The sequence below is a fragment of the Carassius gibelio genome, chromosome A20 (genome assembly GCF_023724105.1).
Source record: "Carassius gibelio isolate Cgi1373 ecotype wild population from Czech Republic chromosome A20, carGib1.2-hapl.c, whole genome shotgun sequence".
Lineage (NCBI taxonomy): Eukaryota > Metazoa > Chordata > Actinopteri > Cypriniformes > Cyprinidae > Carassius > Carassius gibelio.
The window spans coordinates 23206546-23350724 of record NC_068390.1 but is presented as its reverse complement, the minus strand read 5'-3'; the positions used below and the strand labels follow the sequence as shown (position 1 = coordinate 23350724).

At 36.3% G+C, this 144179-nt stretch overlaps 1 protein-coding gene and 1 long non-coding RNA gene across 2 annotated transcripts; both read right to left on the bottom strand.

The window, feature by feature from the left end:
* Positions 1-26788: 26788 nt before the first annotated feature.
* On the bottom strand, positions 26789-121869 carry LOC127938301 (mannosyl-oligosaccharide 1,2-alpha-mannosidase IA-like). The gene is made up of 12 exons (XM_052534816.1): positions 121081-121869; positions 97091-97187; positions 83541-83656; positions 76942-77022; positions 55391-55485; positions 44846-44969; positions 44369-44462; positions 39327-39442; positions 35916-36135; positions 35042-35214; positions 34249-34364; positions 26789-29450 (listed from the first exon to the last, which is right to left on the bottom strand). The coding sequence occupies exons 1-12, from the start codon at positions 121576-121578 to the stop codon at positions 29324-29326; spliced, it is 1857 nt and encodes a 618-aa protein (XP_052390776.1). The 5' UTR covers positions 121579-121869; the 3' UTR covers positions 26789-29323.
* On the bottom strand, positions 40160-41059 carry LOC127938302 (uncharacterized). The gene is made up of 3 exons (XR_008148660.1): positions 40539-41059; positions 40417-40477; positions 40160-40292 (listed from the first exon to the last, which is right to left on the bottom strand). It is a non-coding gene; the product is annotated as an uncharacterized LOC127938302 (long non-coding RNA).
* Positions 121870-144179: the final 22310 nt, after the last annotated feature.

The following is a 144179-nucleotide window of genomic DNA, read 5'->3' as shown; positions in this document are numbered from 1 at the left end:
AGCCCAACAAATCTGTCCGGCCTGGAGCCACCCTGCTAACGACGTGAGTTATTTCTCTCTGTATATGCATACTCTCCATTTTGTGGACTGGAGCCAATTGTTGAAAACGCGAAGAGCTCTCTCTCTTGTCGCATTGGTCTGTCTGGAAGAGGAGCCGTACTGGCGTACACTCCATTATCTGACCTGGAGTTAACTGTTGAACACGTGAAGTCATCCCCCTCCCACCTTCGCTGTTCTGGTCTGCCTGGAAGAGGAGCCATACCCGCATACTCACCTGTCCGGCCTGGACCTGTCGTGTTATTGGTGGGAGTTATTTCTCCCTTCTTTTCCTGACCTGTTCAGAAGAGAAGCTGTTCTTACATACCCACCATTATCGGGCCTGGAGCCAATTGTTGGAAGTGTGAAGTCATCCCTCCTTTGCTGTTCTGGGCTGCTGAAAGAGAGACTCCCCCTGCCTGCCTGACCTTGTCCGATTGACAAAGTGAGTTAATATCCCCTTGTTTTCTTGGCTTTACTTGGAGAAGAGCCACTATCTATAAGTATATCATTGACCGGCCTTAGTGCCGATTTAGTAACGAAGGGAGCTGTTTTTCTTTGTTCTGAACTGTCTTAAGGAGGACTCGTATCCGCCTGCTTATCATCCCATTGTTCAACAAGGGGGAATTCCGGTTACATACTCACCCCGTGGTGCATACCCTGACTGGAGAAGTGGAACGCCAGTATCCTGAGGGGAAGAGAAGGTTGAGTGTTTTATCTAGGAAAATACTTTTAATTAAATAAAGACATACTTATACCTTCTACTTGTTTGTCCTGTCTCTGGTGTCCTCTGCTAGCTCCTCGAGGTGGTGTAGGGCAGTGGTTCCCAACCTTTTTCAACTCGCGGCCCACACAACCAAACAAATATGTTTGCGCGGCCCACTTCAAAAAAATTAACTGACCCCGCTATTGTTGGGTTAATAACTTAGTACTCAGAAGCTAGATTTTAAACTATATTTATTGAATAAACTAGGGCTGTGCGATATGGACAAAAAAAAAAAAAAAAAAAAAAAACTATCGCGATTTTTTTGATCAATTTTGCAATTGTGCTTTTACAGTCATAAATGCATTCAGGATTAATTTGAAACATATTTCCAAAAGAAAACCAATCAGAGCTTTATCAAAAAGTTGTAACATCTCTAGAACAGACATAAGTCAAAATTATCACTATAGTGAAGATGTAAAAAAATTTATAGACTTGTGGCAAAATAAATAAATAAATAAAAATTCCTGTATACAGGGACTTTTTTTTCTTTTTTGCCATGCATTGTTCATAGAGCTCATTAATTGTAGCGGTGCCTCAGGTGTTTGCAGTGTGTATACAGTATGTGTATGCGGTCAGCAGTGAGAGCGCATAAATATAACACGAAAGCACATTAAAATAATGCACGAGTGCGAATCTCTCTGTTCGCAGCAGATTTCCTTTGCTCTGTCACAAAACCGGTCGTGCTTGCTCAGATACATGCTGCTTTGCGAGGAGAGTGTGCACATTTAAAACGTGTCTCCTCTCACTTAAACTGCATCCTGTTCACTAACAAATTCACTCTATGCTCATGTGTTAGACATGAATTATTTTCGCACGTTTTTATTTCTAGCCTTTTACCGCAGTGAGAACGCTCTGATCCTTCAACATTGGCTCAGAAAAAAGGCGCATCACAGACAGTGTGTGAACCTGGAGTTAGGCATATGCGCACGCTCAAAATTGTGATTTTAGGACGTTTTCTTTTAATCGCACAGCCCTAGAATGGACTGGAAATGAACAGAAAATAATTGGCGGCCCACCTGCAATACCACCGCCACCCTACACCACAGGTTGAAAACCACTGGTGTAGGGTATAGGGGCAGGGTGTAAGGTTCCGGCCCGCCCTGGCCTGTGACATTTCCATTGATGTATGGTTTATTAGGATCGGACAATATATGTAAATACAAAATTTAATATTCAATATTTGATATTCAATCTATGCTATAGTGCTTTATAAGGTCCTATACACAAAAAAAATGAATGCATCATAGAAATCATAGAAACGGAACAGCGGCAAAACAGTATACAGTAATCCGGTAAGCTGCGCTCTAACGTTACCTAGCTGCTAGTTTAGTAACCGTTAGTGCTAACAACTATTCACACATGGACTTTTAACAATGTGTTTCAAAAGTGTAGTTAGTAGCTGTCAACCCTCCCGTTTTTTCCGGGGTTCTTACGTATTTGAGCTCTTTCCCCGCTGTCTTCCTTTTTTAGTATTTTCCTGTAAAATATCCCGTTAGCCCCTCCATCAGACCTGTCAATTCTCTGTGCTGTTGCCCTGTTCCTTCTCCTTGTCCTTCCAGCGAAACAGATGTTTTCAAAGCATCGTTTTGCTTACTTGAAAGCAACCTTAGCTTGATGTTGGGCTTTTTAAGATAGCGTGGTTGTTGTGAGAGCACGATTTCACTCCAATCTGTAACTAAAGTCACGTTAGACCTAGCTTCACAAATCGCTTAACGTTAGTTAATGCAGCAGTTTTATAGTACGAATTTTTGCTGTCAGCAGAGGGATAGCAACAAAAAGATGAGTGTTGTAATTTCCCATATTTTGGATGAGTAACTCGAGAAATTTCCCTTATTTTCAATGTTGACTTAAGCTATATAAATTAATACTCAGATGTTATGGTCTCCGTAGTCACGCCTCCAAGCAGGAAAGCGGTGTAAAGTTAATCCATTCTCATTTTATTTTCCCCATGGCAATTATGTGTTGCGCTATTACACCCCACAATACAGCAACGGTTGAAAATGGTTAAAATAGATTTTTAATTCATCAAATGAAGACACACGGATGAGAGGGAGTATCTCTAAACACTGCGCAGTAATCCGAGTGGCAGTAAAGGAGGCTGTCAACGTGGCGGCCATGCCAAGTAATGACGTCACAACGCCCAAGCCCTATTACGGCTCTGTGTAGTAAACGCCAACCAGTGTTGCCAAGTCTGTGGTTGTTTTTCATGTCCGCTGGTCGAAGCGACAATACCAATAACGTGATATTTAGACCCCAAAATGCGAATTTTACCAAGGAAACCCTGCCAAAAAACTTATATTTTAACCCTGGGAAGCAATTTTTTATCGGGGAACCTCCTGGAAACACGAATGAGCTAGTTTTGGACTAGTTTTGAGAAGCAAGTGGTCAGGATTCGTTGTGAAAACCTGGCAACCCTGATCTGAACCCACATGCTGGAGATATACTTCTAATTACAGGAGCGTCTTTACTGATGAGATATGCATGAAAATCGCATTCGATTTTTTGCACAGCCCTAATATAAACAAATAAAAAATAATGGTCACACTTTATTCTAAGGTCCAATTTTTGCTATTAACAAACCATTAACTATGACATTTGCCTCAAACTCCTAATTTTCTGCTTATTAATAGTTAATAAGGTAGTTGTTAAGTTTAGAAATGGAGTGTGGAATATGGCCACAAAGAATATGTGCATTTAAAAGTACTAATAAACTAATAATATGTTAATAATAGGCATGCTAATATGTAGTTAATAGTGAGAACTGGTCCTTATACTTAAGTGTTACCAAAATAACATATCAAAAATACTGTAAAAAAATAAAGAAATAACAAAGTTTTTCCAATTATTCCCTAAGATACATTTAAACTTGAAACTTGTCTGACATGTTTCTAAACCATTTGGGTTTTTATTTTTAGCAGTATTGAACATATAGATTTTTTACATTTCATTATGGAGGACCACAAAAGTCGACCACATCGATTTCAACTACAATTCCTGAATTCAAACTCATTGTTTATAGTCTCTTTAAAGCTATTTTTAAATTTACAATATTTAATATACATAAAGCATATTTGCAATAACAAAAGACAGACAGATAGACATAAATACACAGATAGATAGATAGATAGATAGATAGATAGATAGATAGATAGATAGATAGATAGATAGATAGATAGATAGATAGATAGATAGATAGATAGATAGATAGATAGATAGATAGACAATACTGGTGAGGAAACATCACCTAAAAATACAATTCTTTTGACATCCTTCTGACATGAGACCCCAGATAATGAATCTCCCACTGCTGCCTGTTGAATAGTAATCCAGCTTGTTGGAGCTTCATGAGCAGCTGTCACAGATGCTGGCAGATTGGTATGGTGTCCCTCAGCTGGATGGGATGCTGTAGTGTTTGGCACTGTTTGAGTGGTTTACCCCAGTGCTGAATTATCTGGGCTGATAACAGAAGGATTGTATAGTGTGTAGTTTGGACACACTTGACTCGTACACCAAAAAAGTCTCAAAAATAAAAGTTTAATAACTTCATATCTAAATGTCTAGAAAAGGTAAATGTTTTATACAAAGTCAATTTTTTAAAGAAAAAACAAGTTCTCCGATGTGCTCTCTGAGGATTCACCATGTGAAGAATTGCTTGTTTAGATTTAATAATTTCAGAGACAAATCAATAAAAAGTTATTAAAATTCAGCTGAGTTGAAAATTATGAACCAAGACACATTTGTGCACCGTAAAAGCTGTTTGTGCCAATTATTCAAGGGCGGACTAACAAATAATACAATTAACTTTGCAAAATGACACTGTATAATCTAAAAAAAATGCAGAAACTGCAATGATAGGACAGAGATGATGACCTCCGTTACATATTTATGCATTAATTCACGGGATTTCTTCACAAATCTCTGCTAACAACATGCTGAGCCAACTACATACACCAGTAGACTGCCAAGAGGGTCATTGTCCTCACAACAATAAGACATGTGGGTCTTTTTCAGCAGGTTACACTGTAAAGGCTGCCATACTGGCAGACTGTGGTCATCCCCAGGGCCCACAGAAGCAATGTATTGTTTTTCATCCAGCATTCACACCACAACACAGTCTCAATGCCAGTTACTGTGTCTTCATCCCTCTGTATTCACATTAACACTTCTTCATTGGACATTTTCTGAGGTATTAAGAGTGTTAGACGATTAAAGTAACTAATTAAGCAACAGATTGAAATGTACACTGTATTTACTAATAATCTTCCTCCAGTGAGCTCATGACAGCACATTTGGAAAGTTTGGGCCCTATGATTTCTGCGATGTGGAAAATGTTGACGGAACCCAGCCATAAAAATGAAATTTAAGGTATAATGCATAGAATGTCACAGACTTTTGTATGATTTTTTGCAAATGTTTTATGATAAATCAAAAGCAGGGCTGTAAACTTTAGGTTTGGTTTAACTTGAAGAAGTTGTGACCGAAATATATTTCTATTGGATAATAAAAATGTACTTCTCAAAGTAATAATAATACTAATTAAAACATTTTATTTATCTTTTTTATTTTTAAGGAATATCACACCTTTAAATTTAAATAGTAAACTGTGTTGTGCAGCATTTGTTTGATGATAAAATAATAATATTTTCCTTTGATTACATTTTAAAAGATTAATTAAATCGTTAATGTTTTATACCTTCATTTGATTACCATTTTTGATAGATCCAGAGAAATTAAATCAAACAACACATAATTTCTAAAAAGAGAAAACATTTCATATTGCCCTATTGTAAAATAAATAAATAATAATAATAATAAAATGAAAAACCATTAATTATTCAAGTCTTACAAATTCAATGGCTTAGACATGGCTTTTTGATTAAAATGTAATTAAAATATAAAAAAATGAAATCCAAAAATATTAAAATGGAGGGGAAAAAAACTAAAATAAATTTGAATTTAGGGGAAAATGTTACTGATTTCATTGGACCGTAAAAATTATATTTGTTATAGTACAATTAACTGTTGTTAAATTGTATAAGTTTCAGTATTTCAATTAATTAGAAATGCTTTTTGATTACTACAATTTCAAAATTTAACTATAAAAAAAGAACCCAGGAAGAATTTAACTAACCAATTAACTAAATTAAATCAGTCAGAATACATAAATATTAAAAAGGAAAAATAGAATTTGGGGAAAAAAATAAGACATTTGGAATAAAAAAAAAAAACTGGATTTCAGGCCCTAAATTTGAAATCAAATCTAAGTTTCTAAAGATTTGAAGTGCAAGTTTTTTTTTTCTTCTGCTGAGTGATGAGAGAATGAATCTCGAGCAGATCTTGTCTAATGTTATTTACACAGGCCAGATTTCAGTCATTGACATAAGCAGCCTGGGATGGAGCAGTGTTACACAAACCAGCACTTTTAACTCTTAGATGGATCACATATCGATTTCTGTACCATAATCCATTTACATAACTGCTGGCAAGGCACATGTGTGGATAGTGAGCAGGCTGGCTTCCACATATATTTTTACATCCTTTCAAGGACTGAGACCAGAACAAACATTGCTTTATGGTCTCACTCGATTATAGTGACATGTGTTCAGAGCTGAGATTTTTATTAGCCTTCCAAGCAAGTTTGAATCAATGCATTTTTTTCTGTTGGCTTGAAAACTAGATAAACATCCAGCGGCTTTGCTTTTGATGCAGTCGATCTTTCACACTTCCATCACAGATATTTAATCCAGACCGGTAGGAGTTTGCTACCACAAAAGACTAGAGCAAAAGCCACTGCTGCCAAGTACAGTCTAATTGGATCAATGAGGTCTAGCATATACTACCTGCAAATCAGCATTAGAATGGCTTCTGCACCAATCATCTGAGACAAAAAAGCCACATGACTACGAGCCGTAGGAAAATGACACACAACTTTGTGTTGTACTTCAACAGCCCATATAATTAAAATAAATCACTATTCACCAAGTCCATAAAACACATACTCAAATACAAATTGAACATGTGAGAACCTCTCAAAGACATATTATTCTTGAACAGTTGTGGAACTGGGGCAAATTATATAACCATAATATTAGCATCTTTGGGACATTAAGATATATTTTGCACAATTATGAACCTATTTCACTAGTGAGGGACATCCGCCAGTGATTTAACTATACGATATCTGAATTTGGCCTTCACATACACTGTATAGCAAACGTGGTTTTTGAAAGAGTTAGAAGCACAACAACAATCAACATAATGCAACAAACTAATAGAAATGTATAGATATTTCTTTATCTGCGGGCGCTTTCATCTTCCAGTAGTTGATTTTTCTTTCTGTTATCTAAAGGTCGCAGTAAAAGTGTCTTATTCATGCTACCTTTCAAATGCCTTTAGATGTCGAAATGTATTGTCCCACATCCAGATTTTCAATATATTTATTGAATGAAGATTTCTAATAACCTTCAGTTGATACTAGCATAGGCTAGTTTCTCTCTATTTTTGTTAATAGCTCACGTATGTATGGATTTTTGCATGAAATTTTAAATCTTAACGAAATGTGTTTTTTTTTTTCATTGCTTCTGTTAATGGAAAAAGCACACACACACACACACACACACACACACACACACACTTAAAAATGTTTAACAGGTATGTTCAATTAAGTTTAGAGACACAAAATGCATTTAAACAAACTATGCAAAGTTCTGACAGTAAAATAAAGAAATAATTTTTTTTATTATAAATATATATATATATAGGAAATTAATCTGTCAATAAATAAATGTCTTGTGACAATATAGTAATATTTTACATTCAATCACGTATTTCACTACACACCTATGTTCACAATAATTAATCAATTTCCATACCTTACTTCTGTTAATTGCATGACAGATTTTTCGGTGAACGGTTTTAACAGAATAACATCCATAAATAAATAAACAATCGATAATGACAAAATGAATAGGAATTTATATGCACACTCTGCTGTTCATTGGCTGACTTCTGATGACCAAATACACAGATCCTCCATTAGCAGCTCATTAGCAAACACTGGGCAAAGAGCTTGTTAACTTGTGTTTATTACTGTTTCCGTTCATGGGGGAAAAATATTGCTCATTTTCAGCTAGTTGGAAAGGAAATTAATCATCTTCACCCTGGGCCCACAGTCTGTTTCTGTCAGGAGATTCTCTACTGTAAACATAAGAGCCCCACTGTGCCTCCAATTAGGCTGCACAATAGCTAGCATGTTGACATGTGCGGCAGGCGGCAGGACTAATCCTTTTGAAGCAAATTATTATTATTATTTTTACTATTTATGCAACTGTGGTCACATTTCCCCTGTAAGATTAGTTTAGGCTACCCACATCTACAAGGATAGGAGTGGCATATATTTTGTGGAACTGAACTGAGGCATGAAGTTTGTTTCCCATTGCTATACTATATATATTAAACCTTTTATTTCTTAGTATAACTTCTAAAAACTGTGATTATTATGCTTTTAAAAATGGGTCACAAGTATGCTGTAATAGGTGCAAGGGCAACTATGCTAAATGCAAATAAATAAATAAATATACATGGATATAATACATGGAAGTAGAATATAAGGAAATAAATACAAATGTTATACTAAACTACAGTAATTCATCATGTGGTACGTCACTTAGTAGAATCTAATCTTAGCAGATGCCAACGTGGACCGGTTACATTTCTTACAATTTCTTCAACTTACATGATTAAGATGGTTTTCCATTCACCTAATTATAAATGTGAATTAAAACTACACTTATCCTTCATCAAAACAGGTCTTGTATGTGTACACACTGCGCTTACAGAACAAGACAAATAATCATCTATGCAAAAAAATGGCTTTCTATTTGACCTGTTATGATCCATCAAACATCTGACTTGCTGAAATTAAAACTGTTGTTCCTGGAAACAACCCTGACATCAAATGCAGTGTTTTATCATCTCAGTCTTCTTTGACTTGTCTAGCGTTTGAATGGAAACAAATAGAAAGTGACAGCAGGAAGAGTGTAGAGCTGTTGGAGGCGGTTTCATTAGCTCACATCAGTCAGCGATCATAATAAACTACTTATCGAAGGATATGCAAAAAATATCATGCTTTGTGATGGTCTTACAAAGGGTCTGTAAATAAGTAGGCTATGTTGAAAATAAATCATGTCTTGCTGTGACAAACGAGTCCCGTTTTGTGATGAGACGGTAAAGTGTGCTGTCAGAGCTTTGTTTATCATTCTAAACGATAATAATTGCTTAAGAGATTTTTGGATATTTTGCCATGTCCCCGAAATCCATTGTCCAGTGCACTCATTGACCTTGAGGCCCTATAATAAGGGCACAATTAGCACTGGCACATATATGCCCACATCTGGGCCAAATCGCCAGTGGAATGGAAAACATTGCAGTGCTGCCAAGCCCTAAAGGCCAACAAATGTCCCAATTTACATTTATTTAAGCTTTTGTATATAAAAAAAGGAGTGTGCTCCTCAGCTTTCAGTCCTCTGTTCCACAGCAGGTAAATTGGGTCTGTTTGACAGTTCTTCCTGTGCTTGACATGGCGTGTTGTTATCGTGTTTCAGCTCTCTACAGGAGGTGGTGTTGGGATTTAAGGTCAGGCCTGGCTGCTGAGATGCACTGCTGGAAGAATCAGACTCATTTCAGCCTCATAATCGAGCTGGACCAGGCTTCAGGTAGTGGCTCACTAGAGGAACATCACATTTTGAAGAATTTCCTGTAAGAATAAACCATCTGTTGCTACTGGCACTCCACCAAGAACAGGTGTTTGGCTGAAATATGAAACATGGAAATGATGCTCTCTACCATTCAAACAGCATGGTTTGTAAGCTATTCTCAGATTTTGAGTAGTATTTAAAATAATACATGGATAAAAAAATAAAAAAAAAACATTACACAGAATCTACAGCATTCAAAAGTTTTGGTTGGCAAATTGTATGAATGTTTTTGATTATTTTGAGATATCTATTAAAGGGCTGGGTTCTGACACAAATTTTACAATAATTCACTAACCCAGTGACTGAAAGGTGAACAGAAGTAACTACACCCCAGATGTAGCATGACAAACTTTAGCAACCACCCACAAAAACCTAGCAAGTTCTGCACAGAAAAGCACTACATTTTCTTTACAGAAAGAAAACCGTCTAAATGTATTTTCCATGGCAAAATAAAGTTTGGTAAGTATTCCTTACTCTCAAATGGACAGAGCAAACTTCCAGATGAGTTTGTTGAGTTTAGCTTCTAGCACTGTGCGCGGCAATGCAGCCAAAAAAAGATATCTGTCCACTTGTGAAGGAAGTCAATTTGATCTCAGTTACGCTACATTTTGTATTTAAGAGCCACCCTTTCAAACCCCCCAAAACTATAATAGCAATATAAGGCAGTGCAATAAAAGCTAGAAGAAACATGAAATAACCTCGACTGGGCTCTCTGGACACAGCAAGCTTTGGAAATTTCAGCAAACATCTGCAAACTTTTCATTACAGACCTTTTTTTTTTTTATTCACAGATGAAGCACATCAGTTTATTTGCTTCCACCTCTCTTATGATCGGATATACTCATCTATGCGGCAAGGTTGAACCGTAATAGAATTTGTCATTTGCCATGTTTCTCAACTCCTGTAGCGTCTGAACCTGGTGTTCTTGTTATACTCTGAGGTAAAAGCGCAAAGATGAAACTCTCTGCCTACAGCAGTTGCAGTTTGCTGACTTCAGATAAACCATTACAAATGAGCAGGGTAATTGCTGTGAAGTGCTCTTTTCAAAAGTGTCTCCTGATTCAGTTTTTCATCTGTTTTTAAATACAGAGCAACAGCTGCACGCTTAAGTAGCCATAAATGATGCTAACCAATAGCCTAGAAATAGGTTTGCAGGTACGGTAGTTTAATGACAACACTTATTGTAATAGTCCAAGACAATTAAGCTTAATAGACCTCTTTTATCGTTCATTAAAGAAGGCCATGTTCATCATTACAGGTCTGGCTGTGTTCACCCTGGTGACCCATTCAATGGACTTTCCATAAGGATTCAACAAGGATTCAACAAGGATTCTTGTAGATGTGTCCTCACTTCAGCGTGTATAATGAATATTATACTGTATGCTACAGACCAACACAGATTTGCTCTGAGCTGGAGATCTGATACCCTATGGCTAATGTCTGTGTTAAACGATACAATTAATCTCAGACTATGATTTAAAAGTTTGGGGTTGGTAAGATTTCTTGAAGTTTTAAAATCTCTTTAGGCTGCATTCATGGGATTAAAGATACAAAAATAGTAATGTTGTGAAATTTTCAGTTTTCAGGATTGTTTGATGAACAAAGTTCAAAAGAACAGATTTATTTTAAAACCAAAATGTTTTGTAACATCACTGTCTTTACAGGCATGTTTGATGAATTTAATGCATCACTGCTGAATAAAAGTGTTAATTTATTTATTTAAAAAAAATAATTGTATATAATTGTACAATATATATATATATATATATATATATATATATATATATATATATATATATATATATATATATATATATGTGTGTGTGTTTTTAGCAGATGCCACTTGGTTTGATATTTCTCTCTTTTTTCATATTTTGTGGAAACGACAAAAGAACAGCATTTATCTAAAAAACTAATATTTTGTAATTTATTTGTCAATTTCAATCAATTGTATACATGCATGCTGAAAAAAATAAAAGCATTAATAAAAAAAAATAAAAAAACTTACTGACACCAAATTTTTTAACAATAGTGTATATTTTCCTCCTCAAAGCTGCATAATTTCTGTACCACTATAGCATTATCAAACAGAATTGCAAAAAAAAAAAAAAAAAAAAAAAAATAAAGCCTTAATGTTTACTTAGAATCTCTTCTTTTTATACAGCAACATATGCAATATAATACAAAAATATACACAAATTATCACTAAAATTACACAGCATAGCACTTTCAGCAACTTAGAAAACTTTTGCATTTTAACCAAAATCATGCATTCAGTGTCATGCCACAATCCCAAATACTTGCACAAATCATAAATTAATTGAAAGAAAAAAGAAAGAAAGAAAGGCTTTATTGTAAAATGGCTGAATTAAAGAGGGAAGAAAAATAAAATCATAGTCTAGTCAAAGACTGTTTTTACAAAACTTGAATTTGAAAATTCTACTGTATATTGACTGCATGTCTGTAGGAGAGCTCAAACAGCAGATGAAGCCTGTACAAATGTCTATAAACAGCATCATTACTAGTTTTGTTTTATTCTTTACATTTATACTACTACAGTCCTGTTCTGATTATATCTGTCCATCACCACTCAGTCTGTTTTTCTGCTGTTCATCATCATTCATATTCATACCTCAATCTCAAGCGTGTGTATGAGTTCGTGTTTAACGTTGATGCATGAGCCTGAAATATGGATTTATTAGATTTCTACTGAACACAGTTTATTTGATGACTTCATCGAGAGAAGTTTATTTACTCAGGGCGCAGGGGTTTTATTAGGTTTTATTACACACATTTATCAAAATGATGGCACGCTTTGAGTGATCTGCTCACCCATAATCCCAAATTGTGAACGTGTTGTCGATGTAATAATCTGTAATGGCGGCATACAAGCTCTGGGGTGTCCAGACTACATCCCTCATCACCTCTGCAAGATGCCATAAATGACTTGTTTAATGAAAGTATTGGGCTAGAGGCGGCAGTGTCCCTGAATGGAACTGAGAAAAACAGAACAGACGGGCACAGAGCTCTGAAGTGAGGACTAAGTGGCAGGCGAGGGAACACGAGCGAATTTACTGGGACAGGTTAACAGCTAACCTTGTATTGAAACACCAAGGACAAGCACACAGACGCTGTGTATCGAGTCTCAGTATTAGTGGGATAGACACCACCGAGTGCTACTTGAAGAGATTTTCAGCACTCAAAACATCATCCCTGAGGAGTCGGCATACAAAATTAATGTATATACAATCAAGTGAACTAGACCTCATGGGACTGCACATACAAGCATAAAACTGAAAAAATAAAAATAAAAAACTTTATGGAGATCGAGAAATGCAATAAATCCCATGCTGGTGAAAACATATCTGAACTAGCCCATTTCATCAAAAATATCTGACTTGACTAAAAGTGCCCTTATTATGCCATTTAGAATATTACCTTTCATGCAGTCTGTAATGTAACTGTATATGATTGTAAACTCTCTGCAGAGTTATAAAACAAAAAGTGCATGATAAAATTATTGTCTCCTAAATGATAGAATTGACTCTGAACAGACTACACGAGTCGTCATTAAATTACAATGACGTCATTCAAATCCTACTTTCATGACAGACACTGTAGCTTGTTCGTGTAGTTAACATCATGTCGAGAAGACCCTGTGGAAGTAAATTTAATTTATTTTCATTTCCGAATGATGAAGCTGCAAAGAACCAGTGATTAAAATGAATTTTTCTCCACTGTATTACAGCAGTACAACCACAGTCTTTTTGTGTTCCTGTCATTTTATTGAAGATTACTGCTCTAATTTCACAAAACTCTTGAAAGATGGTTCAGGACCCAGTTTATTTGGACCAGCTGGCCCCACTGAATCACAACCAGGAAGTATTCAAAATACGTAACTATGGCAATGAAAGAATCGTTTCTGACATGCACTCTATGCTGTAGACCAATCACAATAGACTGGGCCATCTGACCAATCAGATCAGAGTAGTTTCACAGAAAGGAGGGGTTTAGAGAGACGGAATCTCATAAATGCTTTGAACTAATGCATAAATATACAATAGATATCACAGAGCTCTATGAAAAACTAGATTCTGAAAGAAAAGAAAGAAGCAAAAAATAAATAAACAATTTAAAAATAACCAAGGGGCATCTGCAAACAAATGGAAATTACACTTTTTTGTTATAAATGCAGAACATTCATACAATAAATCAATTGCAATGCATGTTTGCAAATACTTTTGCGGAGGCTGCTGTTGAATCTTCTGCTGTTGGTATGCAACAGCTGTGACATTCTGTATCAAGTTAATAATGCTGTGGAGGGAATGTTGTTCCTTTTGGCAGGCTTCTGTAATGTTTATCAGTTTATTATGACCTTGCTGCTATTTCGCTCTCTGATACATACATTTCAGATTAACCATCTTTTGCCACCACCTTTATTTTGACAAGCATTTTTCCCCTTCACAGCCTTGAGTTCCTCAGACACTTTTATTCCTCACCAGCCGTCCTCAAGGGACTTTAACTTCCGGAGCTGCATTTCTGACACATTGGATGGATTATAGAAAAGTCTCTGGTAAATCCGGCTCTTCGAGTCTCCGATTTGCATGCAGCTTTTGTAGAGTCTTTGCTGACAAACCCGATTGGCACCGCTTTAAAGTGATTGACTCTGTGAATGTTGACAAGGCCGGCCTGTCCGAGCCTGGTGAGTTCATAGGACGCCACATTGCTGCACTTCAGAGACTGATAGACAGTTCTATCAGGCCAAAAGGAACTTTTGCTCTGGAGTGATGATGAATGATTAAAATATCAGCTTAACAATGGCAATCTTTTTTCTATTGCTCCGCTCTTGTCAATATCAGTTTGTTTGACAGGGAATTAGAAACTGAGCCTCATAAAGGAACGTCACATTCGACTTCGGGTCATGGCACCAACTGATCTTTAACAGTAACTTTGAGCATTTACAAAATCAAACTCAGTCTTTTAATAATGATGAAATACATGTCTCGTCCTGGGATTGTGTTATTGTGTACATTAAGGCAAAAGATTTAAAAAAAAGCTAAAGCGTTAAATTTATGCAACTAGATGGTTATATTGACCAGATAAGATGACGTTTGAGGGCAGGAGCAGAGCCTGGTGTAATGGATGATAAAAGTAAAAAAATGAAGAATAATTTTAGCTATAAACTGAATTCAGAGTGATTTAAAGTGCATACGACAGTTCCTGAGTGATGGGAAAGTGGCACAGGTGAGGCATTTCCTGACTCAGTAGATAAATGTGATAGAATATTTGCTGAATGACTGATGAGGTTTGTTTCTTTCGATATTTCCACAGGAATTGAAATTCAACTATGAAAAAGACATTTGGTGTAACTGTTCCCACACCTGCTGGCCTATAACTGAGTTAAGATTTATGAGCACACAATTATAGACAGGATTGAAAGTATTGCATTTCAAAGTTTATAGAATAATATTCTTCGAGAACACATACTGTAGGTAACTTGTTTCAGTGAGATTCAAGTCATTAACATTAGTCAATGCATTAGGTAACATGATCTAAGAAGAAAACAAATAACTTGACAACATCTGTTGACCAAAATTAATTTATACATATACTTACCAGTTTCTATAATGTCAAGCTAAATTAATTACATAAAAGAGTTGACTTTTTTAGGTCATAACACCTAATGCATTAACTAAAGTTAAGTAATAGCGTCTTTCGGTACAGTGTATACTTATTATTTAATATCTAATATTAAATGTAAATTAAATATTAAACTTTTTTTTCTTGTGAATATAATTAAGGTGATTGGACAATGTAGAAACTTAACATAGAAATCTAAAAACATCTGATTAATATTCATGAGCTCAGTCATCACACTGACAGTGACATCACAGCTATTTTAGAATAACTAATAGTTTTTGTTCTAATTGTGAATTATATTTTATTTATTTTTTAAGTTGTCAATTTAATTTTGGTTAGTTTTACTATTTATTTTGTGTGTGTGTGTGTGTGTGTGTGTGTGCGCCCACATGTATAGTATTCACTGTATATAGCTGTTGATAGTTTTAGTTTATGCAATTGTAATTATTTTAGTACTTGAAATAAAGTAGTATGATAAATTTTAGATTAATAACGATACTTAAATAATACTTTTAAAGGGATCTTACCTGGATTTGGCTGCTTCATTGAAGACATGCACAATCCTTCCAGTCTAACTGGACCAAGGTGATCATTGTCAATGCACTCGTTTCGACTGCCTCAGCACTGTTAATCTATCAACAGATATTAGTTAAATCCAAGGTTGTCATGGAGACAGCCGTGCTGGAGAGTAACGAATTAACAAATTAATTTTATTGGGTGGTGGCCTCTATCAACACATGGTTATTGAAAACAACTCAAGTTGCAGTATTCCTTCACAGCTGCTGCCCACATGAGCGAAACCCATTGAGAATTCATTAGAAACCATTAGAAACCATTAAAGTCTTAAGTAGAGTGACATTGCTTATTGCTAAAAGAAGTGTTGGAAACTTGATAAGTTTGTTGCATTGCGCAGAGGCGCAGAGGTGGAAAGTAACGAATTACATTTACTCGCGTTACTGTAATTGAGTAGCTTTTCTTGTGTACTTCTACTTTTTAAAGTAATTTTTAAAATCTGTAATTTTACTTTTACTTAAGTATATTTTGTTTGAAGTATTGTACTTCGCTACATTTTAAAACACATTAAATACGGAGTAAAAAGAAAATCGCTCCCTCGAAACTACTGCAGTAAATAATGGGCAGGAGTGCAAACTTGCACTAAAATCACAAGAAAGATGCAAACGGACAAAACAGGCGTTAGTCCTATATATTTACAACAGTGAAAGTGAAAGTGAAAGTGAAGTGACATTCAGCCAAGTGTGGTGACCCATACTCAGAATTTGTGCTCTGCATTTAACCCATCCGAAATGCACACACACAGAGCAGTGAACACAGTTTTGCTCTATTTCCACAAAAGAATATATATATATATATATATATATATATATATATATATATATATATATATATATATATACACACACACACACACACACACACACACAGCCACCAAAGCACAGTTTTGGGTCTCTGAGTGTCAGGAACCTGTCAGGCTAATCACCCACACCTGTTCACTATCATGACCTGATCAAAAGGACTATAAAGCACTCACCTCAGGCCAGAGTCTAGGTGAAGCCTCCAACAGGAACAGACCTCATGTTTCCGTTCCCTGCTCGCCCCGTGGATTCCAATACGTAACATATACGTAGCTACTTTTGAAACACTAACCTTTGTGTAATTAATCTTTTTTTTTGAGCCAGCCCTGTCACCTGATTTCCCAACGATCTCCTGTGTTCCCGTCGAGCTCGCTGGAATGTTTTCCTCTCCTGTAAAAGAAAAGGGACAAGCATTAGTGAACTGTGATTGTGTGGCACTGACCTCTCTTCTATGGACGTACTCCCCTGCATTCAGCCCCTCACTGAGTGATCTGCACCGTATCCGCACCTGAAATCACTTATTACTCACCGTGCACTTGATCTTGTGAAAAATAAACGTTGTGTTGAATTCCCTTACCTCTGCCTCCCGTGACTATCCTGACACCGAGCAACAACACGACAGTGTTTCTTTCCTGAATGAATCAACCGTTTAAATGATTCGGTTCAATCGCAGTAACTCACTTATTAACAGTGATTTGCTGACACATACTGGCCATTTTAATTTCACATTTAAATTATCTTTCTATTTTTTTATTTTATAACTTATTTCTTAATTCAAATGATTATTCCGGTTAAATGCATTCTTGTCCTGCACTAAACAGTGTGTACAATACATCTAAATGCCACTTCCGATGAAGCTTCTGCATTTCATCTGCATTGAACAGATGAGTTTGTTGATACTGATTTGCCTGGTAACAGCCCAAATGTCTTATTCTAAATAACTGATTCCTTTAAAAACAACTAGTTTGAGATTAATAGGCCTATCCCAGGGGTATCAAACCCAGTCACTGGAGGGCCGTAACCCCGCAGAGTTTATATTTTTGTACTCTTTTCATCTCTGGTACTGCGTTGGTTTGCTGCAAATATCTACAAGTGGACTATCATAATGAGGTCCCAAGACCTGTACTTTGGACCTTTGGGTCCTCTTTTACATACGGTTTGAAGTAACACCTTCAAGTGACCTACAAAGGGCATCTGGTACATTTAAAAACCCAAATGCCTAACCTTAAAAACCCGGAGAGCATCATCAATATCAGCACTCCATGACCCACTTTAAGAGTTAGATTTCTTGGTTTCATCAGATCTCTCTATGATATTAGCACAAACCCACTTTTCTGTGTACCGGGAGGTCTCGGGAGGAGACGAGTGGCAGAATGTCAGAGAAATGTCATCATCGTCAGAACTGAAATCTGAAACTCGCAGTGAGTGTCCATCGAATGCATTAGATGTGGAAGTGGTCGGGTTTCATGGTTACGTGTATATGGAACAGTTTGCTTGCTTCATACCTCATTATACACCGTCTCCAAGCGGATCCCTTGAGTGTGAGGCTCACATAAGAGACAGAGACATAACAGCTAGGAGCAGAATTTAAAACAGATCACAGTGACCTTGTCCTAGATTTAGTTGAAATTCTTTATACTATTTCTTTCCTTTTATTTTTCACTTAACTGAGCAAAATTCTTAATGCTATAATAAGATGATGATATATGCATATATTTGTTGTTGTTTCTTTTCAGGGTATAATTAAAAAATCTTGTTGGTACACCTGTTACCTAATTAATGTGAATGCTGCATCACATTAATTGACACTCAAATTAAGTGAAATTAAGTTTGGTTTGCAATTAGTGGAAGCCAAGCCTCTATTAAACTGTACACATTTTTCAAGAAAAATATAATTCCTTAAAAAAGAAAGAAAAGGGAAAACAAAGTGTGTTCAACAAGATGACCTTTTGTAATTTCAAACGTTTTGTTCATTTATTGGTAGGATATTTCTGAAGTCAGTAAAAAAGTTATGTCCAGAGACGCCAAAATTAAATAGGTAATTTCCTGAAAATTTGTAGAAATAAAATTTAAATTAAAATATAATGAAATTCAAAGATATTCATACAACTGATAGTATTTTTAATAGTGTATCATTATGAATTAACTATGTACATGTTAAAAATACCTCATAATATGTAAAAATAATATCTTAAGATGGTATTATGATGATATTTTAATAAATGTTTGAAATTCTACCTTTAGAAATATAATATAATGTAATATAACATAGGCTTTGTAGAAAACTCTAATATATTAAATGTACCAATTTAAAAATAATTAAATAAATAAATAAAAATTAAAAATTAAATAGCAATTAATAAAAAACAACACTTTTGTATTGTATAATTGCAATTTCAATTGAACATCCTAGTTGTAACAGACCAAAATTGTTGCTTAATCCTGCTGAAGATCATAAATCACCAGCTGAAACCATGTAAAACCAGTAACCGGAACATTCTAGATTCAAACCTCTGATAAAAATAAAGACTAATGGGAAAATAAACCAAGCACCTTGTCGAATTTAAGCTACATTTCATCAACCCTGCAGTCAGTTCCTTATTTTCTAGAACTGATTAAAGTTTTAAACACCTCACAGAAAGTAATCAAAAGTTTGTGCTGAGAGTGTGAACTTCATCCACTCGTGACAGTGGGTTATGGAGAGCGCAGTGCGGCAAAAGCAATGCTTCTTTCTCGAAAAGCCTTTGGATTAAGTAATTTGTTCCTGAGCTTGCATTCCACGCCGGATATCGTGAGAGAACAACATTTGTTTAATTCTTTCTCAAAGGTCAGCAGTAATCTAATATCCTATTAGAACAATTCAACCCTGCTATGTCACAAGTTAATTTACATTCACCATTTTCCACTAGGCTAGCTTATCTTTTTCACCATTCAATTTACTGTACTGTGCAGCCAGAAGAAAACGCAACAGAGAAGAAACCGAGAGATATCAAATGACATTATTCACGCTAATCTTCCCACATCAAGTTCAGCTTGATCCATGTCATCAAGAATCCTTGCTTAAGTCATCTCTGATTTTAACCAAACACAAGTCTCAAAAGGAACATGCTTCACTAAGTGAGCTTAAAACACGCTACACATTCTCATTTCGATTTGCAAAAAGGTTGCGAGCTGATATGCTCTTTGAGCCCATGCTTCGGCTATCTGATGCTTTTCTAAAGATCCTGGTAATTAATGAGCTTTGATGAATTTGCTTATGACTCAAGTGGGACTAATTACATGAGCCAATTAGTTTTCAGACATGGTCAAATAGATGGCCATCAACTTCATTATGATTTAGGTATGCTAGACGCAACGTGATTGGTCCTGTGTGAATAATGTTTCTATATCCCATGATGGAGATTATTTGAGGTGACAGCTCTTGAATATCGAAGATGCAGGTTTCCAATTCAAAAACTTTAACAAATTGGCTTAAAAATCTTCTAGGCAAGTGTAATTATTATCCTAAACATAATCATGTTTAACTGCTAACTGATCTTTGGTAGGATGAACTACCCATGATCCTCTGCCACTCACTGTGGTCCAAAAGTGGACCACAGCTGTGACAAAACCACTTTTCAGCCAAGAAACCACTGCTAGCTGTTGTGAAAACAGTTCAGCTACAATCACAAAGATAAGCGTGCATCTTTCCCAAGAAGGACAGAGCAAAACTTTTCACATTTCACATTAACACCTGTGGCTTTATTAACAATAATGCACAATGATATCTAGTATAATATGAGTTAACGTATTTTTGGTTTGGTTTTTATCCTCACTGCTAATGCTGTGGGGATATAAAACTAGATAAAAGCAGAACTAGACTGAACCCATATTATACTACAAGAAAGTCCAAATTATGCTTTGGCAGTTTTTACACCAGAGAGGGTCCATGATCTAGTTTAGGGCCCTACAAACCTAAATGCATTGTATGTGTGTGGTAGAACTAGACATGACCTCACAGTAAAAAAAACATAAATGATTATTATTGTATGTTTTACAAGAATATACAGTTCAATTTCAAAATTGCACATTTATTTCTGTGTTACTTGCCATTTCTTTCTGAAGTTTATTAGCAATTTCCGAAGGAAAAGTGTTTCCACACAATTTTTGTTGTTGTTGTTGTTCAATGTGTAACATCAGTTAAAGAGACCAGAAACAACTGTAAATATTTATGCTGTACATACTTTATGCGGCACTTAGCCTGCTTTCCCCCTTATTTCCCTTAATTCACTCACATTACATGATTTAATCAGCTTTAAAATGGAAAACAAATTGCTTTGGCACAGCATGTGAGTTTGTGTAAATACAGAGGCATATTCACGCTCAGCTGTCCTTTTTAATTTGATCTATCTGTCTTTCCATTCTTTATGTATCATGAACTATGCAGTTCAACTTGAATGACAAGCTTGCACACTGAAGCAACAACAACCAGACGCAGATCATGGTGGCTACATTGTTAGCAACACGTTTGCTATGTATTTTCACCAGTATATTTTCGTATAACACAAATGAATGGCTTTAAGATTGTTTAGTCATTTTTACTAAGCACTTTCCAAGCCTTTATATAGTTACATTAGATTTAAAGCTAGAAAAAGGTTGCTCTACGTGTACAACTGATTCCGACTAAAGCTTTAAAAAGCAAAGTGATATTAGCTGGTCACTGGAGGTCTGTGATTATGTACCATTACTGCACACACAAGCAGTAATTTGTCTTCATAATTGGCACTGGCACAAAGACCCAATCAGAGCAGCTTGCTAGGTGATGTTGGCATGGTAATTACAATCGGACAGGAAGCTTGGCATCCTGGTGGCTTCCATTTTAAGGTCAGAGTTCAACTTTAGTCAGCTTTCACAATGTAAGCTTTCACTCAGACATAAAGACAGAAACATGGTTAGCTCCTACACCTACAGCAATCTAAACCCACACAGTACAACACATTATCTATTATGTATAAGGAGTGACTAATCATATACTGTAAGAAGGATTCTATCCAATAAAAGTCAAAGGTGAAGTCTGTAATTTCTGCACTTGGAAAGGTACTGATTTTTTAAACTGCAATGTTCAAACTCACTTAACCTCCATGACATTTCACGGCTCAAAATAAAAATAAAATTATCTAGCTATATTACATCAATTCAGACATGTTTACAATAATGATAACATTCAAAGCAAAACATTACAACACTGCAAAACAGAACTGAACAGAAAAGCTTGCATACTGGTCACGGTCCTGCACTGCTCCTACAACAAGTGCAGTTCAAGTTGTTCTGGATAAAAAGTGTCAGCTAAAAGACAAACTAATAGTAATAGGTCTATAGAGAAGCGTTCTGGAGAAAGCTATCGTTTTCGGAATCATTCTAGATAGTTGAAGGTTATCGTGCTTCATTGATAAAAGATATTAAGCTCATCAACTTGATTAGGTAAAAAAGGGGGATTTCAGTAAGATACTTCCTGACTCTTCAGAAAAGTCACTGGGTGGCCCTGGTGTGACATTGCATGCATGCATGATTTTGAAACTCCACACTTCATGTTCATTATTCCTAAAGCGGAGCCTTCTCAGAGAAGACGATGACATAAACCGCCATTGTAAAGAACAGCGATGAGGATAGCTCGCTCGCTAAAGGTTAATTCAAACTAAAGAAGTCAACCAATCAGAGGGCTGAAGTTTGTGTCCAACAGGCAATTCGGAGGAACAAATTAATTCATATTCGCAATGAACCCTGCAGTTCATCACATGCTTTTACCTCTTATAATTTTTTCTGACAATGCCTGAGTTCTCAGTCAGCCCGGGCCTCGAGACCAGCAATTTTAACCTATAATGAGAGCAGAGAAATAAATCACATCTTTTTGGAGGCGCTTCCTGTTTTTTATTTCAGGCTAGATGGACATTTTTCAGGAAATGACAGAGCTGACTTGGATTTGAGATGGCAGCTGGGCCGTAGGCAGGGGGTTCTGATTATATGGTTTCACATTAAAATTAGCAGCGTGTCCTAAAGCCTAAAACAGGAAGTCCTTGTGTGAGGTCATAGTGATGTACTGAGGGTCTGTATATGACAGTCAGTGGTGTCATGGCTCTGAGGTAGACAAGAATTAAATGTACACAGCTTGTGTGGCTTCCTGTGTGTTTCCATCTCTTCAAGCCATTCCTTATCGACTATCAAGGTGTGGGTTTATTTCATTCACAGCAAGAAGAGGGAAAAAAAACTCACTAAAAGGAGTATGCTGGACCAGAAAAAAAGGGTTAAAATGTTGCTTTTGATTTTAGGGACTATAAAAGTAAAGTAATGGTATTGCTATAAAAAAAAAAAAAAAATCAATAAAATATACAAATAAACTCTGATTTCACGTTTACATAAAAGCTGCAACTTAAATTATGCAAATAATATTGTAAAAATAATAAATAAAAACAAAGTGGCCATTTCACACCATGTGCTCAAGAGAACAAAAATGATTTCAAGGATATTTGCTGCAAAATAAAAGTGGATGTTGAAGCCACTGCAGGAAATATACATTTTATTAAATTAATATTACCTAATAGTGAAGCTACAGTAACAATTCAGTGGGAATATTAGCCAACTGTCTGAGAATTATTCAGTCACATGACTTCTGAATTGTATCTAAAATTTATGCGGCATGTTTTTTTCTTATTCTAGTTTAATGGCATGTCATCTTAAAAAATAAGTAAACAAATAAACTAAATAATAATGATTATTATTATTATTATTATTGACATATCTGTTATATAATTTTTTATCACATATTTTGGAAATGTTATTTGCATCTTGCTGTTACAATCTAGAATTTTTTTATGCATCATCTCAACATTTGCAAAAAAATACATGGACAGATAGCCCTTGATCAATAAATATACGTAGCCCCAAATCATACATTCAATAAGCTAGAACAAAATCCACATCAAAAAGAGTGTGAGGCAGTCTCCTAACCTTATATTTATGAGGCTTGTTTCCATCACAAGACAAATAAATAAATAAATAAATGACTTTGGTATAAACTCTATAAAATAAAGTATAAAATAAAGTTGTGAGATAAACTCTGAAAAAAATCAGATTTCGCAAGAAAGTTGCAATTACCGGTTTAGTCTTTTTATTCCATGGAAGAAATGGGTTTCCATACACATTAGACCAATTCCTAATAAATTAAACAAAAGTGTTATAAAACAAATCATACACATACTGTACTAATGAATGTATTCTGAACCATGCAGATGATTCATTTCTATGACCTGGAAAACTGAGCAATGTTTTAATGGGGTTTCGGAGTTGAAATAGAAATTCAGAACTAGCGTCTGTCTCTGGGAGGTTAATATCAGAAAGGGACTGATCTTTTTCTTGCAGCGGGGAACATGCATGAACAAAGTCCAGCGTGTCACGCAGCAGGCCAGACAGCGGGAGCAGCGGTTCCCCCAGACAACCGCTTACCAGCACAGCCACTCCGACAAGCCTCTCATCTTCCTGTTTCATCTTCTCCTCCTGCATCATTTAGTCCCTGGAGAGTGTGCATACTTAATGTGCGATGATATGGAGGTTACCCACCGCCAGCAAAACACTGCATTCAGAGATATTTACATGTCAACAAGCCCATTTGCCCAAACAAATCATTTTTATGTTGATTTCTGGAATGATTTGGTATGATTACAACCAGGCCATTGGGGAAGCAAAAAGGTAACAGAAACAACACCCCCTGGAGAATCTTGACAGAGAAGAGGTGGGGATCAACAAAGGAAAAAATGATATTACCATACCACAGAGATGAAAAGAGTATAATGTTCTGGCAATCCTAAATTCAGACCCTACAGGAGCTTTTAAACATCCACACCAGTGCAGATGTGAATGACGAGCACTCGGGTGTTTTCATTAGTGGAGGAGTGGGCGGAGACTAGTACAATCAACCAATCAGAACGTTTTTCTCTAGTCAAAACAGGCCAGCATGAAACAGTTGCTATAGTAGCTGTTTTATCTAGAATGAGGTGTTAGATATGGCAACTGAATAACATTAAAACACAGATTTTCGCTCAGTCATGGTGCTGCTAGCCCGAGACTTGATCCCACAACCCTAAGGTTAGGAGTCATACTCTCTAACCTCTGGGCCACGACTTCCCTTAAAAGTTAAGTTGCTTCTAAAATATCAAATATTTTAAAAGAATGTAAGCAAACATTTGCTGGTGCTCATTGACTTCCATAGTATTTTTTTTCTTCCCCACTATGGAAGTCAGTGGGGACTAGCAACTGTTTCATTACCAACATTCTTCAAAATATCTTCTTTTGTGTTCAACAGATGAAAGAAACTCATATGCTTTTGGAACAACTTGAGGGTGAGTAAATGACGACAGAATTTTCATGTTTGGGTGAACTATGTTTTTCAACATGGTTTATGTTTAGAGATTTTGACTGCTGTTAGGTTGATTAATATCTGTGACGTCCATACTACTTTAAGGAGAATTAGTAGCGAGCCCTATGTGAACTTCACATCCTAATTGAAGACCTTATGAATGGCCGATGTGTATATAAGACAAACAGGTTGAAGGGTGCGACTACCTGTAGTGCCGTATTATTTGTCACAGAAGAGAACAATGCCTTCCATTCAGATCTCTCTCCATGCGAGGGAGACGTAATGAAAGATAAACTAGAATGTAATTTCCTGTGTTTGCTGTAAACACTCGACCCGTGATCTCCTGTACACCTCAGGCCTGACGCCGCTCACATCAACGCTCATTTAAACTGGACTTGGCCGTGAGATGAGTGGTTTGTTTCTGCAAAAAAACTAAAAAGTTAACAAAATACAATTATACTTAACATTATAGTGTTCATGTTACCATGTAAGTACAATTATGTGAATAATGAGAAATACTAATGAACATCATGTTCTTATTATGCAATTAGCTTGTGGAGAAGCTTGCAATTACACATTGCTGTTGTAATTAATTTGATTCATTGTCCAATATGTGTAAGATGAACACTGTGACTGTGTTAACCAAGAAAACAATTAACAAATGCTCAAAAGCTCTGCCTCATGAAAATAAGGTCTGTGGTTAATTTTATTTGAAGGGACTTGTTTTGTAAAAATAATATGCAACATGCTGTGTTGTGACATCAGGTGACATCATTTCCTCTAATGTTCTTAGTGAACTGCATCTGAGTGAATCTGTTTCTATTTATTTTCTATCTTTATTTCCTTTTCCTTCTCATTTTTGGGTTTCAATTTTACTTTACCCCATGGGTATTGCATTTTCTTTCCTTCTATTCTGCTTCAGCAGTCTCACTTTGTTGAATTAAAATTGCTAAAACTATTTTCCCGTGGTTGTCCAGTTGTTTAAATCATAGGCTTTATTTATATCGGTTTCTTATCATAGTTTATTTATGAATCCACTATGGCTTTATATATGGGGGTTCAGTGCCTTGCTCAAGGGTCTCACCTCAGTCGTGGTATTGATGGTGGGAGAGATCGCTGGTTATTCACTCCCTCCATCGACAACTCCTGCCAGACCTGAGACTCGAACCTGCCACCTTCGGGTTACACCTCGACTCGAACCATTATGCCACGACTGTCCCAGTAGGTAGAACACAACAACAGAATGAAAGACAGAATGATAGATGTAACAGTAAACAGACAGAACAACAAAGAATGATAGAACGAAATAATGACAGAATGATAGATGTAATGATAGACAGAACGATAGCTATATCAAACATTAGGTAGAAAGATAAGATAGACAGAACGATAGACAGAATGATAGAGCTACAGAATGTTAAAAAGCCGGAATGATAGAAAGAATGATACAATAATATAATGTCACATAGACAACGATATGACAGAATGATAAAACTATGGCAGATAGACAGAACGACATACAGTACAAACAAATAGAATATACTGTATATAGATATAATGATAAATAGAACAATAGATGGATAGAATGATAGATGGATGTAACCATTAGTTACATATAATTTATTGATAGAATTTTAATTCAACAGACCTGTTGGATGCATCTTTATTGCTTTCACACATTAATAATAAAACCTTTTTTTTTTTAAATGACTCTTGCAGTGTCAGCCTTGTATGAGTCAGATCTGCCCCCAAACATGAATGTATAAATACATTTTGTGAAAATGTTTTTAATCAAGAAATCCCCATTAAAAACAACAACAACTCTGCATTATATTAAAAGATTGTTTTATTCACAATTGAAGTGTAACAAATATAGTTTATCAAAACCTTTTCCTGCTCTTTAATATAATTTATTACATAAGATCATAGGATTTATATAAATGATGGCTGGCAGTTTGCCAGAATGAGATATGTACAATACAAAAAAAAACAAAAACAAACAAACATGAACCACTTTACCACAAAATTACTTGCATATATATTAAAGAAAAGAAGAGAAAAAAGTAAACCGAAAACCGAAACAAAACAAAGACTGTGCAATGGAATGATTATCAGCAATATTGTACGGTTACATTTCTGAGGTTGTCTCATGAAGAAATAAACGACAAGAATCACAAACAAAAAGGCATTTTCTATGCAAGATCAACACAATATTTAAACAAGCGCAGCTCGTATTCTGAGTATCGCAACCAGATGCGAGGAAACATCTGTATCCGAATGTCACCTAAGAGTCGCTACAAATCATCAGTCACAGCTTGAGGAATAACTTTCACTAAAGAGACAGCACAAATCGCTAGTTCGCGCTATGCCGCAGCAGTGCTAAACATCGTTTAGATTTGCAGTATCATGAATCCAGTGAGCGAGATGTCTTATCTACAGTGTCCTCGAGATGATGTTACTTTCATATGTTGCGGCTCCTAACTCTGACAGTATGCCATTCACTAGCACACATACAGCGGAGAAATACCATGTCAAGTGTTGCAGTCACTGGCCTCAAGAGAGAGGAATCTCTGCGAGGTATTTTTTTCACCTGGATCCACTAGTATACTACATTGGTTAAAGCACCACACCTTTCTAGTTGAGCAGGGTGGTTTGGTTTTGGGAACACTGTCTAAATGTAGATGCTAGCATCAGCACCACTCCACAACAGACCTTGCAATCCTGCCACTCAGACCTCAAATTTGAGTTGTCAAATTCCCAAAAGTTACTAATAAGATGGGCATTGGTGTGTTCTTCTATAAATTGGAATGTGGCTACAGATGTAGTGTATGTAATTATTTTGTATGTATGTGTGTTGTATCCAGTGTATTCATTGGTTTGCATCTTTTTCCATCATCATTCCGCACTTGTGCCGTCACATTGTCCTACAGTAATATTATTCCTATTCTTTTCTTCATGGAAAACCCAAATATACTGATTCACAACTTTGTGCTTTCAGGTTAAATCAAATGAACGATCAAACAAACAAAGATAAAATGATAAATCACAACAATTAGGCCAAAGCATATTGAATTCACATTTGGTGGTACATTCATACAAATATTCACTCCCCTTTTTGACTGATGCTGCCCGTGTTGTCCTAATAAAACACTTTTCCAATGGATTCGAGCAGCTTCATTGCAGTTTACTACAATGCTCCTAAAAGGACCTGGTGATTAGATTGGAGGAAAAATTAGATTTCAATGCCGATGCGTCTTCTTGGGTTCGCACACAGGAAACTATGCATTCGCTCGCAAAAACCTTTTGTGTTCCACAGAGAAACTTTCGCTCATAAAAAGCTGTTTGCCCGCTCACAAAACCTTTGCATGAGCTTGCAAAATGTTTGTGATGGAAATAAAGTGGGAAGAAAAATTTATATTCACCGTGTTTGCTAGCAAACGCAAAACTTCTCAGGAAAACAATAGTTTTTGCAAGCAACTGCAGTGCATTGAATTGTAAATTTATCCTCTCATCTCATATTTTTTCCTATCATCGTTTCCTCTTAAGAGTCTCTGTAGTTTCCTGCCCTCCACACTGAAAAAAAGACAAAGAAAATCCCTACATCTTGAGTAATAAATTAACACAAAGTACTCTATTTTACATGTCTAGGATAAAAAAAGTATCTTCCTCCACTGATTAAGTAAACAATCAAAACACATTTTGCACACATTATTTGAAAAAGTAAGCTCACAAATGTAGAGGAATAAATGACTTATTCTTACATCCATTAAGAGAGTAGGAGGGCTGTAGGCCAGTAGGAAGAAACCTTCGGCCACAGCGAAAATAAATAGAGCGTTGCTATTAAAACTAAAATGATCAGTAAGACTAAAAGGCACTAGTTGACTTGGTTTCACTACCTTGCTGTCGAATAAAGCCTCAAAACGCTGAACCAAACCTCATCCCGAAAGAAACAGACAGCAGGAGATGGTGAAGTCCAGTGGATATCTCTTAGCTTCGCTCCTGTAAATGCACATGATGCAAAAAACACAGACGGACTTTTATGCAATTACCTATGGCTTTATTACATGTGTGAGAGGGCAAGTATGATGGAAAACGATCTGGTCCGGTCTCCTCACAGAGGAAATAAGGTCCTTCTGGGTCTCTGAGGTTCAGAGACGTGTCCGCAGATTCAGGGACAGAGAGAGGGGCGACAGGGCAGCATGCGGAATCCCGAGAAGAGACGGCAGAGGAGAAACACTTGAAAAAAAAGTCCTGGAGGATAAGAACTCTCCAGCCACAGGGGTTTTGAGTCCATAGCTCTTCTCCACCGTTAAAGCAGGTTCAGGAAGATACGTCTCAGTGGGGTTTTGGGGTTGGATGAAGATTACTTGAGTTGGTTTGCTATTTCTGGGGTCGGTTTCTTAATGACAGGAAGAGGATGGGCCTCCGTGTTGAACACCCAGTGTTCGAAGGACAAATGGTCGTCGTCGGAGAACAAAAGATACAGATACCTGAAAAACAAAGAAAGAAAATCTCTCAAGATGTTTCCAGGGCATTTTATAAAACAGTTAAATCACAGTGAGATTGCTTGTAAGAGAACACACTTTGAGCTTCAAAAACACTCTTCAGGAGTCTACAGGTGACGTCACAAACAGTACATCCATGCTTTTATACAGTCTATGATTAATACCCATTTACTATCACTATTTATCCAATGTTGATTCAAAATATTTATTTCTAAAGCTATATTTTGTAGTGTAAATTAAATGCTTTTCTCATAGAATAGGTTTACAAATATACACACACACTAGGGCTGTCAAAAAAAAAAAAAAAAACAAAAAAAAAAAAAAATTTAACAGTGGGAGCCAGCAGCCTTTCATGGAGAAAAAAAAATCTCGGAATGCTCCACGTGAAACTTTGACGTTCCGCCCTTTTTCTATCGTGTCTAATGATTTTGGTTAATATGCACGAGGGGGGGGGGGGGGGAGAGAGAGCGAGCAAGACCGCGGTCGTGTAGTTTGAAGACTGAGTGCGCGAGCGCGAGTGAAACTTCGGTGTTTCGCCCTTTTTCTATCGTGTTTAATGATTTTGGTTAATATGCACGAGGGGGGGAGAGAGAGAGAGAGAGAGAGAGAGAGAGAGAGAGAGAGAGAGAGAGAGAGAGAGAGAGAGAGAGAGAGACCGCGCTCGTGTAGTTTGAAGACTGTGAGTGCGCGAGCGCGAGTGAAACTTCGGTGTTTCGCCCTTTTTCTATTGTGTTTAATGATTTTGATTAATATGCACAGGGGGGAGAGAGAGCAAGAAGCGCTCGTGTTGTTTAAAGACTGATAGTGTGCGTGCAGCCAGGGCTCTCTCTCATACAGGCGCAGGAGTCATTCTATTCTACATCACACACCGATCAAATAAGGCTTTGACAGCCGCCAAAAAAAAAAAAAAAAAGGTCAATGCAGAAAAAACCCTGGATTGGTTATATAACGTTGGACAGAATGTTGATCAAGCCATCGCGTATATTCAGCGCACATAAGGTAAATGTTTTGCAAACGTTTTTTAGAGAAATAAAAACAGGTCGACGAATCGATGCGCATATTTTGCGTCAACGTATTTTTTTGCGTTGTCCAAGCCCTAACACACACACAAACAAAGTCTAGTCTTTCCACCAGTTTTAACAATGAAGTTTGACGGAACTCAACAAGCTGCATCATTTGAGGTATGGTTTACGTCTAGCACAAAAGGCTGCGTCTCAACACGCCAACGTTTAATATTTAATATGCACAACAGTACAAACACAAACACCACTAATTATCTCAATGAATTCCAAACTGCATAAATCCACCTCTTAAAATCGGAATGTTTTCATCGTTAACAAAACATGAACATCTCCCAAGTGCTTAAGTGAAACTCTGCCAAGCAAAACACTGCCAAGACAACAACAGCAACATAAATAAGGGATGAAGATTACAAATTACAAAAGGTCTCAACATTTTGCTTCCTTTAGCTGAGAGTAGCAACTTGTGGCCGACAGCCATAGCTAAAGGACAATGTTTTATGAGCGAAGGCTATAATTCAAAACCTGCAACCAAGGAGAAAAAAAAGCCACAGGTTAGAAGGCACAACTTTATTTGGAAGGCTGGATGACAGATTTTAAATTACAGTCTATAAACTTTAGCTAGAGACGGCAATGCTGACACTTGTTTCCTGATGAAGTTGTGACCTTGATAATATGGATTCTAACCCTCCCTTCCTCTCGGTTTCCTCTCTGAACAGACATGCATTGGCTGGAGATTTGCTGATGAAAGGCTCTCTTCTCTGCTGGCACTGTGAAAATATAAGCTGCTGACCTTAGGCCTCTAGAGTTAAAGCTAAATCATGCGGGTCCACTGGATGAACCACCTCTGGCGACTTAAACCGTGCTTGGCCTCCTTCTACAGAGAGTGTGATCTTCAGACCTGGGAAGAAACTGGAAGCTGGGAAGAAACTGGAAGGTGAAATTATAAATAAGAAAAGGCAGCTTTATTTAACGAAAGAGGTCACAAGAGGTCAGACTGCATCTAAAAGTGAAATGGACCCAACAATCATCACACTGATAACCACTTTTATATTTAATTTTTGGGCCATTTTTAATGGAGATGTGTCCTGTATTTTTGAACAGCACTCCGGTAAGCTTTTTTAATTTATTTTTAATTTGTTTGTTTATGGATTGAAATAAAATTATTGTACATAACATTTACTAAATTATTTTATTTGAAAAAGCTTAATTTTGAAAAAAAAAAAAAAAAAAAAAATTATATATATATATATATATATATATATATATATATATATATATATATATATATATATATATATATATATATATATATATATATATATATATATATCGATTTGATAAAATAAATCTGTAAAATAAAAGATATTTAAATGGCAATTTCCTGATTCTGTAATTCCACTTCTAATTCACACGGACTGAACGTTACAGTCCCCATGAAATCAAAATCTATTTTTTTTGGATGTTGTTATCAATATGTTAGTCTTAAGGTTATCTATAAGGCAGTGTGCTCCAAAACAGTGACAATGACATAATCATTCAAAGCTTCCAGTTCGTCACTTAAGCCAAAACGTCACATCGTACTTCATCTTCTCATCAAACCTTTTGACCAATCAAATTGTAGAATCAAACAAAAAAAGTCTAGAATTCAAAATTTGATCTGAACTTTGGCTCTGGTACAGGGACACGATCGTATGGAGAGGATCATATGCGTGAGTCGGCATATATTAAAAACTTTTACAACTACACAATCTCAGCGTGATTATGAGCACTATTTTGTTTTACTAAGAGTTTGATATTGAATCTCGGGGGTAAATCTATTAGACTGCGGCTGTCAAATGTGGCTTTACCGAGCTCAAGGGCTCTGGCCCGAGCAGATATAAACAAAACGCTATTGGCTATTTTAAAAAGGGGATGGGCTGCTCTATATGTCCCGCCCTCTTTTCCAGTTTCAGTTTAAATTATGTCACCACATAGAATAATGCTGCATGTTTCAAGGCACTTTAGGGGACCTTTAAAGAGAGCAGAGAAATTAAAAGTTTATTAGATATTCAAAGACTTGTTGAAATTAAACGCATATAAGCTGAATGCTGACTGTGGATGAGAAAGTATTATAGCATTTGCCTTTGTGTTACCAATAATACGCTATGCTATTTTTTCATATACTGTTTGAAAGTTCTGTGTATATAAAAAAAAAAAATGATCAGAAGTGTTAAACAGAGACAATACACTAATGAAGACAGAAACGGGGAGCTCTGGGCGCTCAGGCGTTGGCATTCTAAGAGCAGTCAAAATAAAGGTCCTGCTTCTGACATATCAGCCAAACAGGAAAAAAATAAATAAAATAAAATAATAATAGGCTCCCCCAAAAAAGAACATATCAGCGGATATATTGTTTGATTGGCAACATTTACTAATTGCATAAAAAATACCTTCTTTTCCACGGAAGAAAGTAAGTCATACAGGTTTGGAATGAATGCATGGTGAGTAAATGAACAAATTTAAAAAAAAATTTGTGTGTGTGTGTGTGTGTGAATTATCCCTTTAGTGGCTCAGCGTGTGAAGCAGAGCAGATGTAGTGTGCTGAAGTGAGCATGTTAAAGAGCACAGTCATGTCTACAAACACACTGAGAGCATTTCTATGAACAGGAAACTCTGATCCCTCAGCCCGCCAGACAGTCTGGCTCTGAAGAAGAATCATTACTTAATATGCACTTACTGTGCAAAAGGGGCGAAAGCAAGCCAGAAGCAGCAACAGAATGAGAAACAACCAGAGTGGGAAAAGTCGAAAGCAGGGGCTTCTTGATGCGCGCTCTCTCTCACTCTCAAAGAATTGCTAAATCTTGTCTGTGCTCAATTGTGTGCGCTGCACTCCTCCTGGCCAAAGGGCAAGCGCTCCTCCAGAGTATTAAAGACTGCAGAAATGAAGAGCCGCTGTCTGGCCTGGCAGGATGAGACTCGAACAGTTATTTCCTCTTAAAACGCAATCAAATGGGAAGACTGGAGAGCTGGGAAGAGACACCAGCAACCCCCTACCCCAACCCCAACACCCCCTCCACAATGAAGGCCATCATTTTGTGCCCTGACAAACTGATCGACTCTTTCTTTATTCATTCCTTTCATTTATCCGTCTTAAATGATGAATGTTGTTTGATAAGTACCACTGTGAATGAGTTCCAGCTGTCACAGTCTTGTGTCTCAATCATTTCACCTTGACAGTGACAATTTTCCCTCTGACAGAGAACTGGCTCAATTCATGCATTCTAAGTGAAGAGCTTTCCTCTCCTTCAGACAGTCATTGCAGAATCACAAGTTAGTCTCTCGCAACATGCCTATATATTGCAAACCAATGGATAAGAAGTTTGTGAAAATCGCAGGCTCCAGTCGGACTCAATCTTTGTGCTACAAAGATGTGTTTACAAGCTTATTTCAGCCCAAATTCATAAGAAAAACATTTAGCAAAAATAAAATGAAGATCATTCATCATATAGTATGTTGTTTTGCACTGTAACATTATTTTAATTATATTTTTAATGAGTTATTTATATAAATTTTTGAGTTTGCCAAAATTCGCTCAAGTTTTACTTTTTTTCTCCTCATTATTCTGACTGATGACTCATTAATATACTGATACTTCTCATTAATATAACACAAAGTGTGAGTGTGTATAATTGGTAAATCGGTTTATATACATATATATATATTTTTTTTTCTCCAACAATGCAAGACAGTCAGCTGTGTATGTGTGTGTGCTCTGTACTCACTTGAGCGTTTCAGCCAGGTAGAAGCTCTGCTGCACGTCATCATGGTTGGGCGTGCTAGCGTAGACGTCTCTCACTCCGCTGTAACCCCCTTCCACCCTGCAGTACTTCTCCAGAGCCTGATATACAGAAAAACAAATGTACCTGTCAGTATCAATGTCATAGTTTTCCACAATCCTAGCAAGTGTCATGTAGCCTGCTTTTCATTTTCAGAGACCTGGCACTGATGCAAGGGTACTTACTGGACCAAGTCAATAGGCCCCCAACCCATAAGTCTATATGAAAGAGCTGGCCATCTCTGGCCCTCCAGATCTACATTCCTGCAGAGTTTTGCTGCAGTTGTAGTTTCTAGTAATTCTAAAGTCCTTGATTCGTGTATTCTTACTGGCCTTGAGGTGCTGTGTAGGGTGCAAAAAAGGACATTAAGATACTGAAGATTTGACAAAATAGTTCTTGGAGCAATGAATCAAGCATTGAGTGAGTGTTGAGCCAGCACATTTTTATGAGAGAGGAATAGATGGCAGAAGGAGAGCGAGGGTTGAAGAGATCTGATGTGTCGCCTGAAGGGACAGACACATCACAATGGCAATCTGAAGTCATTATGGTACAATTACAAGGCTGTGAGATCCTGGCGGTCTAATCCCGCTGTGCTGAAGTGCAGCGAGCGTCTGAAGGCATGGATAAAGCCTCGCTGTGACTCACAGTCTGGCCTACATCCTGGGCCTCTTTACCAGTCACATACTGGTGGTGTTATGCAATAAGTGATAATGTGAAATCCATGTGACTGAGTTCTCACCTGCACCGCCTCCCAGCCCCACTGTCTGTATTTGGGGTCGTGGGTGAACCTCCACATGTACATGTACGTCTCAATGACCTCCGGCCTCAGGATGAAGTACTTCTCATTCTGCCGTGTGGCGATGGCCTCTACGCCTCCGTCGAAACGGAAGGCCTCGGGACCCAGCTTCATACCTGAAACACACATGCTGTCAAATTCATCGCTTAAACATCCACGTTGACAATGGATTATGGGATTACACTGTTCCTGAGATGAAGAGAAACACTTTTTGGATGTGGATTATGGGCTATGGGATAATCTGGACCTCTGATAATCTGTGTCTGCTAAAAATACCTAAGCATTATGAACAGGCCAGTGATGATTGTGTATGTGTGTGTTTAATAAGGGATTTGAGTGTGTGTGTTTGTGTTCAGGGTTAACAGCAATGGATTTAGGGAGTCTCTACACTGACAATAAGACTATTATAGACAGAATAGTTATACAAATCTCACTTATGGGTGAGCACTTTATAATTCAATTTATTAAATTTATAATAAGTAAATAAATTAGATTTTTTTTGTGATGTTGTCTCATGATAAATCACTTGTTTTACACATTTTTAGTATTTTTTGCATAGAAGTTGCTGCTAAATAAATAAAGACTAATATATATATATATATATATATATATATATATATATATATATATATATATATATATATATATATATATATATATATACATATATACATATATACACACACACACACACAAACGAATCGGTGGGGTAAGAAAAAAAGGTACATAACCACAAAACATTATTTATTTATTTTTATTTTTTTTATTTTTTTTTTTTTTTAGATGTTTAACATTTCAAAGCTGTTCTCCCACTCACTTGTTCGGGAGTAAGACTCGTGACACGTGCGGGCGATCTCAGCCGCCAGTTCCATCTGGTGACCCGTCTTATCATCGGGGGCTCCGTCCGCCCCTAAAGCGATCATACCACCAGCGAAGCAGGTCAGGTGACCCATCTTATGCTCCAGGAGTCCGCCTTTCCATTCAGCGATATACGTCAACCCTCCGCTTGACTTGCGGATCAAATTCTTCTCAACCGCCTGCACGCAAAACAGAAAATGATAACAAGAGATCACTTTAAATGGTTGTTCAATTCAATTTCTTCTCTCTGTGGTTATTCATACTGTGTGGGTTAAAAGAAACTTTGTCCTTGTTTGCATTTGTTTTGTTTGCCTAACAATAACAGAGACCATTCAAGGCTTCAGAGTGATTTCATTCTCTAAAAAGCGTCAACCGAACTGTTCACAGCCCGAAGTTAGATCATAGCAGAGATCAGGGTCACAGCTGTGTGCCAGCGTTGTGTATTTACAGAAGCGTCACACACATGGGAAATGAGATTCTTATCTGTCTGGAAAAAGGCCCCGGTGCATTTAAATGGAAAACTGGAGATGTTCATCACCATGGTACCAAAGGAAAATAAGAAAATAAGTAAAGCATATGACTCCCTCTTTTTTTCTTTTCTTACATCACTCACTTTGTTCTTCTATTTCATCATAAATATGGCACCAGTTTTGAGGAAAAACTAAATGTAGTAAAAGAACCAGCATATATTTTTTCAGAATCTTGAATACAATAAAGTACTGATTATGGTAACAAGTAGCAGAACAGATGTAACTGCATATCAGATTTAGATGAGTAAATAATCAAAGATCATCTAGAATGTGCTCTCTGATTTAAGAATTCGATTCTGGATTCTGGATCTAGGTTCACTCTGAAGGGTTTATAGAATGATCTTGACAGACAGTTCATTTTCCTTTGTATTACTACAGTGCCAATCAATGGACATAAAAATACTAATTTGAGTTCATTATTTTGTTATCCAAAAGAAAGAGCACAGAGTGAAAATGAAACCAAAGTAGACCACAGCTACTGAAGTAAATACTCTCCTGCCTCACAACAGTGATAAATACATCTCTACTGTAAGATGGTTTAAAGCCTTAGAACCTTAAAAAAAAAAAAAAAAAAAAAAAAAATGTTTCTGAATCCAGAAGATTTTTAAGTGAAAATGTCCAGGTTCACCTCAAAGTTTTTGCATGAAAAAAATAAAAAGCTATATAAAAATAGCTATATAAAAAAATAATTTGTAACTAAATTAAACCTAAAAAGATATAGTAAAAAGTAAAAAACTACAGCAGTATATAAATAATAAAAAATAAAAAAATAAAAAAAAATAATTAAAAGAACTACAGTACCAAGACATTTAAATAATTTATATATAATTTTAGTAATATATAAAATGAATATTTATAAGTAATTAAGGATTATTATAATTTTTTTAATGCTAACCATAACTAGTAAGACATAGGAAAATAATATAAGAAATCAACTACCCGAATGCCAATTTGTAGCTTGTAAAGCAGCTTGCCCAACAAAAATGAAAATTTTAGTATTTAGCATTCCTCTAACAAACTGAATTTAATCTGCTGCGATTCGTCAGTCACTTCCGTAACGTCCTTATTTTTTTCCAACGGTGCAAATAATTGAATGCTACCAGCTGAGAGGTGTGGACGGAAGTAGATGACCAAGCAGCCTATCCATGGTTAGTGAGATAAATTAGGTGAAATCAGGCTGTACAGAGCGAGTTAAAGGCCTGAAAAAGAGCTTTCTCTAGTGGTAATGAATGCCTGGGTAAAATAGTGGACAGAACAGCCGTTCTCTGAAGGTGACCGACATAATGGACTTTTCTTTAGCTGGATGATTGGCCTGGAGTTCAAAGTGTGTGTGTGTGTGTGTTCGAGTGACTCCGGGGAGGCACCCAGACAGACGGCCTGAGGGACAGCATTATCTTAGGCAGGTTGTGATGGTCCTCTTTAATGAAAGTGAGGATTGAGTTTGTGGTCTGTAACAATCAGTCTGCAGCAGCTTTCCAAAGCTCTCACGGACGGCTCCAGCAGAACAACGCTGGTGGCAGCTTACACACAAACACACACACACACACACACACTCACACTTTACTTTCTTAGAGTCAGACACTATAAAGACGAATTCCAACTCACAAACTCAAAACCCGCAGAGGAAAAATTTTCAGTTCAAGCTTGAACAACAGACAAAAATTTGCATAGCAAACATTTTTAATATTCACACAGGAAAAACTGGACACTTGAAACTTGAGGGCAAAAAAACATACCACTTCTGTTATTCTAATACATAAACTTTAACTAGATGTTGAATTTGACAAGTGTAAAAAATGCAGCATGTAAAATGTATATTGAGAACCTGGATCGTTCTGCCATAAAAAAAAAAAAAAAAAAAAAAAAAAAAACCTTTGAGATTTGATTTGGGCAAACAGGGTGCAGATTTGTGCAGAAATGTTAGAATTTTTTTATATGAATTAAACATGTCATCAAACAACATATGAAGTATTTCCAGAAACATTATAAAACATTTTATATATATATATATATATATATATATATATATATATATATATATATATATATATATATATATATATATATATATATATGCAATAATCAATGTTTGAAATGACAACTATATAATTATATATTAACTACATAGCGCTATTTTGTTATTTAAAAAAAAATATTTGATACTTTGATTATATGGTGGAACAATTAATTTCCTAGAAAGTACTACTTTACTCTTTAAAAGCAAGTCTAACTTCAATATGTATTCAGCAGATTTACTTCTTTTATTTTTAGGTTTATTTTAGTTATCTGAAAATAATGTGTGAGAAAACTGAAATTCATTTGTGTATTAACTGTTTTTAGTACAGTACTAGACTAAGTTTAGGATAAAAACTGACCAAAAAACTGAAAAACGTATACCTAAAAAAGGTATACTACAATTCAGGAAATTAAGAGACATAACTGGTCAAAACTAATTACTGTATGTGATATTGTTTTATTGACTAATATATGTCTGATCTTTGCATGAACTGCAATTCAGTAGATTCCACTTCCTGTGGGACATGGCCAATTCAATTTTGAATTCACATTCATTAACTGAAAGGGACCCAGTTCTCAAATTCAATATTTCACTCACCCCTGGAATCAACTCGAACCATGACTGTGTTGGTGCTGAGCTCCTATTAGACACTGAAGTACTCCGTATCCTCAATATTTTGCTGACACAAGTAACTTTAGATAGCAGGGATCTTCCAGAAACAAGGATGTCAAGGATGCTCTTGTCTAGTCAGCATTTGATCAAATGGCCAGCAGAGTGTATCATTTCTCAGGGCTTCATCTCTTTCTGTAACATTGGTCTTTACCTGCAGGGCATCGTAGTAAAGCTTCTTTCCCTCCTCGTCGGTTTTGTCTGACATGAGCCAGGCCTTCAGCAGGTACTCGTAGAAACTGTCCCCCAAGCCTCCAACTGAGACGTGATCTGCAACACAGCGAAAACAGCTGAGTGAGTGAAAAATATCTTCCTTCATTCATGTGCCAGCATAATAGTCTGCTGTGGGACTGCTTTAAACAGAATAACACCAATTATTACGCATTCACCCACATAAACTTTCACACAGACCTATAGAGAAGAGCTCTAATCTCAGCACTTTACAATGGTCATAAGATTTCTTGATGATGATATCACGGAGGTACATCACCCATGCCTAGCAACCACCTGTAACATCCTAGTGGCTAATAAGAACACACATGCAATCACCTAAAACACCCTAACAACCACTGAAACCCAAATCCAAGTGACCACTTAGCATATACTAGCAAACACTTCGAATACCATAGAAAACAACTTATAATATTCTAGCAACCAATTAGAACACCCTAGCAACACCCTAGTGGCCAATAAGAACAATTTAGCAACCACCTAGAACACCCTACCAACCGCTTAGAACACCCAAGCAACACCTAAAACACACTAACAACCACTGAAACATCCTAGTGACCACTTAGAACACCCTAACAACACCTAAAACACCCTAACAACCACTGAAACATCCTAGTTACCACTTAGAACACCCTAACAACACCTAAAACACACTAACAACCACTGAAACATCCTAGTTACCACTTAGAACACCCTAGCAGCACCTAAAACACACTAACAACCACTAAAAAACATCCTAGTTACCACTTAGAACACCCTAACAACACCTAAAACACACTAACAACCACTGAAACATCCTAGTGACCACTTAGAACACCCTAGCAACACCTAAAACACCCTAACAACCACTGAAACATCCTAGTGACCACTTAGAACACCCTAGCAGCACCTAAAACACCCTAACAACCACTAAAAAACATCTTAGTTACCACTTAGAACACCCTAGCAGCACCTAAAACACACTAACAAACACTGAAACATCCTAGTTACCACTTAGAACACCCTAGCAGCACCTAAAACACACTAACAACCACTGAAACATCCTAGTGACCACTTAGAACACCCTAGCAACACCTAAAACACCCTAACAACCACTGAAACATCCTAGTGACCACTTAGAACACTCTAGCAGCACCTAAAACACCCTAACAACCACTGAAACATCCTATTGACCACTTAGAACACCCTAGCAACACCTGAACACCATAGCAACCACTTAGAACACCATAGCAACCACTTAGAACACCCTAGCAACACCTAAAACAACTTAGTGGCCAATAAGAACATCCTAGCAACCACCTAGAACATCCTAACAACCACTGAAACATTCTAGTGTCCACTTAGAATACCCTAGCAACACCTGAACACCATAGCAACCACTTAGCACACCCTATCAACACCTAAAACAAGTTTGTGGCCAACAAGAACACCCTAGCAACCACCTTGAACACCACTGAAAGCACTTAGAACACTATAGTAACCACCCAGAACACTATAGTAAAATGTATAGCACCTTTGAAAGCATTTATAACACTCTAGCAACCACCTAGAACACCCTAGCAACCACTTAGAATAACCTAGCAACAACTAAGAACACCTTAACATCACAGAGGTGTGTATGGGTAAGCACCACTCACATTTTCTAAAGAAAGTTAAACAAATCTAGTAAATTATTTAAATTAGTTTTTAGTTAATAAATGTGTGTATATGTATGCATGTATGTATGTATTTACACACGCGCGCACACACACACACACACACACACACACACACACACATTTATTAACTAAAATCTCATTTAAATAATTTACTAGATTAATGAGGTATAAATATTCACAAGATTCCATATCTGAACTACTGTACAGTATGTGCTGTGTATGCTGGAGTCTAGTGAGTTCCTGTGTAAGGAGAAATGAAGCGTGTATGTGTGTGTTTCCAGGTGATGTGTGAATGGGGCAGTCCGTTCAGCGCTGTCTGGTCCACTGTGTGTGAGAAATGAGAATCTGTGGCTTGAGGGGCAGCACTGTTGTGTGAGTGTCTGAGTGATGATCAAGCTCATGAATATTTATACCTCATTAAGCACTTGTTTTTGTGATAGATGCGTCAAGAGATATCAAGCCTCAGCGCAGACAACCATAAAAAATACACTGCAACGCTACTATTCGGAGAAAATGCACAGAAAGGAAAAACAAGGATTTTTCTTAAGATTAAATTCTTATTTCAAACGTCAGAGGGGCTATTATGGTACCCATTTTGCCTGTTAGCACTCAGCTAAATTTCCGAATTAGGCACATTTTTGTTAATCTTACTCAAATTATGCAGCTCATGGGCCAAAATTTGTACCAGGGGCCAATTAATGAAATGATCGCTAATAGCCAATCCTTGACTTTGATATTGTTTTAAAATGTGCAATGACCAACAATTACAGCTACGTGTGCTCAGATTTATATCCAGTCATAAGTGCTGGTCAGAGCCTTCTCATTTTCCAGAACAATGTAGTCAAAGTGAATAAAAACAAACAAACAAACAATTTTTTTTCTTTCATACAAATACATAAATAATTCAAAACTACTGCCAGTCTGTTAATGTTTCAACTTATCAACAATATCAAATTCTTTCAATTTAAGGCATCCTTGTTGGAGAGAGAGAAAAAAAACTTAGCTACCACACAGCTTTCAATGGTAGTCTAATTTAATGTAAAAGTGCACTTAAAAAACTATGTAAGAATAAAAGTCTGCACTGCAATACTAGACGAGAAGTCTTTCTTGCACTGCTTTATTTATTATAATAAGAGAGGTCGTTTCATTCTCTTGCAGCGCAGACACAGCAGCAGTGATTGAATTCTCAAAAAAAAAAAAAAAAAGTCTTTAAAAGACTTCAGCAGGAGGTCATTGATGAACTCGAGGCAGACTGGATTTGCCTGTAGGCCAGACTTTGAGCACCTCTACACTACCCGATTTAGTTTCTTAGTCATATAAGATGGCTTTTCCCCACTGTCGTAATAATTCACACACATCACAAAGAAACTCCAAACTGTACTGCGTTGGTGGTAAGAGGGCTTCGCTGTGCAAAGGATCTGTGAGGTCTTCTGTTGGTAAAATTTGACAGCAGGAAACAGGAGTTTTGTTGTCAGCTCTTGCAGCTTCCTGAGCGAATCCTGATGACCAGCTGAGATTACTACCCAACAGACACCGGGAACATTTGAAGCCTCTCTGTACAGCACTGAAGCACACAGAGCAACCATGAAACAGACCTCATGCACGTCAGGTGCTCGATCATAGCCCCACATTTCATCCTTGCTCACAACACAGCAAATACTTACTGAAAGAAAAACTCTTAAGTGCCAAAACTACAGCTAATCAAAACATATTCATTGTCTGATGTGGAATGGGGGTATGAACCAATAAGATTTCACTGTGGGTGGGGCTACAAGTGCAATGCGACAACATAGCAGCGTGGCTTCAGAAAACTTGTGAAAAATTATATGTACAATTTCTGAGACTTTTTTATTAGGGCTCAGATATTCAGCCCAACACTTTCTTTTGTGTTTCACAAAAGAGAAAAATGGGAAGGACTTGAGGGTGCCTAAATATCCCCCTATATAAAGTTAAAACAAGCACTGCTATTCAGTGTCTCATGAGTTTTCAATTCGGTAGGATGTAACCTCATAAGACCGCTTACTAGCTTATGAAACTTCTGTTGAGTGGCACATATGAAGCTAAACTGGAGACAGCTTTGAAACACTGAGAATCTCTGACAGTGCAAAACGAAGTTTGATGTATGACGATGAAAAAGAAAAAGAGATAAAAGAGAGGAAGGGTAGATTGTGGAATTTATAGGATGGTTGATTCATGTTGTTGTTTCATTAAGGTTAACCCTAAAGCTTCAAGCTGCTCAAACCCAAACATGACAACTGACCCATATGGAAAGCCCTTCAGGACGGTTCTGGGCTACTTGTGCGAAGCTAAAAGACTGACAGCCATTTTCAAGTGCAGCCACACATTACCATCCCATCTTCCCTGCAGCTTGCTGCCATCTCAGATCATTTCTGTTTACGATCGTCTAAACAAATGACTTTTGTCGAAGCGAAAAAAGAAGGACTTGCTCAAATGCACGGAGAAGAAAACTAGTTTAGGTATTGCTACATTCTGACAGCTCAAAAGCCTCTATCTTTTTTTCCTCCATCATAATTCATATGTATTATCCCGACAACACACACTGCAGTAAGAATCTTTGTTCTCCTCTGGCTCTTCATCATCAAGCGCCTGCGTCATCAATGACCATGAAGTTGAGACAGCGTTGCTCCCCACGCTAAGCCGCCAATAAACCCCTTGGAGCGAGGACGACACGAAAGCCAGCTAACGCAGCAGAGCAGGCCTCACTGAAGTCGTCATTCCATTCGCTGCGGGACCAGCATAAAACATCCCAAACTATTGATGTGTGAGTCGTCTACAGCATGAACTTAAGGAAAAAAGTGTGTATATTTCTGGCTTTGTTGCATAATTAACTCTTAAAGCACTATGACGACAGATGTGGTGAGAAAGTTGACATTTCTCGACAGTTTCAGGGGCGCCACTGGTCAAGCCAAAGTCTCATATGGCATGTGCACAAACCGTCTGCTACAGATTACACCCAAAAATGTCAAAAGCTGGCTGTAATTAGCAATTGAAAATGGAAATGGAAAGTTTTATCAGTTTGCAGGCGACCAAAGTCATGTCTAAAAGTTCCCAGGCTCCAATAGGAAAAACTTGTTGCTGGTTTTGTCAGTGTTCTGTCTATCTGTCTGTCTGTCTGTCTGTCTGTCTATCTATCTCACAGACTAAACAAATCAGCTCTCTATCTATAAGAGAAACACTTATAGATCAATTCAACTTAGATACAGATAAAGACACTCATTTCAATCATGACATTTCTGGGAAAACACTTCTGAGGTTCTCCAGTATGTGCGTGTGTTTCTGGACTTACGCTGGCCCCACTGTCCACTGTTAGGGTTCAGGTAATTCGGGTACAATCCTTGAGGTTTGTCCAGTCGATTCAGCACCTTTCTGATGTTCATTACCTGCAACGGCAAATCACATATCGCTTGTATTATCACGTCAAATTAAGCCATAGCTAAGCTCATCCAATAACGCAGTAAACAAGGGACAGAACTCATGAATCTACAGACTAGGTCACTTTCACCGCTTGCACAGCCTCATTCAGAGCTTGTAATAGTGTCATTTGTCTGTGTCTATATTTCAGGTCAGGTCAGCAGATTCATTCGAAGAGAATCAGATATGAGGATTGAAGCGAAAAGAGCATCAATATAACTGTTACGAGCGGAGGTCATCCTGGGTCACTGTGGTCAGCTTTTATAACAATTCACGACCGCTCCAAATTCACATTTAGTTCAGTGTGGTGTTTAATACACTGCAGAGGCATGATGCCTGAACTGCTGCTCACCTTCTCGGCAAAAACTGGTCTCCCTGAAAGAGCACTGAGATGCATGAACTCCAAATGCAGCGTCCCGTATTCGGCAAGAATACTGCTTCCTCCTGACGCCCATGGCCAGTTTCTGCCGATCCCACTGCATGAGGAAGAGGAATTACATGAGGAGAGATCAAATTTACTGCAGTAACTCCGCAATCATGAGCTGTGTGTTTATACTTTACATTTTGTGTTGCTCAGAAAACCTTCAAACAGTCAAAATTGCAACTTGTGTAATTTTATGTATTTCAGATTGAAACCGAATATTCAGAGAGAAATAAGGCAAGACCTGATTTTAATCATCAGACTTGATTGGATTCAGGGCTTTGATATTATTGGTGAGAATTTCAGTTGATTCTATACACTGTAGTTCAAAGGTTTAAGGTATAATAATAATAATAAAATAAATTACTACTTTTCAGCAAGAATGCAATAAATTGAAGTAAAGAAATTGTTAAAAAATATTTATTTAAAATGAACTGAAGTTCTTTTAAATTTTATATTGTATATTTCAAGAATCCTGAAAAAAAAAAAAAGTTTCTATCAGGGTTTCTATAAAACTATGTAGAATAACGGTTTTCAAAACTGATAATATTCAAAAACAAACCAAAAAAAAAAAAAAAAAAAAATTCTTGAGCGCCAAATCAGCATTTTAGATCGATTTCTGAAGGATCATGTGACACTGAAGACTGGAGTAATGATGCTGAAAATTCAGCTTTGCATCACAGGAATAAACTAGAATTTACAATATATTCAAACAGAAAACACAAAATTTTTAATAAAAATTGTCATTTATTTTAATATATACAGTACAGTATCTGCTTGTGAATGAAATATATATATATATTGTGAATGAAATATATATATTTATTCATGTTTATATATATATATAAACATGAATAAATAACACACACGCGCACACACACACAAATTTCAGTACTTAACACATCTTACATGGCTGCCAAGTTGATTTCATGGCCTTGTTTTACAGAGCGGCCGTGTTTTCTTTCAGTGTTTAGAGCCGCCTTTATTAACTTTCACTGGCACGCTTCCAACTAAAAGCTGACAACTTAACTCCGGCCTGAAAATGGAAGCCACATCTCCTGACCCGCTGCTCCAACCCCGACATCAGATGCGCACTGTGTGGGCCTCTGTGTCTACACCAATTATGAAGATAAATCACTGCTGAGTAATGACACGTAATCACAGCTTTAACGAACGAAAGAACGACATTCTCCACTTTATTTTTAAAGCCTAATTCTACAAAACAGACCGTGCAAGATATTTGTGTCATTAAGACAGCAAATTACCCACAGTAGCTCTGGCCTGGAGGAACGGAGTACTCAAACGGTTTAATTTGGAGGCATTTTATGTGAATGTTTTTCCATGTGTGATGCAACTGGATGGCAAAGAAGTCCACGCATGTCACTTTGACTGCAAGAGGATATTTTCTAGCCTGTGGTAGTGAATTCTTAATAACACAAAATGAGGTAAAGGCCTCATATTTCAGGCCACAGCAGGAAACGCGTGTAAACACCTTTGGAATGTTGCTACCAATGTCATCATTTTTTACACGGCGCTGATCTGCCTCTGGCACTACAGAGCTCTGTGCATTACACACGCTGCAGGGCTCTCCTGCGTGAGGAAACTGATGTGTGTGAATGTGAAAATGCATTCAGTGACATCTGACGAAAACTTGCTAACATAAACAACTTACATTCAAATGACACTGTGGCTGGCTGCTTTTCACAATCAACAAAACGTCCCAAATCCAATGGTTTAAGGATTATTTTGGGTGTCTTCACTTTAATTGGACTTTAATTACACCATGCAGACTTCAATAACAATGCGACCGTTTATGTGAACCAAACTTCACAGGAACTTTCAATCATATATCTTGTAAAAAAAAAAAAAAAAGTTTTACATGTATAACACTCAACAGGTCAATAGTTAAAACACATTCAAATAAAAGTTTGATTACATTGAAATCTTGAATATATCTTGAATAGCTGTTAATGTTTTGTGTTTTGTTACACTGGGGGGAAATGGTTTAGAAACATTTAATCAGAAATGGCTAATAAATTAAAGTAAAATACAATTTAAATAATTAAATGACGCCTTGAAGTAGAAAGACTGAAATGTAATTTTCTTGTAAAATGTACTCCAGACTTTGGGCTATTTATGTATGAATTAGTTAATGTTACAGTTTAAAGCAGGTTAATATAAACTTCTCAATATAAATGTTCTTTATCAAATGTTCCTCACTCAAATCTGACTGAACCCCTAGGGGCACGAGTGCTCCTAAGCAAATGTTAGTGTAGAGCACGGAGCTGAGCCAAACCAATTTGTTTTTCATTACACAGATGATTAGAGCATGTAACACAAAAACGAAGGGAAAAGAGATGCCAGGCACACAACAAAAAGATGATAAAGGCTCTTTCCTGAGATTCCACACTTACCTAATTATCTGCCATCTAATGATATTTCATACGTATGCTGATAGAAAATTCCTTTACATAATATAAAACGGCCAAGAATATATTTTACACGAACGAAAAGTTTCCATTCTACAGTGGAATTACATAAGAACAGTGACATATTACTGAATGTGGTGGCATTTCATGGAGTTTTAATTTAATTTCATGTGAATACTTAAGGCTCAAGTCATTTTTGTCTATTATTCAATACGTCTTTTTTTTTTTTAGCAGAATTAAGTCATGCTTTATTAAGCATTGGTCTGAGTGCTGTACTCTACACGCTCAGATACAGCAGATATTTCTGGACTTTTGACAAACTGTTTTTCCTTGCTTTGGATAAAAGCATCTGCTAAACCCAAATGTATGTCAATTTTGCATTAAATAGGCACGCAGTGTCTTCTTTAAAGCAAGCGAATGTCCATCCGTTTCATTTGTTTAAATATGCAAACTTTTAAGAGGCAGACAGAAAAGCTAGTTCTTTCTCAGCTGTCTTTCTATGTAGACCCATGTCCCTTACATTTGGACACTTAATGAGCAGTAAGGGATACATAACAAATGATCTGCCAGAGCTCTGAGAAAATACCATTAGCCTGAATAATTAAATAGCGCTGGAGTGAAATACGAACTCCACCAAATTAACCAAAGCTCATGTATCCTCCGGCTGCTACAGAACCTGGCCTTTATGTTTGACATCAGACCAGAGTCTCACAATGACATTCTCTCCATCTCTCTCGTCTCCAACCTAACATTTCAATCATGTAGGCCAGAGGCCACAGAGGCATGCTATACATTACAGAGATCTATAAAGCAGTCGGACCCCACATAACAGTGATATTGATCCTATAGGATGAAATTGTATGCGTTTGTGTTTAACTTTCATTAACGTCTGCAGACAATAAAAGCAGCACAGTCATACTGGTAACGGTTATGACTGCTCCAGCAATGATCAACAGCAATATGCCTCTGAAATTAGGCTCATCACATCATGCACATATTCCTAACAGCCCAAGTCTTCTGAATTGATTATCCTGCTGGAGTTTAAGAGCCTGGGGGCACAGTGGCGACCCGGCCATTTGTCATAATAAAACGGAGATTAGCAAAAGAACGTTTATACTATTCTTTACTCCATGACATCTGCTTAATGTAAAGCTCAATTAAACTGTAGAACAATTTTCCGTCATTTTGTTCAACTTTATTTCGTCTGGGGCGAGAGGGGAGTCCTAAAAATGGATCAAACAGAGCTGTGGCTCTCAGAGGAGGGCGAGGGAAGAGTAATGTCTCATTATTGTCTGACCTCTCGCCGCCTTTTTTTTTTTTTTTTTTTTTGGCACGGCCAGAAGAAACGTCCTCATCAATCCCTATCAAAAGCATCCATCATGCCTAAATAAGCCTGTTATGTAACCCTTACGTATGCCCGTAATAGATGAATAACTGAAATAATCGTGAACAATTGTAAGATACCATTTAGAGGACATCAATTATCTAGAGAGGAAAATGATGGCAGAAAAGCACGCAGCATGTGGCCTATTCAAAGCACGGTTATGAAGCTTTCATTTCCAACCAACAATGAACATCTCAGCAAAGTGCAGCCGTCATGCAGTTACTGTCTTGCCTTTTTATGAAACAAATACATTATGTGAAAGGCACATTTACCTCAATAGAAGATTAGTGTTGACTGACACTCCATCACTTTCTTTAGTGTTTCTTATTCAAGCATGCATGCGCTATTGGTTTGACTCACTGTGCCATGTATATATACAGACACGTGACATCACAGGGGAACTAGATTTGTTTTGTTTTTTTCTTTTGTTGCCATGTGGTTGCTAGGGTGTTCTGGGTGATTGATTACCAGTTTAAATCAGAAGAACCCATCTGCATGTGTCTTTCAATGTATGTCTACTGAATTTAAGGAGTTTCATCATCAATGGGTGAAAATTGCACATTTAAAAGAGTACAACCCCATTAAGAACCAGCAATAGACTCTCTCCTTTAAGCTCTCCACAACATCTCTCAAACAAATCTGTGGATTAAAAAAAAAATTTGCTTTCAACAGGTGAAGTCAGACAGTGATTGCCTTGAAGTTGATCAAGGAGGTGAATTAGTATATAAGTGCCTCATTGATTAAAAGAGATGAATTAAGAGATGAAACTTTGTGCAGATTAAAAATAAACATGATAAACAATTATATTAAACTCACTATTGGCCTCAATCAACAAAGCTAGACTAGCTTATTACAAATTGTCTTTGTAAAGAAAACACAATAATACTAATAATAATTAAAGATAACATGAAAAGGGAATTAAATTTATTAAGACAATTGATAAAAAAAAAAAAAGATTATACAAAATTATTGGTAAAAAAATAAGTAATAGTTAAAAATATTTTTTTAACCTTTTTTCCCATTATTACATACTTATATGTAATATTATTATATTTTACATATACTGTATGTAAAATATAATAATAATAAAAAATAGTTTTTTTTTCCATAGTAAATGTAGTCTAATATGCTTTTTAGAAGCAAATAAGGAGGGGTTTGGAAAAACATGAGGTTCAACACACACATGCACACATGAAGTAGACAGAATACATATTTAAATAATAAAAAAAAGGATGTGTGTATGTTTCCATTAATACTTAGAAGTATGAGCAACAGTAACTGTGATTGTTTTGTTTGCAAGTGAAACTAATTAAAGTAAAGGATGGCTCTGCCTTGTTGCTATGGTGAACAACTTTCATGTACATTTTTTACCCATTTTGTACAATTCAACCTCTTTGACATGAGTACAGTATAAGTTTTTGGTTAAGTTCCAAAAAAATGGGTATATCTAGATTTAGATGCTTAGAAGTAAAAAGCATGGCCTTAACATGCTTGTAGTGAAAGACTTTGCTCTTCTCTTGACCATGCAGCAAGCAGGACTCTTCAGTTTACTTGAAGCGAAGGAGGATAAACAGAGTTAAAGTGATGTCAGACAGGTAGCATGGTAAATTTGATTTGGGAATCCTTTATCTGCCTTTCACGTTTTCATAAAAAGCACCAGGATGGAGTGCAGAAGGGAGATAAGATGCAGAAAAATGACCATGAAACACATTTCACTGAGCAGAGGACGTTAAAAAACTCTTCAGGAAAAGGGGTCAACAGTCACACGAGCACATGACTAGATGGGCTCACAACAGACCGGGTAAAAAGAAGGAAAGGGTAAGATGGAGGGAAAAAGTAAAAATAGAGAAATGCTTCAGGCTGCGTGACTTTAACCAAGGGGAACATGGGGGGGATGTAACGAAGGACTTATGTTTATGCATGAAGGGAACTTTTCCCTCTTGAATAGTTAACGAGGAACAAATGTGGAATTTGCAGGAATTCAGGACTGCAGGAAGAAGCGTAAGAGGGCAGGTACTGGATGATGGCTTGAGCGTTTGACACTTCAGGAGTTTAAAGAGCTCCATGTCCTTGGCAGGCAGTCGCAGGGATGATCTAAAGCAGGGCTGCCCAACCCCGCTCCTGGCGATCGACTGTCCTGCAAAGTTTAGCTCCAATCCTAATCAAACACACCTGAAGCAACCAATTAAGGTATTGAGGCTCACTTAAAAATTAAAGGCAGGTGTGTTTGCTTAGGGTTGGAGCCAAACTTTGCAGGACAGTCGATCACCAGGAGCAGGGTTGGGCAGCTCTGATCTAAAGCCAGGGTAGGCAAGTTCGGTCCTAGAGAGCCGCAGTCCTGCACAGTTCAGCTCCAACCTTCACCTGCCTGTACCGTAGTAATCCTGAGTGGATTGATAAGCTTGTTCAGGTGTGTGTGATTAAGGTTGAAGCTGAACTCTGCAGGTCTGCGGCTCTCTAGGACCGAACTTGCCTACCCCTGATCTAATGCAACATATACCATCAAATGGTCCAATTTTTGGTGGTATATATAAATAAAAAACTTTCTTTCAAAGAAAACAAAATGTTCTTGATTTTTTTTCTTAAGTTAGAAAATAATAAGAAAACCGTTTACAGAGAAATTGTCGTCATTAAAATGTTTTATAAATGCAGCTCCTAGAAATTTCAGTCTTTTTCAAATACATTCAGCCAGACTATCAACTGAAGAGAGCCGTTAAAAGTGGTACTTACACAAGAAAATATTTAATATTTCTATGAAAAGAACTGGCCATTAATCTACTATTTCTTTCTCTTCTTCCTCTTCCAACCAGACAATGTTTTAAATTCCACTTTCAAATACCTTAGAATGAACTGCCTCACAGTTTTGTCTTTTACAAGTGAATTGAAAGGGTTTAAAGAGAAAAACAGCAGTAATCAAGGTTTAAACCACTGAAACAATTGCAACATTCCTTTAAAGCAGAAAATGGAACAAAAGGAAACAGCTGCATCAAGAATCAATGAGCAAATAATGACACATTTACTGCTGGTTTAATTTCAAACACGCCGGGAGTCGCGTCGTCTTACAGTTAATTGAACAAATGCTTTGTGCGTTCCGAAGCAGCAGTAAATGTTCACATTTGGATTTTACACCACAATTAGAGACTACACATCATGATTGTCCACACTGTGTGAGGGTTTTGCCCATGCAGAGAGACTGCGTTCACGCAAACTTGTGCAAAGAGAAGCAGAAGTTGACGATGTGAAGGGAAAGTCAAGCACAAGGCCTTCAGTCTTGCTCCAGCCAAATCTGGGTCAACTTTGTCTGTAAAATTAGGCCTCTTCTGTCTTTTCTCGCCCCAACACTGGGGACTCACAGTAGACAGATAAAAATAAATGAATAATAAAGCCCACATACCACATAGAAATTCAAATGTTCTGCTGGCTTGAGGCTGATTGCTTCTGCAAGTGGGTCAATACTCACACTGGCGACTGCATAAATGTGAATCTGTCCAAACATACTGTGTTTTAATTTAGATTCACGTGCGGTTTATTACCTTTTCCTAATAAGTGGGTTACATAACTGCTGCATCATTTGACCGTCTTCGATGAGATCTCTAGACTTGCTCAATTAAACGGATTCAGAAGAGAATACGAATTCATAGCTTAGAAACTGTTTGATGAGGGCATGAATCACAGTCATCATCACTGAATATGATTATGATCTTCTCTCTGGAACTTTCAACTGACAGGAACACAGGGCTAAATAAAGGATGATGGGACCACCGAGGACACCTCAGAACAAACAACAGCTCATCACTGTGTTTAAAAGCTCTAACTAACTAACTAACTAACATACATATATACAGATATAGAGATATATATATATATATATATATATATATATATATATATATATATATATATATATATATATATATATATATATATATATATATACACACACACACACATATATATATATATATATATATATATATATATATATATATATATATATATATATATATATATATATATATATATATATATATATATATATATATAAATATTCCTTAAATGTATTATATGTAAATAAAATAAATCTGTATCAATATTTTTATTTATTTGTATTATATGTATATACAATATAATACAATAACTAATATGCGTTATACTGCTATCTCTATATAAATGTAATTTGTTATATTTACTATATGTAATAATACATTAATAAACTTCATATTTATTATGTGTACTTCAGAAATGAATGAGGCTATGAATGTGAATTCATCAGATCCTACATTAAATCACAAGTTTCAATACTGACTTCAATCTGACTTTAGCTTGTAATATTGTCCTTCTTTGAAATGCCTTCAGCTGTGCACATTTCATGAAGATGCATTAGGATACATCTGCCCACTAGATGAACACACTTACAGAGACACGAATTACAGGCATATGGTGGCGGCACCAGAGGTGCCTCGAGCCAAAGCGAACAATAGTGTGGAAGCAAACAGCATTAGCAATGTGGACGGAATTAATGATGTATGTGACACACATGAAGGGAGGAAAACGCCTTCGCTAGAGGTGATAGGAGCACTTGTGCTAAGTGCAGATATGGTGGAAAGCTATATTTACTGACAGGAAGTGAAGACCATTTGTCCTGTAGCTGTGTTATTAGGCGCTCCTTTTTATAAAATGCTTGGCCGCTCCATTTAGAGCATTTGTCAGAGCACTTCACTCCAGTTTAAACAAGGAAACACAGCGCGGACACTCAAGCTAATATGAAAAGCTTTGTTAAACACTGAAGTATGTTTCTGCTCTCTGCCATGTGCCACCCACTCGTTCTGCATTGTCTTCGCCAGCGGTGCCTGACTGCAAAAAGACAAGAGTTGTGTAGTCTGTCAGTCGAGGGATAACTCTGTCTTTCTCCAGATCTCTGCACTGATTTCCTGCTTGCCTACGGTTGAAGAGCTCTGGGTGGCCAGACATCCATCACAAACCAGGACATCTGGGATCTCGGACATTGTTGTGAAGTGTATGAATCAGGAGTGGGCCGTATGACCATATAATCTATTTTATGTCATTTTATATAACGGTCACGGTCTATTACCCTAATATATGTATATTTTTCTGTAAAGTAACAGCTTTGGATAATACAGTGAATCAAATACACCACAAATGAAATCTATTAGATCTTATTTGATTATTTTCTCTTTTTGCATAAAAAACGCTGGTTGCAATCCAAAAGATAAGATTTATAATGAAAGATAAGTCTGACATTAGTGCAAACCCTATAAAGCCAACTGTGATATATAACATATTAATTAAAGCCTCTAAATTATCAGCATGATCAAAACTTGCTAATAAACCTGTTGAGCTCAGAATATTTCATGTCTTTTCTATTGTCTGATTGGCAGATTATACATTTGTAGCAAGTAAAATCCTATCATAATTGTATTATACTTAGTTCATGGTACACGCGTCAATTTGCTGTAAAATATTTTCCGATTTTTATAAAGTAGATGTGAGGAATACATTTTATATTATTAGTATTATTTCAAGATGAACATTTACTGGACTTCAAGTTAAGTTACTTGATTATCTGTAGAGCGTTTTTTTTTTTTTTTTTTTTGAAAATCATGTTAAAATGTATAGAAAATGACACCGGCGGCTTATAAAGAACATTTATTTTTTGTTTCTAAATCATCACTGCACTCCATTGCATTAAAGATTTTGAAACTTCAGAGCTGCAATCATAAAACGTAGCATTGAGAGTAGGGATGGGTATCGTTAAGGTTTTAACGGTATTACAATTACCGAAACTGCTTAACGGTCCGGTACTTTAACGGTATTCTTATCGGTACTTTGTGTTGTGTGTTTTTTTTTTTTTAAGAACAAGTTGAGAACAGAATTAACATTTCGTTTTATGTAAAATTAATAAAACAATTATTTGTAGCGCAAGAAACAGCCATGTTTGAACAAATAGCTATTATACAAAAAAAACAAATGAATGTAAAACATATGAAATAAACTATATTTTTATAAACAGAACTTCTACATAAGGTTAGCAAACTAGGGAGATTTTACATTTATTTTAAATGACGTGAACAACATTGATTCAACATGATTTTAGCATACATAACGTAACTGACGTAGCTTGGGCAACAACCAGATGACGATCTAGCTAGGCAGTCTGTCTATATATATATATATATATATATATATATATATATATATATATATATATATATATATAATAAAATATGATAATATAAATAATATAATAAAATAATGTAAATAATTACCTACATCTACATCTATAAATAATCACCTACATCTTGGATGGCCTGAAGGGGAGTTATAATTTTTGCGTGAACTATTCCTTTAACTGATATTTCTGAGACCAAGCTAGCTGAAAAAAAAAAAAACAAGGGATAACAGCATAAAACAACAGCAACACAAGCAGCACTTTAACAGTCAGAAAACGTCTTTTGCAACGAAATAATCCCACCACATTGTTTGTTCTTTATCATATCTGTGACAGAGAGCCGTTGCTGGGTTTGAGGCTTAAGATACAGCACTTGCGAGTTAATAAGACCGGCAGTGGAGAGATCTGACCTGCTTGGCTGAAGAAAGCCTCGGGAGTTTGTGTGGAAATGTGTTTGTTTGTGCGTCACTGACCTCTTTAGGTTGAGAAGAGCCCAAGGGACGCCGGTAGGGGTCTTAAAAGCCGGCAACAGCTTCTCTCCTAGTTCAACAGCTTTTCTCCTGAACACCTGAAATAAAAGAAAGACAGAAGTTAGTCTAACCTCATCCGCACACAGAGGCAGTAGAGTCGTGTAACCTCTGGCTGCCCCTGCCTTCCCATAAACTCACCGGATTTATTTTATCAGTCATATTTGCATGATACACCGAGTCGGCTGACAGAAAGAGAGGCATTGATATTCTGCTGAGGGCAGGATCCAGGAGACGGCTGATGAGAGCGGATAAGAAGAGGGCACGCGGACCGCTGTAAACCTTCTGCCTGCCTGCCTGTCATCTTCATTCCGCTCTTCTGACAATTCAAACCATCAAGGAGCTGCTACCAATCCCTCAACCAGCAAATATGCTGCATATCGCTACGAGCGGAAGCAGTTTTATTCAGAAACATGATTTTTAATTAAGTGATACTTAAACACTTGTGTTTGTTTAAATTAAAAATAAATATATCATTATCACCACAATTCCAAATGCATTATACTGATTGAACGTAACAGTAAAGACATTTATAATGTTACAAAAAAATTCTGTTTCAAATAAACACTGTTCTTTTAATCTGTCGATTCATCAAAAAATCAAAAAAAAGAAAAAGAAAAAAAAGGTTCCACAAAAATATTAAGCAGCACAGCTTTTTCCCACATTGATAATAATAAGAGATATTTTTTTAAGCAGCAAATCAGCATATTAGAATGATTTCTGAGGGATCATATGACTGGACTGGAGTAATGATGCAGAAAATTCAAAATATTTATATAATCTTTTATACTGTATTTTTTAAAATCAAATAAGCCTTTTCAAGCATAAGCGACTTCTTTCAAGAACATACATACATACATACATACATACATGCATACATACATACATACATACACACACACACACACACAGACCCAAAACACTTTTTAAATTTATTAAATAATATAAATCAATATTAAATAATATTTAAATAAAGTGCTTAATGAAAATAATACATTTTTCTGATTTTTACTTGCTATGGCGAAAGTTTTGGCCTGCTTAAATTATCATGACTAAAAATATATACATTTTAAGTTTAGTTTATAAAAAAATTCTTGTTCCGATATGTATGAGTCTCACAGATAATTTACATTTCAATAAAACCTTTGACAAAATGTTACCTCGGCAACATATTTAAATTAGCAAAAATCGGTCATAATAAAACTAAAGTTTGTCATCAAAACACAAGTTTATGACAAATAAACAGATGATACTGTCACAACACAGCACTGATCCATATATTTAGAATCCACTTGTAAATATCAGCCCAGGATTCCTGCCTCAAAAAGTAAGTTTTGCTCCTTTCTGTCTTTAATATTTAAATTAACAGTTTTCTACAATATTTTTCTCAATTACAGGTAAGTAAATGCTGAAGATATATGATATTTTTTGTTCAAGGTTTAGCTCTTCATCTTCAAAGGGTTATTTTGGCGAAGGAGTTGCAGAAATCTGCGTGCAGATCTTTGCCGTAGAGCTGAATTTACTCATCCCTCTTGTAATTCATCCTGTGTGTCAGAGTGCACACAAAGCAAAGGTCCCCTGAGCAGAGCCAGATCACTGCGTGAGAGCCTTTCTAAACACCAGAGAGGGCGGCGACACAGACAGAAACCAAACTGCAATCCAATGACTTATCCAAATTTACTAGGGAATAAAAGCACTGCACTAGTGTGCAGCAGTAAAACAATACTAATCATACAAATGGGATTTAATGGTAGGAAATCAGAGACATGATGGATCATCCCAATTGTAACAGTGAAGAGTTGGTTTCATCTAAACACACTACTGATCATTCTCGCTGAGCAGCTCTAAACAAGGACATCTTTTCCTTCAAGTCCATCATTCTGTATGCATTTCAAGGATGAGGTCAACAACAAGAAGCATGCGTCGCTCCATAGCGTTTTCCCCAGCGCCTGCAGCCTTGATGAAGTCTGTGTGCTCGCCCTTGCTACTTCAAACACAAGGTGAGCTGCTATCTCGTCCAAGTGAATTCACTGAGCAGGCTGTTTGGATGGATGCCACATTCAATTCTGCATTCAGGCAGGTTTAAAAATAATAATAATAACACATTTGAGACTGTGGACTATCATTCCAGATTATGATGCCATCAGCATGAGCTCAATCTGAGATTATGGGAGAGCCAGTCACTCAAAGCATGCCATCACTTTGATTAATGTCTCTGATAAAACCCCTACAACCTCAGAGTAAACAAAACAAGAGAGAGCAACTCTGCTGGACATCTTAAAATAAAGTGATGACAATTCTCAATATATATCAAAAACAGTCATCCCATAATATAAATGAGAACTGATGTCCACAGCATGCAAAAGTAATTTGTGGATGACATTTATTAGTGGAGTCTGATTATGTAAATTTGACAAACTACAAAATTAAGCATAATTAAGTTGTTGCTTGGCTGATGTGTTTGGGGCGGGACGTTTATTTTGATGTTTATTGTATATTGATGTGTTTATTCCTTTTTATAATATTTTTATAAAATATGTATTTGTGAAAAAAATATTAGTATAGTATAGTGTTAGTATGTGTATATTAAACATTTATTTTTTTAATCCATTGTCAAATTATTTCAAATTTCTTAAATATGAATTAAAATAAAAATAATATTGTCTTTATATTGGCTCCCTTCTTTCTAAGATATTGCCATTTGCTATATATATATATATATATATATATATATATATATATATATATATATATATATATATATATATATATATATATATATATATATATATACACATATATACATATATACATATACACATATATATACATATACATATACATATATATACGTATACATATATATACATATACATATATATACATATATATACATACATATATACATATATATATATACATATACATATATATACATATACATATATATACATATACATATATATACACATACATATATATACATATACATATATACACACATATATATATATATATACACATATATATATATATACACATATATATATATATACACATACATATATATATACACATACATATATATATATACACATACATATATATATACACATACATATATATATACACATACATATATATATATATATATATACACATACATATATATACACATACATATATATATACACACATACATATATATATACACACATACATATATATATACACACATACATATATATATACACACATACATATATATATACACACATACACACACACACACACACACACACACACACACACACACATACATACATACATACATAAAAATCGGTCGACCCCTACTAACAATTATTAATAAAATAATAAAATAATTTCACAGTATTATTATTTGTGTATATAAGTGCAATTATTTATTATCATATTAAGTAATAGATGTTTTAATAATAAGAACAACAAATCATTATCATCATCAATACATTATTAAATATTAACCATTTTTATTAATACTGCTAACAAGAAAAGTTGTATTTTTTATTACTGATACAAATAACATTGTTATTATTGAATATTCATATTATCATAATGTATCATTAAATATCAATTATTAAATATTGTTATAATGATACTAATAGAACAGCCCCCCAAAAATATTTACATGCTGTGCTAGGGCTGGGCGATATGGAGCAAAAAATATATCTCAATATATTTTGCTATATCTCAATATACGATATATATCTCGATATCTTTACAGGAAAAATAACCCCCAAAAAACTACTGCAAAAACAAATAATGGCAAATATTACATGTTAAGGGGCCTATGAAACATTTTATTTTTTTCTTCACCATATGTTTTATTGTTACCTAATTCTGTGTTTTAGCATGTGCAATTATTTAAATGCATAAAAACAACTTAATTAGTTAAAAACAATTCTTAAAATAGCCTTATGTGAAATGTTTTTTTCCCTTCAGAAATTCTGTGTATTTACATTTTTCTGATTATCAAATGAAGGCATAAAACATTCATTTAATTTATCTTTTAATTATTTAAAATTAGGCAAACTTTATTTTTTGGTAAACAAAGGGGATTTACTATTAAAAATAAAACATGGGAGAAATGTTGTGTGATTATTCCTAATAAAATTATGTTAGTTTCATTTTAATAGTAGTAGTAGTGGGCTATCTACATTCTGCTGTACAATAGTAATAGATTTCTGTCAAATACTTTTATTTTGACGGGGTTTACCTTTACAGTTCTGTGTATGTGATACCACAGTCTATGATGTGATATGAGCTAGTCTTACTCAAATCAAACGGTCAGATGCTCATGAAGTGACTGTCAGTGCAGTTCTGGAGATGTTCCTCATGTGTTCACGTCTTTATTTAGAGAGAGGAAAGACAATGAAATCAGCGCGAGCGTTATGCGAGCTTCCGTGTTTAATGAATGAAGATGCGCTTCTGCGCCATTCATTAACACAGACACGCAGACCATGCAGGATTCATATTTAAATAGACTTTTCCGGGTTAATATTTGCAGATATTAGTCCATTTCGCGATTTGATGTAAGTGCATGACCGACTTTTGATTAATTCATTTAAAATTTGACCAATTCCGTGACATTCCACGTTAAACTGTAAATTCCATTTTTATGACTGGATTCCGCGATTCCGTCCGCGTTTCATTGGGCCCTACAGTAGACATCTGCCTGCCGTTCGCCCTATGCCTTAAAACTGAAGTATCTCCATATAATGGAGCCAGTTGTCTTTTTTTTTTTGACTAGTTCTCTACACGCGAGGTGAGAGGGGACAAAAGCAAGGAGGCGGGGGGCGAGCGAGCGGGGGCGAGCACAGCACAGGGAAGGCAAACAAGCAAAGTGGCGGAATCAGAATATAAACAATATATCGATATATACGATATGTCAAAATCCATATCGTGTTTAAAAAATATCTCGATATATTTTAAATATCCAGATATCACCCACCCCTATGCTGTGCTATATCATAATTTAAATTTAACAATATGTATAATAATAACAACAACAACAACAATCATCAGCTTCATCATCAATAAACTATTAAATATTAACAGCTGCTGTTATTTATACCACTACTAATAGCATTATTACTGTCATTATTCCTATTAAAATTATCAATCATTTATCATTAAATACCAATTGATACTAATAATTAATAATTATCATTATTATTTATTTATTTTTTTGCGATCAAATGTTTATTAAAAGTAAAAAACAACTAAATATAACAAGGCATTTCAAAATCCCAACAAAATGGTCAAAAGAAAATGTGTAAACACACAAACACAGATAGATACAAATAAACGCACACACACACACACACGCACGCTCACACAATATTATTGTTACTATTATTAATAAAATACAAATATGTATAATATTTAGTGTGAAATTTAATGTTGGAAATAAAATTAAAAGAAGGTCAGGCAGACTTTTAAACTTGAAGGTTGCTCAAAAATGTCCTGTCCTATGCCACTTCAAGGTGGAAGTGCAAGTATGTGTGAGCATGAAGCGACTGTTGGTCGTAAGATAAATTGCTTTGTCAGTGGATGGTGACTTCACAAGCTTTTACTTAAATTACTGTTAGGATCTACAGGGAATGGAGCACACAGCTGCAGAGAGCCACCTGACCCTTTCAAAGCCCTACAAAACCTGTTACGCTCAACCTTTGTCAACCTTTGTCAAAGCTGTCTCGCGATCAGACTTAATCAGACTTATCTATAGGTATAGATAAGTCTGATCGCGAGACAGCTTTGACAAAGGTTGACATTTCCACCTCCGTGAGGACCAAAGCTCATACAGAGAGCACACAAAGTGTAGAATGGAGACAAAAACATAAATATACATTAAATTAATACATTTTATATAATGCATAATTTACACACACACACACACACACACACAAAATATATTGCCAATGGTTTTTTAAAAACTCATCTCAGTCAACCAGAAGTCAATTCTAAAGCATTTCTAAGTTTTCTAAATTTGAAATGCCTTGTCAATTTGAACCAAATTGGAAACATGGCAGTTACAACAAAACCATGTAGGGAACCATTTAATCAAACGGTGTACTCTGAGAGAGGCCTTTATGAGCATCTCTCTTCACACAAGATCTTTTGTATCTTTAGGGAAAACACTGTTAAAGTTATGTATTCAAGATACAGTATGTACAGAGAAAGGAGGACTGTTTTTGATATTTCCCCAAGGTTGGATTGGGAAACCCGAGCGATCTCTCATATGAACGCAGTCAGTAAATTACACCCGGAGCTCCAGTCAATGGCTGCTCTGCACACGCTTCCCTTTGGCTGCAATACAAGACAAGCTGTAAAAACAGAGCAGCCAGCTCACATCTGGCTTGTGTAGTCATACAATCCAGATGGATAATAGAGATCTCTAACTGCGGTTTCTTGAACATCAACATGAACATGGTGCAGTGTGTATTTTTAGCCTTTATAATTATAAAATTCACACTGTAAACATGGCAACCAAAATGCACAAGTTGTAATACAACATTGTAGCATGCTTTATAAGAAAATGCTATTTTGCTCTCTACTTCAAAATTTCATGTTTAATTCATGTTACTTGCAATCCGTTTTCTTGCGAAAATAACTAGCAATTTCTGAGTGATTGTCTTTTTTTTTGGGGGGGGGGTAAAATTTTACAGCTATTTTTCTATTTACAGTCATGCAAATCTGCAAATTTACTAGCATAAGGAGACCTAATATTTATGGAAAGTTTGATTATCTAATATAAAAATGATAATCTGATTATCCAAATTGTGAATAGAAGTGTCTGCAAATTAGTCAATTTAAGATGCTGTTTTCTTTTTTCTTTAATTTTCAAACGATCCCCAAGGCTATATTTATTTTATAGCAATTACAGTAAAATTGTGAAATGTTAAAAGAATGGTTTTACATTTTAAAGTATGTTTAAAATATAGTTTATTCCTGTTATTGAAAATCTAAATTATATATATATATATATATATATATATATATATATATATATATATATATATATATATATATATATATATATATATATATATATATATATATATATATATATATATATATATATATATATATATATACATACACACACACACACACGCACACACAATTTATATATATATAAATAAAAAAATCTACGTTGAAAACTTAATATTTTAACTTAATATTGTTGCTTAATATTTTTGTTAATGGTTATATTTATTTGAAATTAATATTTATCACACCATAGTAATTATCCTCCCTAACATATTTGTAATGCATCCTTGTGGAATAAAAGTATCAGTTAAAAAAAAAAAAAAAAGTAGTGTAGATTTCATGATGATCAAGTTATAATTTAGCAATAGCAATTATTAGGAGAAATAGTCACTTTATTTCCAAACATGACTGCAGTTCTGTTACACAGTAGAAACACTGTCAGTGTTAAAGCAGCGGTTGCTTTTACACTGTTTCTTGAATTTTGCATGATGTAATACGGACCCAAACCTCACCTTTTCCAACCTTATTCAATCTGATAAGGAACGCAACAGAGATACGCCGACATAATTGTGTATCTGCTGGCTGGTGCGTTTCTCCCTAATGAATTAATTCTGCTTTAATGCCAGAGTTTGTCTGCCAGACATGTACAGCTGTGTGACAGACAGGAATAATTGATTCCTCTAAGGTGGAGCAGGTATCTTTTTAATAGGACAGATATATAGTAACATGGGGCCATTGTGCTTATAATACAACAGGGATGAATAGGCAGACTGGCGGAATGGAAGCAGAATTTATCAGCGGCATAAGACACTGAAGTCTCTGCATTCAGACACACTGAATCAGCCTTGACATTGTGACACATCATATCAAAAGAAGAAGAGGGGGGGATTCTACTTGCAACAAAAAATTCAAGCTTAACAATACCAGTAAGCTAAAATGTGCCAGAAAACATCTCTGTGATGTCTGCACCAACATTTAGTTGTCAAGGGCATGTCTGGAAATGATAAACAGTGTAGTCATACCGTAGCCATTCAGATGAAAATGAGGGGCTGGTTGAAAAGACAAGATGGATGGCATGAGATGACAGGCACGAGAGATAGATGGGGAACAGGCTTTCAGCATTGGGATGAAATGGGCCACAGAGACGCACCTGTGCTCACTGATAAAGCGGATTTAGTGAGAACGTGAAGCCACACTGACCCTGAATGTCATTCTGTGACATATCAAAGGAAGAACAGGAAGCACTGGTGTGATTTCACAGACCACAGCCAAACTGAAGAATAGGGTTGTCAAGAATCAGTACATTGACAAGGTGCATAAGAAAACAATGCTGATCTGACTGCAAGATGGGAACTGACAAACACTTGATCTGTTCTTGTAAACGGAGCCAGTTGTGTCTAGAGTGTGAAATTGCATTTTTAAATGAGGTCAAACAGGTGCTCTCTTCTTATTGCTTATAATTTCATCTTTCCTCCATCTCTCCTGACTGTTTACATAAATCAAGGACTTGAGAAAACTTGATTAGTTGTTTACTTAATACTTAAAAGGCATTTTTACATTTTAAAAATGTATGTCCTTATGTTTATATTTAACTTGTGTATGCGTGCAATAGCATATTTGTGATATCAAAATTACTATTGAGAATGATCAAATTGTACTTGTTGACATGTAAAATTCTGGTATTCTGACAATCTTATTGTGGTTGTAAATACACCAATAAAAATATAGTCATATGTACTTCTGTTGAAAAAAATTTTTTCAAAGAAAAGTGAAGACATTTGTTTCCAAATATTTTGGTTTAAAAAAAAATATTCATAAATTCATCAATTTTTTCATATAATTTATGAAGTATTTAGAGAAGAGTTTATGAATTTATGAATTATTTTTCTATTCATCAAATAATCCTGAAAAATGTATCCGCTTTTACACAAAAACATTGTCATTGACATCGGTCATTGATAATAAGAAATGTTTCTCCAGTATCAAATCAGCATATTAGAATAAAGTATCAAGAGTCAACTTTGGAATAAATTACACTGTAAAAAATATTCAAATAAGTTTTTTTTAATTGTTACAAATATTTTAATATTTCAAATTGTATTAATATTTCACAATTTTACTGTTTTACTGAGATAAAGCACACAATCCCAACGGAACGAAAGATAGCATCATTTGCTGACCTTCACCCAAAGGCTTTCACAAAAGGCACACTTGGCTCACTCTCACAAGCTGATAAAGTGGTCTGAAAACACCGAGATCAGATAGGAGGAGACACTCAGCGACAAGAAGAAAGGAAGCACTGCTTTATGGACACCAGTCAAAACACTGTGAAAAGACACGTCAACGAAAGCATTTGCTATTTATTTTGTCTGGACAAGATAAATGTGTGAATGAAGGTATGACTGAAACAGATAACTGGACATTTGGATTCTGTTTGACCGATTCTCTTTTCGAAAGAGTCATTTGTTTATGAATCATACAACAATGTTCATGCTAGTTGTTTTTTGCTTTCATATACTGAACACAGCCCTATGAAAAGATGCGTGTTTTATTTCACATTACACAGACCATTAAAGGAAAACTCCACCATTTTTCCATATTGCACTATGTTCTTCCCTCAACTTAGATGAGTTGATATGTACCTCTCCCGTCTCAGCTCATGTACTCGCTGTAGCACGCGGCGCCACTATGCTAGCGTTTAGCTTAGCACCATTCATTCCTTAGGATCCGTTAAACAAAAAATCTGATTTTAAGCTCATAAAATAGGATATATTTTTATTGCTGTGATTCAGAAGCGTCTGTGGTGATTCCACATCTTTGCAAATCACATATACCGTGCAAAACAACTCTGGACTATCAATAAATATTCTGAACCTGCACAGAGAAAAAAAAAAAAAAAAAAACACCACACAAACAAACAAAGTCTAAAATTGAAATGCTCTTTTATTTCTTGACATTAGAGACTATGCTGCATTCAAAATTAAGACGGGAGCTATGCTAAATCTGATGATGCAAGTTGGTGACCTTTCTGGAGAGGCAGAAGAGACCGCTATTGCGTTGGGCTCTAAATGAGAGTGGCAAAATAAAACCCGCTGTCAAGTAGAAGCTCTCACAGTGCGTTTCAGCGGAGACCTTAACCTTTAAAGAACTCACAACAGCCAAAAGAAAATGAGGGAACTGGAGCAGAGTGATTCTATCAAACATATCAGCCTTTGTGTCAGCGTGCCCTAGCGGATACACTTCAAGTTCAGCCACTTCCTGGAAAAAAATATTTAATACATCAAGATTTTATTTTAAGGTGTAAAGGAGCACATTATTTTTAAGGTATATTGCTATTTCATACAATCTGAGAGCAGGGTTTACTGCACTAATACAAATAGACCTTTGAGTCACTCCTAAATACATGAACCTGACAAACAATAGGTCATTGGACTGCAACACAACATGACGCTTTTTCACAGGGTTTTCCCCAAGCATGCTTGCTCTTGGACTTGGGGAAGCCGTGGCATGACAGTTAGAGACTCGGAGTCGCAATCGAAAGGTTGCTAGTTTGAGCCTCGGGCCGGACGGAATTGTGGGTGGGGGGAGTGCATGTACAGTGCTTTCTCCACCTTCAATACCATGACTTAGGTGCCTTTGAGCAAGGCATCGAACCCCCAACTGCTCCCCGGGTGCCGCAGCATAAATGGCTGCCCACTGCTCTGGGTGTGTGTTCACAGTGTGTGTGTGTGTGTGTTCACTGCTCTGTGTGTGTGCACTTCAGATGGGTTACATGCAGAGCACAAATTCTGAGTATGGGTCACCATACTTGGCTGAATGTCAATTTCACTTTTTTTCACTTTCACACTTTTTCACTTTTCGTTATAGTCCCACAGATCAGGACTTCTGAATATTGGTTTAAAGCTTGTCCACTTTGCAACTTGACTGACTGGAGTAATGATGCTTTTTCATCACAGGAATTAATTACTTGCACTGATGCACTGAAATGAAACTGAAATGAAAACTCTGGATGCTCTTGGCTGAAAAACATATAAACATACATTTTCGTCACACCACAAAGTGACAAAGACTACAGGGAGAGTGAAACCTGCAAACTGAACACTGACTTTCAGACAAAAACAAGTAAATTGTTTGAAATTGCAATCATATTTCACAATATTGCTATTTTACTGAATTGTAACATATAAATTCAGTGAAAAAACTTTTCCCATCATAATCAATGTTGAAAATATTTGTGGAAACTGTGAAGGGAAACTCCCTTTAGGATTTTTTTTTTTAATAGAAAGAATGCATCCTTGCTGAACAAACCTATCAAAATTAAAACCTCACTATGCAATTTACTTAAGTAAAATAAAAAAGAAAAAAAAAAGGTTGTACCGTGCTGCTGAACTGTGCCAAAAAAAGAAATCTGAGCTGTTACTCAGCGGCTGGAGGGCTATTTATTTCCTCAGGTGTCTAAAACTACAACAGTCAATGAACTGTAACAAACAAAACAGCTTCACTTGGTTATTCAAACAATTCATTTGCCAAGTGAAATAATGCAAACGCTGATGGGAAGAAGGGGCCTAGAATAAACTAAAGTTGACATTGAGGTGAAGAATTACATAAGGGATCAAAAATCAATGTCTGAAGTCTGCAGCCTGTGAAGGTGTAAAGACATCCTTGTGGTAACAGAGCTACAGGACCTGCCAACAAACCTATGAAGATCTGTTCTTAAACCTGATCAAGCTGTGATAATCCTTCCCAAACTTCCACCGATGTGTGAACCCTTTCACATAAACCAATTTTCACCTTGTCAGGGTATCCCGTGGCGCGAAAAGTCGAGTGGGATGCAAACAAGGGGAGTTGTGTTCCTGGCGAATGGAAGGAATTCAAAGTAATGTGCAAGATTTCACAGACAAACCGAGGTTTGGGCTTCAAGTGCTTCTAACAAACAGATTGTAACCGTAATCATGCTTAACCTAAATACGGCACAGTGCATCTGAAAATACCATGGCCTGTTAACGCTGGAGACGCTAGTGGCTTCTAAACAGCCTGAGATTGGAAATCCAATTATGTGACTTCAGGAATAAATGGCCAGCAGAAAACACCTGAATGGAAAAAGGTGGGAAAAGTGGGTTGAGTGTAGCGCCTTCATGTGTGTCTAAAAGCCGAATTTTTGACATTAATTAAATGTTTTGTTATTAAGAGATGAAAAGTTGACACGGCGAGGCAAGACCGTAATGGTCAGACACAGACTTGCATTGTTGATCATGTCTGTGAAGGAGGTGCTGGGAATACATTTCAGTCATCTTCACCAAAACCAAAACTGACACCAGTGCCAAGACTGAGGGGGCAAATCTAAGCAGTGCACCATGTATAAAATCCAATAAGAGGCCAAAACAACCCCAAAAAAAACCTATGAAGCGCGAGGACCAGATTCGGCATGTTCAAATTAGAGATTTGGCCAACTGCAAACAATTCACTTCTCCGCCTCAATGAGCGCCGGCTCATGTCCAATCAGACACCTGCTGAGTGAGGAGAGTCGGGCCAAATGATCTGTATGAAAAACTCTTCAACCTTGCAACTTCCTCTGCGGCCAGTGCCAGAACTGCACATTTGCAAGCAACCCGGGACGGCAACAGGTTGGAAGAGTCGGGGAGCAATCAGAATTTATGCGCTGTCCAAAACGTCCTAAAAAAAAACCCAAGCTCGAAAACATCAACATGGTGGAAAGGAATTCAAAAGCGGCAAGTGGCCAATTATTTCTGATTGCATTTATGTCGTTGGCGATATAGTGTGAAATTGCAGATTAGTGAAGCTCGTTTGAGCTCCGTCCAGCTCTGTTGTGAGGGCTGAAATGAGTCTAGTTCCTCCAATGGTCTGTCTCAGCAGCTGGGCCTGACCTTAAACCCCTAAAGCTGCCGCTGGTAGAGCTGAAACACGATAATAATGTTACATGAAGAAAACTAGAGAAAATTAAAAATATAAGCTATAACTAAATCAACAAAGGTTCGACCCAATAGGAATGACTCATTTACTAGTCTAAGCCGGGCCGTTTCTCGTACAAAACTGAAGGGCCAGATGTAAGAACAGATTTGCCAATGCAAATTTTGCCCTTATCAACACAAAGACTTAGAGGTCAAACGACTTGACGGACAAGCAATTTGTGGAAAGGGTAAATGAAGGACTGTTATTTCATATAAACCACTTGGAATAATTAAAGCATGCAGATGAAGCAGGCCTTCATTTCCCCTCGCCGAAACTAGCTCCATTTGTCAAGATAATGGATTTTTGGTTTTAATGCTCTGACACACGCAGTGTTCATAATGTTTCTCGTAGTTATTTAGAGAGCTGTAGCGTTTTCTCTCTCTAGTATCAGTCAATAAAGTTTTCCAGTGATTACTGGGTAATATGAAGAGCTTTTCCCTGGGGCAAGCTTACATTTAGCCCATTTTACATTAACTGCCTAATCAGCCCTGAATTGTATGGTTGTGATCTGAACATAAGAACAACAGGTCTTGTCTAAATTGAGATTTTAGTTTCGGAAGGTTCTTTAAACACAGAACTTTGACTCCCAGCCTATGCTTGTGAGATGGTTTTTTGAGAATCTTTAAAGCTCACCTAAAAATAGCGTAAAACATTAACATTGTGAAATATTACTTTAATAGCTGAAATTGAATTGTATTTTAAAATACTTTGGGATAAAATAAATCTATCACAGCTAAATGACAGGTAAAACTTATAGAAGAATGACTAAACACAGAACAAATAAACAAAACCAGCCAGCTAATTTTGGAGCTCAGCGCAGTGGCTGCCATTTGCAGTGCCGTCTTGATGGATCAAGACATATAGTGCATATATTTAGCAAAAACTCTTCTCTAGAATTAATCTCTCTAACAAACAAGCAAGCTGTGGACACTGAATGACGTGCATGAAATAAACGCCATAATGAATTAGAAAGATGAGACTTTGTTTCTTATCAAAAGAAAAAAGAAACAAAAACACAAAGCTGACTGGGAAGCGCACCATACAAATGTCTAGTGAATGTGAATAACTGAAACAGCATAGACTAAAAGACGGATTTTGAAATTTAAGAATCAATATTGATAATGTGATGATTTGGTACACATTAATTTTATTATTATTATATTTGTGCTTTTGTAACATTTTAAATGTCTTTACTGTCACTTTTTATCAATTTAATGCATTCTGGCTGAATAAAAGTATCTTTCCTTCCAATAAAGAAAAAAAAAAAAAAAAAAAAAAAAAAAAAAACTTCCTGAACTCAAACTTTTGAAAGGTAATGCATTTGGCACATTTGTAAACATCATTTAATCATAATATATGTACTGAATTCTCTTGAAACAGCTGTGATTTGTTGTTTCTGAAGTCTGTGAATGAAAAATTACACCAATGGCATAACAAATCAATCTGAATAGTTTTGATATAAAACCAGCCAGTAAAAATTCTGGAAAAAAAAAAAAACTTTTTTAAATCAGTACCATTTAACATTGACAGGAAACCTAATTAGAAATTCCCATGGCTTACATACTGTAGCCTATGGAAACCTGATGAGACTGCAATCTGATGAAGTCCAGGGAGGCCAGTGAAGGATCTCTTCATCTTGTGTTTTGCAGCACGTCTCTCAGTGCTGATAGCCCTGCAAGTTTACCAGAGACAGATAGAAACACAAGCTTCCTCCCGAGACCTCTGCCTGTTCTTTCTTCTCTCTAAGCCAGGCCTGTTCTGAACTGTATAATTCATAAAAAATAGACCATTTTTGTCTAATACGTTTTCACAGCACTCTGTATGTTGAAAGAAACATCATATTCTTTATGTATGGCTGCCGTTTTACATTTCTGAAATGTGAAAACACAGAGTTGAATTTGAAGGAAGGGACTCAAGGGATGGGAGATAAATTGGCCTTGCTCTTAATAGTAGGAAAAGCTGGTCCGCTGGGGACCAGAAGGCCATGAGAGAGGGGGAGCAGTGAGTCATCCGTGCAAATGTACAAAAAATTCATGTAATTGGCTGAGTCTGCCAAAGAACATCGGTATCTGCTAGAAGACTGATTAACTGCTCAACCAGTCCAAGCGCACAACATTAACAACACAAACAGGCCATTATGTGGGTGAAACACTCTGACGTACCTGGTTATTACCTGATTAAACCTCAAGTGGTGCTCCGCTCTCCTTAACAATTCACACTCTTCTGCCACAATTAGAAATCAACATGCACGCGCTGGTGCCACGTGACGGGATATGAAGATGCAGGGAGTGCAGAGCTGAAGATATAAGCAGTACTGACACACCAGCAGAAGCTCTGACGGACAGACAGGAATGTGTAAGATCTATTATGAAGTTGTGGAAAGAGTCGGGTCAGTTTAAGTCAAGAGGGATTTACGAAAGCACTATTTTACCAGCCTGTCTGAAATTCTCATTGATGTGATTAAAAAAAACTAAATTACATCAATATTTCAGGTTCTTGCATAGATACACAAAATAATTCATCAAAATTTTTTTTTTTTAATTTTTATATATTATATATATAATTGTTTTATATTATTATTGTTTTTATTATATTCATGTAATACAAATCATTTTAAAATAGTCAGTTAGATAATATCTAATATATAATCTAACAACATCTAATCTGATATAATATAAATTGTTTATTTTTGAATAAAATGAATCAATAAAATCTAAATAGAAAATAAAAATAAATCAAGTGTTGTGACTGTCAATGTGAAATCCTGAAAATCATTATGCATAAAATAAAAGGTTTACATCAATACTTTTCAATGTGATATCATAGAGTATAATACATATAATAAGTTAGTTAACAGAATAATAAATAATAAAATCAAATCTAAATGAAAGTCACAATGTATAAAACAAAATAATTACATCAATACAAATTATTAGATGAATAATTATTACGTCAATGTAATATCATAATATCTAGTCACAATATCTAATCTGATATAATATAACAATATAAATGTAATGTGGTGTAATATATGTTTGTTAGGAATTTCTTTTGTTTGCAAGTCTGTTTGAACTAGTCAGCATGAGTCATGAGAAAAACACGACATTTGTAAATTGACCTCCACCTGAGCTAATTCTTGCCATTCTGGAGAATGCAGGTCAAAAAAGTATAAGAGCCATCCCTGAATACACACGACTGGACAAACAGGCTTGTGAATCTTAACACAACACTTACAACACAATCCACCGTTTATCCTCCATGTCAATCAAGTCTGGGTGCAAGTATGGCTTCAAGAAAGTACGAAGAATATTTAAGACTAGTGGATTTTGCTTTAAAATATATCTTATTCCATCTGGATGTTCTAAACAGCAAAGCGATGAATGAAGGGGCGATGTGAGATCTAGTGGAGTTATGGTTGAGACGGAAGTGCTGAAACCGAGAGATAAGTGACAGCTGGAGCTTTTTGCACTTCTACATCTAATGCATCCTGTCAAAAGTGGCCAGTAGAGAGATGGATCGAGATCACAGACCTGAATACCTGCACTTATCACCACTTATCACCTGCGCTCGCATTTCTGAGCTTAATGCGAGAGGCATTTTAGGGCCACGTGCAACCATCTGAAGACTTATTCCTGATCTAAAATATACACTGGCTAACTGTGTCGCAGTTTACGCCTGACTGGTCCCAGCTGGAAGCTGGAAATAAAGTAAAGTTGATGTTTTGTAAGCAAACATGAGGCCCTGTGTTGTAAGGCCCCATATTGTATGGAGGAAATTGCTTGTCATGCTCTATCAGAGAAGGGAAGATCTCTTGCTAATAGTAGATGCGCCGAGCGTCTGGGGTATTTGCAGGAACGAGTGGAAAAACAACTCATTTACCTCAGAGCAAGAGAAAATGATGTGTTTACGGCTAAGTAACGTTGCTTTATGCAACGCTCTCTAAAGTTTCATTTCTCTGCTCGTTGTAGTCAAATTGTTGTGGCGACTCAGCACAGCTGGCAACAGGCGTGGCGATTGTTAATCGCCATATAACTTCAATCAAGGTAAAAAAAAAAACTGTAAATATGAAAGCAAGAAATAGGCAAATTAGTGCAATTGAAAATGCAGCATCAACTCAGAGAGCTCTTTGTAGTCGGGACAAATGGCATTACGCGAATGGTACACAATAGCCATGTCACTCAGCACAGCATGCCGGCATTAAAGATGCATGCGACGTTTTCAGTATCGTTTAGTGAACGACAAAAGAATGTTGTGTGTATTTACAGTAAAGATGTCTCCTGACTGAAAACAAATGGCTGTGGACCGAGTGAGGATGATTAATTTCCTTTGCCTACTGTAAACAAGTCAAATGCATTTTAAATAATTCTAGAAAAATAACAGCCCACGGATTTCTAATGAGCTGTGATGCGTCTGAGTCTTCCAGACTCAACACTGAGGAATACCCGTGTTTCCCACCCTAAATCCCCTCCTGAAAGAATATATGGAGACGACTGCAGAGAGACTGAGAGAATCAAGGAAGGTCTGAGCAGCAGTTGAGAAGAAACCGATGTTATGATCATTAGCAATGACGGTATCATTTATCCTGCTCTGCCCTGACAGTGGATCTTGAGTGAAAGCTTCATGTAATTATGTCGCTTGAGCGGCTTTTATCAGATTGCCATTGTTTGGAATTTCGCTAGGCAACTAAAATGAGGTAGCAGGGCTTAGTCACATGGTTTGAGTGTAAACGCACTCAATAAGAGCACCTACGCATGTGTCATTTCTATCCCTCAGAACAGTGCGTTACGCATGTCAGGGCTTCAGACTGCGACCGTCTCTGCAAGAATGTACAAATTACGTAATTAAATTAATATAGAATAACCCTGGCACATGCACAAATAAAAAAATGTAAAAAATTTAATATAATATTAATAAATCTTTTCATATAAAACACACAAAAATAACACACTACACACACGTACATCAATATTGCTATGCAATATACAAATGTAAAAAAATGTATATATCTAAAATGTTCTAAAAATAAATATACATATTCATATACATATAAAATTACAAAAATATAAGCAAATATAAAAATACAACTGGATTACATTATGCAGACACTAAGGAAAAGAGCAGTCATTCTTATGTCATCCATGACAAAACGCATGAGCTGTAATAAAGCTGGAGGGAAATAAAGTATTTGTGCAGCCATTGATCTCGGTCAAGGTATAGAAAAATCTACACCACAGATGGGACTTGCCAAGGGTTATGTAAAATGAATTATAGAGCCAAAAAAAAAAAAAAAAAAAGAGATGAAAATCGATGTGTGATCCATTAAAGAGTTAAGTGCTGTGCTCTGACAGGTGGCTCTGTCCCAGGCTGCTCACTTCAATGATGGAAAACCGTCCGCGCGTAAATAATGTAAGAATAAATCAGCCAGAAATTAATCCTCTCATCATTCAGGAGAGTAAACCCAGCGCAGGACTAAATCACACCAAACAACATCAGCTTCTGATGAATGCGGCCGCTTGCTTTACCCGTGCTTTGGAGCGTTTGCGGTATTTGCATGAAGGCTGTCTCTCAAGACGATGAAAGATTCATCAAAGAACCCGGTCCTGCTTTGAGTGCCAGCCAAGCCGCCGAAGCTGTCAGCAGCTAGAGAAGAAATCACACTGCTTTACACGTCCACCACCTCAACCCATCCAGATCCTTTATGTTATATATGCATGCATATATGTAAAACGGGAATGAGAAATGGCCGTGTTGCCTGGCAGAAGTAGACTATATTGATCTGAAGCCTCTTAAGAAAACCTAAAGATGTCTTCTTTATGCAGATGCATTAGCCATCATCCTTCAGTCATGATTTAGTCATGCGGTGTTAGAGGAATCCTATAATGGCTTTGGTCTCCAAAAGATTACATTTTCCAAAGCCCAGTGAGATTTTAAAGCCAGACACATTTAATAAGAGCTCTTGCTGCGGTTTAACAATGTGAGCGGCTACCTGAAGGCTATCTCCTGTAATCAACATCTCTCAGTTCAGGGCACACGTTATTACAAAAGGTAGGCAGGAGGGCGTCTCATTATCCAGAGTGTCTGAGATTACTGTACTGAAGGACTTTCATCAGCTCTGTGCTTGAATCCTGGACTCTGTGCTGCCCACTTTGTATTCAACCGGTTCAATACACGGTGATGAAACAAGCTTGCGTCTTGCTGAGAGCACAGTAATGTAGTGTTCAAAGATTTATATTGCTGTTAGTGTATTCTCAACAAGGGAGATAGCGGAGACCTCCACTGTTATCTGAAACGATGTTTGACAACCAACTGCTTACTTCAACAGACAGCGTTTGGTTTCGACACACACCAATCTTATGTAACCCATCATGTGAAATCTCAGTGGGGGATGACATTAAGAGGTCACGTCTCATTAATGAGATGGCATAATGTGTCAACTTTAGAGATGGTGCTGTAGGGTTTGTGTGGCGTTCAACAGGCATGAATGCTTTCTGTGAGAGCATTAGTGAAAAACATTATTCGAGACTTATTAATATGTTATAAATAATATTATCTTGAATGAAGCTTCAAAAAGCCCAAACAGTGACTAATTTAATGAACTTTATTAAATTAAGAAATTTATTTGAATTTTTTTTAATGATTTCTAAACATAATTCATTCACTTAATTATTTAGCAATATGGACTCCATGAACTCCAGATCTACTTGTTTTAAGCAAAAATAACTATATATATACTTATATATATCTATTTACATTTATGCATTTAGCAGACGCTTTTATCCAAAGCAAGTTACAGTCCATTCAGACTATATATTTTTTTTTCTCCAGTATGTGTGTTCCCTGGGATTTGAACCCACAACCTTTTGCACTGCAAACGCAATGCTCTACCACTGAGCAACAGGGATACATATATACTGTTAATGTTAAATAAAATTACTCATACCTCGATAAAAGCACAATACTGTAAAAATCCACCTCTACTGTATAGTACTTTACTATTTACAAGAAATAATTGCACTAGAAAGGCAGAAAAATCCAATCAAAAAAAAAAGAAAAAAAAAAGAGAAAAAACACATATCCAGTTGTTGTTTTTCTCAATTCCAAAAAGTGCATTACTTTCTTGTAAAACCTGAGCAATGACAAGAAAGCAAAGCAGATATTATTTCTATTCAAAACTGTATGGTAGGTAAGAGTCTTATGCTTACCAAGACTGCATTTTTTATTATTATTTTTTTTTTTTACAAAAATGCCGTAAAACAGTATTATTGTAAGATAATAGTATTAAATACAGTATATTATTACCATTTAAAATCACTATTTTCTATTTGAATATATTCTAAAATGTAATTTAATCCTTTGATGCAAAGCTGAATTTTCAGTATCATTACTCCGGTCTTCAGTGTCACATGATCCTTCAGAAATCATTCTAAAATGCTGATTTGCTGCTCAAGCATCATTACTTATTATAAATGTTGAAAACTGTTGTGCTGCATAATACTTTTGTGGAAACTACATTCATCACAGAATTATTTGGTGAATAGAAGTTTCAAAAGAAGAGCATCAATATAAAACAGAAATCTTTTGTAACTTTATACATGTCTTTCCTGTCACGTTTAATCAATTTAATGCATCTTTGCTGAATAATTACTTTTATAAGTGATAGGAAGAGTCACTGTGGAGATGTGAGATGCCTGTTCTGCTGAAGGGTCTGCCTTACATCAACAACCACACGAGTACAGTCCCGATGAAGCTCACACAGTGATCCGTTCCCTCTCCGGACAAACCGCACAAATGAAAGCTTACACTATCACTGAGAGCACATTTGCTGCAGGACACAATGAGAAAGCCCTGAGCATCAGCGGAAAATGCCACTCTTTTGATTTGAATCAGATCCTTTACGTCCTGCCAGATGCTGCTGGGAAAATCTAATTAACAGGAGGGGAGATCGGAAATATGAGCAAAGTTCTACATTAGCTTGATTCAATGAAGGCTCTGAAATGGGCTTTGTGTGTGTGCTTCAGGTCACGCTTGAGAGTCCAACATCTTTTTGGTTTCAAAAAAGCTTTCAATTTAGCAGAGTGGGCACAGAGCTTCCTGGATGTGCCGGGATCACAGAATGAGCTTTAAGTGGGATGGTGTGTGTGTGTGTGTGTGTGTGTGTGTGTTTGTTTGACTTGGCTCAACGTCCAGGCAAACAGTCGGACCACCGGGAAGACAGACCCGAGGCCCCTGTGGCTCTCCTGAGAGGTCTATTGTGTCCTGCCAACTATAAATGTCACCGATTTCCAACACGTTTCATACAGAGATTCAAGGAAACGGTGTCTTTAAAAGCGTAGGAGCCGAGAACAAATGCCAGCTACAAGCTTCCAGCTTCCTTCAGGCAGCATGTCAATTATAGCCAGCTTGCATATCAAATCCTTCGGCCATAAGCACATATTCAGTGTGGTAAAAACCGAAAAAAAAAAAAAAAAACATCTGTACACTCCAGGTTTACATACCTCTTTGCCTGAGAGATAATAGGCAGATAGCAGGCCTCCAACAAAACGGATGTTCACTTCAAAGACGGAGATTTCGGCATTCTGAGGGAATAAAACACAGGAAAACAAAAAGAGGTGAATATTTAAGCTCATAAAAACACTGTGACTGGCTCACCTTGAACTGCAGACTGTAGAAATATGGGGGGAAAATGAATACGGACGACAAACACACTTTGCCCTCACTCGCCAAACACAAAGAAAGAAAACAATATAAAAGAGATGATAAAGCTCTGCTGGGATTGGGCAAAGATACAAACAAGATCCCACGGGAGGGTGAAATCGGAGTGCGGATATTTTCTGCGGATCTGGATCATGACTGCTGGGTTAAGGTGGTTTCCTACGGTGCATGTAACATGAACAAAAACATCACTCACAGGATAAAGAGCTATAAAGAGAGGATGCTTCCGAGACATCTTTCAAATAATAATTAAATAATAAAAAAATAACCAAGATTTCAACAGAAAACCTTTTTGATGTTATACTTTTTATCTTACATTTATCTGCAGTAGAGAATACTTTCAGCACTGTTACATCTGACTTCACGATTTCAAATACATGTTTTAAACCAGTGCTCTTAGACAGGTGACACACAGAATTTTACATTATAAAAACGTATTTATAGTATTAATATTTTATTACTTTAATCTTCACACATACATATATTCATATACACACACACACACACACACACACACACACACACACACACAAACTGTTAATTTAATTACTGATTTTAATTAAATTATACAGTAACAAGTTTAACTTATATTTCATTCCAATTTTAATACACATTTAAGATGCAAAATTTGTGAATAGATTTATGGATTACATTTTTATTGCCAAAACAGCATCTATGGCAAGATCAATGTATTTGAAAAGAAACAAATAGTGGTAACATACGGTAGTACTGAAACTCAAATCAATATATAATAAAAAAATAAACTCAAGATTTTTTAATTTAAATATTTGATAAAAAAAAAATTCAAGATTTTTTTTAAGAGTGTTAATTTGATTAAAAAATTTAAATCAATCCTAAAAAGTAAGAGAACTACTGTTTTAAAATATTTAAAAGTAGTAAAACAATGAGATTCTGGAGGTTAAGACAACCTAAACTCAACCAAGTATCTTAGAGCAGCAGTTATAGCTGGAAAGGTTTATATAATATTGCATGAATATTTCAGACACTGCAATCTGGCACTGTGCAACCTGTGGCATGAAGCCGCAAGTCTTAGCCTTTGCCATGTGACGTTATACAGTCTGACCACAGCAAGACATCTGTATGGTCGTCTGATGGTTTATGAGGTGAAATATTTGTGTCTCTGAGCAACCAAACAATAATGACATGCTTACTGCTTAACATAGGCATCATGCACCATCAAAACAATTTTGTAACAGTGCACAGGTGGCACAATAGAGAAATGTTTTGCATCACATTGGTAAATATCCGGTTCAGAGCAAGATAAATGGCTGATGTCTTGAAATGGCTAGGGGTGTTATGGATAGCCTCCTCTCCAATGCTTAAATGGTTACAGTGACAACAGGGCACCAGATGTTTCCAGATGATAACTCAACCCTTTTGTGGGTTATAGGAATCTGTCGGAAACTGGCACAAAAAGACCATGACAAATGCTTTCCTGTGCATGTTAATGGGGGACTTGAGAATATTATTTTGCCGTGAATTGACCTGAATTTTGGGGGAAGGGGAGTTGGCTGTCATGTGACACACAGCAGCCACAACAACACTTATGTTTTATTATTTTTTCCTTTTTATTCAAAACATTCCCAAATGCATTAACTGAATTCTCATGAAATATCTTGCTTCTCACGTTATAGATTATGTTGATCTATAGTGGGCAACGGTCAAAGTAACCTAACGGCGCATGAAAAAACCTGTCTGTTTACTTAACACATATGGGTGTCATGCCATGATGCCATGCCATTTATAATTAATGTTAATTTAACATTGAAAGTTAATGTGAATAAAACATTGCAAGTAAGGCTACTAATCATAACAGCGAGAGCAAAGAACATTTTTCACTGACTGCCTACTCTAGTTACAGCACTCTCAAAAATGGGCATTAAAATCACTACCTTACAGATTCATAAGATTTGGTTTATAATGCAGAACTGTAAAAACACGTTTGTCTCTGGCTCAGCGACCAGCCAGTGAACGCATATTTGAATTTAGCAGCTGATGATATGACACACTGAACGTTGTAATCATGCCAGCTGCATTCAAAATCCACTTGGCTCAAAAATCTGAGGGGGCAAGTGCACAAGAATCTTGTGAAATTATCTCCTTGCACACATGAACAGTACAAAGTCAATGAGTATCAGGCATAGATGAGGCAAAAGCAGCGATGCACAACCTCCACTGACTCTGCAACTCTGCAATTATTAAGGAGCTGGCAAACTTTTCGGTTGTTAAGTGGTGACTAAGAAGCACTGTTTCCGGGTCCAAGCCTCAACACGCTTCTATTGAGAATACTACCACAGCAGACATTTATGAGCACTTTTTATTCATATTAAACAATTAAACTTAAAGGTAAAGGTTGTAGGACCTGCCACGAGAGGGCACACTACCAAAACAATAACAATTGCGTGGTTTGATGACGCTAAGGAGGAGCGTAGAATGATGCGATCTGGTATCTTCTACCCAACCGCTGACGGCCATCAATCAGACGGAAAGATAAATCATGGATTTAACGTGAGTTCAACGATTTGCGTGAGTAGATTTCATACAAAGTCAATGCAAAGACGCAATCAGACGTGTCCTCGCGCGGGTCTAGATATGCAATGCTCACGTTTGGTGTGTATGCCCCATAATACTAATCTTGTTGATTGTTATAATAGCATACGTTTTCTGTAAAGATACGAATCAAAACAACTCACCTGTCGAGTAAAACACAAGCGAGAATGGAATCTCTTTCTAGTTGAAGTTTGTTGTGAAGCTACTTCTGCGTTTGTCCACGACACTGTTGTCATGTGGTTTCTACATCAGTAAAGGCGGTAACAAAGTGTAACTAATGTCATTGACAGGCGACTGCACGGCCCCATGTCACTGTAAGAATGGGGATTTTCTCATGATTTACAAGTAGCTGAAAACATTAGAGATATTGTTAGTAATCAGCTGGACAAAATATATAGATATATGTATGAAACAGACAACCAACATGTGTGTCTATACAACATAGTCAACCAAAATTGCTTTGGTCATGATGAATACTGATTCAAATTATTTTTGTGGTCAGATAACTGGTAAACAGAAATTATTATATATTATGGATTTCTGTATAATAAATAAATAAATAAATAAGACTATGATAAAAATGCATTACAACAACAAAAACATTAATACTACTAATATATATATTTTTTAGGTTACATATACTGGTTAAATTCAAAAATACATTAATAATAAAAAAATGATAAATTTAAAATGTAAGTCATAAATAAGTAACATTAATTATCAGTCCCTCTCTAATGCAAACTTCAGATGAGAGAATGGAAACAGATGGACACAATGAAGCACACTGTGCTTGGGTTCTGTATCTAATGGCGCATCTCCGATTGTTAAGACTTATAAAAAGGGAAGGGATTTCTATTTTTATGCTTTTGATGAGGTTTTTCGATCCACCAGCGGTATAGTGTCTCCGTCTGAAAGGCTATCTCACTCAGGTTTGAGTTCAGCTTGGACTTGTGGTCACTGCAACATAACGGGTCTTTTACAGCAGCGGGTGAATCTGACCTTCGATGATGCTGGCTTTTACAGGAATAAAAGAATCCCACAGCATAAAAGATGAGAGATTAGGACTGTTGATACAATGAAGTGACTCTCTTCCTCCGTTCTGCTCCAGGGTCAGATTTCTCTGTAAAGCAATCTGATCAGAACTTGTAAAACAAGGGAAATGTGCTAATGAGGATACACAAATAACACAATAGACCAAAAACGCTGAACAACTAAAATACTGAGGATAAACTAAGAATAATCATATCTCCCAAAAATAATCAATGAGTTGCCAAAGAGATTTGGGAAAACCTTCGAACTGCTTTGAAACAGAGCTCTAGATGATAATACCAGCGTGATTTACAGATAACCTTTTCTTACACAGCTAAACAACTTTTAGCTGCTCAAAGATAATCGGATGATAGTGGAAGTCAAATGAAGCCACGTGAATAAACTTCAAATGGCTACAATTATTCTGCTAAGACAAGAGGCTTTTGCGCAACAGAAATGGGTTGCTTAGTATTCCAGAGCCCAGCTGAATATTAATAACTGTTTCACAGGGGATTTTTGTGGACTCTTTCATTGTTGGAATTGCTTGAGGGTAGAAGGAAAAGCCTTTCAATTAAAAGTTGTTTAACACTCTTCATTAAAGGTTCGGACCCAGATACAGTCTTCTCTCTTGCCTTAAATTGAGGTGCAGAATGTACTGAAGGACTTCTGATGCTTAACTAGCGGTAAACCCCTGCAGAATGTCTAATGAAATCACCTCACGATACAGAGGCAGAAAACCGATCGAACATCAAACAAAGAGCTATTTTTGTCTACATTGTTCTGCATATGTTGTGTCTTAATTCATTCACCAACTTTGTTTAGTCATTTCTGGACTGATCTGCATGCACTATTGATTCCCTTTTGCTATTCACATGTTTCACGATTAATCAAATGCTGCTCTAAGTCCTTCAGTTTCCCTACTACATTATAGATAGCAATATTGTGAAATATTACAAATTAAAATAAGTTTTCCTATTTTTATATTTTTATGCACAAGAGCTTTAGAAATCATTCTAATGTGCTGATTTGCTGCAGAGTAATATCTCTTAGGTCCCATGATGTTAAAGGTTTAATAATGTTTCCTGAGGTTTACTTATATTGTTAGTATGATTTTTACATTTAAAATTTAGAAATAAAAGGCATTTTTATATCCTGATTTTAGCCCTCTGGCTTGAATGCTCTGTTTGAAGGGGCGTGTCTGCTGTGAGACTCCGAGTAAACCACAACTGTTGTGATTGGCTGACATCTTTGCATTCGAAATGTGCATTACATCTGTTACCCTTTTGAAAATACTTTTACTACGTTTTTTTTTTTTACTATTACAGTTGTCGAGATTAACGGATCGTGGAAGTGTTGATTAAATAATTATTGTTTAGATCTTTTCCCATCACATGAATCACTGCAGTGGTGAGCACTGAGTAGACAGATTCGGTTTATCGCATGAATGCAGTAATCTCGTCATTGCAATGCGTTTTCTCTCACAAAATGCTTTCGCCACAACTAACAGTAAACACAGTCTCGACATGAATACAGTAAGAGCTTCGATGTGCAAGATAACAGCGTCATTCATTATAACGGCAGTTTGGGCAAGTGTGCAGATATACTCGCGATTGACAGCTCCAAACAATATAAAGGCATTCTTTGATCGCTCTCTGTAGTTCAATCACAATTTAAATAACAGATTCGTTTCATGCTACTAAGAGAAACAACGTCAAGTTGATCGTTTAGTCACTGGCTTGATTCAGCGATGCATAAACAGTATTAAACGATTTAGAAAAAGTCTGTGTGAACATTAATGAACACTGTTACTCACTGTTTGTGGCGGTGCTGTCGAATCCATATCGTTAAACTCTGTGTGTAATGCCTGTGCTGATATTGGGACTGAATTATATGTAAATGTTTGGGCGGCCAAAGCAGGGAAAGGGGAAGTAACCTTTCCCCTTATGACGACATAAAGGGGAAGATACCAGTGAAATGTTCATGCCATGGTACCTTTAATATCAAATGTTGAAAACTATTGTGCTGCTTGATATTTTTCAGGATTCTTGGATAAATTTCAAAGGTCAGCATTCATTTGAAATAAATATATATTTTTTTTTACACTATAAATATCTTGACTGCCTTTTTGTGTCCTCCTTTTTTCTTCCACTAATTCTTTTGCATGTGAAATGTTTAACAGTTCTGCTTTCTTCAAGTCTGCTCACACACTAGCTACGATTTGTTATCGGGTCTAAATAATTTTTAACGGCCTCATCCATCAATAACAGACACTTTTTGCATTACACTGTAACAGAAACACAAAACAATCAGCACTGGAACAAACCACTATAACAGGCAGAGACTTGAAAACACTGCATTTCTTCTGAAAGCTATGATTCTTCATAATGTCACTCATTAAGTAATGTTAACATGGTCATTACTGAACATAAAAATCTCTTTACTGTACTTCATGGAGTTAACAAACAAAGTTCAGGGAATGGGAGTCTGAAAAATGGCAGAAAGAATGAGACAAGTCTTGAGATGTTTTTTTTTTTTGTTGTTGGCTCAGATGTGGAAAGACTCACTCTGACAGACTTGCTTAACATGCAGTGATGTTAAAATCTCCCCAAAAGAGCTAAGGTCGACTGATTCCTTTAGCACTGGAGACAACATAGACGAGTTCTCAAAGCTTCATCAAAAAGTCATTATTCTGATTCTGTTGTATCATTCAGGGTCACATTTATAGAAAAGAAGTATTTGCAGGGATAAAACCAAAAATGAGCATACAAGGCTTGAGTCTTACCATGTTAAAGTCTAGGTTCTTGTCCACCCACTCGGTAGCAGCCTCGAATTCGTCATACATCTCCATAATGTAGAGCGTGTCCAGTGCATCCACAATGGTGGCTCCTTTGAGACTACCTGTGGATAAATATGACGACAAACCATTTGAGAAAACTTCCTGTGGGGATACGTCTAGGATCAGAGCTGAAATAAACCAACAGCTTTATGATAAAGACCTTTCGAGCCTTTGAGATATGGTCACTAATGCCCTGCCTAAGGGAAAATCCTGTGCAGAGAGCAAACGAACAACGGCTACAACAAATGAAAACCTAGCAAGTTAACACCCTCAAAGGGAAGCCAAGGTTAAGATGAACAGATCTTACACAAGCCAAGTATAATACATCTGTATAATAAAACTACTGCAATTTCTTAAATACGTATTATTAAAATTATTATTATTATTATTATTATTATTATTATTATTATCAGCAATAAGAACCTTTATTTTTTTATTTTACTAAGAAAAATAATTTGTTAAATGTAAAAATGTTATTGCTACTTCTATTATTATTCTATTCTTCTATTATTATAATTCTTCTATTATTATAATTTTTATTATTCAAATATATTTAAATTGTTTTCAATTGTTATTCATTATTTATTTTAGATCAATAATTTAAAAACATTTTATTAAGTATTAAAAAAAAAAGACAGACAGCAAGGTTTTTAATTTAAAGCTGCAGGGTTCATTTTGTCCCCAAAATGCAGAGGCAATCTGTCTTATTTCAGGTTAATTCACATAACCCTTTTAGGAATCATTACCCAGAAAGATTCTCCAACAACATGATAAAAAGAAAAAATAATGCAGCCAATTAAGGTGGTGATGTTGTGAAACAAATTCAGGAAGGAACACAATTGCATATGGTAAAATGGAGCAACCCCTCAATAACACAAAAGACGTTCACTAGCAGTTTTTCCATTTGTACTGATTATGAACGCAGCAGGTTGGGCGACACTGCTTTTAGTACTTTAATAATTAAAGTCTGGCACTGCATGCAACCCTCTTCTAGAAATGCAAAGCTGCCAACCAGCTGTGTTACTCATTTAACGGCCCTGGCTTTGTTTAGTGATGATGAAAACACAACATGACAGAATTATTGTGTGCACTATTTGTATGCAACATCATAAACACCTCCTACAGAGCCTTCACTTGCCTTTGGCTTTGAGTAGGCCAAAGAAATTATGGCAAATCCCCAAGAGAGTATGACATGAAGAAAGTTACTGAGAGAGTTAACTAGCCAGAAGCTTTGAAAAAAAAAAAAAAAAACACAACAACTTCGCAAATCTCCTTTACAAGAATCTGTCAGGAAAAAAAGAAGATACAAGATATGGGTTTAAAACATCTGGAAGATGCAAGCATCCCATGCCCCCTTCATTTCCACAATAAGAGGACGACCACGACGAGGTGACAAGAGAAACAGGAAAAAAGGAAACGGGATGTGCTAATCCAGCAAAACACCATAAAAATGAGCAAAGAGCCCTCCCTCCTGCTTCCTACAGCCACAGTGTTCTTTAGGAAGAACAGTCTCCATACTGTTAAATCGCCCCGTCGTAAAAGTTCCAGTTTTATGATCTGATGTGGCATTTTCAAGACTGCTTTGGTCTAAAGTCATTATTTTACATTATAACCCTGCTCCCTAAACCAATATCACTGGTTACTATAAGCTTCACTTTATAAAAGCCAGGGAAACAGACAAAAATGAGAGCGTGTCATGCTAAACTACAATACTGGGGTACAAACACATGAGCTTTGGAAATTCATGTAGCAAAGGTGAACAGTCTGAAGGCAGAAAATGAGGGTGTGTGTGTGTGCAGGTTTCATAAGATCTTAGCCGTCTGGCTTTGTAAATGCCATAAGTGAAAGCATTTTATTGACAAATATCACAAGAACTTCACAATAATTTTTTTAAAGGAAAATTGTTGGTAAAGTCTATAAATCAAGTTTCATGGGGTAATAATTTAAATTAATAGCATATTAACATTATTTTTTGTGTATTTATATAAAACAAATGTAATATAAAAATATAGAAATGTATAAATTAAAAATAATATTACATTATCTAATACAATAATACATGTATTTTATATAATAAACATGAGTAAATAAATTCAGATCTAATTTTTATATAAATTCACAAGTAAATAAAATAAAAATAATACAAAAATCAAGAAAACAAAAATGTTACTATACACATTTTATTTTACTTTATTGGCATTCAAATTGCGCAAGACGTGAATTTATATTGTAATTCTTTACAGAGGTATATTATGTCACACTTCACACAGTAGCGCATATCCGTGATTGAATGTTCAGAAGTTCATTTTGGATAATAAAGTTGGTTAAATTGTTAAATTACCTGCTTCCATTACATATCTCTGTCATGTCATTATAAGTGTTTGATCACCACATTTGAGTGATCAATGCAAAAAAATTGTTTGTGTGTGTGTGTGTGTGTATGTATATATATATATATATATATATATATATATATATATATATATATATATATTATATATACATATATATACACATACATATACACACACATTCTGATTATGTATATACTGTATTTTATATATAGTACCAGTCAAATGTCTGGACACATGAATGGGAAAGTGTCCAAACCTTTGACTGGTACTGAACTACAATATATACAAAGAATAACAGCCGATGTATTGATATCAGTATCGGCCCCAAAGAAAATCCATATCGGTCAGGCTCTGCATTGTATCTAATCATTTATTGGTCCCACTTTATATTAAGTGGCCTTAATTACTATGTACATACATTTTAATTAATAATTTGGTACTATGCACTTATTGTTTACATGCATGTTTTTTACATTATACTTATATTTGAAAAATATGTAATTACATTTGTAATAAATTTCTTTAATTAAATTTATAATTACACAGTTGACCCATCCCTTGCACCTTAACACACCCTTAAACCTACCCATACCACCAAACCCGTCCCTAACCTTACCCATTTCCCACCTCAATAGCAGCAAAAATGTTTTGCGGTTGCACTTTATTTTAAAGTACGTGAACTTACAGTGTATTTATCTAAGAAAGTTCTGGTAACACAAGGTAACTACATGGGGTAGGGTTAGGTTTAGAGTTAGTACCTAGTTATTACATAGTTATTGTAATTACTATAATAAGTACATAATATGTACATGAGGAACAGGACTGTAAAATAAAGTGCTACCTGTTTTGCACTACAATATGAACACAACAAGTACATTGCATTAAGTACATAGTAGTTAAGGCCACTTAATATAAAGTGGGACCCATTTATTATGTTATTATTAAGTACATAGTAATTAAAGACACCTAAGATAAAGCAGGATATAAATATTTAATTTTAAATGTTTAGTTTATATGCATTTTATTTACCTGTGTTTGTGTATTTAAACAAACAGCTCACATTCTGCTGAAGCCAAAAAACATTCATATTTAAACATAATACCAAATATACAAAAAAGCAGATGCAAACATTACGCAAATACAGGTGTTCTTTGCAGAGACGATGCAAATCAAAATCTCCTTTACAGAAGAGACTGCACTGCAGGTGAAAGGACAGCATATTTGTGCACTGCTGTGTCTTTACACAGGCCCTTGAGGACTCAAACCCCAGTGAAGAAGTGTGAGGAGGTCATAAATCATTTCGCTACAACGTTTTCTGACACAGCCCTGGGTTAAACATTCACATCTCAACAGCTTTCCCCCAACATGACTGGTTTTACCCTCTGAATGTCGACCCAAATCAGGCCTATACAATCTTATCCACAGGGATAATGTCCAGAGGTTTAAGGGACTCTCAGACACTATAAACAGATCTTATCAATTCCAATTACACTGGTTAAATTACAAACCAGCACTTAATGACCTGATAAAGCTATTCACAGACATGAACCTTTGCTGAATCTGATGGGAGCATGTAGTGACCTCAGGTTAGAAGTAATGGGACACCAGCTTGCTTGCCTTTTAATACAAAGACCTGATCTTATCACCGTTGTACCCCTTGAGAAGGTTGTGGGTCGAAGACGATAACCATCAGACGTCGAAAGTACAATCAACTACTGAACCATCTTCCCTCCCAGTGCATGTTATGGATTAATCAATGAAACCAACAACTGGTTATTTCTTAAGCAGGGGCAAAAAAACAAAAACAAGGAACGAGCACTAATGTTTGACTGTAACATCTCGTGCTGGAGCTCATCTCAGCAAGGCCTGTATAACAGATGGCTGCTCATTTGGGATCTGAAACAAAGCTATTACCACGAGTGCACCTCCTGGAAACGGTATTATCCAAATGAAGGTTGACCTCCAGAGCTATTTGGCAGAGAATTGACATTGGCAACATCTGCAAGGTGGTGCATTCCTGCATGTTTATTCTGGGCTGACAGATACTGGACAGCTACTCAAAAAACATTATCTGGCAGGAATTTATTTATTTATTTTTAGGAGAAATTAGCTTTTGCCCCCATGGCGCATGTCTACACATAATCAAACATGGGACACAAAGTATAACATGCATACTTCTCGGTCAAACTTCAATTAGTATTTAAATATATCTAATAATCATGCAGTCAAGCTAATACTGATCATTTAAGCAGTTTCAATTTACATTTGATAATTTTTTTTTTTCTGAATGCTTACTTGAATACTTCAAGTGACAATTCAAGTGACAAATACAAAAATGACAATTCTTCTATATCACTTAAATTATTTTCTGTGAAACAAAAGGTATTTTGAATTTTATTTTAAAATATTTTATTTAATTTTAAAATCTATTATATTTGGGATGGGATGGTTCACTGAAAAAATAAAATAAAATTGAACCGTTCGGTACTCCACACACGGTTCGGCACGCTGGGAGCACAGTTCAACTTAAACCTTACTAAGCATCTGTAATATGGTTTGCTATAAATAACACTTAAAACTAACAGGGTTCAGCTAATACAGGTTTCTGTTAATGGATGTGCATTCTGGCTTCCCAGACATTACAATAACAGCGATGAAGAAAAACTAAATTATAATAAAAAACCTTGACAAACCATGCACTCTTGTTCAATGCGAATGCCGTGGAAGAGCAGTCATTTATTCCGTCATCACAGTGATATCTGTGTTTAAACTCATTTAAGCTTTGCCAGTTTAAACATTTAAGTGCCAAATGATGCAAGCTCACGCGCGCAGTAAGACCATGTAATGCCACAGAACATGCGCAAATATTAAGCTCTCTCTGAAGTATTGTGTTTAAATGGACAAATCCATACAAAAATATCAAAACGCCCGTCTTGGTAAGTATCCTATTCCCTTAAAGTGATAGTCTTTATATTAAATCGAAGAGCAGCAACAACAAAAAAATAAAAACAAAAAAAATCCGCACTGCTCTTGATTTATCAATTTCTGTACTTAAAAACTAATGCTAGACCTCCTTAAAAAAAGACTGAAAATCACTGTTTATTTTATTTGTATCTTTACTCTACTGTATTTATTTGTGCTGTTGCTTGTAGTTAAAATAGAATATTCGTTTTTAAGTATAGTTTTTCCATAAAGCACATACCAAACTGTACCGAAACTCTTCACTCTAAAACCGTGAAACAAACGGAACCGTTCCATTCGGTTATATAGTCATTTTAAAAAAAGAACCAGCAATTTGTTCATAAATCAGACATCACTGATTGTGCGGTTTATTTGTTTGTGCATGCAACCAATGAGAACTACATAACAGAAAGTGGTGTCTGTTCCCTCTCCTATATTTTACAATGTCCTATGGTTCTCAGCATATTTGATTCAGACTGCAAGCTCACAACGGAGCTTAAAAAAATAAAATATCATAATAAATCATTTTGCTGCAGGGTTGTAGATCCAGCAGCAGGGAACTGCCACTACTGGATACAAACAGTAAAACATTACCTCCTCTACTCACACATTGTAATGAGGAAAATATATAAACAGACAGTATCAGTGAACCCCGAGGATTGACACAATCTCTAGTCAGAGCTTCTAAAGCAAAATACATCACTTCAGAAATAAGATTAGGCTGGTGATTACAGCTGAAACATGAAGGCTCGTCTTGCTCAGCAAGGAGCTGTTTGTAAGCACATCTCCAAGCAGCGGGAACTCCTAAAGCCTGCTGTGACGCTGGACGACGGGCTTCACGCAACAAACACAAATGCACATAAGCTAATGTCCATCAAAACCAGGCCATACTTCTGGCTAGGGATGCACCGAAATTTCGGCCACCGAAAATTTTCGGCCGAAAATGGCTTTTTCGGTTTTCGGCCGATAGACTTTTATCACCGAAACAACACGGCCGAAATGTTGTGATGACGCAAACAGAAACCGCGACCTGCACGTGCACCTGCATAGCGCAGACCACGAGCTCCACGCGACATTCACTTAACACCAGTGAGAACATTCTCTTCTTATTCCTTTATTCGCAGCACTAAAGCGTCTCCTAACAAAGAGATTAAGACGGACCACGAAGTAAAAACAAAGAAAAGTACACAGTCTTATAGAGTCTGTTAGCACACGTCTCACTGAGATCTTGTCGGATCCTCTGCACTTCATCGCGAATGTGCTTGATCCGCGTTATAAAAACATTACTTGGATGCGGAAATAAGGCAGCGCGCACGAGAAATGATCCAGGCCGCGCTGGATGCGGAGAACCCGCGTGGAGACGGAGAAGCGGCAAGCGCAGAAAAGACTCGTCTCTGCACCAGATGAGTGGCATGCACCCTCGTTGTCTGATATGTTAAGTGAAATTCTGCAAGAAAGTACCTCAAATAATAATAATACGTTGGCTATTTTGTTCTTAGGCTACTATATATATATATATATATATATATATATATATATATATATATATATATATACACACATATACACACACACACACACACACACACACACACACACACAACAGCTAGATGGTTAACTGTCTGAAGTCCCCATCCCCAGAAGAGACAACCCTCTTGCCTATACTGGAGAAGTGATGCACTTTCTAGTCCTACAGAGAACAATTTCAAATGCACTTCACCTAAATGCACTTTGTTTTTATGAGAGAACTGTTTATTTTAAAACCTTTCTGCAGGCCAGTAGGCCTGTACATTATTATTAAATATACACATGAGTGGGATACATTTTTAGTTTGAATTTTATTTTATACTGTGCATTGTTGCAATGTGCTTAATAAATATTTGCATCATTTGTAATTATGTATTTTTATGTTTTTTTTTAATAAGTTATTAAATTGTAATTATCTTTGAAACTTTAATATTAATTTATGCAATTGCAATGTCTTAATTTTAGTAAAGCTAGTACACGGTCATAGCAATAAATGCAATGGTACTAATAATTGGCATAATTTCTTTCGGTGTTTCGGTTTCGGTTTTCGGCCTTGGTTTTCTCTTTTTCGGTTTTCGGTATCGGCCAAGAATTTTCATTTCGGTGCATCCCTACTTCTGGCCAAGTGGTTGTTGGAAAACTCTGTCTGTAGGAATCCGTTGGCCTTATTCAAGGCTGAATGAGCAAACACCAGTTCAACCCATATGTCTGCTGAATCCTAAAAGCATCAAACCAGTTAGTACCAAAGATGCTCCAATTTGTGTTTGCCAGCCGGCAGCCAACTGGCAGAAGAAAAAGACACAAGCAAACACTGCGATCATTAACTTGAAATCACCCTCTTCAAACAGATGGGAGGTTCTTCAGCTATGAGAACTTTCATGTCTATGGGGTAGATTGTTATGAAAACTAACAGACTAACTTTTTTCTTGTTTTATGAAGGTCACATTAAAATATGAGACATTATAAGGGCAGGAGTGAGTTGACTCGTATAAAAATTAATGGGAGAAATAGTCATTTGCAATATGGCAGCTGCAGTCCGGTCTTACATTTTTAGAAGAGCCAGCTGTCTTTTTTATAGCACCAGTGTCTGTTTATTTACTTAAAAATTAATGTGCATAAACTGGGCCAGCCTGAAATACAGTATTTTTTTTTTATTTTATATGACTGGAAAAGGTTGCCTGAAGGAGTTACTGAGACTTAAATTGGTACTGAAACTTTTTATGTGGATTCATTTATTTTCTCTAAATTTTTTAGAATACATCTATATTTATACATACATTATAAGTTTTAAAAATCACCATTAATTTACCTTATTAAAAAGTTCTAAATGAATGTTTAAAGCTTTAAAATGAACTTTATAAAAGGTTAATTGTGTTATAAAGTTGTTAACTAAAAAATATATATACTGATTTCTCAATAACTAATATCTATAAAAAATATATTTTGCAACAAATCAAAAGCTTGTTTGACAAGAAATCTGTTATGAAAAAGAATAATCAAGACGAAGTCCTGCTGCCAAACAAAGACTCATTGTAATTCAAATTTGGAGGATCTTTCAATGAAACAAAATCCCAGCATTTTATTCAGTTTCTGACCCCAAACACAGAGCTAAGCATATGCCTTTTGTTGGGCCATTAATAAGAGTGTGGCTGTATACTGACAGAACATCATGGTTCAGCAGCCTCTGTGCTAAATGAGCACACAAGGGCTTAGAGCAAGACTGACATTTTCTTCCTCCTTCCTACCACTTATGCACTTATTCTGCACCCTAAAAAGTTGGATGTGTTTTTATTTAATTGCACAGTTCATGGCAAGGACCATCTCACAATGGCTTCATTCACTGTTGGGAAATGGTTATTTCTAAATCACAATCAGACTGGTGGACATTGTGGAGGAAGATCCGACAGGATGAGAGAAGGCCTTTTCCCTGTGTGTTCTATTAGAGGACGTGGTCTTGAGTGACAAGCGCATACATTCGGGAACAGCAGACAGTTCACAGTGTACCTGAGCGGCTTCATTAGCGATGGCTTTTTCTCGGTCCATGCTGGTTTCTTACACACAGATCCAGTCTGGAGGATCTGCTCCTCTCTGTGCCGAGATGATTGGCACATGGAACAGAATGGCCAATATTCCGTAGGACTGAATCAGAAAATGTGAAATATGAAGACAACGAAATCTATATAGAGGTCAACTTTTCAAACGTTCTCTCAGAACAGATTTCATAAGCAGTACTGGAATACAGAACACGGGGCTATGATTATGCTTGTACTCCGCATCGATCAAATGCTCTGGTCTGGAAAGTTGAGTTAAGAAAAGAAAAGATTTTGTTATGCAAAAGCTCAGCTAATCAAAATTAGAGGATGTGTTATACTTTGGTCTTTTACAATGGATTTACTCTAGTAACACTAACTGCACCATTGTATTGTGGCAGAAATCTGGGATACTCGCATCAGATTTCATTATATTATTAATGTAGACATGCATTAAATGTAATAAAGGAGTAATGGAATATAATTACAGTATTTTTTGTGTTTAAGCTATGGCATTTGTGTATTTATATAAAATTATTTAGACTACTGTTTTTCATACAAATACCTAGAACCCATATAGATTCATTTTTACCATGGTATTGAGGTTTTAACTGTGGTTAGCATGATCTAAATATATGCTACTATGGAAGACCAATGTTTAAATACATTTAATTTCACTATATAAAGTTGTTACCATTTTTACAGATGTTACGGTTTTTGATGATGAACAAATTTGCATCTGTATCCTAACTCAAGCTACTGTCAAATGTGCATTTCTAAGAGACAAAAAAATGTATTATTAATATTGCAGCCTGCATTGCAAACTGTTCTGAAGATACGCAATGTCGAACCTGTTTCATGGCTTGAAACACTATCAATGCAGAAACTAAGAAATTAATTTTTCTATATATATATATATATATATATATATATATATATATATATATATATATATATATATATATATATATATATATATATATATATATATATATATATATATATATATATATACACACATTTTTTTTTTTTTTTTTAATGACTGTAAAAGTGTAAACGATTAAAAGTGTCATGTTCTGACGATAAAAAATAATACCACAATTAATGGTTTGTTTTCTACAATTTTCAATTTGGAGCTAAAAACTTACTTTAAACTTTTAAAGAAATAAAGTTTTGAAATTTATCATGCTATGAAATTTTTTATAATATAATATTTTTTTTTTGGCCATACTGCCCAGCCCTAGTTCATCCAGTCAAATTGGAGGATAACTGTTGCATTAGGTTACACAGTGGAATTTTTCATCTGCAGCATTGATTTATCCTACTTATTTTTTATTTAGATTTATTTTTCAGATACTTTTAATAAAATGTGAAATATATTGCTTTGAAGGTACACATTTTATTTGTTATTTCAGTTCTTGTTTTCTCTGGGAATCGAACCCATGACCTCGGCGTTGATAGCACCATGATAGACTATGTGAGCCATGGAAAGTAAAATCTAGCAATTAAATAATCCACCAAAAACTATTCATTTCATCATTAGAAGGAAAATAAAGTTCTGAAACAGTGCTGCCAATTTAATAATATCCATTTCAATTTAAACCAATCAAATGCTGAACTGTAAATCATGCAAAATAAAGGATGTGAGTATAGCCCATATAGACCCTGAGAACATAACCAATCATGAGGGCTGTACAATATGGAGAACAATCTGAAGCTGATAATGAAAATCATCTTTAAATGAATAAACTTGATAAGTGTGTCAAATCAATTTAAATTATTTTCAAGAACTACTTAATTTACATAAATTACATCTGGTACATTTAAGTTAAACCAAATATAGAAAGAATGGTGCTTTTACTTAACTTTCAATTTTTCACAAAACTGTCCACACTCACACATCCCAGTCTTTCCTTAAATTCCATATTTCACATGGCTGTTTTAGTACCAGGAACACCAAATATTTGCTAATCAACTGTCAATCAGTTTAATCTATCAAATTATAAAATGATAAACACCCGTTCTCTTTTACTGCATTCTCATTGCTTCTATCCTAGGTAATGTAGATTTAATGGCCTTAAACAAGCTCAGTGTGTGTGAAATATTCAAAATCACACTAATCCACAGATTCTGAGGCCTTAATGATTTTTCACGGTTGGTTAAATGCAATTCATCAGGAATTTGCCATATACTGCACAAGAATTAATGCACTTAATGCAAGTGAGGTTAAATGCTAGAGGGAAAGATCTTTGCACACTTGGTGTGTGTGTGTGTGTGTGTGTGTGTGCACATGACACACAACGTGACACAGAAGCAGGCATAATGTCTTGACTAAGCACTTCCATATGGCATGACCGCAGCCTGATTTTTCTCTGCGAGCTAAAGTCCTGGGGGTTGTAAAGTGTCTGATTTTGTGAGCCCGTCTTCCAGTAAAGGCTTTGCACTATGTATCGGAGTGTGTGATCCATCCGGCCGGTCTCAGCAGCTCACATCTCACTTAGGAACAAAATCTGAAGCAGCACAAAACAGTCGATTCCAGCTGCCTGGTCAGGTCAGGTATAGAAACCCTGACCAGCGTATTCCAGATCATCTTTTATTCACATCCAACGTAGCATTAACCCAACCTCTAAATTAATAATGGCAAACCCTGCAAGACAAAATGTGTGTTCCGTGGTCTCTGATGTGGCCGTCCGCGCCATGGGGCCAACCTTACTATTTGAGAAATTTACGAGCACTCAAATGTGCCTGGAAACACACATGCACATCTGAGTGCATAAGAAAGAGTGTAATTTAATTCTTGCCATATTGTTATTCTGATAGTGTGTGAACCAAATAAATTAAGACCGTATATTCTACTGGCACGTCCAAAGCAAAATTATGGAGGTTAATCAAATGTGCGCTGTAAATCCCCGGCCTGCCCTCCAGCTGAGCACCAAATGACTATGTGGAGTTTACAAAACAACAGCAGCACGTCTGATGAATTTTTCATAACACGATCTCGACTCGCAAAAACAGCAAGATGTGTGACTAACAAGATTCAGAGAGCTCAATTCATTAAGAGGATATAGGGTTGGAAATGATCAGTATGATCAAAAAAAGTTTTCAGTCAAAGTCAGTCCCTCATTTGATCAGATTCATTTTTTTATTTGTTTATAGTGATGCACCAAAATTCGGTCTGTAACTGAAAATTATCATTTTAAAATATGTTTGAAATAAAATAAAATAAAAATCTAAATGACTAATAAATGTTTGTTTAAATGTAAATGTTTATATTCCGATGTTGTATGTAAAACAGTCGATTTTCATAATTGCTTACTACCGTATTTTCCGGACTATAAGTCGCACTTTTTTTTTCATAGTTTGGCTGGTCCTGCGACTTATAGTCAGGTGCGACTTATTTATCAAAATTAATTTGACTTGAACCGAGAGAAATGAACCAAGAGAAAGCATTACCGTCCTCTCGCGGCCTATAGACGGTAATGTTTTCTCTTGGTTCTTGGTTCTAAATAAATGCGACTTATAGTCCAGTGAGACTTATATATGTTTTTTTTCCTCGTCATGACGTATTTTTGGACTGATGCGACTTATACTCAGGTGTGACTTATAGTGCACTTAGAGTGCATCATTAATTTTCACCTGTAAATGGATTTCACAAAAGTTTTTAAAAGTCTATGTTTCAAACTAAGGTTTGGACCACATTTAAGCATTAGTTTTTATAACTTGACAATAACTCTAAAAATAATAAAAAATAAAACACTAATGCTATCAGATTAATTATTTCTAAACTGTTTTAATTGGTCTGTTGTGCACTAAACTTAATTGTTAATCAATCAATGAAGCTACAAATGTGTTCGGACACAAACTACTATCAGACACACACACACACACACACACACACACACACCTGGGCCAAGTTTAATCAGTACAGGCATGTCTGACTGTGAAAAGTTTGTGTCATTATTATTTGTAAAAATCATCATTGTTGTTCTAGAATGATAACTGTAAGTGAAAATGCATGCTGATAGTTCCCAATTTTTTGGAAGGCACAGTGTCATTTCTGGGAGGAGCTAAGTCACGCATATTACAACATAAAGATAAAGAGTGTGATAATGAGTTGCTGCTGCATACTCTGAGATACTGATGCATATTACAAAGCTCACAGGAATATGGATGGACAGTCCTTCATGAATTATTCACAGACTGGTCTGCCCACTCACAACCTGCGCTTTTCAGCTTCAAAATAGAAACAGGTCAAGAGGGTGACGGGCAAAAGCAGCAAAACAACATTTCTTTACAGACAAGGAAAACACATTAGTGCGAAAGAGGCACCAAAGAGGATCAAGATATCATGAAACTATATTTGTGCAGTGTGACCATGCTATCCCTGCCTGATGAAGACAGAAATGCTTTTGTTTTTGCCCTCTTGAAAGCAGAAATGGACCCAGACAGAGCTTGTGAAGTGAGAAAGAGCGGAGAGAAATCAAAAGCCTTTTTGATGGAGGTCACCTAACCACCTGTGCAGCGCTGATTGACAGTTCTGACTGCTTAGCAATTCACTGTTGAGATGTCAACCTGTATGTGCATGAATCATAGTTTCACAGTCACACTCGAGACAGAGACTCACCAAACAAATTGCTGGAGTGGCCTTGTTTAGAGACGGGACGCAGTTCATTGGAGCCCCAGGCATAGCGCTTGTAATTATCCCAAGAAAACTGCATCATCTGAGGAGAGAGAGTGACAGATGAAGGGGGTTACCTTTGTGAATTTTGGTTGACTTCCTAAATGCAAAGGTAAAAAAAAAAAAAAACCACAGAAATTACAGAAAGTAATCACTTCAGGAAACTGCATAGTTGCCCCTTGATGCTGACAAAGCAACTGGTTTTCAATCACGGATTGACTCCTTTGAAATGTTTGTGTACAAAAACCATTTAAAATGGGAGTTTTTAATAATCATGGAAAAGTGGACTGGGACTCGTTTCCGACACAAAGGCTATATCAATCCTATGAGTATACGGATCAATCCAATTCCACTAAATCAAAGTAATTAAAAAGGCAAAAGCACATTTACACATTTTGTCAACGCAAAATAAAAATGCAAACTGTTCCACATTTAACGGTGCATAAAATTACAGATATAAAATGACATACCTGTGCAATGTGTTTTAAGCTTACAAAATGTTTGAGCATTTTGTGAATTATAGTGAGCATTTGTAAGAACATCTGAAAGCATCTTTCCACACTTTGTATATTTCAACAAAAAAAAAAGACATTTTTAAAAAAAAGTGCAATGCAAAATTGTGTACATGACTCATTATAATGAAAAATACAAGAAATAGAGTAGCTTGAAACTAAATTATTACAATTTCACATTTTTTTTTTTTGTATTTTTGTTTACTTAAAAGTGCTGTGTGTAGGATTGACACCAAGTGGTTGAAATAAGCATTGCAGTCCAAATTCAAAATATTGGAGAGGGGTCTTTTCACCCGGCCCCTCCTCCTCAGACTTGACAGAGGCAGGTTGCCAGATAGACGTCACAAACAGGAACGAGCGCACATGACCATTAATGAAAAGAAATACGCTGTGTTTTCCGCCAACTGACAACCCGGGGTCCCGAAATACAATTGGGTAAACTGGCAGTGGATGGGTTTCACAAACCAAAACAGAGAAAAACATTCCTGCTTGGAAAGCACATTTTCAAAGTATGTTAAACAAGTATGTTAACTTGGCATGTTTCTTAAATATCTGCAAACATATTATGGTTTTTTATGCTTTAGTAGAGTCAAAAACTTAAATACAGCACCTTTAAAACACTTAATTTATTAAGTAGAAGGAGAAAAGCAGCTGCATTATTTACTAATGATGTGTGGTGTGTAGAGGAAACAAAGATAAGCAGAAACGCTCAGAACTCATTTTTCACTGTGACAGGACGGTGCTGATGATCCCAGAGAAACAATGATTGGAGAATGATGAAATATCCTCAGTAATTTGTGTGTTAAGTAATCCACCTCCAGCTCATTCATTCTAAAACTCACAAGAAAGAGTTTTTAGACCACAGTTCTTGCTCTCCCCAGGGGTGTCAGTTAGCAGCTCAACAGAAACAGACCTTCTGTTCTCCCTGGAGAGCGTCAGACAGCACCAAAAAGAGAAAGAGAGAAAAAAAATAACTCCTGACACACACACACACACTCCTTGGACTCAAGTCGTTTACAGCCTCGGCACAGACTCCCAACACCAGCCAACTGGCTCCAGTCAAATTAGATCAGTTTATTGACTACTGGCCAACTTTAAGCGTGCCCTAATCATGTAACTCTCTTTGCTTTCAAAGACAGCCACTCAACACCAAACATACTGACTGAAAAAGAAAAGATAAAAGAAGTGGAAACAAGTGTCTTAAGCTGAGGAGTCCAGGCTGGAGATGAGCAGATAGACAGAGCTGCCCGCAGGCCTCCAACTGGTTGAGAAGACGACCACAAGCTGTATTTATTCTTACCAGTGCTTCCTGCACCGCTGAAGCTACAGCACGAAAAGGCAAAAATAGATTCTTATTTTTATAACTGAACAGAGGGTAATTATTTTTTACCTAAAACTATAAAAAAAGGTAAATTGAAAGAACTGAAATGAATAAAAAAAAAAGAAAGAAAAAAATTATAATGATAAAAAAATAGAAATGTTGCCAACTGAAGGAATAAGGTTTAAGTACTAAAATTACTAAAAGGAATATAAAAATTTTAACTGAAATAAAACTATAGTAACATTTTTTCAAAAGTAAAAAAAAAAAAAACGTAAAAAATTAACAAAAGCATGTAACAAAACAACTTGCCTTTAAAATAAATTAAAATAATGAAGAGGAAGAAAAAGTGAGCATGGCAAGACTGTTTTTCTTTCTTTCTTGCAATCGGTATTAAAAAAAAAAAACAAAAAAAAAAAAGCCATTCATGACCACATACTGTATATGATAAAAAAATAAAAAGACAATTTAAAACAATTTAATGGCCCAAATAAAGTAATAATATTAATAGTAATAATAATAATAATAATAATAATAATAATAATAAAACCAAAACAAAAAAAGCAATAGATTTAACTTTTATCCCCTTTATTACTTTGCACATTAAAACCAAGTAAAGACTGCTAAACACCATGAATCATGGTCATACTTAAAATAATCCTTAAACTGTGTTTATTTTGTGAAAGACTCACACAGTCTAACATGTCTAAAACACACATCAGTTTAAATCCAAACACAGATTCTGCTTTATTGAAATTGCTTTTTCAAGAGGATTTTAATACCTGCAAATTCTAATATGTCCGGTGTAATCCTATCATTTGTGGATGTGCCTGCCATCTGTCTGCATCGCTCCGGCTGAGTGATTTCTGTCTTTCAGACGGCAGCGGGCTCCAGTGACGTCAACGAGCAACAAGGTTATGGCCCACATGTGATTACTCTGGTGACGCCACCCAAAGGGTCGGGTCAGAACATGGTGCAAACAGTACACAGAACCCCAGACAACCTTCAGTGGCGGAAACACAAGCATGAGGTCTGGTTGACAGGGGACCGACACTGAGTGGCTTATGTCAGACGAGCGGAGAGGACAGGTGCACATGAACATGGTGAGGATGCTTGAAATTTGATTTTTAGACTAGCTTTTGCCTTGTTATTTCTTTCACACATTCCTGAGAGGCATCCACCCCACGGCCTGCCAAACAGATCAAACAGCTGCCACAAGGTTGAGGTGCTCTGAAGCACATGCCCATTCCTAGAGGACCATCTCTTTCTGGGAATATTTTCAAAATAAGCTGTTGCAGTGGGACCATACGAAGCGGTTTAAATAAATACAGGGTATATACAGCAATCCTTAAGTTAAATTTACTACTTTTTAATACCTTTTTTACTACCTTCAGAATATTTTTTAAAACCATCACGACACAGAATTGCAAGTGTTAATCAGCGACCTTTCTATTATTTACACAGATTTTGACATATCTAACATACAAAAATAATAGATTTAGAGACTGATGTTGACAGCATATTGCACATTTATTTCACTTAGTAAATAAAAATAAAACAAATACCATAAAATGTGCAATGGAGAAAATGGATAGTTCCAGCACACTGGCTGGTATTCATTGCAAGTTGATGCATTACAAACAGGCTAGGGATGCACCGAAATGAAAATTCTTGGCCGAAACCGAAAACCGAAAAAGAGAAAACCAAGGCCGAAATCGAAACCGAAACACCGAAAGAAATTATGCCAATTATTAGTACCATTGCATTTATTGCTATGACCGTGTACTAAGTTTACTAAAATTAAGACATTGCAATTGCATAAATTAATATTAAAGTTTCAAAGATAATTACAATTACATAACTTATTTAAAAAAAAAAAAACTTAAGAATACATAATTATAAATGATGTAAATATTTATTAAGCACATTGCAACAATGCACAGTATAAAATAAAATTCAAACTAAAAATTGATCCCACTCATGTGTATATTTAATAATAATGTACAGGCCTACTGGCCTGCAGAAAGGTTTTAAAATGAACAGTTCTCTCATAAAAACAAAGTGCATTTCTCTATTCGTGGCAACACTAAAACTACACTAAACAAAGAAAAATATATTAGAGATTAACTAGTTATAGATTGAACTATCAAATCAAATACTTGGTTGTTTTGATGTTTTACATTTTGTGCACTGAACACAGTGCTCCATTTGCAATGTGGAAATGACTCGTGCTTCCTGTCTTCAGGGAAATGGAGAGGAAATGGGGTTGGCATAGCGGGCTAAAGGGGGGTAAATGGGATCCAAGAAGGGATCAGAAAAAGAAAGGTTTTAGGTCAAACAGAAAGTGAGGGGAAAAAAGGAAATGGACTGCATGATTCTGGCAGAATGAAATGGCAGAAAAAAGTGCTTTTGTATTTTGGACTTTGTAAAGAGTGAGGGAAAGAAAGAACCCTACAATCTGCATGCTAGCAGAAGCACTAAAATCGGTCACAATCTCAGTGCTGGGTAAAATTCATCACACACTCTCCATATACTGCCTGCCTTTAATCTTCTGCATGTTCATTTTAAGTTCTCCCAGTAAGACTACTTTTTATTTCTATAGCAACAACTGCCCTCAAACACTGCAAATTCAACCCCTCCTACTGTACCCGCCTGCCCGTTCCCAAACCCTCCATCTCTCATCATAACACCCCTTAATATGCCTCTTTTTTTCTCTCTCACACCACCAGGAACAATGCGTGCTGACAGTGCTTCTTTTTCTGCTCCAGAACTGTAGTGCAAGTTGTTTGAGACTTCAAACAACAAGTTCAGTCATGGATTGGTGTTTGACAGCCCATTGTTTCTCTGGAACTGTGCACTGCTTTGCATAGTCGCACAGTGTATGTGTGTAAAAGCATCCAGTCGAATCAATGTCAGGTATTGAACCTGGTTAAGGTTCATTGACATCAGACTAAAGGCAGAGAGATTAAAATATTATACACGCACGCACGCACGCACACACACACATATATACAGTTTTATTCAAAATAATAGCAGTACAATGTGACTAACCAGAATAATCAAGGTTTTTAGTATATTTTTTATTGCTACGTGGCAAACAAGTTACCAGTAGGTTCAGTAGATTCTCAGAAAACAAACAAGACCCAGCATTCATGATATGCACGCTCTTAAGGCTGTGCAATTGGGCAATTAGTTGAAAGGGGTGTGTTCAAAAAAATAGCAGTGTCTACCTTTGACTGTACAAACTCAAAACTATTTTGTACAAACATTTTTTTTTCTGGGATTTAGCAATCCTGTGAATCACTAAACTAATATTTAGTTGCACGACCACAGTTTTTTAAAACTGCTTGACATCTGTGTGGCATGGAGTCAACCAACTTGTGGCACCTCTCAGCTGTTATTCCACTCCATGATTCTTTAACAACATTCCACAATTCATTCACATTTCTTGGTTTTGCTTCAGAAACAGAATTTTTGATATCACCCCACAAGTTCTCAATTGAATTAAGGTCTGGAGATTGGGCTGGCCACTCCATAACATTAATTTTGTTGGTTTGGAACCAAGACTTTGCCCGTTTACTAGTGTGTTTTGGGTCATTGTCTTGTTGAAACAACCATTTCAAGGGCACGTCCTCTTCAGCATAGGGCAACATGACCTCTTCAAGTATTTTAACATATGCAAACTGATCCATGATCCCTGGTATGCGATAAATAGGCCCAACACCATAGTAGGAGAAACATCCCCATATCATGATGCTTGCACCTCCATGCTTCACTGTCTTCACTGTGTACTGTGGCTTGAATTCAGAGTTTGGGGGTCATCTCACAAACTGCCTGTGGCCCTTGGACCCAAAAAGAACAATTTTACTCTCATCAGTCCACAAAATGTTCCTCCATTTCTCTTTAGGCCAGTTGATGTGTTCTTTGGCAAATTGTAACCTCTTCTGCACATGCCTTTTTTTTAACAGAGGGACTTTGCGGGGGATTCTTGAAAATAGATTAGCTTCACACAGACGTCTTCTAACTGTCACAGTACTTACAGGTAACTCCAGACTGTCTTTGATCATCCTGGAGGTGATCATTGGCTGAGCCTTTGCCATTCTGGTTAATCTTCTATCCATTTTGATGGTTGTCTTCCGTTTTCTTCCACGTCTCTCTGGTTTTGCTCTCCATTGTAAGGCATTGGAGATCATTTTAGCTGAACAGCCTATCATTTTTTGCACCTCTTTATAGGTTTTCCCCTCTCTAATCAACTTTTTAATCAAAGTACGCTGTTCTTCTGAACAATGTCTTGAACGACCCATTTCCTCAGCTTTCAAATGCATGTTCAACAAGTGTTGGCTTCATCCTTAAATAGGGGCCACCTGATTCACACCTGTTTCTTCACAAAATTGATGACCTCAGTGATTGAATGCCACACTGCTATTTTTTTGAACACACCCCTTTCAACTAATTCAACTAATTGCCCAATTGCACAGCCTTAAGAGCGTGCATATCATGAATGCTGGGTCTCATTTGTTTTCTGAGAATCTACTGAACCTACTGGTAACTTGTTTGCCACGTAGCAATAAAAAAATATACGAAAAACCTTGATTATTCTGGTTAGTCACATTGTACTGCTATTATTTTGAACAATACTGTATATATATATATAATTAATAATAATAAAAAGATCATTTTTTTGATCTTTTTTTAATTTTCTGCAAAAACTATGATCTTTTTATTATTATTATTATTAATATATATATATATATATATATATATATATATATATATATATATATATATATATATATATATATATATATATATATATATATATAATTAATAATAATAATAAAAAGATCATAGTTTTTGCAGAAAATTAAAAACATACAAAAAAACTATATAAAAATATGTTTTAAATAAAATATAAAATAAATTAAATTAAATAAAAAATAAAAAAACATACAAAAGTGTGTGTGTTAAAATAAAATAAAATAAAAAATAAAATATAAATAAATATAAAATACAAACATTCAGTCAATATATTAAATTGATTAAATATTTCATATTATAGTTTACTGTATATAATATAATAACATACAGTATATACTGCATGTAATATACTACAATCTAATTTTTTTCTAACTCAACAAGCTCATATATATATATATATATATATATATATATATATATATATATATATATATATATATGATATAACAAATATATCAAGGAATCTGAAAAGCAAATCAAATTCAAAAATCATATAAAAAAATTAGTTTTTGGAAACTAATTTTGGAAATTATATACATTAATATCCTCACGTGGGATTTTGTCTGATATATGATTAATTTAAATAATTCAATTAATAAAATCTGTAATTACATGCAATTGCATGTAATTATTTAAATTTAATTGAAAATGCTACTAAAAAGCCAAAACAATAGTGTTATGTGGTTGTCATTAAGATGGATGTCTTTTCATTACAGAATCTGACAAGGCATCGGTCTTCCTCAAAAGTCAGTACAATCAAAACCGCCGAGCACATTAGGTAAACCCGTTTAGCATAAAAATCTAATCAGACCCACCTGGGCATCAAGCCTGTGCTTGAAAAATTGGTTAGAGCAAAGCAGAAGACCATAAAATCATCAACTGGCCTTCGTCTTAACAAATGCATCCTTTTTCACCATCTACTTCAGTTGTAACATTTCACCTCAACTCAAGCAAAATAACCAGCCATATAAAATGCCTGAGCACATATCAATAGATTAATTCAAATCTGAGCCACAGATACAGGCTTTCGAACGCCGCTTTCAAACTCTTGAAAAGATTCTGGTAACTTAATTACAACCACCACAGTCACAAGAGAGACTATCAGAGGGTTTGCGTGTCTGCCACGGAGAGAATTAGGATTATGAACTGGAGCCTGTCTCCTCCTCTAACCACTCGTACATTCTCACAGTCGCAGATTCTTCAGCAGCTTATCATTGGTAAGATCTTCATCCCTTCTCTCAACACACGCAATCTGTTCCCAGCAGGCATGTGGCTTTACTCTCATTTACAACTTCTTGTTTACTGCCTTGGTGGTGCCATGTTTGAAATCCATACGTGGCTGTGGCAGCTTGACAAAAGAAATCAATGAACAACATGAAGCATCTCCATTCATCGTCTAGTGGAGCTTACCAAAAATGGCTTGAATGTCTTCTGTATGCACTGTTGATGGGACAGGTATCGAGAGATGGGACACGGAGAGGCCGCATGGAATAGCCTAGTACCTCTATCCTTCAAACCAACGCATATTATTCATTTCTTGGTTGGTTCCACGTGTGGCCTTGGCAGCCGTTGCTGAGGAGGAAAGAACAACGGTGTTTTCCAAGAAAAACAGGACCTTGGTAAATAAGTAAAGGAATATGAAACATGATGCATGTTGAATGTTAACCATTTGCATTTCCATATAACTATAAACTATGAAAAAACTATATTGCGACAAAATCATGTGCTCGTGCGAACAAATGAGAAAGTTGCAAAAGAGTGACCAGTGGGAAGAGCGAGTCTGAAGCCCTGCATTGTGATGCACGTTCAAGTGGTTTTGTGCATTTTGCCTTTTCTCTTATTTGTTCAAACAAAGAGAGGAAGTTCTTTTTTTTTTTCTTGGTTGATTCTTTAATTGGCAACTTAGAAAGACAAAGCTTAAAGAAAATCCAAAGATTCCAACTGTTAATAATAATAATAATAAGCTGCTGCTATCAAGCCGCCTTCACTGAGAGGACATTATCAGAATGAAACAGTAATTTTTATGCTGTTTTCCAGTAAAAGCAGACAAGGTGAGGTAGTGTGTAGCTGTGGAGATAGTATTCAGGAGCCCTCATAAGTATATGACAAGGCAAATTTGATAAGACTGTTTATAACTACCTAGTCAGCAGCAGAGAGTTCACACAGAAGGAAGGACGGGATAAGTGTCTTTAGATCTTCTAAATGCATTTTCAACACACAGCATTGCACTTAAAGGCGTAGTCCACGTTTTTTTTTTTTTTTCTTGATTGAGTTGATGGGGTACAGTCTGATGTGCTAATGCCTCTTTTTTTTTAAAGCATTACTTTTCTCATAAAATGTACCTTTATTGTTCACTGCTCTGTCCTTTCTCTGAGAAACTCGTGATCATTTCCTGCTTTTATGAAGCTCCTCCTTCAGAAATAGGCGATGGGCTCTGATTGGTTAGCTAGCCCAGTGTGTTGTGATTGGCTAAACCGCCTCTAATTTGCATCTAAATGCCCCGCCCCTCATCTCAGCAGCATGTGCTCCGGTTGTATTGTAAATAACAGTATCTTTAATATCGCTTATCAGTTTGAGCCAGATTGAGAAGCAGAGGATATTGTAGAAGAGGATTCGTGCAGAACCTGTTCAAGCACAGCTCTTAATGGTAGGCCTATTCGTTTTTGCATACTTTTAGATACACTGTAAATGCTACTGCTTATGTTAGCTTTTTAATATACAGTTTTATCCTAATTAAAGCTTTAATACATTAAGGCAACTGCACTGCACAACTGTCATATCAGTCCGTCAGAAAAGCAGTTCTGATTTTATTTTATTTTGTTAGCTAAATTAGTTGTTATTCTTGGCTGGATAACTCTAGCAGGTTTTAAAAGCCCAATTAAAATGTAATATGTACACAGTTTGGAATAAATTACAGTGTAGTCACATTTTTTAATTAGCATGTTTTTGTATTTTTGCTCTTGTCCTGAAACTTGTACCGAGAACCGTGGATTTTCACTGGTATTGGTACCGAATACTAAAAATTTGGTAGTGTGACTAGTTAGCATGTTTGCACACAGCCTAAAGGAAGAAATGGAAACAAAGCATTCATAAGCTGCCAACTTCACGGTCACATAATACATGTCAGACATTCAATAACAACACAGAGAAGCCTTTAGGAGTAACAACCTCGGGAGCAGTATGAGCACACAGACTAATGATTGATTCTATTCAACGCTCATTATCTCTGTGACATTGAGAAGTCACTAAACAAGAGGTTGATGGAGTGATTGACACCTCCTCAATCTTTTTTTGTAAACTCCTGAGTTTTGTTTTGAAGCTAGATAACTTAAAGAAGCTCATGATCAATTAAACACCTTCAATTTAACCAATAAAGTTTATCAATCAGTCTGTTTCAGCACAAAAGCATTCAGTAATCAGTTAATTGGCCAGCCGAAGTGAAAGTGTGTAGCTTGAGTACTTCATGTCACATCATGTCTTGCTTGCATGAAATCAGGCAAGGCTGAACGTAACCAGCCATTGTAATGTTTCCCTGTAAATATAGATTGTCCAAACAGGGTCAATTTCTGAAATATTTAAATATAAATGCAAAGAATAACATACATTATAAACAGTATATATTAACCCTTAAATATATACTTATGTATGTGTGAATATAAACTGGAAATAACAATAATAAATGTAATGCAAAGAAATAGAAAAGTAATATTACATTAATATTACAACAACAACAACACATTAAATGTAAAATATCAGAATGCATTTAAATACAGTGAAGTATTCACTAAATATGAATTGGCATTTCCTTTTAATAAATACAGTCCACCTTATTTAAAACCATTTTTTTTGTACTGTTAATCCGTCATTGTATAAATATTATCAATATTTATACAATGACGGATTAACAGTACAAAAAAATGGTTTTAAATAAGGTGGACTGTATTTATTAAAAGGAAATGCCAATTCATATTTAGGTCTGTATATTTAATTTATTCATAAAATATGTTCATGATAAATTAGTAAAAGATTTAATGGCTTTTTTATCTCTTATTTAGATGACTGTTATAGCTTATGTTGGGTGAAAGGAAAAATTTAAAATTATAATGCAATATAAAGTATTATCAAAAATAAATTAAAAAAAAAAAAAAAAAAAAAAAAAAAAGAAAGATGACGAAAAATAGCCATTTCAGCAAATGAACATCCCTAAGCTGGATCTAAGGTAGAAGCCTTCAAATGGAGCACATGCACAATGCTGTAATTAACAGAGACAGTTTCGTTTCAGTCACGCCTGTAATTTCACTTCCCCTTACGGCACCAGAAATGGTACAGAAAACAGCAATGGTAATACCAGTCCAACTGCCGATCTCAAACATGCGGGAACACAATTATGCTAACATTGCACGCTACGGGTGTCAAGCTGAAAATTTAGTCATTCACATAACGGCTGTTTCTGAAATGACAGTCATGCTGCACAGAAAGAGAAGATGAAATGTCTTCTCCGACGCCAGGCCTAGAGGCTAAAGAAGTCAGGAGCTTGATGTGTTATTCAGTCAGCGGACGTGATGATAATACTCAAGTCCACCTAGACAACACATGCTACAGCAGTAAAACACAAGCCTTCAAAAGGAAAAACTAGCGATGAGACCACAATGATCAGCCAACAAAAATAACTGAACTTTTAAAACTTCATCTCCATTTGTGAATGAATGAGCATGCTCTGTAAACACCCACTGAGAATCACGTGCGATCTGGGTCAGGTAAACTCTTCTTAACGGATCAATCTATCAGTCGTTCAGAGAACCTAATAACTGTAGAAATAGATTTTTACTGGGGGCCAACAAATGAATTTATTTATTTGTTTTAGTTTTTTTTTTTTTTTTTTTTTTTAAGATGATGCCACTACTGAAATCTTAGAAAGCATGGTGACTGAAGGCTGATATAAAAAGCTCATATATATATACACATGTTTGTTTTTGTGAAAAGTGGGGACATACCATAGGCGTAATGGTTTTTATGTAGAAACTGTATATTCTATTCTATCGCCCTTCACCAACCCTACCCCTAACCCTCACAGGAAACTTTGTGCATTTTTACTTTCTCAAAAAAACCTCATTCTGTATGATTTATAAGCATTTTGAAAAATGGGGACATGGGTTATGTCCTCATAAGTCACCCTCTCCTTGTAATACCTGTGTCATACCCATGTCATTATACAAAGTTGTGTCCTGATATGTCACAAAAACAAGAGCACACACACACACACACACACACACACACGATACACTATTTAATTTAAAATCAATAAATAATTGCTGCAATGAGATTTTACACATTTATTAAATTCTAAATAATTAATAGCAAAATGAATTAAATCAAATTTGATTAAAAAAAGTCTATAAAATAAACAGATTTATGCTTTAGCAGCTTTTTGATTCTGTAATTCTGTATTCTTATAAATACACCGCATCACATCAAGATTTAACACTGCATGACATCTGAGATTTTAAAGCAGAAGTGGATCAGTCTGTGATCTAGAACACGTCTGTCTGACAACAAAACCCCAAGTTTAGGTCACGCAACATGACACCCAACCAAAACATGACTGTAAAGCACCGACTGATCCGAAGCAGACTATTCAAGCACGTCTCTCAGAAAAATATAGAATAACATCAGCCATTTGAGCCGTTCTGGAATCAATTAACTCTGATTATAGCCAAGATAATTACCTTTAATAAAACACTTTAAATGTTGCATCACAGCAATGCAGATCTAAAAGGAAAAGAGCACAGATCTCTGTGAAATTAATGAAACTGTTGTACTGTACATTTCAAGTTGTACTGGGTGTTTTTTTTACTAAATGTGTATGATTTAGAGGGATTGCTTTCCAGCTAATCGGATCAGTCCATGCTGGATCTCAAGATATTTCCCAGTTAAACTGAGTATTTAGGCATTAATGTTATAATTTGGCATGCTACACTTACATGCGAATGAAGAAAACCTGCCATGTGACACCACTGCACATTATCAGCACTATGAAGCCCAACCGCTGACTGCCAAGTGAAGCTCCACAGGTTAATGACCCGCTGTATGCATTCGTGTGCATGAGCAAAACAACTAAAAAGACATCATGACAGACAATAAAATGATTACAGTGGTGAAACTATAACAACCCATGCACGCACACCTGAGGAGCACCTGCAGACGGCATGCCAGAGAACAGGTGTGGTTCAAGAGGGTGGACATGTGCCTCTCTGGCAGAGCAGCGACGGCTAGCCTGGCTTACACTACCAGACAAGCTCTCTATCTCCCTCTCAGGCACACAAAGCCATTGATCCACTGCCAAAACCCACTCTCCAGAGACAACCCAGTCCCACAGCTGAAAACAGGGAGGCAGAGTTAAGTTACAGCCATTTGCCTGGCTCTCCGAATGAGAGTGGAACCATGGCGGCCGGCCAACGGCGTGCTACGAGGTGCGTCCTCCTCCAGTACCAAGCCATTCAATGCACTCCGACAAAAGAGTTTCTCAAATTGTAGGATGAATGGACAAATTTATGTCTGAAAAGAAGCGTGGCATCTAGGGTTGTCAAACACTCTCTAATGGAGTTGAGTGAGATGAATGGAAAAATGCACTTTTTGCTCAGAATGCTTGTCATGGTGCATTAATCCAAGCAGAAAGTTTGTTTTAAGTGAATGCTAACAGGTACGAAATCAAATCTGATTTGTCAATTTTGGATCGGTGCATTAGAGCTTGCGGTTTAATATGATGCTATCCTAAAATGAATCAAACAATACTGAACAAATTGTTCTTTGCCGCATAGTAGGTTTAGTAAGCCCTCTAGAAATAGAATATAAGGTAAATAAATAGTCATTATTTCTTTTTAATAAATGAAACTGTACTCACATTGTAAATGCGATAAAATGGAAACTGAACTCTTCTGATGGCCAGTCATTCAGATTTTTACTTCACCTGCCAATATATTTACCAGCCTTGTCCCAAAATATTCAACGATTTTCTTATGTAACTCCAAAAACTACACTTTTTTTTTTTTTGCATGTTTTTGTACAAATCGTACTGTGCGATGCAAAACTATCACTCTTACTGAATGGTCTGTAGTTTCTAACACACTCCTACTGTTTCTTTGATTCTTCCTGATTATCATCATCTCTGCAGCTGCAACAAAACCTCATCCATGCTCGGTGGTTGTACATTATCTTATGACAAATCAGCAGACTATGCCATAATATTTCTAAGAAGTCATGAAAATTGAAGTACAGGGTCAATGAACTTCACGTTTTAGTGGCAGCACAGCAGTCAAAAACACAGTATTACAACTAATAATCATTAGAAGACTGAGCTAAATTAGGTAGCTTTATAAAACATTTGATTAAGTTCTGTTATTCACAATCTTTGAAAGCTTACTTTAATACTAAGAGCACAGTTTACTTCATTTGCATCTTTATTGTATTGTTTGTAATTGGTTTCATTGCTCATTTTATCCCCTACTGTGCACTTCTCTTGAATAATTACTTGACGCAATATTTACTCAAAGACTGGCTCAGTCAAAACAGGAAATGGTGTCATTTTCTCATGCATTTCAAGCTTCAAAACAGCACCATAAAATTGGTCCACATAACATTTGCACTATTTTTCAAGTCTTCTGGAGACATATGACTTGTGCTACGAACAAACCAAACACATTAGAGACGGATCAGTCCAATGCATAACGAATGAATAATTCAGACCAGTTTCGTGCACAGAATCAAACGATTCTTTGAAAATATTAACTTAAGAAATAGTTATTTGTTCATGAATCAAGATTTTCCAGTTTATATTTCAGTCTGTTCCTCACACAAAGCTATCATACAGCTTCAGAGTTTAAATATAGTGCAAATGGTCACATGGACTATTTTATAAAAGCTTTTACAGTCATTTTTTATAACATTTTGGAGCTTGACAGTCCCAGTCCTCCTGCAATTGAAACTGAATAAAGTGGTCAGGATCTTCTTACAAAATTCACTATATGTGATCCATGGAAGTAAGTAGGCCTGGGCGAAATTCGATTGAATGAATTAATTCGGATTTTTTTGTTACAGGCGATTAAAAAAATAAGTAAATTGAGTTTTTGTGTAATGGCGCATTTTTGGCTCCCCGGAGCTTCCGTAGCGTTAGTTTCACATGGCAGTATGGCAAGCGACAACAACAACAACAACAACATCATAGCACACACGAAACAGCAAGCGACAACATGGCTACCGGTGAGAGTTGGAAGTTTGTTCCCAAGAAAGGAATAAAATCATCTGTTGTTTGGAACTGGTATGGGTTTGTTGCGACAGACGTGGAGCAAGAGACCCCACGCTGCCTAAAGCCCACCGCAGTCAAAAGCAACAGCACCAGCAGAATATGAAAATGGGGGTTACATTTGTCTTGCTTTTGATTAGGGCTGCTCCGATCACGAGCCGGTTCTCTAATCAGCGGTAAATTCCCTCAGGTGCGTTATTTCACATCGAACAGCTGTTACTACAAGGAGCCATAACTGAGAAGATGCGCAAATCCACTTCATTTTCAGCGTTTATTTGCGCATCTTCTCAGTTAACAAACGGCTCTGTGTAGTAACAGCTGTTCGATGTGAAATCATGCACCTGATGGAATTAACCGCTGATTAGAGAACCGGCTTTACTGACGAGATGCTCATTAACGATCGGCCGATCGTGATCGGAGCAGTCCTACTTTTGATTAAATAAAAGCAAAATTTGCTTTAAGTTGTCTGCTGTTTGTACTTATTACTTTCCTTAAGTAGGGGGGAAAAAAAAATCGGAAAAAAATCGAAAATCGGTTAAAAAAAAATAAATCGGAGATTTTATTTTTAGGCCATATCGCCCAGCCCTAGAAGTAAGACAAGCATACAAGTTTGGAATGGCATATGGGCGAGTAAATATTTAGACAAACAAATACTTTAACAAATAACGCATGTGTATTGTGCATGTGACTGAGATCATGCCCTACCTGGTACCATCAAGTCACAGTCATAAAGCATTAAAAAAGGCATATTATGTTTCGATTGCAATTCTCTATGCAAGCTGAGAGAAGCTGTTACCACCTATAATTAAACTGGGGAAAATGTGCTTGCAATTTTCAAAATAAGCCAGAGGCACCAAGCCACGATTTCAAGTCTGAAATTCATACCACTGTTACACCTGATGTGTTGTCATAAAACAGAGGTAGACCTGTAGCAGTTGTCTTTAAGGACCTCTGACCCAGAAAAAGATAACCCTTTCAGATTCAGTGAAGAGAAGAAAAAAATCTATTATTTGGCTTCAGTGATGAAAGAAAAAAAGACAGTCTGAAAGTTTCATAAAATCCACAGGTTTCCACAGCAGAAACCAGAAAGATACATGACAGCCTACGCCCTATCTGTGCTCTCACAGGGCCGAGGGATTTTTTCGTTTTGTACAGAAACCAGTTTTAACTGTAATACAATAGTATGAAACCGTACGGTCTCTTATAAATGCATTGGTATCAACTATCACTGTAATACATACTAGTCACTCCTTTATGTATTCTCAACAGCTCATGGACAAAAGCAATATAAAACCACCATGACACATATTGGCATGACCTTTATATTAGTGATGGAAAACACAGCAACAAGATTTGACCCTCCGACAGGTGGCAAAGTAATGAAGACTTAAAGGATAATCAATGTTTTCCCTCCATTCCAATACAGAATACGAGGGAGTGAAATCCATTATTTGTTTAACAGGCTGAGCAAGCACAATAAAACTACCAAGACCAAATATTTAAATGAAATTAATGTCTCGGAACCCTGTAGTAAAATCAGAAAGGGAACTTTCCCAGAGCAAAGTGTCAATGCTTCAAATAACACTTTCTGCACTTTATTGGTCTGTTTGATTTTTATGGTTCAATGGAATTGAATTGTGCAGTCATAAAACCAACTATAATTTGTTGTAAGAAGCAAAGAAGAGAAATGGGATTAGTGCTGACATGCTTCGGAGATGCTTTAAACTTAAATATGAATACACAAATCATTGAGGGGAAGTGGAGGTTGGGCCGTACAGCGCACCAGAAGGTTATACAAGGGAATACAACAACAACTTGGTATTCTTGCGAAAGACCAGCTATACATAATAAAAAATAAATAAAAAACTGCTGCTATACTGATGCTTGGACAGAAAACATGATGCTGTAAATAATAAAATCACAAGAATAAATTAGTCTGTCAATAAAACCAATATTGCACAATTTGCCCATAGATCACCTTCAAAAAAATATGCAAACTGAAGACAATTTCTGGATGCAAATAACAGCATACACTATAGTTTAAAAGGGTAATATTTAATATACAGTACCGTTCAAATGACTTTTTTTTTTCATAAGAAATTGCTTTTATTCAGAAAGGAAACTTATTTATAATGTTAGAAAAGTTGTTTTTATTTCGAACTATCTCATGAGAAAAATATGTTTCTAACTCCTATGGAACTGTACAATTTCAGTTAAGATTCATAGGGCTCTATGATTTATGCAATGTGTAAAACATGGAGAGAATCGCGAAATCCAGTCATAAAAACGGAATTCGCAGTTGAACGAGGAATGTCACGAAATGTCAAATTTTAAGTGAATCAATAACAGTAGGTCATTACAGTAGGTCATTACTGATTACGGAAATATTATTACTTGTGTTATATATCATTTCAAGTTCTAATCAAGGCTTATTGAAGATTTAAATTAGTTTGACTGGCCTGCATGCCCATGCAGTTATGAAGTATTATAGTTTATTGACAACTGTCACAATTGACAACAAATGCAAGGTAAATAAGTAAATGCATAAAGGATTTTCAAGTTTCATCACTGACAAAGATCATTCATGCAAAGCGTGCCAAGCCCAACTAATCTAAAATAAAATACATTGTTGATTATTTTCATGTTCAATTATTATTGATCTCATTGATTCACTGTTCCATCATCTCATGCATCTCCTGATCATTGCATTCTAGTCTGAGCAGATGTTTATTGCTGCTTTAATCAGCATTGGACTCGGATTTTGGAGTAATCAATTACTCGAAAACCAAGCAATCACAATTGCAGCACAAGTGTCCCAATGCTTGCTGAAAACACTAACCAAAACTCCCTTGTGTTACTCATTTCACGTGCATTTTAATCTGCCAAATCTAATCTGTGCTTTAGCATAGAAGAGCATGCAGTTCATACAACAAAAGCAACACATCATAGATCCTAGCAAACTGTTCAGATATGCCATTTAAAGCCAGTGAAGATAACGCTGCTCTTGTGCTGAATTTCGCATTCTTCTCACCATCCATTATACATTCTCCAGAAACACCATAAACAATGATCCAGAATTTTGACCACTAGAGAACATATTCCAGCCACCTCAAGACCAAAAATTAGAGTGAAAAAGACAAATCTGGCTGGGGACTAACTATGCCTGCAGCAACTGAGCTATTGCTCGGGGGCATCCATTACATATCTCAGTACCTAAGGTCAGTCGGGCTGCTTCTGGCTAAAACGAGATTGACCTAAATAATCCAAAGGCTGGCTTAGGTCTCCAGACAATTTACATTGATCACAGCTGTAGTTGTAAAAAGGTGCAGGAATCTTGTGAAAAAAAAAAAAAAAAAAAAAATTCTCGCTCACCTATCCATATAACTATCCATCAGTAGATTCTACCTCTAAGAGAATGCCTTATTCGCAAGTAGGGTTGCAAAGGGGTGGCAAATTTCCAGTAAATTTATGTAAACTTTCCCAAAAATCCCTGGAATATTCCAAAAAAAAACGAATATAGTATATATATATACACACTATCGTTCGCCCTCTAATTTATATCATGTATGAATAGGTTTTATGAAATTAAAGGTATTCTAAAATGTCTGTATCAATTTAAGAGGTCTTAAATTTGGGGATGGAAAACAGAAACTACTCTAATGATTAATCAAATTTTCTTTCAAATGTTATTAAACTTCAAAGGGTTATGATTTCATTAGGAACACTGCACTTTTCAAAGAAATTGCTTGTGATCTGACTGTTGATTTATTATGTTTACTTTAATGTGTTTATTTTGTAATATGTTGTAGACAGTTGTAAGAGGGCATATTTTATGTTTGAATGAGCAGTCACAAAAAATAAAGCACAGACATTTCAAACTTAGAGCATCTGTGTATTTTGAGCTTGTTAAAACTCCTGCAATATGCATAAGGGTTTAGCATCTTTCTGGGCTGGTCCATCACAAGAAGTAAAAAGACGTAAAGAACAGGAATTAAAGAACATTATTTAACATGCATTGCTCTAACAGATTTTATGCATTATTTCATCAATTATTACTGCACATTTAAAGTTATTTTTAATGCACTCCTAACATGCGCCCTGGAAAAAAAATAGCCCTCTGACTGCACAGTATCAGGAGTTTTGCTTCAGTTAAGCTGGCATGCAAAAATTAAAACCAATTAAATGCGTTTACATGAATACATGCCATTACATGCCAGTGGTCACATCTCCCATGGAACCGGAAGTTGTCATTGAAAATGAATGTTTAAGTCATTTTCTGGAAGGATCTACCTAAGATATACATTGCATAACCTGACATAAAAGACAATTGATGTCAATATCATTCAAGATCTTACTGCTGCCACATAGTATAATCTGACAAGCAAAATATTGAACTTTATGCACTTCTACAAGTTTTTGCAGCCTGTATTCTAAGTTATAAACTTACTTCTTTTTCAAAACCCCACTATAGGCGCTCTCTTTTCTACTATGTATCTTTAAAGTTTAATTTGTATACATTTTTACTACATTGCCCAAACATTGATATCCTATGAACATTTCGATGAGAATGTATTTATCTTATTAGCTTGAATTGTGCATAATTAATGGCAAGAGGAATAAGGGCTGAGCAAGTGGAGAGCTCCGTCATCTATAATGAATGAGAGGAGCTCAGAGCCCAGATGGGTCTGTAACGTGTCCTGCGAGCACTTTCTGCGGTACTCACACTCAAGAGAGAATATTAGAGGTGCAGGTGAGAAGCCAAAAACAAAAGCCACTTTCACACTGCGATTCCGAAAAATACACGGGTAATGTGTCCCGGCAATTGTTCCCGGGTCGCTAGATTTTGCCCCTTTCACACGGCCAGTGATTTCCCGGGAATATGTGCGTGCGTTCACACACAACCCATAAAGACATGTGACATCAGGATGTCACATGTAATGTAGGAGTCGAAAACGCTAGGCACGTTACCTTTCACTCAAGCTGGCGAACGATCTCGGCATTAGCGAGGAAAGTGAGGAACTAACTGATCTCTGCTTCATTACAGTTTGCACATATTTTTTACGTCGCAAACGTTGATCTGCTTTCAAAACACCTGGGTAAAAGAGTCACACGATAACATGCGTCATCACTACGACACAACCTTTACAGCATTAGTTCTGGCTTTTGTTCACACAGCGCTCGTTCAGGGACTAAACCCGGCAATGTTTCTAGGTCACCGTCCCGGGATCAATCCCATGACGTGTTTGCATTCACACAGAAGGAGACCTGGCAATGTTCCGGGAATTTTCTGGGTCCAACATGCAGTGTGAAGGATACTTTTTCGTGGAGTGCCTTTACTGAGGCCACCCTCGATACAAACATAATGCATTCTAACTACAGCCAAAGAGCCATGAGCAAATATATTTGGTGGGGAATATTTAAGGTACAGTTTGGAGCACTTTGTCGAGTCAGAACGGTTTAATTACATTGCCACAGCCTAGCCTTGCTACTGATGATTATTAATAAATTACTAAATGATTTCAGACTTGTTTACTGATAAGAGACTGTTGATTAGCTTTTGCTGCTAATAATGTAAAGATCAAGAACAGTAATTTAACAAATGAAAGATATACTAAACATTTCTACAAAACTTTCAAAAGTGTGGGGTCGGTGAGATTTTTCTATGTTTTCGAAAGAAGTCTCTTACTAAGGCTGCATTTATTTGATAAGAAATACATTAAAAATGGTAATACTGTGAAATAATATTACAATTTTAAAGAACCTTTTTCTATTCTAAAATGTAATTTATTCTGGTGATGGCAAAGATGAATTTTCAACACCCATTATTCTAGTCTTCAGTGTCACATGATCCTTCAGAAATCATTCTAATTTTCTGATTTGGTGCTCAAAAAACTTTTTTTTAATTTTTTTTTTAATCATTGTTGAAAACAGTTGCACTGTTTAAGATTTTTTTGATACTCTAATAGACAGAAATTTCAAAAGAAGAAAGAATTTAAAAATAATCGTACTACTGACCCAAAACTTTTAAATAGTACTGTACATTTATAATAAATAAATGTTATATATTTATCAATATTTTTCATTAGGCCTACATATTTATTGAGAACATTAAGTTTAATACCAGTAATGTAAATATTAATATGAGTCAATCAAAGAGATCTGCATTTCTGTAACAAAAATTACGACTATTACTATTAATAAATTAAAAAAAACTACAAAAGAGTCCAAAACGTTACTGTGACTTATCTATTTTAGGAGTTTACAGCTTTTAGTTATAAAAGCAAAAAAAAAATAAAAATCTCACACAACCATTTTCACTTCATAACCTTGAGATCAATTTATTTTCTAAGGCAATTCAAGTCCTCAAAGGTCAGAGTGTCTGGCAGGACAAGACAGAATGCCCACAGCCTCATCTGACAAGTGAGACCCCACAGGGTCAAGCTGTGACTGTTTGTTTCCTTCAATGGATGAATTTCCTGTTTGTTGCCAGCGATCAATGGATGAAATCCTGCTATTCAAGGGTGAATTATCACTGTTCTGATGCTGAGCCACTGCTTTAAGCAAGAGAGATGAGGGGCTTGTGAGATCCACAGGAACACAAATAGTCTTGGAGAGGAACGTGGAGGCTTCCACATACACTAATGTGCTTAACTCTATGACGGTTTAATCCTGGCGTTAAAACTCATCCAACTCTGGCGGACTAACTCTGAGGAGCTACCGTATTATCAACAGGTTTTCCACTGTTAGCCATTAAGATGAACTACTACGGAGACTAGAATACGCTTTGTGTCACATGATTAAATATACAAAAAAATTCATGAGCAAAAACGAGCCCTCCAGCAAAAAGAAACAGTAGTAAAAATTCTCAAAACATAAGCTGGCATTACAAAGTAACACAATGAAAATTTAAACGACACCGTAGGAGCATAGAAACCATTTCCTTATGCAAATAACTGAAACTGAAACATAGTGACTGACTGTGGAAGACAAACTCACATAAAAAAAAACAAAAAACACAAGGACACAAGGTCAATACCAACTGAAAAGCGATTTTAAAGCTTTACCATGCTGTCAGTTTTCATCTCGATCTATACTGTGGACTTGCCTGACTCAAATGGGAAAAGCAGAGCCTCAATCAATAGCAAATTTAATTTAATCAAGCTGATGCTAAGTTAACATTCGACTCATACTGAGGGATTATTAGACTGGCCTGACATGCTCTAAATGCACCCATCCTGACAGAAACAAGAAATGACAGCCTTGTTTATGCTCCTTTACAAGCTCATGGTTAACGCTTTAGCAGGTCACTGCAACCAAGACACTGAGATGAGCTCAGCTCAATCTGAGCAAGATATCTCTACTGCTCCAAGAAAACAGAAAAAAAGTTATTACTGTAGTTTTCAAGGCTACACCATTTTACCAGCATCATTTAAGAATAAAAATCCATAGTGACATCATTTATATTTTCCAAAAGAAAGCAAAATGAGGGTATATAATATGGCTTCAAAACAATATTGATGAACAAATCAAATCAACTTTGCAGAGAAAACATACTTGAGATGGCCATTAATTAAGAATACACAAAACATCTATACCATAGATTATTATCCAATACTGCAAATATTTTTCAAATTGTTACTAGTACTTCACCAACATTATTTTATTTTTTTATAGTGTCTCAGCATACGTTACTGTGCCCTTGTAACTAGTAATCCAAAACTCAACACATATAGGCCCAGGTTTTGGCTTACTATTGTCATTACTGGCAACATCACGAATATGATGCTGATGACTCATCTTGCACTTATGATAGAACTTACCCAGATTCCATGTAAACAAAACGGTTGCCCTTATCATGTAAAAACATCAAGCTCAACTATGACTGAACAGTCTGAAATACAGGGAACAGGGAGGGAAACATGAACAGGAGCACTAAGATAAATATTAATAACAGAGAATGCTGACAGGAACACAGGAAATACTGACTGACTCTCGAAAAGAAAGAAAAAAAATGGAAATGCAAACTAAAATACTGAGTGAAATAGGGAATAGTGACTCAAATACAAACAAATACTAATGGAAATATGAAGAGTTCTGGCTTGAAATACTGAAAAAACAGGGAATACTTACTGGAATACAGACTGTTGTACTTACTGAAACATGAGAGGACTTACTGACTAAAACACTGACTGAAAAAAATAGTGAATACTGACTGAAAATCAGGAAAATACAGACTGAAACGGGCAATCCTCAAAAAAAAAAAAAAAAAAGGAACAATAGCAAAATTATTAACTGAAAAGACAAACACTGATTGAACTGCAAAAAAAACACACACACATTAAGGAATACTGAAACCAGGGAAGACAGACTGCAACAGTAACTGCAATAAAGTCAATACTGACTGAAAAGGAAGGCATAACTGCCTGAAATACAAAAAAAATAATAAAAATAATGAATACTGAATAAACAGGGAATGCGAACTGAAATAGAGGCAGTGCAGACTGAAGAGGCAGGGAACACAGTCTGAAATAAAGACTGAAAATGTTAAATATGGGGGGGGGGGGTGTATGGGATAAATACTGACAGAAATGGGTAATGTTGATTAAATACTGACCACAGGGAATTCAGAGTGAAATGCTGACTGAAAATTTTGAAATGATGACTAAAACACTGCCAGGCAGTAATACTAGGTGAATGAGCGATTGAAAGAATGAACACGTTCTCCTGTGAGCGACAGGAGTTTCTTGTCCTTTAACCTACACGTCAGAACATACAGGTTCAACAACAAACAACACGTCTACTTATCTATCCTATTACAACTCTGCGTTTACTTCACTGGAAATGCTTCCTGAAACTGACACGGTCAACACTCCTCCAGTTTTGGTTTCCGGCCACAAGTAACTTACTGACATTACACTAATTTTAATAATAGATTGGTTTCGCTACAAGGAGAAAGTTCTTTTCACATTAATGTCTGACATTTCTCTCGAGTCTAAAAACATCAAGAGAATATCTAGTAAAAAATAAATAAAAATAAAACATACAGTACCTCTTTAATCTTGGCTCTTTTCGCTTTAATGTCAGGATCCGCGGGCTCGTGCCCTGTTGCTCCAGGCGGCCGCTCATACGGAACAAACGGCAAACTGTCAGCTTTCGCTCCCTTCCCCTGAGCAAGTTTCTCTTTGTCGCTGTTGATGTCCTGTTTGATCTCGCTCGCCCCTTTTTGTAGGGTGTCCTTGGCCTCAATCAGCGCCTTTTCGTGGTCTTTTCTGATCTTGGCCAGGATCTTCTCATCCTTGCCCGTCCCGGTGCTCGTGTCACTGACCGTACCTGTGCGTGTCTCTGCCTCCACCGAGGAAGAGCGGAAGAAAACTCCGCTGAGCAGCTTCGTGGAATCCGGCAAGAAGAAGATAGCTCCGAAACACAGGGTGATGAAGGCGCTGAACACTAAAAGCAAGATGAATTTCTCCGTGAGCCTAAAGGAGGTCGGGCTGGCGGACTTCCTATTCGGAGTGACCGTGAAAGGCAGGAGAGAAGCTACAGGCATTTTCTTCTGCGCTTAAAACCCTGCCTAAATATGTTAAATTCTACAACAAAGTAACTCCCCGATCACCTTGACCTACACTGCTCACGATAACTGTTACAATGATCTCAAGGTGTCCGAGTAGGAGACGGTAGATCCTGTGAAAGAAGTTGATCCCACTCGAACGGAGTCCCAGCGTCTCAACTGCTCACGCCTGAAACACATCTGTGTAAAGTCTCGTTGGCGGAACTGAAGGAATGGCAGAGATCCGTGATTGACAGCGCTCCTTGGCCAATCGCTTTGTGCCGCCAGGGCACAAGTTCGTTGTGGGCGTGTCTTCCGGATTTAAAGTACAGAGGCGTGATGTCTTGTTCAAATTTAATTGATTATGGACTGGGATTATGATCTTAATCATAACGACATAAAAAATGTATGGAAACGTAAAGGTTGGCCAGTTTAGTTTGTTATTTTAATTTCAGACTGTAATTATTATAAATAGCCCCTGTACAATTGATTAGCATTTTAAACGAAACCCTCTGTAACCCTTTTCAGGCTTTAAGAACTGGCTAGAGTTATGAATGGCTACAGTTATGAAAGAAAAAAGAAAATGTCGTTACTAGCAAATATTAACTGGACATATAAAACATAGTATCAACCTCATCCTACTATTTAATGTAGTCTGGATAACTTTCCTTTAAACTTACTTTGCTGATGTTTTCTTAAGTGCCATGAATGACATGAATTTGTGTCAAAACACAAAAATAGACAGGAATTGAATTTTTTTATTTATTTAAATTAAATTAAATTCCCCATGAAATCAAAATGAAAGTTTTTTGGCTGTTAGTATTAATATGTTAGTCTTAAGGTTATCTATAAGCAGTGTGCTACAAAACAGTGACAAAATTCACATTAGAAGATATAAGCATTCAAAGCTTGCAGTTCGCATAGACAGTAAAAGAAATGGACACATCGACCCCATTGGATTTAAAGGAGACAAGTGAAGTCAATTAGAAGCACCCCCCCCCCCCAAAAAAAAAAGATTGCCTGCAAGCTTCTCCTCCTGTCCATGCGGTAATTTCTCTACTGTGTGAAAGAGAGTCGCTGGTTATGATGCAGTCGTTAGCCTAATTTTTACAAAAACTGCTTCTACGGGACCATAACGTAAGATACAAGGTAATGGAGCCTTTTATACATTTTCATGTTTCTTTAGAAATAATTAATGGATAAATGGAGTCTTTAAACGCATCAGATGTAAAGTTATTCGCTGTCAAAGTGATGCCAAAATGAACGGGAGTCAATGGAATGCTAACAGCAGGTGGGGGTCTGCTAGCCAATGGCAGCGCCCAGGGGTGCTACAAAAAAATATGAAACCCTGCCCCCTGGCAGTTTCGTCACCTACGCCAAAATAGCTCAACGATATTTTGACGTCACTTCATACTTTATCTTCTCTTCAATTCTTCTGACCAATCAAATGCTCTCTATAATCCGAAGTGCCCACCCCTTGCACTATAAATACACGCTGAAGCTGCGACTATGATCGATCACTTAGTATTTCCTGTACAGTGAATGGCTCGTAGTGCACAATGTAGGCGATAGGGAACGATTAAAACAGTGTAAATAAGCTTTCGACAGGTGCAAATTAGGTCAGATTCTATGTTGTTTCACGCGTAATGCAGCAGACCATTTTGTTTTACTAAGAGTTTCATATTGAACCTAGGGGGTAATCTATTGACTGTGACTTCACCCATAGGTTTCCGAAGAACGTTTTTGAAGCCAAAAGTGGGCAGCTGTTGCCACCTTGGCAGCGCGTCACACCCGTATAACGAAAATGGGCAAAAAGGCGGGAGCTGGTTGCTGAAGCCGAGCCCTTAATTATGCAGAACTTTAAGGCTTAATATAATTTAAATGGGTGAGTTATAAAAAAAATGCACCCCCCTCACAGTTTTCATGATGGGCAAATTTAGCTACATAGACCAAAATATTTTTTTAACCAGGCTGTAAATGTTATTTTCTGCTGTAAAGTTGGGAACTTTAACATGGGGAGTCAATGGGACTGACTCCCTTTTGCCATCAGCGGCCAGCGGCCAGTCGATGAATTACAGTTTAAGTCACTTCCGTGTGTGCTTCATGACAGAGAGGGCTGGACGTTGCCGCTTGGGCTGTACCGAGCTTAATGGCTTTAGCCCAAGCAGATTTAAACAAAACATACTGGCTATTTAAAAAAAGGGAGCGGGGCTGCTAGATATGTCCCATATAAAAAATATGTCACCACATAGAATAATGGTGCATTTTTCAAGGAACTTTATGGGAAGTTAAAAGGGGTCATCAGATGCTACAGTACATGCACTTTTACAAGTGGTTTGAACTAAAATGTATTCTGGCAGTGTATACACAACCAATAATGATACAAATTCACCCAGTGTTTTTTTTTTTAATCTACTCAAATCTTTTAGCCTGACTACGTCAGACTTCATACGTCAGACTTCATACGTCAGACTTCATACGTCAGACTTCGTACTTCTGCTCAATTTAATTTAGCTTCTGTACTCAGTCTGAGATAGCGAACTATCTCCCAGTTTCCTCCGGCCTCATAAGAGCCGGGCAATCAAGGAACAGAGCGTGGACTGAGAGCCGTGACATAGACACTAAGCGCCGAATGTAAGATCATAGATTAGGTTAGGAAAATCGAAAATGACCATTGTCATTTTTTGTCAATTATGCTATTCCAGACTCTGTCTACGAGGCAAAGTTAAGTAGCAGAGTTTGGTATTACCAGGCTAAAAAATTTTAGATTTTTGAAAATCTCAGATTCCTGTCTTTGTGACTTTACACAGACAGGCCCCTCCCACGATAGTTTGATTGACAGCGGAGTTCCAGCATAGACTGGACTGACGTCTTACCTTAGACCCGCCTTGAGTGAGCTGTCTTCAGTCTGCCATTGTTTCGATGCTGGGGCAGGTGTAGACAAGAATGTCTCCTAAGCAATTTAGGTGGTTTTTTTTGTTGTTGTTGTTGTTGGATGTAATAATGAACATAGCCATCATTATTTACTCCTGATATCTGAGCCGTGGAAGACACAGTGGATTACATTTGTTTCTGAAGGAAATGCGCCCCCAATCTACGTAAATGGGTCCATTTTTGCGCAAATCATTCATGATCCAGCTTCACCAACAGAAAAAAAGTGTTTTTAAGGACTTTTTAATAAATATTTGCAAGATGTTGAGATGTTGATGTCTTTAGGCCATGACTTTTATCAAACATGTGAAGTCTGGTGCAAAATTATACATGTTATGTTTGAGTTAATATAATATGACATGTTGCCTACAAGTGGCGCTATGATTATAACTGAATATCGGCCTTAAGATGTCTTCAGGCCAGTACTCTTATCAAACATGAAGTTTGATAGCATGCTTAAGAATAAACATCGAGATTTCAAGAGGGTCCTCGCACCATTGGTGCTTGGGCCCTCACTAAATGGCAGAGGCAAAGCTCAGTAAAGGTTTAGCTATAAACTTGACATATTGTACATAAAGCTAGACCAGATTTTCCTATAGATAAGGATTTCCTGAAACTTGATTGCAAAATAGACAGAACGTCAGACAGTAATCATTCAGCCTTGACTTTGTTTTCCCAAAAAACTGGCAGTAACATTGCTCTTTAACAAGAAGACTGAGAACAGGAGACAGCTGCTTCATGCATGGAGATTTTCGGGCAAAAGCTGAAAAACTGCTTTGAGAGTTTTCACTTTCTTAACAGTAGGATGCTGTGCTCCTCACATCTGGAAAGCTGAAGCATACAAGCTCATTGTTTTAAGTCAGTGAGTTTATCTGCCAGTGAATATCAGCAGTGGTGGGCTGTGCAGCTGTTGTCTGTACGAAGTAGTGACTATGCTAGCAACTTTCAAGAGATCCAGTGCAACAGCTTCAGTTTATCCATATGTTCTTTTTTATTATGATTGATAGCCAAATCTGTTTTACTACAAGTACCCTACTTTTCAGAAACTCCATTGTGTTTTGCTTTTGTTGTTTTCTTAATGTTAGCTCAACCTTATTTCAGGCATTTAATCAAAAATCCATTAAAAAAACACTGACTTTGGGAGATGGAGCTGTAACTTTTAAAATTCTAGCTTGTTTCTGGGTTTTGGCCTACAAAATACTTATTTCTGCTGTACTCAACATTTCATTCAAGGGAAGTTGTGGCCTAGTGGTTAGAGCATTTGACTCCTAACCCTAAGGTTGTTGGTTCAAGCCTCGGCTAGCAATACCATGACATAGGTTCCATCGAGCAAGACACAGAGCTCCCAGCTGCTCCCCGGGCACCACAGCATAAATGGCTGCCCACTGCTCTGGGTGTGTGTACACCTTAGATGGGTTAAATGCAGAGCATGACTTCTGAAAATGGGCCACCGTACTTGGCTGTATGTTATGTCACTCACTCATTTTATTGGGGTGAGCATACACCTTTTCCCCAGACAAGTAGTGGACAGGTTTCAGAAATTCCCTAAAATGTCCAAGCTTTGTTTTCCTTTTGCCTTGCTATCTACAGTCTTTATACATTATGTGGACATGTATTTGCTTTGGCAATTTTCTGTAGATTCTCACACGCCACGATTTGGTCAATTTGGTACAAAGCCTGCACACTATTGGTCAAACTACTTTTCAGTCATTACCGTCATCAAATATGAAAACAATATGAAAACAATATGAAAACCCATAGATTTAGGCAATTTAGTCTGAGTAATAAGGACTTATGGTTAGAAGACCAAGCCCTATTTGAACGACGTTATGTCAACACCAACACTTTTGGGCCTGAGTCAATATGCTTTTCAGGGGGCCCAGAATCTACAGCGGCACCCCTGATAAATGTATTTTGTCTTTTTCACTTGTTTATATAAGTGAAATAAATCTGCCAGTACATTAAGACAAAATGCATTTGTATTACAGACACTTTTATTTTTAAAAACAAGTTTTAATATTTTATGCAGAGTTGCTTTTCAAGTAAATATGTCTTGTTTTAAGGAGTATTAGTTACTTTAACTGTAAAATTAGACACAAATTCGACTTTGCCATATTCTCGGCTGGGTGGATTTCATTTGTACACTAAAAGAAGAATAAGAAAGAGCAGCAAAAATGAGAGGAAGGAAGGGCTGTTTTGTGGAAAACAGCAGGTGTCTTGCAGGACATATTACTATAAAAGCACATGGGACGTGCAGTCACATTACCTGCCGCAGGAGTTCTCGCACACAAATTCCAGGGGATTTCAATCTTGTCACTTCATTATAACAGCTGGCTGTTTCTCCCAAAAACACGAGAAAGAGCATGAAGGATGTTGAAGAAGCTCTGCATTAAGGAAGGTATAGTATTCAAGGTAAACTAAACAGAAAAGGAGTATCTGGTCTGGAGAAAAGTAACCAGTTCTACCACTACACCCAGTTTAATTAAGAGTTCTTGAATGAACTGTAGACAACTTCTTCTTCTTTTTTTTTTTTTTTTTAAAGGAACAGTGTATTATTTGGATTATTTTACTTTAAGGGTTTAAAGAGTTCAATTAAAAATAAAATTGAAAATTTGCTGAACATGTACTCACTCTCCAGCCATCTGTAGATGAGTTTGTTTCTTTATGGGAGTAGATTTGGATAAATTTAGCACTACATCACATCCTCACCAATGAATCCTCTGCAGTGAATGGGTGCCGTCAGAATGAGTCCACACAGCTGATAAAACATCACAAAAATCCACAAGTAGTCCGCATGACTTCTGTTTATAATAAAAAAAAATTCTTTATTAGGGCATTTTAACTTTCATAATACCGCTAAAATACCATTCCATAATCCATAATAACACTTAGTCCAGTGAAAAGTTCATCCCTGTTGTCTTTTCACATTATAATACATCAACATATTGGTTTAGAAGGGTTTTTGGACTGTTTTTGCTTGTCAACTGTGCTTAATCTGTCCACATTTCTCTCCTGATTCCGACAAGATGACTTTTTCACTGGAGAAAGCAATATTGGGAGCACCAGTTTGAAGTTAACGTCTTGATGTATTTGTTTCTTACAAACATGCAGCTTTTCACTTAACAAGATCTTAATTGATGAACTGGAGTTGTGTTGAAAATGTGTTTATCACCTGTTGGGCCTCATTCTGAGGGCACCTATTCACCTATTCCCTTATTCCCTGTGCCGTGCTCAGTGCCCTTCGAACTGAACATGTTCGCTCCCTTCGGATTGGGATCTCACTTAAGATGGCGGAATACTCTGTGAAGTCCACTTCGCAGTACACTTACGGTCGAACGGAACACACCTAAGGACTTCCTCTTTCTGTCGAGTATTGTATGTGCATACCCTGTTCTGATCATTGCCTGTGTATTTCGGATTACCCCTTAATCTCGCCCTGTTTGGATACTGTTTACCCCTCACCCGTTCACAGTATTATTCTTGTGTCTTGCCCTCAATGTATCTGTTTGACCAGGTCCTTAGATAAAGCTTGCAAACGGAACCGCATGTCTCATTTGACCGCAACAATTTTGGCCTTTGATTTACATTTTATGAATTTAGCAGATGCTTTTATCCAAAGCAACTTACAGTGCATTCAGGCTATAATTTTTTTTTTTTTTTTTTTACACCAGTATGTGTGTTCCCTGGGAATTGAACCCACCAACTTTTTTGCTCTGCTAACACAATGCTCCACCACTGAGCCACAGGAACATATTTCTCTTTCATGTCACATGCCTGCTTCACTCTGCAAAAGCCACTGGGAAAACAATGAGAAATGTGTCTCTCTCACTCTTTCTCTCTGACCAAGACGTGTGACACACAGTCTTGCCCTTCTGGTTCTTCACTGCTTTCACATGGTTTCAACAAAGGTATTAATAAGCACTACTATTTTCAGTATTCATAATAAGCAACGTTTCTTTCAAAAACATGAACAAAATCTTACCAAGCCCAGTCTTTTGAATGGATATAGATCATTTAGTCATTCTACCATGTAGTAATGTTAAGTTTTTTTTTTTTTACGAAAACAAAACTACTAAACACACACACAAAATTATAATATAAAATAAATGATAACAATTTATTAAAATAAAAATAATAAAGCTATTTAAAAATATTAACAGTATGTAAAAAATGCTAAAATTAGATTGCACTAGTTCAACTAACAGAGTGAGCTGTTTTTGTCAGACCAGGGGAATGCTCATGTTATTTTTGCACTTCTGTTTGGTACAGGTACAGTAATTACACACACTGCTTCTAATACTCTCAGTAAAAGTTATTATAAACTGTTACAGAAGAAACCTAGTTTTTTTATACAGGGAAGGGAGTCTTTTGATCTTTAAAGGTTGAAACTACAACTACAACAAAGAGTTATTGACTGATGCTGGCCTTGTTCAATAAACATCACCAAGAATCCCTCCTGCAAGTCAGCAGAAATCCCACACATCCTCCGAGTAATTCCAAATAGACTTAACAGCCCACCATCCCTCTGAGGATATATTCAGATAAGGCTTGCTTTCTATTGACACCTCTTGCATACAGATTCCCTCCCTAATTGGCCTATCCATCATATAATGGCATTTTCTTTGACAGCGTAAAATATTAACACTCCTTGCCCTTGATCTGCTGTCAATGATTGCGTTACAAGCATGTCATTTGAAATTATTTCACTTTCAAATGAGATAATCCACATAACAAACTCATCTTTTGATTCGTGGACAACATGAATAAACAATTGATCTTTGACATTTTGTTTGATAACCTCATTGAAACAACATGCTTCATTAATGAAAGGTCAAATACATTTTGACAAAGTGTTCAACACCATCAGGACAAGACAACAAGAAGTGCCATACATTAGCACAGACTCATTAATAAAACAGCTATAGGGTCTGTGTGCTTGCATTTATGTGTTTTGCATGGCTAAAATGTATTTTCCACCTCAATGAGCAGTGTGCTACACACCTCACTGCACTGCATATCAGCACAATGCAACATGTGCATGACGGAAGGTGCATCACTACTCCACTGTAACAGAGTGAATGCTAAATAGACTGCTTCTGCTATTCTTAGCTCTTTTCATGCCATATCAGTTAATTCACAATAATGCTGAATGCTTGTGCTGTTAGCAGTTAGAGTACTGTTGTCTGGCAACAAGTCAAGCACTTTATTACACTCGCATCAAATGGCCTTATGTGCAGAGGAGGAAACGGAATATAACACAGTAAGCCCTTGAAACAAATATATCCTTACAGCAGGAATTATTTCAACCTGTTTGTTCTAAAATAATATCAAGAAATAATATCAAGCATGACATCAATACAATGAGTGTGGAGAAAAGAGTAAAATCTCCAAAAAGACACACTTACACATTTATAATTAATGAGAGAAGTAGATGTCTGATAAAACTGGTCTGAATGATTCATTCACGAACCAAACTGAACTGCTTCTTGAATTCAGCATGATGATTTTTACAATAATATCAAGAAGAAGATCAATGAAAGTTAAAATTAAATGAAAATGAATGAGGACAGAGGCTCTCAGGCCCCCAAAAAAAGACACACCCAAAGGAACATTCATGATTAATGAGAGAAGCAACCGATACCCGATTCATTAACGAATCATTCTTCTTAATGATTCTGCCGCAGCTTCACTGCTCACAGGAGTGGAGGGGAATAATAGTACATTTCTGACTTTTTGCCAAACAGAGCTATCATATTGGTCATATATATGGACTGCATTCATTAAACTTTTATGCACAAATATATTCGATCTTCATTCCCTTACACTAGAGTATTGATTTTCTTTTGTGTCACCTTTAGTGTTCAATAGAAAAATGACATTCATACTGTTGGAACTACATGAGAGTATCTAAATAATCACATTCTTATTATAATAAATAAACCTGAATTCCACTTAAAACCGAGCAAACGTAGGCAATTTACATTATATATACAGTATATATATATATATATATATATATATATATATATATATATATATATATATATAAACATAACATATATTTCTTAAATATATACATGCGTGGTTGTGTATTTATATACACATAATAAATGTACACAGTACACACAACATATATTATGTACACAAAAACTTTTATTTTGGATGTGAATAATTGCAATCAATTGCTGCCCAATATTATATTATATTATATTATATTATATTATATTATATTATATTATATTATATTATATTATATTATATTATATTATATTATATTATATTATATTATATTATATTATATTATATTATATTGGAATAAGAAACTGGGCCTCTTGAGCTTTTAATTGAAACTGTATTTAATTCAAACTAGGCTGGAGTTCAGTATTAGTGACACTGAGATTCATATGCGTGTTCAATTCTAATGGGTCTTGAATGGATAACCTCTAATAGACTTTTTTAATCCCACTAAACACCTATAGATAAGGCCACACTTTTGACTTTCTGAGAAGTGTCCACACAAGCATGACATGCTGACAGGCTGACATGCTGCCGCTCTCACCACAGACAGAGCGACATGTTTACTTCTCCTATCAGCAATGTCTCCCCCACTTTATGAGGCTGTCGCTTGACTTTATTTAAAGAGCTGCCTCTCCTTTCTCCGTGGCTTGTGATTTTTCATTGTGATAGAACAAAATTAACTTCTGCGTGATGAGCAGGGCAGTACAACGTACCTAAATGCAGAGCTGGTTTACAGGGAACGGGCCGATGTGAATAGCAATGAAATCAAACCTGGAGGCTTCTACTTGCTTTAAGCTGCAGAGCTGTGGTGAAATATGAATCAAACTAAACTGAACGAGGACAGGTGCAAACACTTTATGGAGCTGCCACTGAAGCGGATCTAGTGTGCTTTGATATGGTACAAAAAGATCAAAAGCTAACGTGACTTTCCCTATCTAGCGATTTCCTCTACTTCATTTGCATTCCTTTGATTCTGAAATGGTCTGTTTGTTTGCGAGACAGCCTATTCATGCTAAACTGCCTCAAAACAGACATGCTTCTGCCTCCTGTTCACAGCAGCCCAGTTGGGAAACCACAAAATACAGATTTGAAATCATTCATGTTTAATTATTGACCTTGTGTTTGCTATGAATGACATAACTGCAGCTTACTGTACTGGGAATGGTTAATGCATTGTAGGCATTTCAGTCAATAACTAGGCAACTAGATCCCAAGATATTACGAGTGATTCAGCTGAATGACTTCCTTATTCTGTTTAAGGAGTGAAATCTCATCAAAGAAAAATAATCTGAACCTAGAGTTATTATAATATTGAGATGTTCGGCCAACTATATTACAGTGTCAGAGCTGGAATAGTGAAGATGGAACTTATCCTTGGTTAAAGGTAATATCATCTTATTTATCATCATGAATAAATATTGCAAGGTGAATTAAGGTCCCTAAGGTTCTCAGGCCTGGATTTATTAAAAATAATGAAGTGTTCCATTATAAATGGGCATGAATAAGTCAAAAACACAAAGAAATCTTTTTTCTTTTTTTCCCCCTATACATTTAGAAAACTTTCAGGATGGTAGGAATGACTTCTATCTTGCAAATGACAATGACACAGTTTAATATTCATTTGTTGGTTTGTTTTGTAATAAAATGGCCAGATCCTTTCAAAGGAGGTCTTCCAAAGTTTAATTTCATGGGTAGCATGATTATGTACATTTTTTCTTTTCCTAAAATTAAAAAGCTTCTGAGAATCAGTGGTCATGAAAAACTTGTAAATATAAATTTCAAGGATAAACAATCTATACATTAAAGACAGAAAAATGAAATCAGTCAACCCAGGGGACATAAGTGTCCATAATTGAACCAACACATAATAAACAGTAAATGGCCAATGAAAACACGTCCTCCTGATGCTTCTTGAGAGAACATCTCATGCCATTAGTCACGACCCATCACAGCCTTACAATGCATGTGGAGTGACAGCCATGTATCAAGCAACATTCAATACAAGAACCAGATCTGAAACCATGCTGTTATTTACATCCTACACTCTCTGGATTTTCCATTTATTCTGACTATTACTGTTCATGTTTTAGAGGTGACATTTCAAAATGGATGTGGATGTGCTTGTGGTCACCTACTTGTGTATTTCAAAGCAACACATAGAATTGTGAATTATTGTGTTAAAACATGTTATTCATTCACAGCAGACAGTTCAAATGCTGCAGGTCCAAACTGTTATGCAAAATGACAATATTCAACATAAATTCACTTCTGGAAACTTAAGCATCATGCAGAGTGCCGGCAGTATCATTAGTATCAATTGTTTTCAGGACAAAGGTGTCGCAATAAATAGCATATTGTGTTTAAATTCACACATTTTGGACAGACAGTTACATTCCTATATTCAGACAGAACAGTTTTACATGGGGCCATGATGTAACTTTAGCCTTATGTAAACTTCACCTGACTACACCAATAACTAACAGGTGTCCACAGCAAGAGCACGAAAAACCAACACTGAAAAAAGTCATTCAAAATAAAAGAGACATGATCAAAATATGACCAACAGTTAAGCAAATGCTCAAATCTATAACAGGCATAATTTAATTAAATCTGAATTCAATCTCGGCTCATTAAGCTCATTTTAATAATTAAAAAAAAAAAATTAAATAATGCAAATAGATGTCTGGCTGCAATTTAAAAAATAATAAAACAATTTGTATCATTTTAGGTGTAAAAATAATTAAGAAAAATACTGACTGCAACTTTGAACATATTACAATACTGCATTAAAAATTTAATTCAACATTTATTATACATGTAATAAAACAATTAAACAGTTTAATATTTAATTATATTTTTTATTATATAAATCGTTATATACAAAGATGCACACTTATTGTCACAGATTGCCTACCGTGGTGGAGATGAGGATCGCGGAAACCAGGAGCGTTAACACCTGATTTACAAGTGATTTACATCTGATTTACATTTACATTAACAAGTGATTTATTTCAGAACACAATGAGGAACACAAGCAGGATCACACACGTAAACTCAAGGGTAGACGCTTAATACTGGACAAAAGAAACTCAGAAACAAAGGGTTTATATTAAGGGACCAATTACGGAAATCAATGGGACATAGTTGGGATAAAATAAACACAATCAGGGCAGGAACAGGAATACCAAAAAAGGCATGGAAACATATGAGGAGAGAAACATGGAACAGAGTCTGACACTTATATTTTTATATAATATTAAGTAATATTTGTAATATTATAATACATTATATTACTGAAACATTTAAGGTCAGTAATATTGGAATACATTTAAATTTAGTACATATTTTTAAATAATCATAAAATAATTATTACATGAATGTTTTTGTTTTCGGTAAAGTGCTTGTAAATTTTAGTATTTATTATAATGATATATTATATATATATATATATATATATATATATATATATATATATATATATATATATATATATATATATATATATATATATATATATATATATATATATATATATATATATATATATATATATATATATATATATATATATATATATATATATACATACATACAGTACAGACCAAAAGTTTGGACACACCTTCTCATTCAAAGAGTTTTCTTTATTTTCATGACTATAAAAATTGTAGAGTCACACTGAAGGCATCAAGGGCTATTTGACCAAGAAGGAGAGTGATGACCTGGCCTCCACAGTCATCGGACCTGAACCCAATCGAGATGGTTTAGGGGTGAGCTGGACCGCAGACAGAAGACAAAAGGGCCAACAAGTGCTAAGCATCTCTCTGGGAACTCCTTCAAGACTGTTGGAAGACCATTTCAGGTGACTACCTCTTGAAGCTCAACAAGAGAACGCCAAGAGTGTGCAAAGCAGTAATCAAAGCAAAAGGTGGCTACTTTGAAGAACCTACAATATGACATATTTTCAGTTGTTTCACACTTTTTTGTTTTGTATATAATTCCATATATAATTCCACATGTGTTAATTCATAGTTTTGATGCCTTCAGTGTGAATCTACAATTTTCATAGTTAGAAAATAAAGAAAACTCTTTGAATGATATATATATATATATATATATATATATATATATATATATATATATTCTTAGATACACCTCAAGGTGCTTCTTGGACACGTCATCACTGATATATATGTATATATCGTTTAATTTTAAAGGTTGCATCAGTCAGTAAGTGAACACATTTGCTTTTATGCGATGCAGCATCCAAAGTGACATAACACAATTAAAAATTACAAAGTATATCTGCAAAGTACAGGTATTGTTATTTTTTTTTCTTTTCAGTACAAAACCTGAAAGCTGCATGTTTACAGTTTCATAACATAAACAAACTTCTATTGCTTGTAATCTCAGCTGACTTCACAGAAAAACCAGATGTGCGTGTACTGACAGTGAGGCTAATCCGCCTGACAGCCCCTTAAGACCCATCATGATGTTCTTTCATACACTGTCACATGAAAAGTGTCATTCTGTGTGACCAGTCCATCTGACACACCACCATCACAGCTCAGAGCCGGTCCACCCTGAGCAGGCATAACAACAGAGGAGACTGTTTCAGACTAATCCTTTTAATAAAGCTCTGTAAATTGTGAAGACTTACAAAAATACTCTACATCAAATGCCTTAAATATGAGATTCAAGCTAAAGCCCTCTTATCTCCTGTCATGGAGAGGTGGATGTTGGCACGGTCTCTGACATGGCATGTATTTTAAGGTGAATTAAATTTAATGTCAGTCTTGGTGAGAAATCGTTTTTATATGTCTGATGTGCAGAGGAGGCAATGCCCGCGCTCTTGCAGCGATATGATAACAAACCGTCTGCGCTTTCACGTCACATCACGCTCAATTAGACAGTAGTAGAGCTCAATACTGGCTGTCTATCCACCTCCAATGACAAATATGCAATATATCAGAAGCCAATATTTTTTTTGCAATTTTACTGGAAGCTTAATAATTCATAATAATGCTTGTTCCAGTGGAAAAAGTCAATCTCCTGTTGTCCGTTCACATCTTAATCCACAGAAATATTTGTTTAGAACTATTTTGGACTGTTTTCACAATGGTGCTTGAAATGTGCATATTTCTCTCCTAATTCAGAAGATATGACTTTTTTATTGGAGAAAGTCATATTATAGATAAAGGACAACAATTTGAAGTTAAAAATGTCTTAATTATGAATTTGCCAATAATAAACATCTATATTGTTGATTACTTACTTTACTTGTGTATTATTTTGATATTTTCATCAGCTCATTCTGACGGCACCCATTCACTGCATAGGATCCATTGGTGAGCAAGTGATGTAATACTACCTTTCTTCAAATCTGATTTGCTGTAGAAACTCATCTGTATCTTGGATCTTCAGCAAATTGGCATTTTCAGGTCAAGTTTTCCTTTATGACCAGGATAACTGGACTTACATCACCCACACAACTGCTTGTCCCTGTCTCACACAGACCATGCATTATTTACACTGACAGCTGATACTGCTCCTTTCGAGCCAAGGTTTGATCAGAAGCATGAACAGTATGTGAATATGGAGCTTTGAATACTGAAAGAAAGAAAAAAATATCTAAAAGCCAGAACAGAATATTCTTTGTAGTTACTGTATTCACTGTGTCAGCCCAGAAACAGTCCTCATGCACACACCAAAAAACTGCTATAAAGGCGTTTAATGCGGGTAGGGAAATAGTAGGTGAGTTAAATCACCTTGTATCCTGTCCTACCCAAGAAAACACCTCTCAGTTCACATTTCATGGTTGAGTGATATAATCTTTTTTCACTCCAAATGTGCTGAGCTTCCTTTCAAGCTCAGCTGCTGAGATTGTTTCTCCACATTAACGTCAGAGACTAAACACATTTCACAAGGTCACTGTCAAAACCTGCCATACTTTCTTTTATTCTTTCACGTTCAAAATGGTGAAAGTTTCTTCATGCCTCTAAGACTCATCAAATCCATTTGATTTTAATCTGTAACTGTCATTGTCCATCTTCCATCAAATTAAGACTGCAGTACTGATAACATTTCTATTAGCTGTGTCCTGTGGAAACAAGTGTTGCCATCACCAGGATGTCCAAGATCTTGACAGCAGCCCATACAGCATAATTGATCAGAGAGATTAGCAGGCCATCCTCTGTGATTTAGGCCTATCAAAGTTACTGAGAAGAGCAATATTTCATATTTATTTCAATATTTTACATTTACAAACACTGAAGAGGAGAACAGTATGTGCTGGTAATGGGAAGAGTCCGTTTTCATATTTTCATATTTACATTATCTTCTTGTATAACGATCTGTTGTGTTAGAAAATCTTTGTCAAACTTGCAATCGTGCTGTAGGTCGGTTTAATTCAAAATGTTAACTTTATGAAGACGGATTTTTTCAGTGCTATCTCACGGCCAATTCGTACGTATTTTACGAGATGGCTTATTCGTACAAATTTGTACGACCTCACTCGTACGATTTTATACGATTTGTCTAAACCCCAGTGACGGTTAGGTTTAGGGGCGGGGTTAGGTGTAGGTAATTCGTACAAATTCATACGAATTGTGCAACTCGTAAAATATGTACGATTTGGCAACAATCGTATGAATTTGTATGAGTGTGGTTGTACGAATACGCACGAATAAGCCACCTTGTGAAAAATTTACGAATTGCCATGAGATCGGGTTGGATTTTTTACAAAACGGAAAACTCCTCATAATAGCCTACATACAGTATAATAAGGATACCAACAAATAACAAAGCAATTTAATATTAATGTTAAGTTTTGATCGTCCTTACCGGACATGAATAGGCTACCTTACAGCTAGTCGATTGGAGAATAATATATTAATACTTTTAATTTTAACAATGGATTCTTTTTTTGTCTTTTAAATTTACCCTCAAAAGACATATAATTCACATTCTGCCAGAAATCCCTATCAGATAATTCAGTTTGTTCATCTCTGAACACATTATATGAAGATAATGGTTATGTAACCATCTTAGCGTTTAGAGCTTTATCCGAGTTATTCATCTTCATTTCAGCATCATTAGAGACAATTCTGATGATTGCAGGTTCTGGGCGCACAATAAATCTCTGTCAAAATACAGATCACTTTCAGTTCCAGGGGCGATTGGGAAGTGTGGGGGTCACATTATAAATCTCAACAGTCTCGCTTCACTATGACATGGATATAGTCATATTAGATAACATATACACGCTTGCAACTAAACTACAAAACTTTCAGGCATTTTTGTAGCTCCAAAAGTGGCTCTAGCAACGTCAAGGTCACAGGTTTGATTCCCATGGAATGCATAAACTGATCAAATGTACACTTTGAATGCAAATGTAAGTCACTTTGGATAAAAGTGTCTGCCAAATGCATAAAAGCAATGCCTAAAACTGTGAATAAAGATGCATATTTTTGTAAAATATTTTTTTTGTCTTCTTTCCTCAGGAAGTTTGCTATTTGTCAGCGGCTGAGTCCACAATTCCAGGCACATGGGTCATGAATATTAATTGCATTATGTGATGTTCGTCGTAACTTATTTACTGAAAGGCAGATGTTGAGCGCTGGTGGGATTACTGGTTATCATTTGTGCATTAGTGCAGGACACATCATCTTTTGAGAAACCGTCCTTAGAGAAAAAGGGCCATGATATAATCTTGTCAGATTGTTTGCACCCTGTAAGAAGAATTTGACGTGACAGCAAGTTGGATCTCAGAAGCCATCTTGACTGATGAGCCAGAATGAGGCTAATTGAATTGAGGCATAAATCAGCGGATCGGATGAGTGAGGTTGAAAAAGAACTGAAGTTTGGCTCGTGAAGATGCGTGTTGGCTCACGACCGATCTGGAAAGGAGATGATTTGAGGGTACAGCGGGCCATCTGAGAGGGACTTCTCTCCTCCCACTAGTCTGGAGGAGAAGCGAGCACTGAGCTATTCCATTTATCATGTCCTTCGCACCCCACTCACTGCCATCTTCATTCGACATGAAGCTAAAGTGGCCCAAATACACTAGAGCAGATGGCCAGAACCATTGGCATCCGGCCCCGGTCACCTCAGATGACAGGCTGTTTTGATCTCCACTTTTACTCCAGTGGTGCACTCGTTCTCTGGTCTGCAGCATCTGCTTTACTTCACACTTGTTCTTTTCCTTACTTTCCCTCTGCTTGCCATGACCCTGTTTGCTTCTGACCTGTGCTAATGTTGCCATGATAGCCTTCTTCCTCCAGTCTCCCGCTTTGATGACATCATCAAGTATGTCACACAAGCCCTTAAAACAAGACAGTTTATAGTTTAGAGACCTCAAAAACCCTTTGAAAGATGGCACAAAAAAAGCTATTTCTTTTAGAGCTGGTTCAATGCATTCAAGGAGATGTGATTTCCAAAAGGACACAAAAAGTGGAAATAAGTTTTGTGTTCAGACTGCACTAGAAAAGAAAGTCATTTGGTGGCAAACTGGAGCGTCATCATAAACCGCATATTGTCCTCTTGCAAAATCTACACAAAAAAAAAACACAAGCTTAGAAATAACGCTGAAATAGAGCATTTCTAAGAAATAAAATGATTTTTATGAAAGAAAAGTCACGCAACGGTAGTCTGGCTGAGAAAATAACAATATACTTCATTCCGTTCTGTCTTCCTGGTCAAATGTAGCACATACTTGTGCTACAGCGGAACCAGGTATTTGACAGAGTAATAAAACAAAACAAAAAGTGGTCTACGAGCAGACCATAAATACAGTAAATGTATTTACGGGACAGAGGTTTTACAGCAGACTGACGGGTCATTAATGACAGACCAGTTTTAGAACACATCCAATATATTTTATTCTATCAATGCTTTCTACTGTAACAAATAAGAAAATGCTGTTTTGTCCATGACATAAATGACTACTTACCATTATAAAAAAAAAACATGAAATCCTTGGATATATAGACTAATATAAATACATGAGAAAACATGAGAAAGTTCCCACAACTAAGGTCAAAAAAGAACCAAAGAACTCAATAAGACAAGGGCAAACAAGATGGCTATTAATACTCAAGGGAAACAGGGTAACAAGACCTATAAACCAAGAACAAATCAGAACAACTAGGAACCAATGACCTGACAAGATTCATGAACTAGAGCTAAATGACTTTATAACAAGACTATTAACCAATGACTGGACCAGAATTTAAAAAGAAGAGAAAACAGGGGGGAAAAAAGACATAAACATAACCCAAACATAACTTAATTAGAGCTAGTTGTCACACTTTTTACTCTATATTATTAAGTTTAAAAACAATAGTTGCATTCCAAATTATGCACTATACACTAAACTTAAGCACTATGCACTCAACCATATTGTATGGAATTTATAAGCTTATTCTGTCATTCATCATTGGAGTCTAATAAAAAATATATATCAATTTTGAAACCTGTGACTCATGTTCCTCAACATGACATTAATAAAAATAAATTGTCCTGTCATATAGAGCTGTAGTCAAGTCCGGCTTTGTCGAGTCCAAGTCAAGTCCAAGTCCAGGACTAGTCGAGACCGAGTCAAGACCGAGTCCAAAGAGGTTCGAGTCCAAGTCAAGTCCAAGTCCAAAAGTTTCGAGTCCAAGTCCAAGACCGAGTCCAAATGAAAGAAAAAAGGGTCCTCTTCAAGACCACATACTAAACTACTGATAATGTTTGTGATGCGAGAGAAAGCATATCTCCTATTCTAAGAAAATCATTTTACATTATTATTTGTAATGATCAAAAAGCATGTGCAAAGTAACAACTCTGTAGGACAGGGGTCTCCAAACTACATCCTGGATGGCCAATGTCCTGAAAAGTTTAGCTCCAACTGGCCTTAAAACACCTGGAAGATTAGTGTGTCTAGTAAGAGCTTGATTAGGTTCAAGTGTGTATAATTAGGGTTAAAGCTAACAGGGGTGTTAAACAAGATCCTGGGCCCTGTGCATAGGCAGTCCTGATGGGCCCCCATGGCCCCCACCCATGAAAATATCCAGGTAAAAAATATATATTTCAGATTCATACTTTTCAAGGGCCCTCTCTTCCTTTGGGGCCTTGCTAATGAGTACTGGTTTTACTCCCAGTCCGACCCTGGGAGCTAAACTTGGATAAACAAACAAAGTTTGGAACTGTAAGGTCAAATAATTTTTATGTACTTTATTTTTTGTTGACATTATATCTGTGGTCAAAAATGTATATGACTATGCCTAATTGGAACAGTGCACAGACACACGCAAAGCTCGGGATATGACAAATGCGCGCAGCAAGGCTAGAATGGATACGTTTGGCTCTACTGGCCATGCGCACATAAATACAGCAAATTTTTTGTCCTACTGTGCTAGTGCTTGCATAGACTAGTCGAGCTCTGTCGGAAACAATCGACTACTCCAGCATGCATTAACCATAATGAATACAAAGTGTTTGCAAGTACGACGTGAATTTTAGAATTACAATATTGCGTGGAGCTGTTACTATATGACCTTATCTATGTTGCATGTAAAAATAAAATATGTAATGTAATAATTAGGGTTGTGCCTGAAGCCGAATACCTTATTCGGAATGGCAAGGATAATGGCTTAAAAAAACGAATAACGCTCAAGGAATAATTCTGCCTGAATACTCGGCTAAAGCTGACAGAGTCTGGTGTTTGCTAGATAACAGGTGAGCCAGGGCATCAGCGCCAGAAATGAATGAATGTAAACTATATGAGTGAAAAGAGAGCAAATCAAACACCGCATTGTTGTCGCCTCTCTGTGCATCTCTCAGAAATCAGAGCGTTGCAAGAGTAATTTTACCTATAATAATACATCATAGCTACACGTTATATTATTTGTATATATTTAAAAGGCAAATATTGAAAGCTACCATGATACGAATGAATGGAATAAGCACAGCGCGCTCACCAATCAAACAGCCGCGCTGCGCGTCTCAGTCTCTCAAAAACCAAATCAGTTCTCTCTCAAGAGTAGGCTAATAATCAGCTTTGATACGGATACATTGTCTACTTGTCCTACATGTTTGCATATTTACCTTTTGCTGGTTTGCGCGGAACACACACATCTGTTTAGTGAAGTTCATTAACATTAAGACTGCTCAAAGTTTTCTGCGTAATGAAAATGTGCGCATTGAATGGATTCAGTCGTGTTCAAATGATCACTAAACGTTTGTCATGACATCTCTCTGCTTGCATGATAAATATTATTTTAGAAATTAATAATTATTTCAGTTTAACACGACATACTTGTTCAGTGATAACTACGAAAAATATATAAAAAGTCATAATGGTCTTATCAAGTAACTGTACGATGTTGTATCCGAATGCAGATAGGAAAAATTTTGTGATTGTTACAGATACAAATACTGGCTGTTACATGAAAATGTAAATATGTAATGTCATATATATTTTAAAGTTTTTAAAATTTACATATGTAATTGTTGCATAAGGCTATGCATTAATACGCGTTTATTGATAAAAAAAAAAAGGCTATCTAGGTTTAGACGTAAATAAAACACAATCTAACAGGTTGAAAATTAAATTAGGAACATCTAAACTTTTCAGGTAACAGTAAGTGCACCACTGGTCATGCACATCCTTTCCCGGAACAATACTGAAAGCTAAGGCAAGATGGAGAAACAGATTATCATAGTTGTACAAGGATAGCCATTTTTTAAATGAATCTATTAGCAGAGCTACTGCAAGTGATTTTAAGTGAATTCCATTTATTATTTGCTGAAACTTCTTCGTCATCATGGAGAGCGGGTCATGGTTGCCCAGCAACAGCAGACGCCACTGGAGCGCAAGCGCAGGCTACAGAGTGCTTTGGAAATAAGGAGAGCGGCGCGCCTAGCGTTTTCCACACGTTTTCAGTCGCGACATCATGCAAATGTGGTTTTGTTTTGAGGGAGAAATTTTTTATTTTATTTTTTTGCTGGACTCGGTCGAGACCAACTAGAAGACTTGGCGAGTCCAATGGCCAAGTCCGAGACAAGTCCGAGTGCAAATTCAACGAGTGCGAGACAAGTCCGAGACGACAGAAAAATGTCTCGAGTCCGGACTCGAGTCCAAGACCGGACTCGAGTACTACAGCCCTACTGTCATATAACAGTTTTTAACACAGTAATCTGTAAGAATAAAGAAAAACCTATCCACAACAGTAGTCAGACTCAGTGATGTAGAAGTCAGACTCATTGATGTAATGCTTTTCTTTTATAGATTCACCATGCTAGACACAAACAGAGAAAGACAGAGACACAGCTTCTGTCTTCTCATGTCACTATTGCTGACATAAACTGGTCAATGCTGAATTTTAACATCGCATCTCAGCAGAAGTCGGTTGACATGTATGTCAGGTTGTGATGGAGGAGGCATCCATCTATTTCAAATCGAATGCCTCCAGCTCCAACCGCAGAGCTCAAAATAATCACTATGTGACACACGTTACTCATGCATGTGGTGAGATGAATTCTTTCTTACATTAAATAGTTTTGAGCAAATTCTCTGCACAATTTTTCGACTTTTGTGCACATACTGTATTTCGGTGCAACAAACTGTATTATTCGGTAAGCACCAATCCATTTAACCAGCTGCTAAATGTGCTGAGATAGCACTGTATTGTGAATATTCAAATGAAGTCATTCAATTTCTCAGCACAAATACATAATCTTTCTATGCAAATTAAGCTCGTTATATATATGTATTGCTCGTAAAATTCCGCACTATTTGCCCAGTGCAATTAATGTCATACTATTTCCACTCGCAGACAGCAGTGGAAAATTGATTTTTTTTTTTTAAGAGATCTTTATTTACATTATCTGTCAAATTTAAGCCGATTCAGGTGCCTGGATCGCAGTGATGCTGTACAGTTCCAGAAAAGAAGGCCAGATCACGGCAGACATTGCATTCTCCAAACACAAACCGGTACTGTCGAGAAAAGGAAGGATCCCTCATCCAAAACACAAATTAGTAACACCATCCTGCTGTGTCATAGTGCCTTAGTGATTCAGCTTAATGTTTTATTAATGGAGAACAGTTCAGCAGATCCCTGGCCGCGAATGGACATCAAGAACCTATTAAACTCACACATTCCAGCACCATATCTGTTCAACACACTTTGCAAGTTTAGTGTTGTGAGGTAATAAGACTAAACTTTCAAGGGAATGTTAAACAGATATTGTGCTGGAATTTGTAAGGCTGCAGGGTTAAAGTGATTGAAGTATTTATTTTTTGGTTTTCCATGAAACAAACAAAACAAATTATATAGTGCACTGCATTGCATTCATTTCAGATATTTCAAAAATGATTCCATTTAGTAAAAGTGGACACAGGATTTTACTTTCTCGATACTGGCGGTGGGGCGCAGGTGCAGCTCATCTTCAATCACTACACCTGGCCTCACTCCTCATTCCCACGCCTCTCGGCCCCGCCCCACTCGCCACATTCCTGAAGCCATATAATAATTTTATGTGAAGAGTAGATAGAAATAAAAAAAAATATATAATCATAAAGAATAGAATAGAATAGAATAGAATAGAATAGAATCTTCTGCACTCTGGGGCAATGTCACAAGAGCAGCTTTCCAGTATTGCAGGAATAAATA

What these genes read in the sequence shown, in the direction of transcription:
- LOC127938301 (XM_052534816.1), bottom strand. Translation starts at nt 121,578, where the DNA reads ATGCCTGTAGCTTCTCTCCTGCCTTTCACGGTCACTCCGAATAGGAAG. An exon ending in AAAGAGCCAAGATTAAAGAG is followed by an intron (nt 97,188 to 121,080) that starts GTACTGTATGTT and finishes CTCTCTCCTCAG; the next exon opens with ATGATGCAGTTTTCTTGGGA. An exon ending in CGAGTCTTACTCCCGAACAA is followed by an intron (nt 35,215 to 35,915) that starts GTGAGTGGGAGA and finishes TGTGTGTTTCAG; the next exon opens with GTATGAAGCTGGGTCCCGAG.